Source organism: Passer montanus, unplaced genomic scaffold (genome assembly GCF_014805655.1).
Source record: "Passer montanus isolate IOZ18808 unplaced genomic scaffold, ASM1480565v1 scaffold111, whole genome shotgun sequence".
Lineage (NCBI taxonomy): Eukaryota > Metazoa > Chordata > Aves > Passeriformes > Passeridae > Passer > Passer montanus.
Genome location: NW_024357725.1, coordinates 32728 through 164438, shown reverse-complemented (window position 1 = coordinate 164438; position 131711 = coordinate 32728). Strand labels below are relative to the sequence as shown.

The window sequence follows — 131711 nt, the reverse complement described above, 5'->3', positions numbered from 1 at the left end:
GGGCAGAAAGCACGGTGTCAGAGCTGGACCTAGGGGCTCTGGGAGGAGGCAGTACTGGCACACGTGTTGTAGCAGGGCATGTAGGTGTCTCTGGCACACGCTGCTGGAATGGCTGCACTGGCATAACTGGAACAGCTGTAAGGTGCTCTGTCCCTGCGAGAGCCGGGCGCCCCTGCAGCGCAGCGGCAGAGCCAGCATGGCCAGGCTTGGTCACAGAGTGAGCATTTGTCCTTGTGGCACGGCCAGGCTCGGCGGCAGCCAGCCCTCTGCAGCAGCCGTGTGCTCCACAGCAGCCAGTGGTCCTGTGGCGGCCGAGCGTTGCCTGGCGGCTGGCAGAGGCGGCTCCACAGCAGCTTGCCATTTCACGGCGGCCGGTCGTGGTCTCAGTGCTCTTGGTTGAAGGGGCAGGGCACAGAGGAAAGGCAGGGCAGCCTGTCGTAGCTCCAAGGGCTGGCACAGCAGGACACAGCGAAGAGGCAGCACCCAGAGGGGCTGCAGGACGCCTGTTTAACTTGACTCGGGAGCGCGCAGTGTCCTCGCCGCTTTGTTCAGTGACAGTGCGCTCTACTGGGGTCTTGTCCCTGTGTGGGCTGGCTCCACGGCTCTGTGCAATGGTGGGACGATTGGCTGGCATATCATCCCTGCCCGGGACAATGCCACAGTCCCGGGCAGCCTCAGGGAACTCTGAGGACAGGTCACCCCCTCCTGGGGAGGCTCCGTGGCTCCACATGGCGGATGCTCTGCCCGTTCTCCTGCCCTGCTCGCCCGGTGCCATCCCCTCCACCTGCCTCGTGTCTCGCTCGCTCTCTAACTGTTTTATCAGGTCCAGGATCAGCCTCCAGGGTTCGATGACATTGATGGCAGTTTCATCGGCCGTGGCAGCTGCTGCAAGTATGTATCTGCCAGCCCAATCCCACGTGTTTAAGTCCAAGGCGGCCCCTTCAGACACGTCCAGTCCAAGCCTCCCACACCACTTGATTAAGGCTAGTAAAGCCTGTTTATCATGTTTGATCCCTCTTCTTGTTAAAGCTAGAGTCCATACCTGGAGTGTAGGGTCCTCTGGCACTGATGCCCAAGCTCCCATTTCTCCCAGCTGTTTCTGTAAATCACAAAGGTGTTTGGATCCACACAGCTTTCCCTGGTGTTCCTTGCCACACAGTGATCCTGTAGAAGGGTGGAGTTTTCCTCTGGAGGTCCACTGATGATGTAGAAGGGTCTGTTCTTCCTCTGGGAATCCAGTGGAAAAGGTGGCTGTGGTGTTTGAAGGCTCAGATTATATCCACATAGGAATGCTTGGCTCCTCCCCCTGGGCGGAGCATCTCACAATGGGATGATGTAATTTTATCAGCCATGCAGGGACACTCAATGGCCCATTAACTGAAGATATCTCCCTGCAGGAGGGAGGATTAGTTGTAGAAGAGATAAAGAGCCCTCCCCCACCTGCCTTTAACAGATGGTAATAGAATACATACTTTTGGTTACATCTTGCATTGCAACCTAGGACAAGTTTCCTGCTGCCCTCAGTGACGTCTCAGTGGCGTCCAGCCTCGTCCCACCACGCTCTCCGAGGAGAAGCACCTGAGGGAGCTGGAGCTGAAGAGCTGCACCTCCCGCATGCTGAAGCTCCTGGCCATCAAGCGGCTTCCCGAAATCTACCCTGACCTGCTCAACCTCCACTGGCACAGCTCCATCCAGCAGCAGCTCGGATGCGGAACACATAGAAGGGAACACAGCTCCGGGAGAAATTGCACACCTGGTGAGAACGCAAACACAAACACGGTGCTCAATCCACAGGACATATGGAGCCCTGCACCACAGAGGATACGCGGCTCCTCTCCTTGCCAAAGAGAGTCACGGGAGCTGAGGCAGCCTAAGAGCTGCCAAGGAGAGAAGGGCTCAGCAAGGTGTGAGGACAACATTCTCAAGAACCGTGGTGAGTGAATGGCCAAGAACTGCAAAATGCATTGCATCTGTTCAGGCATGGGGAAACAAGCTACAGAATAGAACCGTGACGTGGAAATGGCACACGGGAGCAGCAACCACGTGAAAACATACACATCACGGAAAGAAAGCCAAACTGTGAGTTGAACAAGGCAAAATATGTTGGAAAAATGAGAAATTACAGTAAGTATATGCTGATGGCTTTGTTACTGTGTTGTGTGGTTCAGGGGATGGTCTCATGTTGCAGTCCATGGGGTGGTGCAGTATTGCATTTTATTTAAATGGTATGCTCTGTCTCTGTCTAATCCCCTCCAAAATCTGTGGTGTATTGCAAGCCTGTGGTCCTGCCCTGAACCATCATGTATCTGTAATCCCATTGGCCCAGTCTGATTCCGTGCCCATTTCCATTCTCCCTCTTAAACTGTGTGTGTGAGACCAGTCACTCTCTTAGCCTTTTCCCCCCTCTTAGCCTTCCTTCCCTCTTGGCCCTCCCATCTCCGAGGTTCTCCCTCTCCCCCTCCTTCCCCCTCCCCCTTTCCCCCTCAGTAACCACCATGCTCCCGGGTTGGGACCCCCAATAAACCCTGATCTAATCAGCATCCTCAGAAGCCGTGTGGAGCCTCCTTGCCTGCCTGCTGCTGCCAGTGAACTCGCAGCTTAGGGGCCCTCTGGGGACTCCCCGGGGTGCCTCTCCCACAAAACAAACTACAACAGAGTGGTGGATGCAACCTTCACTGAGAGTGACTTGATTCCATGTGTGGGAGCCACGAGAGCACCAACACACACACACACACACACACACACACAAACACACAAACTGAGCTGAGAGGAATCCCATAGCCTCCTGTGTGTGTGCCCAGGACATTGCTACTGCCCTTTCCCTGGTAGGCTCACAGGCCTCCACAGTCCCCAGTTTGGAAAATGCATTTAGCAGAGCTCAAGCTTACACTCTGGTACCGGGACAGCACCTGTGTGTGTGTCCCTGCGTGCAGATGCTCAGGAGCATGCAGCCCCCATGTCGACCATTTCCCTTCTATCCTGGGGTGGACACAGCAGTGGGGGCAGTGAAAGTCAAACCACGTGGAGAAAAAAACAACCAGGAGCCTGGTGCTGGAACTAAGGTGCATGTACTTGCAAAATTACCTCCAGTAATTGAGATTCCCCCCAGATGGCACGGACAGGAGCAGGGGGGCCCGGTTTCTGCTCTCTGGGGAACTGTAGTGACTGCAGGGGTGTGGTGTCCCTGGCATGGTGGACCTCCCCCCACCCTGCCCTGGTGCAGCTTGCCTGCTCTAGCTGTTACTTTTTTTTTCTTTTTTTTTTTCCTTTTTTTGTGAATGGTAGAAGGATGTTGGTGCAGCAAGCCAGGACCAGGTAATAAGTGACACAGACTCTCAAGATATTCAGAGAAGACTAATAATCTTTATTAAGAAACCCACACTTTATAGACCCTACTTTGTTACAGGTGGACCTAACTGGTCCTTCATTTAAAACACCATCACCATTGGCTAATTAACAAACAACCCTTTAGAAACAAATCTCCATAACACATTCCACTTGTTCACAACATCAGGTGCAACAAGACAAGAATTGTTTAGAATTCTTTCTCTCCAGCTCCCTAAAGCTTCCCAGGCCAATTCTGGGAAAACTCATCTAGCCTCTCTCTCTCTGACCAGGGAGCAGCTACCACAGAAGGAGGCTTTATTTCACTAAATCTAAAGAAACTAAAACAAGGATTACTGAGAAACTATGAAGGAGTGCTTGTTTTAGAAGAGAATCCAGCTGTTTGCCCTCCCTTGTTCAAATAAACTGTATAGCCACACTAAAACACTAAATCATGAACACCCCAGCATGTGTTACAGCATAAGACAATTATTGTACACAGCAGAAAAGCTGTAAACAGATCAAGCTTTAGCTACCTACCAAAAACTAAAGCTGTAGGAAGGGTGCTGCATTCTCAACTTTAGATGCTGGGCAATGGGGAATCAACAATGTCAGAGAACTTGCTAGAGAATAATCAGTTCCCTTATGTAACATTTCCAAGTGGTCTCCATGTCTTCTCTCTCCTTGGGTAGCTGTCCTATGTTGAAGAAGTAGTGGATGCACACTGGAGCTGGGAACTGCTGTGCTAGAACGCCATCCAAGTTTGCAGTCCATTTCCCTGCCTCTCAAGGAGCAGATTCAGTCCTTCCTTGTCTTTTTGCTCTGATGCTCTTGTCCCTTAGGGCAGCTGCTGTCTGATGGCCGTTTGGAACCACCATGTTTCTTAGCTTCTTCCAGAAACTTGTCCAAACCAAATGGATCCTCCTCAAATTGAACCGGTCCATCTCTGCTCCTGCCTCTGCTGTTACGATCCAAGTCAGAAAACTCTTTGTCAGGAACAAACCTCTTGGTCTTTATTTGAGCCTCTAGATCATCTCCATACATGTCTTTATCCATATTCTTACTTGGCCTGTAGATGTTTTGGGCCATATCCTTGCCAGTTCTCCATGGCTGGTCATAAACATTATACATTTCATCCTCTCCTCCAGCAAAGCCACTGTCCATCCCCTTGCTCTGGTTGAAGAGCCTCTGGTCATACTGGATTTCATTGCATGGCCTGCGGGTGGGTACCCCCAGGGCAATAACCTCACTGATATCTCTGTTCTCATTTCTTTGCAGCTTTGACCTCTTATCAGGAGCTGCCCGGGAAAGGTTCCTGTCGTGCTGTCTCTCTTTGCGCCGGTCATGTCTGATTTCATCTCTCGCTCTAGCTTCTCCATCCTCTTTTTCAACACAGGTTTTGATCCCTGCTCTTCTCTCCCTGGCTTTCTGAGCCATTTCTCGTAGCTTTTGCTCGTGCTTCTCCTTTTCTTTCTGAGCCATCTTCCTCTCCACCTGGGCACGCATCTCCACTGCCTCGCGAGCCTTTCTGTCAGCAATATAGAGCGCCTCAGCAAGTTTGGCAAAGTTTTCATTAATATGAACAGTCTGCAATCCTCTGCCATCTGCGGCCAGACGCTTCTCCAAGGGAACGGTGTAACCCTTCACATTTTTCCAGTTTGAAATGCACGGAGGAATTTTCCACTCTTGCTGCTCTTTCACAGTTATCTTTCGACTTGGAGAGTGCATTACAGGTGCTGGAGGAGATGGTGGCCCCCGTGGAATCTTCTTGTTAATTTTGAATCTTGCAGGCTCCAGAGGGTCCTTCTGCATTTCCACCACCCGAATAACTCTCTGCCTCGCTCCAGAGTTGAACGCAGCTCCTTGCTGACCTGGTGTGTACCGAATGTACTGTGCAGGAGCTGCCTTCTCAGCAGCTCCAACTGGCATGGCTGCTGCAACTTTTTGGGACACTAATTTCTCCAAGGCTGCTCTTGTCTTCTTTGTTATCTCTCTAACTGCGTTCTCATCTGGTCTCTGCAGTTCAGGATCATCCACATTCATGACCTCTTTTGGCACGAGATCTGTGTACTTGCTGTAAATGACCTTGTCCTTTGACTGTCCTTGTCGAGCAATGGCATCGTATTTTATTTTCCCTTCTGCATCCACCTGAAGAGCCAAAGCATTGGACATTTTCTTCTTTCGGCCCATATCCAATGGGTATTGGGCCACATGAATTTCTGGGAAGGCACCCCCATCTCCAAAATCCTCCAGCGCCCGCGGTATCCATCCTTTCCGGTAACCATATGGGGGAGGTTCCCTTTGTGAGGAGACCACAGCAGTCTGCCTGCATCTCTGCGCTCCTGCTCTTTCTTCTGCTTCTAGCTGATCTTGGCACAGCTGGGTTGGAGCTGGCAAGAAACTGGTGAGCACCATCTTGACCACGCACGCTGTCCACTCTGCCCCGCGCCCAGCCTGTGACTCTCCTCTTCTGACAAGATTATTTGCAGCAATGAGTTAAAGTTCTTATCTAAGTCCTATCACTTTGAATTTTAGCTGGAGCGGTTCTTCTGAGTTTAGAAATAATTAGATTAAAAAAAAAAAAAAAAAAAAAACAAAAAAAAAAACCCCACAAATAACTTTGAATTTTAGCTGGAGCGGTTCTTCTGAGTTTAGAAATAATTAGATTAAAAAAAAAAAAAAAAAAACCACAAAAAAAACCCCCACCAAATCTGCTGCTCAAGGAGACACAGAATACAGCCTGACACCCTATGGGTCAGGGTGGTGGCAGCAGTCTGAATCAATGGTGGCTGCACTTCTCCTGCAGGTACAGGGGCTGTTCTGTGTGAGCAGATCCTGCAGAAGGATGGAGTTTTCCTCTGGAGGTCCACTGGTAATGTAGAAGGGTCTGGTCTTCCTCTGGGAGTCCAGTGGAAAAGGTGGCTGTGGTGTTGGAAGGCTCAGATTATATCCAGGCAGGAATGCTTGGCTCCTCCCCCTGGGCGGAGCATCTCACAATGGGATGATGTAATTTTATCAGCCATGCAGGGACACTCAATGGCCCATTAACAGGAGATATCTCCCTTTCAGGGAGAATGGGTCTTGGAAGATATAAAGAACCCTGCCCCACCAGGTTTTAACAGATGGTGGCAGAATACACCTGGTTACATCTTGCATTGCAATCTGAGACAGTTAAGTATTTTCGACACTGTAAGATACATAGTTTTTTTATTTTAAGAGGTAACAGGAATCCGACTAGAACAGCTATGATGAAACACTGATAAACACCTGTTTGTGGATAAAGAAGATACAGTGTGTTCACCCTTGATTTTGTCAAGGATTCTATTGCTTGTTACGATCTTTGTTACAACTGCTGTTTTGTTTTCCACAGATAACAGAGTAAGAGCCTGTGATTTCACATTATGGCTGTTATTGATTTTGAGCTGTTTTAGCATTTTCCTTCATTTCATTTTGCTGTCATAAGTAAATGACTCTTTAGAAAAGTATTATCTCAACTTCTAGACAGCATTACCAATGATATATTGATTACATGATGTGAATTTACTGATCTTATGATAGGCATTATTCATAGGATGTTATTAGAGTATTTATAGCCAGCTTCTTCTATGCTTTAACATCTCTTTGTGTAATTATCTAAAAGACGTGTGTTATTTCAGGACCCTTCCTTCTTGTTCTCTAGCTCTTTATGCATCTCTTAGATCAGGTTAGCTCTCTGGCTAGTACATGCACTGGCTCTGTGGTTTGACCCAATGATGTCTCATAATTTTCAGTATTTTTCTGAGTTCCAAGAAAAGACATCTGAGCTGCATTGCAAGCCTCCTCTGAACTGCTGGGCTTGTGGTTTTTCCCAGTTATTATTACAGAAACACTCCAGCAGTTTGCATCTCTGTCCTGAAGGAAACTTTGGAGGGATACAGCTACTAGGTGCTTTGATTTATATACTGCTAGATGCAGAATTTCAGAGATTCCTAATTACCCAATTTCACATGGATTATTAATTATGTGTACTATCTGAAATATTCTTAAAAGTGTACATGGCTTATTCCTGATTGCTCTCTGTTTATTTTCACTACATGTATTGTTTTGCCTTGATGTTTCCTCATGCTCAGAACCAAAGACAAGCTTCTCATTAACATAAAAAAAAGAAAAAAAAAGGGAGGGATTTAGTGCTTTAAGGACATCCAAATAATGTAATACGTACATTAGAAATTTAGACAACAAGTCATTATTAATATTGCAATATTTAGCTAAGAAATTTGGAAAAAATAACTTCAAATCTAGATCCCAATTGAGTGTGCAACAGCAAAGCTTAATTGATTCATTGACTTCAAGAGAGGACATGCTTGTGTCTTACCATCACAAGGTTAGAATTGGTCACCTCTTTGTTCGATCAATCACCAACTGCCTCTGAGAAAATGAGGCCCAGCAGAAAGAGAAGGAACCCAATCACCCTGCAGCCTTCATGGCCAGAGCAGGAACAGAAGTTCAACTGCCAGGACAGAGCTGTGTCTGCAAACTTAGAGAAGCAATTTTGCCTTATGTCACCATCATGGTACAGTGTCCCTACTAACCTTCTCCAGCTATTTCCTGTTCCAGGACCCAGGAGGACATTCAGGGATGTCAAACATCAGCATTACCACCTCCTCAGCTTCCTCCTGAGTCTCAACAACTTGGACTTTAAACAATGGTACAAGAACAACTGGTTCAAGGACACAGAGCCATCCATGAGCCCTTGCAAGACCCCAGTACTTGTTATAAAATAAGAAACCTGACTAACCTTCTCCAGCTATTTCCTGTTCCAGGACCCAGGAGGACATTCAGGGATGTCAAACATCAGCATTACCATCTCAACAACTTGGACTTTAAACAACGGTACAAGAACAACTGGTTCAAGGACACATAGAGCCATCCATGAGCCCTTGCAACACCCCTGTAGTTGTTATAAAATAAGAAATCTGCAAGTGGAGCTTACTCCATGACCTGTGAAAAATTAACTCTGTGATGGAGAGCATGGGCACCCTCCAACCTAGAGTGCCTTCTCCTACAAGTATCCCTGCCTCCTGGGACAGCCTGTTTGTGGAGCTCAAACATGAAGACCCCAGTACTTGTTATAAAATAAGAAACCTGGCAAGTGGAGCTTACTCCATGACCTGTGAAAAATTAACTCTGTGATGGAGAGCATGGGCACCCTCCAGCCTAGAGTGCCTTTCCTACAAGGATACCTGCCTCCTGGGACAGCCTGTTTGTGCAGCTCAAACATTGTTTTGTCACTATTCCATTGCACCCCGACAACACCCCAAAGCTGGCTTTTGCAGAGCCTTCTGTGAATAACACAGCACCAGTGCCCTGTTACCAATGGCGAGTTCTTCCCTGAGGCATGACAAACAGCCCTGCAGTCTGCCAAGGGTGCATGGCACAGGCACTCTCAGCAGGGAGAGAACAACTGCCAGGGCAGACTATGCTCACTACATGGATGACATTTTGACTGCAACCCTGTTGTGATAGGTAAAAGAATCATGAAAGAAAGGTCTCATAAAACCAGGCCTTGCTCTGCTGAATTACCAGCTAGCCTGTCGCTTCCTCTAAGTGCAGCTACTCTCAGCAGGGAGAGAACAATTGCCAGACTGTGCTCACTACATGGATGACATTTTGACTGCAACCCTGTTGTGATAGGTAAAAGAATCATGAAAGAAAGGCCTCATAAAAACAGGCCTTGAATTACCAGCTAGCCTGTCACTTCCTCTAAGTGCAGCACAGCAGCCAGCTCAGTTCCCATGTGAAAACACCTTGAGAAAGAGAATCTGCATTCAACAATCTACTGGTGTGGGTAATCACAGCAATCTATTTTTGGGGGGGAAAAATAAATGGCACTTGCATAAACAATAGATCTATCCCATCAGAATCAGTGAAGAAGATATGTAAACAATTGAAGAATAAATCTGCATTCAACAATCTACTGGTGTGGGTAATCACAGCAATCTATTTTTTGGGGGGAAATAAATGGCACCTGCATAAACAATAGATCTATCCCATTGGAATCAGTGAAGATGATATGGAAATAATTGAAGAATAGAGAGATTTGATGGACAAGAAAAATACCTTTTACAAACCAATAAAATAATTGGCAAACAAGGCTGTAGGGCTGGGGCTGAGATGGAGCCTGAGGGGTCAGGGCTGGAACAAACACTGCAGAGCAGGATCTGAAATAAAATCCAGCCTGCAGGAAGGGGAAGCACCCGGGAGCTGGGAAAGTGACTGTGGGGCTGGCATGCACACCTTGCTGTTTTAACTCCCCAGCACTAGGGCTGTTGTCCCAGAGCTGGAGAGGAGCAGCCCAGCTGGCAGCACCAGGCACAGCAGCAGCACAGGGCTGGGCTGGCACCGGGAGCCCAGCAGGGAGGTTGGGTCAGCACCACGCCCACAGCAGACACACATCCTTCACAACTGGGTTTCATGCTCTACAAACAGTTTATTTAAGACACAAAATGATTCCCTTACACACCCGAGTCTGCATTCTGCTCAGGGAGCAGCTGGCAGGTGCTGCCACAGGGTCAGGGAGAGCTTCTCAGCATCTCCTTCCCACCTACAGCCCCTCTCCAAGCTCCCCCCAGCTGCTGCTGCTGCTCTCCTCAGGCAGAAGTGTTTTGCCATTCCAAGTGACCATCCTCAGGGTCCTGCAGGGGAGAGGGAAGAAGGCACTTGAAACAGCTCCAGTGAAGGCATGAATGAGGGTCCCTTCCCCCCAGCTGCCCTCAGGTTTCTCCAGCCCCAGAGATCAGCACCAGGCAACAGGAGAGCCTGGGAGCTGCAGAAACAGCAGCTGCAGGCCCAGGAGATAATGCAAGGGATGCAAAGGCCACTCCCCTCTGTCCAGAAGCCCTGGTTCTCCATTTCCAATGTCTGGATCCCCACTTGAGGGTCTCTTCTGTCCCGAAGGGCTCTTCCAGCCAGCCTCTTGGTGCCCAGGCACTGGGGAGGAGAGCACAGGCACTGCAGCCCCAGCTGGCCCCACAGAGCCCCTCAGCCCAGCCCGCACAGGGCCCAGGGCTGCTGCCCAGCCCAGCAGGCAGAGCTGGCCCTCACCACGAGCACGACGGGCACAACCACGATGCAGAGGCCCCCGATGGCCACCAAGGACACTCCGGAGGCTGGGGAGCCCGGCTGGGGCGTGGCAGGCTCCAGGGTGTCCTCTGGAGCAGAGCACAGCAGGGAGAGCCTGGAGCAGCCAGCGCTGCCCCACGGGCTGCCAGCCACCCCCTGCTCCAGGACAAACACAGGGCATTCAATAACTGCTGCTCCACTCCCCCCGTGCCTTGTCCTCCCACCCTACACCAGCCTGCAGCAGCAGCTCTCCAGCCCCAAGGGCCCAGGCTATGCAGAGGCAAAGGGCACAACTGCTACTGAAACTTTACTGCCTGCTCACCTCAGCAGCCAAGGCTCCTGAGCCTCTCTGCACACAGGGGATCAGGATGGGGTCAGCAGGGGATCCACTCTGCTCACAGGGCAGCCATGGGCCTGTGGAGCTCCCGTCCCCACATGCCAGAGGGGAGCTTACCTCCCACCGAGAGAGAGTGGGGATCCACGTGGAAGTCAGAGCCAGCCAGAGCCTGGTCTGGCCCAACCGAGCGCACCAGTGTCTTCAGAACCTCCACGCTGGGTGGGGCAGGGGGACGGAAGATCAGCTGCCCGTGGCAGATCAAGGAGCCAGGCCTGCAGACAGGGTTGGGAAGAGCTCAGCAGCTGCCAGTCCCAGCAGGACCCCACACTGGGGTGGGTGGGCACTCCCAGCCTCCTCCCAGAGGCTTTTGCTCAGCAGGAAGAGCTCTCTGCACTCAGGGAGCCCTGGGATGGAAGGGACATCCCTGGAGGTGCAGCAAGCCACCACTGCTGCAATGGCTTAATGCTTGACCTCAGCTTCCTCTGCAGATCCTCCTGCAGCCAAAAACATGCTGCTTGCAGCCACAACCTGCTGGCTGCTGCCTGAAGGGAGACCTCCCTGCCCCTGCACACCCCTGCCCAGCAGAACCCCTGCTCCCACTCACAGGAATTCTTTTATGATCGCTGTCAGGAAGGATGGATAATCCCTCAGGGCTCCCACCACCTGGAAGAAAGGCTGTGCTCAGCTCGCTGCCAGCTTTTGGGGCTGTTTGCTCACCCCAAAGCAGCCTCTCTTCCTCCCAAGGCTCCTCTTCTGCTCACCCTGCTGGGAGGAGCTCAATCCCCCTTCCCACCAGCCCCATGGCTACCGCATCGCCGAGGTCCCTGGAGAGCTCGTGGTGCTCTGCAGAGAGCGGGTCCTGAAGCTCCTGCCTGAAGTGTCTGTTGGTGACCAGCAGGGACAGAGGGTACACGTGCAGAGCCAGCCTGGAGCCTGCAGGAGCAGCAAACAAGCGCTGGCTGTGCAGGTTGGGCAGCCACCCTGCCCACAGCACACACGGGCACCGTCCTCACCCTCCACCGAAAGGGAGCTCAGGCCCATGGAGAGGCCAGAGAGCGCAGCCAGGGCTTCCAGAACCTCCATCAGGTCAGCATGGACAACTGTGTCCAGGTAGAGGTCTCCAGTGACCTCCGTGTTCTCACCCAGGTTCCTGAGGGGAGAGAAGAGCTCTGAGCAAGGCAGGAGGGTTGGCACCCAGCTCCAGCACCTTCACTGCTGGTTTTCTCCTGAGAGCTCAGAGAAGGGGCTCAGTTACAGTTTGCTGCAGCTGCACATCCCCTCCCAGCTCTTCCCATCCTCTCCATCCTCGCTCACAGCTGATTAGGGCACCAGAGACAGTGAAGGCAATGAAATGAAGAGGCTGGCAGAGGAGTGCCTGGGTACCAGCTGTCAGTTTCTCTCTTGGCACCCAGCTCCAGCACCTTCACTGCTGGTTTTCTCCTGAGAGCTCAGAGAATGGGCTCAGTTACAGTTGGCTCCAGCTGCACATCCCCTCCCAGCTCTTCCCATCCTCTCCATCCTCGCTCACAGCTGATTAGGGCACCAGAGACAGTGAAGGCAATGAAATGAAGAGGCTGGTAGAGGAGTGCCTGGTTCTCAGTTTCTCTGGGTCTGCATTGAAGGCACTTGGGGCAGTAGTTCATGTTCAGACTCAAGTGTTTATTATTTCTTATCAGTAAATCAGTATACCTTATCTCAGCTTTTCATTAGAAGGCACAAAATGGCTCACAGCCTCTTGTTACAAGGTCTTTTAAGACTAAACTATAAAATTAAGAACAAACAGATTATTTTCTCTTTTAACCCAATAACTGAACCCAAAGAGCTCCAATGTGGACTTTTCTGCCTAATTACAAAATGCCACCCAAACCCATGAAGAAGAGAGAAGCCGCATGAAGAAGAAAGCCAGGACAGCACCCTGTGCCCTCCATCTTGCTTCCATCCACAACAAACTAAAAATCCCCAAACCTCAATTTCTCACCAAGTGAAACACCTACACTACGCTCTATAATCTGTTTCACACTAATGTGGATTCCAGTCTAGCTTGAGGTCTAGCAAACTTTCTCCATGAATGAGGGACCGGGGAGCCCAGAGGAGGCAGAGAAATATTCCCAGTGTCCTGGGTTTCCACAGAGGAGCAGCTGCATCCCATACCTGAGCTGGGAGATGGTGAAGTTCCTCACGTCGTAGAGGGCACTGACAGCTGCAGTCACCTGGGCAGGGAGAAGACAACAGTTCACACCTTCCCCTGTTTACCCAGGCTATTCCAGCCTCCTGGCAGCCTGTGCCCATTCTCCCAGCATCAGCCTTCAGCAGAGCCCCCAGGGCTTGGCATACCTCCCCGGCCAGCCTCTCCAGAGGATCCATCCTGCCCATGCCAAGCTGGGGGCCAGCGAGGGAGATGGACAGCTTCTCGGGCTCCAGGTTCTCCAGGCTGAAGCCTGAGGGAGATGGGGACAGTTCTGCTCACACCTGCTCCTCCAGCTTCCTTGGCAGACAGTGTTCAGCCCAGAGCCCATCCATGGCCACAGCCCAAAGCAGAAAGCAGCAGGACAGCGAGTGAGGAGCAATCCCTCAGAATGTGGGAAGGGTTGGGATGTACAGGAGAGCTGGGGCAAAGAGGGGAGGCCAGGGAGCCCAGCAGAAGCCCTGGCCCACACAGCTCCAGCTGCTACAGATGTGCCCTCCACCACCCTGCACACCCTTACACTGCTTGACACAGGCCAGGAGAAGGGATGCTCAGTGCAGGAAAAGCCTGGAACCCAGGCAGCCGGGCTTTGGCTTGGAGAGAGGCACCAGGAGGGCACTGGGCAGCAGCAGCCACCCTGCTGTGGGAAGATGTGCAGGACTCACCACCAGACAGGACAGACTGGGGCTCCAGCTGCCAGCTGAACATGCTCCTTCCCTTGCTGGCCTCTGTGACCACGGTGCGGATGAGGTGGGAGTTGGTGGGAGCAGGAGCATCCCCCCGGAACAGAACCTCCCCTCGCACCACCACGGAGCCATTCCTGGAGGGACAGGACACAGTGAGCAGCACACCGACTGCTTTCTCATTTGTTCCAGGTGCATTTATCCAGGAATTCAGACAGGGATCCCGGGAATGATGACACCAGGGAGGGAGCAGAGCCCCTCACAATGACCTGTCTGGAGCATTTTCCTGGGCAAATCCTTCCCTCCAAGCCAAACCTGCAGCAGCTTGATAAAAACCAGGCCACTGCCTCTTCCAACAGGATCAATCTTTATTGCACACACTCCAGTATTTATGTTTCTAGTATGGGAAAGGTTGAAGAAAGTCTCAGCAACATGTAAGAGGAAACCCAGAACAGCCTACACCACCAAACATTCTTTAAAGCAGACAACATTGCTGCCCCTATCAGCCTTCACTCTAACATCCACCTCCCAGCCTTCAGGGAGGCAAAGGAAAAACATTCCCACGTGGGGTTTGTGGCTGCAGCCATTCCTCTGGAATGCACCTTTCCCAAGAGAACAGACAGTCTCTATCAAAGCTCAGTGTAACAAATTCCTACTCTTCTACTCAGGACTCTCATTAGGGCCAGGGTGGCTCCCCCAGGCTCTGCTCCTACAAACCCAGCCCTGCACAGCAGCTGCACACTCACAGGAACTCAAGGACATTGGCCTGCAGGAAGCTCTTGTAGCTGGACAGCATCTGGTTGAGCTGCAAGGAAGAAGCACCCCGTAATTAATTGAGAAGGTTCTCCAAGCTCCCCCATGTGAAGGGGAAAGGCAGGAGCAGGTGGGCAATAAAGAGAGGGAAGGCAGCTCAGCCTGGTCAGGGGAGGGCACGCTGGCAGCCAGGGAGTGCCAGCCCTCTGGGAATGCCTGGGGATGAGCTGGGATAGCAGAGCAGCCACCCCCATTCCTGGGAGGAAACACCCCAGCAATGACTCCATGTGCCAGGGCCCTGCTGCAGCCAGAGGTGAGGGCAGCCCAGTCCCCCCTCAGGCCAAGCTCCAGGGGAGCAGTGCCAGGGCTTGAGCCACCTCCAGCGTGCTCAGGTGGGCAACCAGCCAGCCAGGGGCTGAAGCAGCTCTCAGGCTTCTCCCCCAGCAGGGCAGGCACCACCCCACAGCCCAAAGTGCCCAAAGTGCCCCAGGCACCTGCAGCACCTACCAGCAGTGTCACATCTCTCTCCAGCTGCCGGTAGCTCTCTGAATCCCTGCTGCCCAGAGCCGGGCAGAAAGCCATGCCCAGCAGGCGGAATTGCAAGGGCAGCACGTGCACAGGCTGGGTGGGCAAGGGGAGGCTGCAGGGGTGGCACGCAGGGCATTCCATCCCTGTGGAGCCAGGTCTGCCCCTTGGCATCTGCTCAGCTGGGCTGGAGGCCACTCTGGAGGCTGCAGGGAGCTGCTCCGTGGCTGTGCAGGAGTGCTGGGAAGGGCTGGAGCCACGGGACACAGCCAGGGCATGGAGGGGCCCTGCTGTGGGCACAGGCAGGCTCGGGGAGCTGAGCAGGGAGCTGGCTGCGTGCCCAGCTGCAGGAGAGGCGGGCAGGCAGGATGGAGATGGCACGCTGCTGCTGGGGGCAATGCGGTGCCCAGGCTCAGAGCCACGCTGCAGAGCTGGCTCTGGGGAGCAGGGGGGAGGCACAGAGCCTGGGCTGGCAGGGCTGGGCCCTGGGGGTGCTGCTGGAGAGGAAACAGCTCCCACTGATGCTGGCCTGGGCTGGCTGTGCCTGGACCCTTCCGTCACAAACGTCTGTCCCAGCTCTGGGGTGACACCAGGGGCTGTGGGGCTCAGCCCAGGCACGCTGGGACCTGCAGGGCTGGGAGCCCTGGGCTGCACTGGGGAGGCTCCAGTGGGCACGGGCTGTGCAGGGCCAAAAGGCCACTCACTCTGTGTCCCCAAGGTGACAGCAGGAGCCCCCGATGTCACCGTGGGCAGGGAAGAAGCCAGCAGGTGCTGACTGTGGGCACCAGGAGCTGCAGCAGTGGCAGGAAGTGATGCCAGGAGGGCATCCAGGAGTCCAGAGCCATTGCCTGGAAGCTGGGCCAACACAGCATCCCCCAAGGGAGCAGCTGCCCCCGGCAGGGCAGTGCCAGCAGTGCCCCCGAGCCCCTCTGGTGCCAGGGCAGGGGGCACCCCCACCATGCCAGGGCTCAGCTGGGCCCTGCTGGGTGTCCCTTGTGCTGGCACAGCAGAGGCCACCACCTGCTCTGCTGTGCTGGGGCTCCAGGAGCCAGCACCCATCGGGGCCCATGCAGGGACACCGGGTGGGAGCCGAGACCCCACGGCCACCCCTGGCAGTGGCACCGGCTGGTTGGGTGCCACCTGTGCCACTGCAGCCCCTGCAGAGGGGCCAGCAGCAGCCATGGGGAGGGCAGGAGGGTGCAGCCACAGCTGGGAGGTGGCAGGGAGCCCAGCAGCGGGCTCACTGCCAGCTCTGGAGGTGGCCTCAGAGCCCCTCTCTGGGCTCGGGGGCTCTGCTGTGCCCACTGGCTGCCCCAGGCCACCAGCTGCAGCCACTGCTGCCATCAGGGTGCCACCACGGGAGCCTGGGGCTGCTCTGTGGAGGCCTCTCCGAGCAAGGGAACACCAGGAGCCAGGGCTGGGGACACCCTCGGGCTGGGAGAGCCCAGCTGAGGCAGCAGGCACCCTTTTGCCAGGCCACCGTGCAGGGCACAGCGTGACAGCCCCTGCTGTGCCCAGCCTGAGCCCTTCCCTGTCCCCACAGCCAGGCTGCTGCTGCAGGGAGGTCCGAGATGTCCCTGTGGCCGCAGTCCGTGTCCCCAGAGTGTCAGCCGGGCCTCGCCGGGAGGCTGAGGAGCCCGGGGCAGCGCAGGGCACAGCGGGCAGAGCGGCCCGGCCGCAGGGCACAGCGGTGGCACTCGCGCACACGGCCAGCAGCAGGAGGGCGCTGCAGCACGGCCGGCGGGCAGGAGCCGGGGCTGTGCCCGCAGCCCCTTCCCTCCCGGCACGGAGCATCGTTCCTGCCCGCAGGGCAGCAGCGGCGCCCGGGGCTCGGCGGGGCCGCCCTCGGCTCCTCTGGGGACAGGCACGGGGACAGCTCAGCTGTGGAGAGGGACAGCACAGAGTTAGGGGGGTCCCTGCAGCTCCCACACCCCAGTGCCCGGCCCATTCCCGAGCACCTCATTAAATCCCTCCCTGCTCCCCAGCAGCCCCCAGCTCAGGAAAGCCTGTGCCAAGCCTCGGCACCTCCTGGGAAGCTCCCGGGGCAGCACAGGCTTGTGAGCAGCCCTGGGCTCAGACATGACCTCACTCCCTGCCTGCCCCAAACACCCACCGCGGCCCCAGAGCCCTCCCCAGGCAGGGCCAGGCCCGCAGCACCCCTCACCTGCAGCTCCCAGGAGCAGAGAGCAGCCAGGGCCAGCCAAGGCCTGCCTTTTATCTGGGCACCCAGGGGAGGCTGTGCCTCTGCTCCAGCTGCTCCCAATTAACACACAAACTCATCTGCCCTCCCCCAGCTGAAGCTGGAGGGGTTTCAGCTTCCTTCTGCTCCTCATGGAGCCCTTGGCAGCAGCAGCAGGGGGGGTGGGTCTGTCCCTGCAGGCAGGATGATCCCCAAACCCTGCTAGTGCTCCCCAAAGCTCCCTGGCTGTGAGGCTGTGGCAGTGTTCACCTGCTGGGCTCCACAAGTGGGGCTGACAAAGGTGGATTGCAGCCCTTGGCCTTTGGGGTCAGGCAGATTCTGTGCCTGATGGAGGCTCCCAAGGGGAAGGGTCTCAGGGGTGTCCCCTGGCTCAGCCCAGGCTGCACCCCTGAGCACCCAGACTCTCCTGCCCAGTTTCTGGTGCTCAGACATGCAGCAGCACCCTCCTCCCAGGCTGTCACCCGTGGGGTTTGTGCAGGCTGGGATGTGCTCCTCTGAGGGCATCCTGGATGCTGGATCCAGCCTGCAGTGATGGGACAGAGCCTGGGCTCAGCACTTGTGTCTTGTTGCAGGGAGAAGAGGGCAGTGCATGGGTGGGGGATCTGGAATCCCTCCAAGCCCAGGAAGGTCCCCTTGTGCCCATGCTGGGAAGCAGGGACAGAGGCAAGGCATGTCTGGAAAGAAGTTAAACTCACTTAAACCAGGTGAGGCAACTCTTCATATTCTTATCAAAAAATTAAATAAAGGGAAGGAGCGTTCTTCCCTGGAACCTTATATATGTACAAAAACAACATTATTAACAAACACTGCTTTCCAAATCACTGTGCACAGGCATGGAGTGGTGGGGGGGAGTGAGGAGAACAGCAGCATCCCCCTTACCTGTCCCATCCACAGCCACCCCATCCCCCAGGAAGAAGAAAACCAGGAAGGCACCCACAGAAATCCCCCAGTAGCAAACACACCTTTTGGCTAAAATAAGTACAGTGTGGGTAGGGTCATTTCCACCCAACCCCATCTTTTTAGTTTAATAAATATTCCCTGTAGTGAAATAAAAAATTGAATAACCCTTGTTTTGTTCCTCTGTGCCCTGCAGCAGCTTGAAGAACACCTGAGCGATGAGTTTTTAAGGCCTCTGCTGTGTACCCTGCTGCACCCCTGGGTGAGGGGCTGTCCATTAGTCCTGGCATGCCCACATCCCTCCTGGCATGCCCATAACCCTTTGTGATGAAAGGATCCCTCCTTCCAAGGTCTGGCAGCATCATTGCCCTCTCTGCCCCTTCAGGGGCACCAAGGTGGTCCCTAAATGTGCATCTCCCACATTCTCCTTTGGGTCAGGATCTAGCACGTGAAGTGATCTGGTTTTCGTTTCTTTAAGAGTCTTCAAATCTTTCTTGCAGCCTTTTAGTTTAAATAGAAAGACTCATATAAATTACTACATTTAAAGAAAAAAAACAACCCAAAACACATGACCTGAAGGCAGCAACTCCTTATAAAGGTTAATCCAGAACATTTGTAAAATGTCTTAATTTAAGAGAAAACCAACTTAGTCCTGGGACTATGGAAGTCACGATTCCCTTGCCCTTGCTGTTGTGCCAGGCCTTTATGGCACTTTAAAGGTCAAAATCCCAGAGGAAGGAGATGTTTATTGGGAAAGTCATGGACAAAGCAGGAGGGGGAATTCAGAGGAGGTGGTGGGATGTCATCCCTGCAGTTCATTTTTCCAAGGCTGGGAACGGTGCTGTGGCCATTTCCATGCTCCTCTTCCTCCAGCTCCACTGGAACTCCAGCCATTGTCTCTCAGCTCACCAGGGCAATCACGGATTTCAGCAGGAGATATGCTGAAAGATGATCCATCCAAAGAAAAGCAGCTCCAGCTGCTGTGAAGGGCTCGAGCCCATGCCCGCGGGCCCAGATAACCCAGCAGCAGCATCACTGTGTGCATCCCTGGAGCACCCCTGAGCTGTTCTCCAGCATCCCCAGAGGGTCCCTGCCAAGGTATCAGCATCCTGGAGGATCCTGATGGTGGTGGGAACTGAGCACGTGCCTGCAGGGCTGCTGGTGGTGTTGGCATCCACAGCTCTGAGGACTCGGGACCTTCCCTTTCCCTTGGCACATTCCTCAGTGCCTCCTTTCCCTTGATCTTGTGGCTGTTGCTTTGCCATCAGCTTTCAGTGCCTCCATGTCAGGGCTACCTGGGAGAGGAAGGAGTGGTTAGGGAGAGCAAGCTCTAAATCCCAAATATTCCCCACTCCAGCCTGGCCCAGGGAGTGGAGCCTCCCCAGTCATCCCCAGATGCTCATTATCACATGAAATCCACACACATACACCTCCACAAAATGACAAACAAATGTCATAAGTTCCTATAAACCCATGTGGAAGAGGAGTTACTTACTTGGAAGGCTGCTGGCCAGTCTCTGAGCTTGAACCTGGAAGAAATAAAGTTGCTGTTAATGGCCTTGAGCAACAAAAGGTTATCTGGACACAACAGTGAAGTCACGAGCTGCATGGGAGAGCCATGGGTGGCAGGTCTGACACTGCGCCCTTGGATGGGCAGAGGTGGCCTGGAACTGACTGAAACCTCCTTGATACCCCCAGGATGAGTTTTCTCCCTTCCACCTCAAACTTTCCCCCTCCACAGCCCACAGAGGAAAAGCTGGACAGAACCCTCGGTAGGACAGGGATGCTGAGGCATCTCTGGATGCTCCCCAAGAGCAGCAGCACCTGGAGGGCAGCTGCAGCTGCAACAGCCCTGGCAGAGCTCCAGGGACCCATCCCCAGGAGACTCCAGGCTACCTACCCAGCTGCTGCTGGATGGAGTAGTCTGTGGGGTGACAGCGGGTATGGAGAGGGTGGGAAGCACACTGCTGACCTCTCCTGGATCACTGGGCTGGCATCAGGTGGCTGGAGCTTGGGCCAGGGCTCCAGGCTGAGGCTGGGGACCTCCGGCACCTTCTTCTGGCTGTGGGCAGAGGGACAACTTGCTTCCAGGAACGGGGAGCTGGGGGGTGGCCCATACTTATCAAATGTGACACAGTAGTGGGGTAAGGTGGCTGGGGAACTCAGCTGCTCCCTGGAAGGCAGGGCCAGGCTGGAGGGCAGCGGCAGGAGGCTCTGGTCAGCACCAGTACCACTCCTGTGGGGCTCGCTGGGGTGCAGAGGGTGGGCAGCAGGGGGCAGGGCCCAGTTTGCCTCCCCAGGTCGCTGCTGCAGGCTCTCTGCTTGTGTTCCCAGTAGCAGAGTCATCCTGGGAGCCAGGAAGGAGGCAGGGGCTCCGTACACCGGCTTGGGGATTGCTAGAGGAGCTGCCTTCTTCACCACTACTGGCTTCTTCACTGGCAAGGGGCACCTGGGACTGTCCAGCTTCTTTCTGGCCATAAGCTGCTCCTGGCTCAGGCTGTCCTTGCTCCTCTGGGTGTCCGGGGGCTGCAGCCTGGTGCCCAGGCTCTCTGGGGGGTACAGCAGGAAGCCCAGCAGTGGCCCCTCGGCCGGCACAGGCTGGCCCAGGGCAGCGGGGCCGTGGTGCAGGTAGGTGGGCGTGGGGCTCCAGCCGGCCGGGGGCTGCTCGGGGCCCTTGGGGCTCTGCAGCGGGCAGGCAAAGTAGGAGCCCTTGTAGCTGAAATGGTTTTCAGAGGCAGGCTGGGCCACGGGGCTGGATGTGCCTGGGATTTTGCTTGGCAGGAAGCTGGGGGCGGGCTCCAGACGAGGCAGCTTCTTGAAAATCACGGGCCCTGCAGCCTGCGAGCGCCGTTTGGAGGCCATTTACACGTTGGTGCCGGTATCCCCACAGGAGAGGTGAGCTGGCCTTCCTGGAAAAGACAGAGAATGAGCCATGAGCAAATCAAGTCCCCACAGCCAGCAGCCTGTGATGGCACAGGGTGACAGAGGGTCACAAGCCACCACATGAGGTGAGGGTGTGGTGGCTGACAGCAGGCCTGGAGGCCTCACAGTTATTAGATAACCCTAACTATACCTTGACCAGTCCAGGCCGTTGGGAAACCAGTCTTGGCCGTTAGGGATGCAGCCAGCCATTGGCCAGAAAGCCGGCTGGTAACTAAATTCAGCCAATCAGGACCAACCATGCAGGATTTTTGAAACTATATAGAGGCGTCATGATCCGCTAGTAGAAGCAGGGGTCCTGATGGTTTGTTTTACCAATCTCAGAGTGCAAAACACACACGGCAGGGGACTGCTGGAAACACCTCATGTGTGGAGACGCGAGGCTTGGCTCCATTTTCAGAAGGTTGGTTTATTATATTATGATATATATTATATTAAAATAATACATTAAAACTATAGTAAAATAATAGAGAAAAAAGATGGATCAGAAGGTTAGAAAGAAAAAGAACAGAATGAATAACAAAATCTTGTGACTCTCAGAGTCTGATGCAGCTGCATCTGTGATTGGCTCTTAATTAGAAACAACTAACATGCACTAATCACAGATGCACCTGTTGCATTCCACAGCAGCAGATAGTTATTGTTTACATTTCTTTCCTGAGGCCCTCATCTCCTCAAGAGGGAAAAATCCTAGCAAAGGATTTTTCATAAAATATCATAGCTACAGGGGACTTTCAGTTTAATGACGGCAGTGCACTTTTACTGAGTGCCAACAACAATTACGCGACAGAGAAGAGAGATATAAAGAAAACAAAGTAAAGGAGAGGGAGAGAAAAGGGGGTATAGCTACCAACCCTAGCAAAGGATTTTTCATAAAATATCATAGCTACAGGGGACTTTCAGTTTAATGACGGCAGTGCACTTTTACTGAGTGCCAACAACAATTACGCGACAGAGAAGAGAGATATAAAGAAAACAAAGTAAAGGAGGAGAAAAGGGGGTATAGCTACCAATGGAGAGATGAAGTCCTCGTGGTCCAGCCAACAGATTAGTCTTCATTCCATGGGAGATCACCAAAGTTACCTCAGAAAGTTACTTATTTATAATCTTTGCCTAAAGCGAGTGACGTATGGCCAAGAGGTGTGGAAATTCATGGGCTATTGTGATGGGACCTGCTGCTCCATGAAGCAGGTGTAAGCATACAGAAGAAGCCACTGTGTACCAGTCCCTGCTCGAAGCAGTGTACCGTGACAGCACAGCAAGCACGCCTGTGAACAATCACTTGGCGAGCTTCCACCTCAACCAGGCCAGAACTCCAGTCGGGATCTTCAGGATCTTAGTCTCTGTCCTTGCGACGGTCGTGAAGCAAATGAGGGAAACTTTGGACCGTCTCTTACAAAAGGGATCTGCGTGCAACAAAAATTTGCTGTTGCCAAGTGAACCTTGAGTGTCGTGTCGTGCGTCCACCTTGACTGTAAGAGGTGGTGATGCCCAACGTGATGGGCAGCAGCTTGCCCCGCAGGGAGCGGGGAGATGGAGCCTAGCGGAGAGGCAGCCGGGTGAGCTGCAGGAGTGAGTAGAGCTACAGAGAGTCCAGACCATTGCAAATACAAGAAGTGTCCACTGGGAAAATGGGGACTCAAGTCTCATTGGAGAAAAAGGCTGTTTTACAGGTATGGACCCTCTTTTCATGCAAACCAGGATAAAATATTGTGAACAGCCTCTACAAGCCTTGCTGTCATGATGTAAGAGGCATGGACTGGGCACAAGCACGGAAGCTGCTTTTAATGTACAAACAAGGGAGCAGGCTGGTAATCTGACATTTGACTCAGCCTCATGAGGCGACAAAACAACTAAAGACTTTTAAATGACCTGGCGTTTGGTACTGGACACTTTAAAACAGATAAAAGCCAAACGGAGGGCAAAAGCCACAGCTGAGGCGCTGTGGGCACACCCACTGGATCGTCCCGTAAGCATGGAGGGCTGGGGGAATCCAGGGCAGGAGTGAATGCCACCTGAGGCGTGCGGGCAGAGACGATGGGCAAGAAACCAACAGGGGAGCAGCCATTACCAGAGCCCCCTGTCCACTGTACCCCCGCCAGCAATGCAGGCGTTTGTGCAGCACCTGAGCCTGCCCGTGTTGTGGCCACCGGAGCCATCGCTGTGCTCTGCATTGCTGTTAACAGGCTCAGCCCTGCCTGCAGCTGAGTGGGCAGCTCAGCCACCGCTTGGCACACCACCAACGGCATGAGCAGAGCCCAGAGGTCAAGCAGTGCCCAGTGCTGCAAGGGAGGTTGCCAGTGCCCGGGACTGCAGGACATGGTACCCTGCTGCATGCACAGCCAGGGCTTGGGAAGCCCAAGGAACGCTCTTCATTATTAAACTCACAACATCCTAACAGGGGGAACCTAAGCTGTCACACTCTTGCCAACCCGCAAGAGGACGCTTTCATCGCACTACCATCAGTCACCATCTCTACCTACAATCTGGTCAGCTTCTGGAGGCAGGCAAAGCTGATTGCCATTGCCGATGGGGATCTCAAAAGATCTCTGTGTCCATGCCTCCACTGTCATCAGGTGGCTCAAAGCCTATGGGTGGGATGACTGGAGCTTTCCCGGTGCTGAGACGCGACCGGACCACACCCTACAAGTATGTTTCCCTCAAATGGCAGGTCCTCTCTGAACTGCAGCAGCCAGCCGCCAAAACTGCACTGTGGTCTCTGGCAGTAGCAAGGATGTTACTGTTTCTCACTGCCAATGAGACGGCACCTTCTGATATCAAACAGACAGCAAAGCTGCTTGGTACCCCAGTTCAATGTATGATGTTCGAGTTCACCTGGCAGTGATACACACAGGATCAAAAGCAAGCACAATTTAGAGGTACCACAGCAAGATCCACGCTTTGGAGCTAGGGTTTCTCAGCTTATGGGGCTCATACCGACTCAGAGGTATTCCATGATCAAACAGGGCCCCACAGAACCATACATGCAATTCATAGAGAGGACACGAGATGCCATGGAAAAGCAAATAATAAATAATGATGCAAGAAATCAGTAATTGAAAAGTGGCATGGGATAATGCAAATGAGGACTGCAAAAGGGCTATAGATTTGTTACCAAAAGAAAATCCATCCTGAAATAAACTAATTTATGCATGCGCTGAAGTTGGGACAGAATCAGATAGTATTGCTTTGTTAGCTGATTCTGTCTCAGTTTGAAAGACAGGTGTCTGCTAATGAAGGTAGAAGCCTCCCTTCGAATGGGAAATGTAAACTCCACCCCTCCAAATTATTACATTTTAGAATTTAAGGGGCTCTCAGGCAAAGATATGAGAATAGGAATAACAGTTCTTTACTGGTATGTATAAATTTTAAAAACCCCTACAATTTAATAGGAATATTAAAATAAAATGCAGTAGTAAAAAAAAACCAAAACACTTGACAGAGTCAGAATACGATCTGACACCCTGTGAGTCAGGGTGCTGGTAGCAGTCCAATTAAGTGGTGGCTGCAGTCCTCCTGCAGTGATAGGTGTGGTTCTGCTGGAGCAGGGATCCTGTAGAAGGGTGAATTTTCCTCTGAAGGTCCAGCGGTAACTAGAAGGGTCTGTTCTTCCTCTGGAAATACAGTGGGAAAAGGCGGCTGTGGTGTTTCATATGTCAGATTGTATCCAGGCAGGAATGCTTGGCTCCTCCCCCTGGGTGGAGCATCTAACAATGGGATAATGGAATTTTATCAGCCATGCAGGGACACTCAATGGCCATTAACACAAGGTATCTCCCCAAGGGAGGATGGGTCATACAAGAGATAAAGAACCCTGCCCCACCTGGCTTTAACAGATGGTAATAGAATGCATACTTTTGGTGACATCTTGCATTGCAACCTAAGACAGATTGTTTTGCAGCTGCTGTTAACACACCAGTGTTATGGCTGCAGGCAACAAGCTCATGTGAAAGTGAACTGTCCCTGTAAGTCTAACCCACTGGGGACATATCAAAAGCAGAGGCATGACAGTTTTTAAAGTTTAACAGTTTGTAAGCAAGTTAAATGCTATTTTCTTTGTTTGTATAATTGGGTTATGAATGTGAACAGTGTGGGCATACCACCCTGAGAAGCCATGCTTGATGGCTCTTGGACATGCTTAAAAAATCCTTTTTGATGGTATGTGGAATACACAACAACTGGTAAGGCCAGATTTGAGTTGGAGTTGGATGAAGAGACTCATCCGACCTAGGCTTATTATTTGTGTCAATTATTTTGGACATTGTGCAGTGTTTGTCATCCTGTCTGCAACGGGCCCTGCAGGAGATGACAAACATTGCTTTTGCATTTAAAACCAAAAGGGGGAACTGTGGTGGCTAACAGCAGGCCTCCAGGCCTCACAGTTACAGATAACCCTAATTGTAACTCAACCAGTCTGGGACCTTGGGGAACCAGTCTAGGCAGTTAGGGATGCAGACAGATTTTGGGCAGTAAGCTGGGTGGTAACTAAGTTCAGCCAATCAGGACCAACCGTGTGGGCTTTCTGAAAATGCATAAAGGGAACTGCAATTAAAAAAAATTCCTGCTGCCACATGAACCTTGAGTGTCGTGTCATGTGTCAGTCTCGGCTGCGACGTGAGGGTAACCCAGGTTCTTGTTAATTGATCCCTTGGGGCTGATTAGAGTGAAACAATGCTGAATAAATGGTGTTTATAAATATATACGCACATATATACAAATATGGGGTTTATTTTAGAACAATTTGGTTGCAGTGGTGCTGTTTTGGTTATTATATACTGTAATAAAGCAATATAAAAGCAAAAAAAAAATGCCTAAGAAAAAGAAAGGGAAGGAAAGAGTAAGAGTAGAAAGATCCCAGCACCCATGGATCTTCCAACAAGACTGGGAGGTTACAATTCCACTGCGATGATCTCCCTGGGGTGAAGGAAGTGCAGGAAACACAACTGTTCTAGGGGTTAATATAATGCTCAGGCCGGGTGGGAACGGCCAGGTAACTCCCCTGGGGCAGGGAGTTTTAATCTGGATGATGTAACTCTTCAGATCATGGGACACCTGAGTGTATTTGTTTGCTTGTGACACAACTGCTTGTAGGTGCAGTTAAGAGACCAATTATGGCTCATCAGAGGGGATGAATATCTGCAGGCTATCTTTGAGTGTCCCAATAAGGGGAGTTTTAACAGCTGAGCCACTAGTGCAGGGACATTGGCATGACCGAAATCACCATCCCACTTGGCAGGATTTGTCTCTGATCAGCCTCTTCCCTTATCTTGTCCAGCAGGTAACTGCAGCCTGGGCTGAGGGTGTGCCCCTCTGAGCTTGGGCAGTTACTGCAAATGCTCCATTCTTTGAGGCATTAACCATTAACATTCCAGCCTCTTACACCACCCGACTCAAACATCCCAGCAGTTCTCTTCCCAGGCTAAGTTTGTTTCCGACAAAATTATACTTCTGTAGTATAAAAAGCTTTTCCCCCATAATTTTTTTTTGCCAAGTAAAAAGAGTAAATAAACTTAGCAAAAATGAAACTCACAATGTACAAAAGTTGTTTGACCAATATTTGGTCTTGAAATGAGTTACTTTGGATGAAAACACAAAGAAAACAACTATAAATATAATAATGTCTGATAATCTTAGCACAAACTTTCAGTGCATCAGGCAGGCCTCGGATCAGCACAGGGAATCTTTGCCCATCCCAGTCCATTTCCACAGGGGAATGTCACTGCAGCTCCAGTACCTGTGTGTGCATTAATGGGAGATGCACAGTCTGCTGTACAGTTCTGCAGCGTGGCCAGTCGTGAGGGCTTTAATTGTGCAGGGATCTCCCCTTCCTACAGGATCCCACCCTCCCTGCCAGTGGGGGGAGTCCTGGCAGGCTGGCAGGGCATCCCTCCATCCCTCTCCTTGGAAAAGCCTGGAAAGCTCTGGCTGCTTTGGTTCACAGCCCAAAGAGCATCTGGAGCAGGCAGCAGGGAGCAAAGCTGGGTCAGCTCAGCTGAGGAGCCAGCAGACACAGACACAGAGTGCCCAAAATTCCCATCCCCGGCAGCACCCTGTAAAGCAGTGTGAGGTGTTTACCCCCAGGCAGCAGCTCAGCCTCTCCTCAGGGCATTGGGGGCTGCTGTGGGGTGGGGCTGGCCCGCAGTGACAGGAGGTGGGTGCCAGCAGGTGGAGCTGGCAGCCTGTCCCAGCACAGCCCTGCACCCCGAGAACCCCAAGTGCTCTCTGGGCATCAGCTGCCATCACCCAGCGTCTCCTGAGCATCCCACTGAGACACCTGCCCATCACCTGAGCCCCAGGAGCACCACTGGACCATCAGCCAGCATCCCCCAGCATCACCTGAGCATCCTGCACCCAAGCAGCCCCAGCACAAACCTGAGCACCACCCAGCACTCTCCCAGCACGGCCAAATGTCAGCCCCTGTCACCCAGCAGGGCCCACCAACCCCAAGCCCAGGAATGGACTTCCTGCAGCAGGATCTCCTCCATTTTTGGGTGGTTTTTTTTCCCTTTTGCGGCAGCGTTAGCAGAGAAGCCAAGGAGGAAATGGAGGAAGAGCACGTGCAGATAAGATAAAAGCCACATCAACAGCAGGGGAAACAGAGCAGATATGGAGGGAGACTTGTGGGGGAGATAAGGGAGTGAGCCACTGGTGCTGCTGCAGCTTTGCTGGGAGGGGACCAGAGCTTCCCTGCTCACCCCAAAACAGCACAGCTGAGGCTGCACACCCCCCCCCCGAGCCTTCCTGGTGGGTTTCTCATGCAAGCTTCAACAATTGATCTCTCCCCAGGAAGGACACTGCTTCCCTGGAATTCCCTGGAAACCCCCACGGGAGCCGCAGTGCTTCCCTCCCTGCTTGCTCCCTTGGAAGCAGCTCCCCCACATCATTTCCAACAGTTTTATCCTCAGGATAAGTGCCTGGGGTCATTCCCAAGATGTGCAGCACCAATTCAATTTGCCAGCGCTTAGATCCAGGAAAACAGCTGACTTCAAATGGAAGCAAGCTTGAAGAAAACCCCGGGGTGGGTTCTTTCCTTCCAAAAGGGATCTCTTGGGACGGTGGTGTTTAACTCCATCTCCCTGGGAGATGCTGCTTGGGAGGGCCATGCAGGCATGGGACCCCTTCCCAGCAGGAACAATGTTAGGGGTGACAAGCTGGGACAGAAATCCAGGATCTTGTGAGTCCCGAAGTTTCCCCACTGCTGCTTCCCCTTCCCCGAAGCCCCGGGATCTGCAGCTCCCCACCGCGGGGATGTTGTGACACCGGCCCCGCTGTCACCACGGGATCGGTGACGCCACCCGGCACGATGCACTCGCCCTGTTTCACCCGGCTCCGAGTTAAATTCTGGCTGGAGGGCTGCAGAGCAGGACGAGTGATCCCACTGCAGGGCCGGAGACGGGCACAGGGATTGTCTGACAGGGCTGAGCTCACTAACCAAATTCGGGAGAGGGGCTCCCTCTCTCCATGAAATCCACAGGGACTTTGCCCAAGCAGTGCCATCCCCACAGCTGCGCCTGGCCAGGAAAACTGCTCTGCTTTTGCTGTCACCATCAGCCTTTTCCCTCTGGGAATGTCCCAGCCAGCGGGCCGGGAGAGGGACACGTGGGAATCAGCGCTGGGGGATGCTTGCAAGGAGCCCAACACATGCAGCCGGGAATCCCGAGACCCTACAGCTGCCAAAAGCAGCGGGTGCAATAAACACAACCCGATATTCCTCTTTCGTGACATTCTTTCCTTCTCCCCCCCGTCCCTCTTCTCAGGGCTTTTTCCCACACGGGGCCGTTCGGCCGGGAGGGAGTAAAAGTAAAACCAAGCGCGGAGGGAACACGGGCCGCCAGCAGCGAAACCTCCCTGAGAAGCTCCCGCGGGAGCCTTGGCTGCCGCCTTCGGCTGTGCAAAGGACACGGGAGGGCTCCCGCTCCTCCTGGGCCTGCCAAGGCCGTGGGCAACACCTCACCCTTCTCTTTCTGCCCGGTGTGTCCCCAGCGGGGCACGCAGGCTCCCCGCAATTCCCTGCCCGGGATGCGGTGCCCGCAGCGGGAGCCTCTCCTCGCAGCCTCCCGCCTCCTCCATCGCCACGGGATCCAAATCCAGCCGCCAGCTCCCGGCCAGCCCGCAGCCATCGAGCTGGAAGAACATCTCCCAAAGGCGCCGGCAGGCAGCCAGCCCAGCCCCCGAGTGCTGCGGCACGGCGGTCCCGGGCTCTCCCGGACTCCGGCGGCAAGGAGGCGGATTCCCCCGGCCGGCTGCAGTCCCGCTGCCACAGCCTTGGCCACTTCGGCATCCTGCCCACGAGGGCACCGTTCCCATGGCCGGCGGGTTCCGAGGAGCTCACCGGCATCGCTGCCCCGAACTCCGGGCATTTGCGGGAACCAGCAAGAGGCCTCGGCGGTCCCGGCTCCCTCATTCCACTTCTTGTCCCTTTTCCACCAAGTCTGCGGCTCCCCAGCTTCTCCCAGGCGGGCAAAGCCCAGCCGGATCCTTGCCGTGGACCGAGCCAGCTGCTTTTTAAGGCAGTATCCCTCTGGAATGCACGCACCGAGCCACGGCTGCTCTGAGATTAAACTTTAATCCACCCCTCTCCCCCAAGGAATACTCACTTTTATTTAAAAAAACCCAAAACATCACGGAGCAATCAGCAGTCACCAGAAGGGCTCAGTGACTGCGTCCCCTTCTGCTTGGGGGATTAAACCCCCTCCAAAGTGCATCGATCCCATCCCGGCCCATCCATGTCACTCCCATCCAAGGCTGGCCACGGGCACGGCCGGGAGCCCCTCGCTGCTCGCAGGCCCTGGCCAGGACACGAGCTGTGCATGTGGCAGGGCTGGGTGGCCCTGGCCGTCCTTCTGTCCCCTCGGCACAGCCGCGGCCACCGCATCAGTGTGGCCAAAGCTGCGGCCATCCCCACGAGAAACCCCTGGCAGCACTCGAGCTGCTCACGCTGCCAATCGGCCGCACGATGCAAAGCGGCCAGAAATGGGTAAAACCCCGGGATGCGCAGCCCGCAACCCGTTTTTCCCTGCACGGCCCCGGGAGAAGCAGCCGATGGCGAGGAAGGCGTGCAGGGATCCCCCTGCTCGAGGCTTTCACCGCCGGCGGGGGTGCCCCCGCCCCGCTGCCCCGCATCCCTCCGCTGCCCCGCGGCTGCGGGGGACGCGCATCCCGCGGGCCCGCACTCACCTGCGGCTGCGGCTGCGGCTGCGGCGCGGGGCCTGCCCCGGCGCATCGCTACGGGCTCGGCCGGGGCTCGGTGCTACGGGAACGGGGGGGCCGCTGCTCCTCGGCCGGCAGCCCGCGCTGTGCGGAGGAAGTGGGAGGAGGAGGAGGAGGAGGAGGTGGAGAAGGAGGAGGGCTGCGTGTGCGTGTGGGCCGGCCGGAGGAGGGGAGGGGACGGGACGGGACAGCAGAGGACAGCCCAGACACGTGTGCGCTGAACTGGTCTGGGTCTGCCCCTGAGCTGGGACTCTCGGGACGGGGACATCCCCCGCGTTACATGGGGGGACACCCGCAGCCGGGGAGCCGCTGTACGGAGGGGTCCCCGTTGCAGCGAGCCCCCCGTTACAGAGGAGGCGCCGCGTGGGAAGCCCACGGTGGTGGTGGGAGCGTTATGAAGGGCAGCCAGCATTTTACGGTGCCTCATTTAGGGGACCCCCATTTTTTGGAGCCCCCAGTGAAGGGGCCACCATTTCAGGCAGTCCCCATTAGGAACTACCCTGCTATTTAGGGGCGACCGCATTAGGGAGGAGCGACTTTAATGGCACTCTCCTTACAGGCAGTGCCCATTAGGGAGGTGCCCCCAATGAGGCACCCCAGAAGAGAGGACCCCCATCGAGGGGACCCCGGTGCAGGGGTTGACGGCGAAGTCGCGGCTCACGGCAGGTGCTGTGGCTGTGGGACACCGAGGGCTCGGTAACAACTCCGTGCCGCCCAATCCATCCAGTTTAGGGGCTCCACGGCCGCCTGGGTAACAAATTGTTCAAAAACGCGTGCACAGCTCACCCCCACAGCAAAGACCTTCATATGTAACATTTTCTGATTAACTGGCGCCGCTTAATAAAGGCGTGTATCATCTTGAGCCACGAGGGCACCTCAGGCGGAGCCACCCGCCCTGTATCCGGGTGGATAACAACGTGTGCTTCTTAGAACTCCACCGGTGTTACGGACTTTTATTTCCTAATTTCGGTGACACAGCAGTCCCCATGAAGAGGATCTCCCATGCACTGTGGGGATTCCTGTGAAACAGGAGCTCCCCCCTCACAGAGCGCAGAGGAGCCTTCCCCAGGCTGAGCTCACCGGGATGTGGCCGGAGGTCCGGCTCTGGCCGGACACAACTCCCTGTGTCCACAAAAAATCGCTTTCCCATCTCGTCTGCAGAGTCAGGGATCCGCTGGCAGCCCGGGGATAGCTTCTGAGCCCCCTCACGGTCCCTCCCCGGCCCAAAGCAGAGCCCCTCCTCCTGCATTTAACCCCTGCCAGCCCCAAGCATTAACACGGAGCGTTAATCTAAGGAGTCGCGTCTGGAAAAGTCCATGCAAACATTCCCAGACTAATCATTAACCCTCATAAAAGGCACGTAAATATGATTAACCCAGTGACACAGATCCTGGGAGATTAAGTGCGTTGCCCAAGGCCGTGGAGTGAAGCAGTGGCAGAGGCTCAGCTCCCTCAGGCAGTGAGAAATAAGGATTTCTAAGCGAAAAAGAAATAATTCCCCTTTTTCACTACTTCACTGAACAAAGACCGAGAAAGCAGGGTTTGAAGTCTCCTCTCCTTGGCCTCACAAGCGTTAATTTCCACTTACAGCTTTAATTTATAGCAGTTTTGTGGCAGCAGCCAAGAAAACAAGGATCTGGGAGGAGCAGGCGTGGAATTCCCAGTCCCTTGGCACCAAAGTTTACACACCACTGCTTTGTCTGGAGCTCATCGATCAGGTGAGTGCAGGTGCTGCCATTAATATTCTCTTTGGTCAAATGGTAGTGCAATTAGAGAATAGTTATTACATTCAATTATGAGATGTTACATATTAATGTGCAACAGAGAATAGTTAATATATATTAAAAAAAGCAAATGGGTGGATAATACAAGTTGTTATTTAGAGTTGTAGGCATTAAAACTATCAGTGTTAATTTTGACCTGACTGAACAGAATCACAATTCCCACAAAATGGCAGATAATCCCTTTTAACTTGACTTGGCTCATACATTTACACAACTTTACTCAAGAAACACCTTTCCTCATCCTGCTTTGGCCACATCCCTGCTGCCAGGCATCCAGCTGGACTGTGAAAGCTAAATTTCAACAACATTTTCTCAATCTTACATTTCTCTGGTGCAAAGAGGGGAGTTTCTACCTGATGTCTCAGCAAATACCTGCTGTTTTGTTCTTTCTCCTGTGAATTTCCTTCCCTCAGCTTCCCGTGCCTTAGCGACTCAGATGATCTGAGCTGCTCCTTGCTGAGGCATCAAACCTGCTGGAACAGGAGACAACAACTTAAAAAAACACCCCTCATTATTTAACTTGAATTGTTTTATTTTTATGTTAATTTTTAAAGAGTTGGGAGCTGTCTTTGGGGGTAAGGTAGGTGGTGATTCCCACTCAGGCCATGGCCATTCCCACCCTTTTTGCCCCTCCAGCCATCAGCATCCTCTCTATTTGGTACCCAGTGATGGGAGCAGCCCCAGCATCCCCACAGGGTTGCTGTGAGCCCAGGGAGGTGAGGATTTGACTGATTCAGTCAAATTTTGGCTGTGTGGTTTTCAATTCTCTTTTTGAGGCTTCTCAGCATCTCTGTTCAATCTGTTGTTTGCTCCCCCAGGAAACCTGCTGGCTTCACGATGTCACTGCCTACAGGGTCCCCAAATTCCATGTCCCTGTGGGACACCCATACTGGGCTTCACCCTGGCAGACACAGGGATGTGGGGGCTCCAGGTAGGATTACAGGCATCCAGGCAGCACCTGGAGCTCACTGCTGCTGCCCAGCCACACCGCTTCTCCCATACCCCAAAAAGGGCTGGTTCTTGTCCCAGCTTTTGCCCCCTAGTTTGTCCTGGTGCTAATTAAGCCCCCCAGTAGGATTTAACCCCCTCTAGGAGGGCAGAACCCAGAGTGATGCTGGCCAGGGCTGGAGTGATGGAGAAAGGTGGTGGTTCCCAGCTCACAGGCCTGACATTGCCTCTTCCTGTGGCACATCTGTCCAGGAACACCTACCTTCATTCTTTTTCCCTCTTTTTTCCCCCCTCTTCCCCATAAAGTCATGCTTTAGGTTCGGGAGAAATGAGCTACAACTGATGCCCTGGTGACAGAGAGAGGTGGCACTTAAAGGTCACCTGCTGCCACAAGCCCTGCAGCTTCCCTGGTTTTAAACACAGCAGCCCTCCAAAATGACCTTGGGTTTGCTCCTAGGGACCAGATTGCCTCACATCATCTGGCAATCCCCCAAATTATCCAACAGAGCCAAAGTAGAGATGGTTTCTTGGCTCAGGAGCCATTTGGAAGGGAGTGGGAGATGGATGGGGTCCATCCATCTCCATCCAGCTGAAACATGAGCCACAAATGGAATGAAGGCAAATCCTCTTGGTCCCAAAAAAATCCACAAATTCCATCCCACTGCATGAAATTTGGGACACCAGCACCTGTTCTCTGTCCAAGAGGACAAGAGGGAGCTTTATCCCCACCATCCCCAGGGCTCCTGCCAGGGACTTCCCAGCCTCGTTAGCAGCTCTTGCCTTGAGACATCCTTGGTGGTAGCAGCACCCCTGATGAGGCTCTAATTAGCGAGCTAATTGGAATAAGAGAGCTGTACAGACAGTCCCAATGCACAGCCGGCTGCAGGAGAGGGACAGAGGAAAACAGGGAAGAGATGGAGTGGTGGGGGGAAGATTAAGGAGGGTTATAGGGAGGGCTCCCAACAGCTGCCAATTTGTTAAATTTAAAGTACACTTATTGTGAGGAGAAGGATCCAGGTTTCTTCATCCCACACATTTCTTGTGGAGCCAAGAAGGAGTTGAAGCCTTGGAAGCTGCCAGCTCCTTCCAAGCCTCCAAGTGACTGCTGGCAGTGAGAGAAGGAGACCCAAACACCCTCTGAAATACCCACTCCCTCATCTCTCTCTGTCCTGGAAATCAGATCACATGCTCTGAGAATTTTTTGGGGTGGGTCTTTACAGCTTCTCCCAACCCTCTTTGCTCTGGATCTCCTTCTATGAGAGATATTCTCCTTCTAATCTCTCTTCTTCTTTTCTAAGATCCCCTTTGAGGTTGAACTAGGAGAAAATTATGTCTGGAACTGCATGATTTTTGGAGTCCCTTACAACCAAAACCATTCTATGACTCAGAAAATATGGCGTGGGCAAGTCTGGTTGCTCATCCAACATTTTCCCAGCTTTATCTCCTTCAAAACTTTGATTTGGATCCTGCCAGGGCTTACAGCTCTTGGTAAATAAATAAAAATCCCAACCTACTCTGCTTGCTGCCCCAGGAAAGCAATACAGACAAGGCCCAGCAACCCAGAGATGCAGATACCTCATTATCTCTAGATAATTATCCATAGGTAATGAGATATCCAAGCCCCAGCAAGAGCAGAGTGGGAATAAATCCCCAAGGAACATGAAAGATCATCACATTCCTGCCCAGAATCAAGGAATCGAGCAGACCCCACCAGCCAAGAGGGTTTTTCTCTGCTAACTCATTCCCTCAGCAAGCTGCTCTCCAAGGAACACTGAAAACAAAACTAATCCTGTTCTCCCAGGAGGAGGAATCCAAAAATAACCCTGTGCATGAATGAGCAGCACAAAGCCAAGTGCTGAGGCTCGGGTTGAGTTTGGGAGCTGAAAGCTTTCCAGCTCCATGTTCCCACTTGAATTACTGCCCGGGCATTCACACGCCGTTCCCGCACTTCATTATCAAAAAGCCGTGGTGTTTCTTTGTGCTTTCGTTTCCCAGTACGGGATGTGAAATCCTGCAAAACCCTGGGGGAGGATGCAGGGAGGGAGAAGCTCCTTGGAGCAGCCTGCAGGCTGATGGAACCCATCCAAAGTCGAGGAGAGTCACTTGTGCGTCGGGACAAGGGCCTGGAGTCCACAGCTCCAGCGCTGAATTCCTGGCTGGGCTTGCTAAGCTTGGCACGTTTGGATGCTCCTCTGTGGGAAGTCCTGGCACAGTGGCAGCACTGGGGGTGCTCCTGACACGCTCCCTGCTCTCTCAGCAGGCAGGATGCAGGTGCTGGGGTGGCTCACCTGCTCCCTGCCTGCAAGAAGGAAACACCCCCAAACCAAAGGATGGATACCCATGGAACATCCAGGCCAGTCCCACGGCACAGTCTGTCACAAGCATCCTGGGGCATGAGATAAGACCTTCAGCAGGAATCTCACACCCAGGAGCATGGATTCCTGGGCTGAGATTCCCCTGTGAGCCCCACCTCTGCATCCTGCCCTTCCAGAGGAAGCAGCCCCTACCTGGGTTTGTTCCCTGGGCACCTCCAGGGACCACCCAGCATTCCTGGTTCAGAGGAAGAGAGCAGCCAGGGCAGGGAAACCACCTTGCTCAGTGCTGTGTGGTGAGGAACAGCCCTGTGGTCCTGCAAGAGCCTTGGGTGCAGTGACAGCTGACTCAGGGAAGCTGCCGAGCTGCCCCAGCTCTGGCCAGCAGCAGCTGTGCAGTCCCAGCCACAGAACTCCAGGAGGAGCACAGAGAGGAGGCAGCCCCGTGCCCAAACACCCCTCACCTCCCTGGGCTCCCAAACGAAGCTGAGTCCCTCTGTGGGGACAGCAGCAGTGCCCGTGTTTGGGAAGCTGGCCTCAGTGGCACAGCTGGGACTGGGGTGCCATCCCTACTGCCCTGGCTGCTGGCCAGGGGGCCCCACATCCCTGGGGATCCTTCCAGAGGCTCTGGAGCCATGGCTCTCAGGGAAATGCATCCTAATAAGCACCATGATGTAACTCTGAGTAAGCCTTGCAAGGGATCAGCCTGAGGAAGCTGCTGTTTCTTACCTCTTTTTTTTCCTCTCCCTTTGTTTCTGCTCTGGTTGAGGTCACCCAGACTGAACTCTGCAACACATGGACCTTCTTCTCCTTCTCCTCCCACCTGTGGCCTCACTCCCAAAGAGAATCCCTGTGTCTGTGCCAGCACAGATGCTGCTGCCTGTACCTAAAGCTCTGGAATGTTTAATTGATTTATTTTTACGCGATTCCCAGTGTGGGAATGGCTACAGGTCTCTGTAACATCTCTGGGCTCTGTCTCCACCAGTTATCTCTGATGTCCATGTGTTTGGTGTTCCTGCAGGCTGCTTCCCACACATCCAGTGCCACAAGCCTCCCACGGATGCATCAAGATGCTCCGAAAGTCTTTAAAACAGTTTTTGTTCTCTCCTAGCTGGGGTCAGGGGGAGGTTCACCTCTCCAGGGTGTTTGCATGGCATTGCTGTGGAATCTCCTGCATTCCTTAACACTGTGTGGGAGGACAGGCATCGAATTGTGAGGAATTTGACCACTTTATTCCCTCTCCTGCCTGCAGAAATCACTGTCAATCCTGGTAATGCTTCAGTTTTCTGCAAGACTCCCTGGGCCTGGGCTGGCTGCAGTGCTGCTCTGCAGGCTGCTCTCTTCCCTCCAGGGGATGGTCCAGGGTGGTCTCTCCTCTTCCTCTGGGCACTGCTGGGGAGGAGGACACCAAGATGGACGAAGGTTTCCCACTGAGAAGAGCCAAGCCTCTCTGGGAACCCCAAGGAGCAAAGTGGAAGGTATCAGGAGCTAATGGGACTCCTGGCAACACGAAATCCCTGGAGCTCAGAGGCTTTTGCTGTGCCAGCAGGGAGGGCCCTTTCCTGTGGGATCATCTCTTCTTCCTCCCCGCTGGTGCTGAGCCTCTCAACTGAGTTCTTCCCAGTTGGCTCCACTTCCCCCATGTCACAGCGAGCCATGAGTGTCACTGCTGCTCAGCAACAAAAAGTGGTGATACAGGTTATAAAAATGTTGCAGTAAGGTAAAAAAATCATAAAGAAAGACTTCATAAAATCAGGCCTGCTCTGGCTAGCCTGTCATTTCTTCTAAGGCACTTTGCAAGTTCCCATGTGAAAGCAGTCCTGTTGTGAGCAGTTTGTTAGCATAACAATCTATTTCTAGGTGAAAAACAACTGGCACCTGTATAAACTGTTTTTATACCATTAGATAGGAAAATGAAAACTATCTCTCACAAACTATCTCTCTTTTCTGCACGTACACCCCGGGGGTTTGAGTGACTAATCAATGCAGAACAACAACTTGTTACTAACCAATAATTGGCAAGAAAGCTACTAATCCACTGGAGTCACACACGAGGTCTGTAAAACTGTATAAAAAGGAGTTATGTGAATAAAGAATGGGCTTTTTCCACCATGAAGAAAATGGAGTTCCTTGTGATTTATTCCCATATAAAAACACCAGAAGTGATGGGAAAGGGGTGTTTCCTCCTGGTGAGACATCTCCAAGAAGCTCCATATAGGAGGGGATGGTCCAGGAGGCCAACTGGAGCTTCACCGTCCTCGTCTCCTGGGTGGCTTGGCCTGAGGAGTCAGCAGAGAGAGCAGAGCATCCACATGATCTGCCAGGGTGGATTCAGGCTCCTCTGCTCCAGTCTGCAGCCTAATTGCTGAGGTGGGACCAGGAAGAGGAGCCTTCTGTTTACTCACATAGTTTCAAGGTGAGTAACACACGCTGGGCCCAGCTCTGGCTCTGTGGTGCTCTCAGAGTGAGACCTTCCCCTCGCAGCTCCCCCAGCCCCTGGGCTGCCAGGAGGGGCTGGAGAAGCTCTCAAATGGAAGGGCACAGGGCTTTGAACCCCCTCCTGCACCATCCCAGAGGGCTGGAGGCCACAGAACTCTCCTTGCCTGGCACTGAGGATCTCTGTCCTCTTTTCCTCCCCTTCCTCCTTCCTTTTGGCACACAAGGTGCTGCTTTGATGCCCTCATGAGACAAATTTTCCACCGGTAACAGATCCTTGTGATAACAGATCCTTGTGGTCACCCCTGTGACTGGCTCATTCTTCCCAGGGGCTAAATCCTGGTTTCTTCAGCTCCCTTCAGCCACCTTGAGAAAGGGTGTATCTTGTTTCCTTCATGACCACCTCTACTAAATAACCCCCTCCTGCTCAGGCCTGCCAGTCCTGACCCTCCAGCTTGGCCAACCCTTGGCCAGCCTGTCCCCAGGAACTGACTGCTCCCTGTCCCTTGGATGTGGGAGCAACACCTAGCTGATGGGTTTCCTTCCTCCACAACCACTGGCTGAAGCAGAGGATCCCAGGAAAACATCAGACCTCAGTGAGCTTCTACACCCAGCAGAATGAGCTGGCAATGGTCTTGTTGTCCTGGGTGGCTTCCTCTTCCAGGAACTGCTTTTTGAAGCTGCCCTCTTCCTCCCCTGTCAGGAGAAATCCCACGGAGAAACATCTCTGGACATGCTGGATGCATTGGATGGTGCTGGGATTTGCTCAAGAGGCAGTGAGTCACCCTCTCATCACTTATCTTCTCTGGACTCATGAGGATATCACAAACCTTGGTCACTCTGCCCTCGGTGCCCCCTTCCCAGCCTGTTTCACCACCGTTCTCACAGCAACCTGAGTTTTCAAAGAAGTGGGCTGGGGACGGTGACTCTTCGAGGGTGTTTTCCAAGGAAAGCTGCTGGGGGAAGGATGCTCCTGGGATTTGGGAAGCCGCCCTTGTTTGCGGGGCTGCGCAGGGTGTGAGGAGCCCTGGCTGGGAACACGCTGTGCTCTGCAGCCGCCGGCAGCGGGAGGTGCCGGTGGCTCCGGGGTTATTGCTGCAGCGCTGAGCTAAGAGGGATTAGCACCGCGAGCCTGGGAAACGGCCGGACCCTCTTGCCGAGCTGGAGTGGAATTGCAGCAGGAGCACCTCGGAGAGCCCGAGGCCACGGGCTGGCAGTCACCGCCCCGGCAGGCTGGGACACCTTATTGCCCTCGTAAAAACCTCTTTTCACTCATCAGGCTAATGTGGGTTTTGGCTGGAGTAATTAGAGCTTCATAAAGTGCCCACTCGCCTCCCACTGCCACATCCCCGCTGTCCCCAACCTCCCCCTCGCTCCACCCTCAGTGCCAAGTGTTTCCTTCTCCTTTTCTCTGCGGTAAGAAAGAGGAAAAAATCCCAACCAAACCCCACAAAAAGGCCACTTTCCCCCCTTTTTGTCTTGCAGCTAAGCCTGGGTGCAGGGAGCTGCTGGAGCAGGGTTTTGGCAGCAATGCTGCTGGCTTGTCCCGTTTGTAGGAGCTGAGACAGCCGAGCCTGCCAAGCACTGGAGAGCTGGGGATGAACCTGAAGCCGTTCCTTGAGCTGGGAGCCAGCCAAGCTCTACTGGCCAAGTGTCTTCTTTATTCCCTTCTAGGCTTTTTCTATGCCTGGGTGTATTGCCACAGTGCAGAGATGGGTGGAAAATTACTGGTGATGCTCCAGTGCCAGGTCCCTGCCCTGGCAGAGGTGAGCTAAGGCTGCATGTTCACCCAGGGAACTTCTCACCACGGGATGCTACTGGGGCTGGAATGCCTTGAAGAACCAGCTAAGTAGTTTAAAAAACAAAAAGAAAGCTATTAAAAAGAAATAAATATTATAAATATGTCCCTTTTTTTTTTCTGCTTGAAAATGTTTCTCTGAAGAGATCTATCCATGCCAGCTCACTGAAGTTTTTGCAGCCCAACAGCTGTCAGGGTTCTGCTCCTCAGAAGTACTGTGAGAAAGTACAAATTCATCCCAAACAGAGCAGATAAACCAGGATAAACAATGTGCACCAACATCCACAGCCCCAAATCCCTGTGATCCCACCCCCAGGGAGGAAAGCAGCAGTGGTAGAGAGCTTGGGATGACAGGGAGCACCTGGGTTTGGTGGGATGGAGGGAGGGATGGAGGGATGGATGGATGGATGGATGGATGGATGGATGGATTGATGGATGGATGTTTAGAGGAGCAGGGAGCAAACTCTGAAGGTCTCCTTTCTGCTCTCCAAGGCATGATTCACAGCCCACATGCTGCTCCCCCAAGGAAGCAGAGGCAAGACCACAATCTTCCTGCTATGGGAAAACCCCGACTTCAACACGCAAACCAAGGAGCTGAGGTTGGGGTGCTGCATCCCTGGGAGCTGGGAGCCTCCATTCCAGTGTGGTTCCCCTCCTCCAGGCTCAGGGATGCTCAGCTAACCCAGTTACCTCGAGCCAGGACTGGTGGGAGGGATGGAGCATGCCCTGCTCACATCCAGGTCATTGGAAAATCCCCTGGGCTGGGACAGAAGCAGCACATGGACACCACCTACCTCAGACTGCTGAGCCTGGCCTCTCCCCTCCTCTGCAATGGCACCTCCAGCCTTCCTCTTTTTCTCCTGAAACTACTGATTTGGCCTGTATTTGTGAGCTGTTTTAGGGAATTCCACTCTTCCAGGAAGGGCAAGCCCAGGTGTTTTGGTGCCCATCAAAGGAAAACATCTCCTTGGCAAACATAGCAAAGCCATTCATCACCTTCAGACACCTCTCTTCCCACGCAGCAATTTTCAGTGCCTGCAAAAGAAAAGAAAATAACAATAAATGAGTGAGGCTCTAGGCTGTGCCTGCTGCAGCATCCCTGGATGGGGCTGCAGACCTTCTCCAGCCCAGTGTGGGACAGGACATCCCCCAGACAACTGCTTGGATGTACAATCTGTCCTTTTCCATCCCTCTGTTACTGGGACACCAACGTTGGGGCTGACCCCAGCTCCCTCAGCAGAGCTTTTATTGTGGAAACCCTCAGGAAAGAGGGCTGGGATTGAAGTGGTGCTGGGATAAGCCACACTGCCAGTTCAGGGATTGTTTTACCATGCCAGGGAGAGGAGAGGAATGGCTGCTCAGGGTTAAGGCTGAAATGACTTCCTGCCTTGCTCTTCCCCATCCCAACCTCACGTCCCCATCATGGAAACCTGTTAGAAGGAGGTTTCCTCCTGGCTGACCCTCCCTTAGGGATGTCTGATGCCATCTGATCCACAGCAGCTGGATCAGCCCTTTCCACAGGGAACCAGAGCTTGGCCCCAGTCCAGCATCTGCCCCTGGGCTGGGGACTCCCCAGCCCCAGCTGGCAGCCAGCCTTGATGCCACCCAAGTTCCTGGGGACTTCCCTGGGCTTCCCAGCCTTTGGAAGGGTTCACATTGCATCAGCCAGGCCTGGAGGAGGTGCTCAGTGACACCCAGGGATCTCCTCCTCCTTCTCTTGGCTTTCAAAGCTTTTCCTGCTTTGCATGTTCTCCAGAAGGACGCCAGATCTCCCTGGGGCACTCTTGGTGCCACTTGGATGGGGACCTCCTTGGATCAGACACTAAGAAAACACAAATCCACAAGTTTTTTGTCCTCAGGCAGGTAATTAGTGGCTTGGGCTTTGCCTACGTCAAGCCAGTGGCTCTGCAAGACATGGCAGGTCCTGGGTTTTCCAGACTTTTCATCAGCTGGCCAGTGGCACACATAAATCCCAGCCCAGGAAAATCCTGGATGAGCCTTCGCTGTTCTCCACAGCCCCAAAACCCAGCACCTTCCCATCAAAGCTCAGCACCAGCAGAAGAACTATGCTCAGTGCAGGGTCCCATCTGCTCTCTAGAAGGTGATTCCCAGCTCACAATTCCATCCTGGGCTTCTAGCCCCAGCAGGACTTTTCAGCCCCAAACGATGATGAATTTTTGGAGAGTGCTCCCTTATCCAGCATGGCCCTGGCTGGGCAATCCCATCACCACATCCTGACACATTTTTTCCCCAACACCCTGCAGCAAAAGGGGAAAATCCCCCATAGCCTTTGGTCCTCTCATCCCACCACCTCAGGCCAGCACCAGCTTGGAGGCTTCCTGACCTCCTTGCTGCTCCCAACATCTCACAGGGCTCAGTGGATGGCCTGGGGCTGGGATGCTGTGTCCTGCTGGATTTGACTCCAAGGGATTGGGGCCAGACTGGGCAGCCAGCACAGGATGCTCTCACAGCCTCAAAGCTTGGAGACACCATCACGACCTGGGATGGTTGTAAGTTGGTTGTGAAAAATGCATATTATATGATTGGCTCTTTGCAAATATTAAAATGAATACTAGATGTGTTATGTTTGAAAGTTATTCTGTATTAATCTCTTTCAAGTAGTGTGGTAAATATAGTTTTTAGGCTATATGATAATATTAAAAAAGAAACTATGTGATGTAAGATACTTTTTGTAACTAGCTCAAGGAATGGAAAAGAAAATAAAGAAATTCTTTGCATTATCCTATCTGGATAGAGATAACAGCAACAGACACCAAGATCCCAAGAGAAGAATTATTGCCTCCTTATCGGGAAAGCTCAGACTTTGAGGAACCAAGAAGGCTGATTTACAAGATGGTGGGGGGGAAGCTAAAATTAAGCAGAAACCCCCTAGTTTGAAAGGAATGTTTGAATCATGTATGAGATATATGAATATGCAATAGGCTATTGCTTTTTAGGGGTAATCCTTTGTTAGTAAGGTGTGGCTTTTGGCAGAATTCAAAGCACTCACACGTTGGTAATTCTTTGCTTTTTATTGTCTCTTATTGCCCTAACTGTTATTACTATTTTCATTACTATTGAACTTCTACAATTCTAACCAAAGTGAATGGCGTTTTTCACAGTGCCTTCTCTAAAATCTCCATCATATCCTCACAAAAACTTGTGAGCAGCACATGGGGAAGTCCTTCTCCATGACAGCAGTTCAAAAGTCCAGGAGGAAAAATAAATTCCAGAGGATAAATCAATAAATGTCTCCCAAACACGGTTTTAATTATCAGTGTTGATGCAGACTTCAAAGGGAGGAAGGAGAGGAGGAGGAGCAGAGGCTCTGATTTAGCTCTTAGCAATGTGTATTCCTCTGCATCCAGCAAAGATTGAGAAATGGATTGATTTTGGAAAAAAAACACCAAAACCAAAACCAAAACTAAGCAAAACAAAACAAAAAAAATCCCAGATGTTAACACATTTGCAACCCAAAAACCCACGGGAAAAAAGCCCCAAATCCTCGAAGTTCTGCACAGACTCCCATCAGCTCTTCCCAAACACACGTGGCCGCTGCTGACATCAGTTCCAGGAGAGCTGGGAGGTGTTTTGGGGCCAACCCCCTGTTTTGGAAACACCTTCCTCATTTCAAGGGTGGTGCCAGCTCATCTTGGGCACGATCCCCTCCTTTATCTTTGGCTTCCCCATCGCCCCGAGGCTGCTCCTCCCAAGGTCATCCCACTGATCCATCTGGGTGGCTGCTCCTTATCTGCCCAACCAGGAGAGCAGCTTCCCCTCTCTCTTCCCTCCAGGGATGGATGCCAGGCTGAGATAAAGATCCACTGGCTCCAGGGAGGGGGATGGAAAGAGGTTCCGTCTGCCATCAGGACACCAGCTGGGCCAAAGAGCCCCGGGGCACCTCGTGCCCATTGTCTGGGCATGCCTGGAAAGGGGAAAATTAACATAAACCGAGATAAAACCAAGATAAAATTAGCATAAAATGTATATTTAGCCAAGAGAGGAGGCTGAGAAAGAAGCTGTTGCACTTCTCCAGGTATTTCTAAAACTTCTCTCCAGAGCCATAGTAGGAGAAAGCTGATTTTACTCCAAAATTTTGTGCAGGCTGAGGCCAGCAGAGAACCAGGACCAGGAGGGAAACCAAACCCAAACCTGTGGCGTTTTGCATCTCATCCTCTGTTGGGCCTGGCAGGATGCTCGGTAGAGCTTCAAATCCTGGCTCAGAGGGGTCCATCCCCACCATCACCTGATTTCCAAGAGGGAAGAGGAGATGCTGACACGGTGGAGCCTCAGCTGGAGCATCCCACCGGCACACCTAGGTGCCACGGGAGGGCCGCTGGCTCCGGAGGGATGGGAAGGGGTCATGGAGAGGAGCCAGAGCTGAAGGACAGCCCATACTCGGCACTGGCTGCCCGGGGTTTTCAGCAGATGAGTGAGCCAGCAAAGCAAACACCAGAAAAGAGCTCTCGAGTCATGTAAACAAACAAACAAGCAATTAAGAGATGAAATGAAACTCCCAGGTACATAACCTTTCTATTTAAACACTAGGTCTGGAAATGTTCCAGCGCATCTGACCCAGCTTCGGCTGTGATCTCCCTGCCGAGCTCCCGCGGGATGAAAGGGGCTGGGTTTCAGGGAATGACTTTTCTTCTGCCTCTCCCCTCACCTAATTATATTAGCCTTTCTTTCTTGTGTTGGTTTATTTCAGAGGGAAAGTCCCCAGATGTTTCCTTCTGTTAAAAACAGGTTAGAAACGGTTGTAAAATAGTTGATAATTGTTAAGCTCGTACTGTTGGTTTGGTTACTATATGGTAAAAGAGGTTAAAAGAGTAGTTATAAGAAATACGGTACTCAACCTACCATAATACACATAAGTAAAGTGCATCACCCCCAAGCGAAACGAGCCAGCCTGGACAGAACTGTAATGGGCCAATCAAGCGCCTTAAACCTTCATGCAAATGAAGGATCCAAAAAGAAACCAATCGAAAGAGGAAAGAGACGAAAAACAGGATAAAAAGGGGGCATCTGACCCAGGGAAGCCGTGCCGCTCCGCCTGGAACATCGGGGACATCGGACATCGCTGCTGAAGGAGATGGCAGTGCATCCTCCACGGGAACGCTCCTGCTCAGTCCCCTTGCTTTAGGCCTTTCTTTTTATTATAATAAATGCTGAAATCGCTTTTAGTACCAGGAGTGTGGTCCCGTTTTTCCCACTTCTGCATGCCCTCCTCAGCGCGGAGCAGGAGCTGCCTCCCTCCCCATCCCTGGAACGGGACTGACTGCATTGACCTGTTAATTATGGAATTTAAGGCTGGTGTAGAGGAAACAGGGGTAAATCGACCCAGCAGCATTAAAAGAGCAGAGGGAAGAGAAAAAACAGGCTTTAAAAAGAAGGCAGACAGCCCTGGGAGAATTCTGGGGGAGAATAAGGATGCTTCTTCCACAACAGGACAAGGCACAGAGGCTTAAGCGGGTTAAACCCAACGGGGGTGTGTGGGAGTGGTGTTAATTTTACTGGGGTTTCTGTCCCCTGTAGCTCAGGGATCCTTGGCCAGCTCCCTCCTTGGAGCATCCAACACCCCACGAGCTGCCGGACACCCTCCCTGCTCTGGGGCTTCCCTGTGCAGCCACTGCTGATTCAGGACAGCGAGGGACTCACCCCGCTGGCTTCAGCACAGCCTCTAATCCCAGGCTTAACTTTAAGCCCAGGTTTGGGGTCCCACAGAGGACAGTAGTCACATAGCCCAGCCGAGGTCACCGCTGAGTTATGCTGACTCTTTCCAGGGATGGGGTGGGGAGGGTTACACTGTTTTAATTAGTGCTGTTGAATTGCTTAAATCCACACACCTGCAGAATTTTGTTACACAAAACTAAGCATGGAGGCTGCACAGATAAGGACCATTTAGAGAAAGCATCATTTATTAGTTTTTGAGAAAGAAAACCCTCGCTTGACACCAGACTAAAGAGCTCTTTCAACTCTTGGTGACAGTGTTCCATGTTAAAAAGGCTTTTGTTGAGGTGCTTGATGTACCCAAACACCCCACTCTGCCCCACCACCAGGTGCACAGTCCTGCAGAAAATATTTGGGACTTGTGAGTCTGCTTAAAAGACTAAAATTCCTCCTTATTTGGAGGCCAAACATGCAGATACAGCCCACATGCCATGGGATGGAATGGGGATGGAGAGGGATGATGCAGCTTGGATATATCTGTGTCCCTGGAAGGGAACAGTCCCCAAAAATCAGCAGACCAGGAATGCTGGGTGACGCCCCCCCAAAACCCCACCATGCAGAGATGCTGGGTGATCCCCCAAACCCCACCATGCAGAGATGCTGGGTGATCCCCCAAACCCACCATGCAGAGATGCTGGGTGATCCCCTCAAACCTCACCATGCAGAGATGCTGGGTGATCCCCTCAAACCTCACCATGCAGAGATGCTGAGTGATCCTCCCAAACCTCACCATGCAGGGATGCTGGGTGATCCCCCAAACCCCACCATGCAGAAATGCTGGGTGATCCCCCAAACCCCACCATGCAGGGATGCTGGGTGATCCCCCCCAAACCCCACCATGCAGGGATGCTCAGCAGTCCCCAGACTCCAAAATATGGTGGCATGTGGCACTCACCTCCCCACATGTGGCACTCACCTCCTCACCCACCCCGGGGTGGAATTTATGAGCAAAGACAGGAAAGGGGTTAAAAATAGCCCAAAGCCAAGAAAACCTGCAGAGACAGGGAAGTGAGAGCCCCAAAGATAGTGCTCCCACTCTTTCACATCTGAGCTTTCAGTAATCACAGCTGCTTTCACTTCCCCTTCACCCTCTGCCTGTTCCTCCACTACTGGGTTTTAGTTCCTCTCTGCTCCCCCATCACCCTCCCCCTTCGGAGGCCAAGCCTTCAAAGCACTTCAGCTTTTATTTCCCTGGGGTGCTGCCAGTTCCCATGTCCCGGCTCTGGACAACAGTGCCCTCCAAGGCGCTGGGGATGTGACAGGGATGTCAAGTGATGTCCCTATCCTGCAGTGATCCAGCTTGGATGGGTGCTCTGGGAGAGGATGGATGCTGGGTCAGGGAAGCGAGAGAAGTGCGAGGAGAAAGAAGTAGAGCAGCTGGAGCTCTCTTTCTCCATGGCTTTTCCCAGGTATTTGACTTCAAACAAAGTCCCCAGCAGACCCAACACTTTAATGATTACTTTTAAAGAGCCGGCCCACAGAGGCGGCGCTGCAGGGACGCGCTGGGTTGTGTTCTGCTTTGGCAGCGGGAGTGACACTGCGTGCAAGCGCTGACCGAGGGTCAATATTGACTTTGTGCCGAGGCAACCGGCGGGGTTCACGGGCTGCAGGCATCTGGGTGCTGCAGCTGCACCCTGCCCGCACCCTGCCCGCACCTCAGCAGCTTCTTGCCGGCACCAAGAGCGATGTGCTGTCAATGAAAAATGCCGCTGTAAATAGCAACCACCCAGAACATCTCAGAGCAGACTCACCCCGAGGGTATGCAGGATACAGAGTCCCCGGGGATGCTGCAAGAGCAGGAGCTCCCCGCCCTCAGGAAGGATATTCTGGATGGGAACAGGGGGCAGAGGTCTGCCTGTGTGTGCCTTGGCACATCCCACAGCTGGAATTCTTTCTGATAATGGCCCTGGTCTCTCATCACAGCCAAATTTTGCTGCCTTTATAAAGGAGCTGTGTTTGCCAGGATAGCAAACATGATGTGTTTGCACAGGGGGCAGCAAGAACCGGGTCAGGGCTTTCCCTGCCACCCTCATTCTGACTGGTGAAGGAAATCTCAGCATGGCATCAGCTGCCCAAGCCATGTGCCCAGCAGGCACACGGTGCTGCCCAGCAGAGCAGGGGGACGAAGGGACAATGCTCCCCTTGGCTGCCACTCACACAGGAGCTTGCTTTGGGGTGGCTGCCATGGCTCCCAGACCCCACACTGGTTCCTGGTCCTCGGGGAAGCAGAGCAGTGGTTGGAGCCTCGGGAGCACAGTCAGCCCTGTGCACACACAGCAGCTGGGGCCATCAGTTATCCCCAGTTAGGAAGCCTGGCTGTCCCATGCCCATGGAGTTTATCTGGAGCCATCCCATGGCCTCAGAGCTGCAGTGTATATGGGGGGCAAGAGCCCTGAAGCAGGGATGGGAAGCTTTCAGCTATTTTTTCAGGCACATGTTCTCATCTTGTCCCTTTTTACGCCTGATCCTCTCTCTCCCAGGGCTTTTGCCAGCCGCAGGCTGGGCCCTCTACCAGCCACATTCCTTCAGGTTGACGTGGCTTTTCTTTCCTCCCTCATCCTTATCACGCTGGAGTTCATGAATCATGTTTCTCCAAAACTATAAACCACCCAAGCACCCTGTGGAAATCAAGCAAGACAGAGCAGAGCCAGGCCTGGGGGCTCAGGCTGCTCTTGGGGGTACAGCTCTGCTGGGGAAAGGCTCTTCCAGCCATCCAAGGGGCCATGGAGGAATAAATCCCTTTTGTAAAGCTTTGATCGTGTGCTGGCCCTCCCCAGCTTGTTTTGGCACTGCCTCTCCTGGCACGCTCACCCAGAGCTGGAAGGATTGGGGGGGAGGGGGAATTTTCTGGATACTCCTGTGGGACCAGGGGGACAAAGGGCCACTGGGGTGCTCTCCCCCCACAGCTGGCAGTGACCAGTGATGACCTGCCAGGGTTGAATGCCATGGGACAGGGATTGGGAGCACCCAGGCACTCCTTGATTTCAGACTGAGGGCTCTTTGTGATCACACTTGCTGGAGTTTGATTTTAAGCCTCATTTTAGGAGTCTCCATGCAGAGCCCATTTCCCTTTAGGATACCAGGAGCCTGTGGTCAAGAGTGTATTCACTTTATCTTTACTGTGATGACTCAAGTGACCTTTATTCCTCATCTCCCTGGACAGCACAAAGGCTTTTTGGTCATTCCATCCCCTTTATCCTGTTTTCCCCAGAGTCAGAAAAGTGAGGTACAACACCAAAGCCAGCATTCCTAGAGGAAAAACTCCATCTCCATCTAAAGGACAACATGAGATCCCATGAACAAAACCTCAGACACGGTGACACCTAGCAGGAAACTGCCCCATCAGATTATTTCACTCCCCTGTGCATCTCTGAGCATCCCAACTCCAGGGAATTCAAGCTCTAATTAAGCTCAATTACTCCTGGAAACAATTTTTCAAGCACCCACGGAGGCAGGTGGCCAGGGGAAGAACCCTGCACCTGCAAGTTTTAATTGGGAGGCTGCCCCACTGAAGTTAAGCTATCTGTGGTGCTGGTGCCAAGGAGTCTGTGCCCAGCCCTGCTGGGTCTTTTGGCAACCACCTTATCTCCAGTCAGGGTCATGCAGCTGCTTCCCAGCATCTCCCAAGTCAGGAGGGCTGGCCAGACAAAAAATCAGGCACATGGAAAGCAAAACATGAGGGCAGAGGTTGGAACCACCACTGTCCCTTTGGATCATCTCCCTTTCCCACTGTCACTCCTCTTACAGGAGGAAGATTTGTGTCTAATGGCGTTGTTTTGAACCCTGCCAGAGCAAGGAAAGGAAAAAACCTACCAACACCTCCTGTTCTCACTTGCCACCGCTGATCTGTCACCCTGTGGCAACCCCTGGCCTCCCTCAGGGCCTGGCTGGGCTGTGGTTGGGGACAAACCCACTTCCTGCCACCTCACGTGCTTTGGGCATCGGGAGTGGGCGGCAAGTGCCAGCTCTGGATCCCCGGGGTGCAAAGCCACTGCACCAGGTGCATCACAGAGACACCACTGCTCAAAGGCTAAATATGGGGAGGTTTTGTCACTTTTTTCAGATGTTCTTTTCCTGCTGTAGGCTCCCAAGATGGAGGAGTGGGATGGGACAGGCACTGAGATGATGCAATTCCCATCCCAAGTCAGGCTGGGGAGCCAACTCCTGATCAAAGCCAGACCAAAACAGCACCACTGCATCTCCATCCTCCTCCAGTGCTCCCCAAATCCAGGCAGCAAAGGGATCCCATCGAGTTTGGGATGGGGGCAAGCAGCCAGAGCCAGGGATGCTGAGAGGCACGTGCAAGCCCAGAAAAGGAGGTGGGCTGCTGCCTTGGCTCAGCTTTTGTCCTGGCTCTTTAGCACTCCCAAGCCATGCTGAGAGAAACAGTTTTAAGCAGGATGAATGAAATTGCAACACAGCAGGATTCATGGGAGTGCTGCCTCAGTCATCTGAGAGTTTCATGGGAAAGTGAAACAAAAAATCAGCGTGTGGCTCAAAAAGAAGAGCTGAAGGAAAGGAAAAAAGCTCATGGGAAGCGTCTCGGGCATGCCCTGTGAACCTGGGTCACACAGAGAGCTGTGAGGGATGGAGGTGTAAGCCTGAATGCCCCGAGGGATCCATCCCTCAACACCTCTTGCTGACCTCACTGACTAAGGAGAGCCTGGCAGTGCCTATTGCCCAAGCTGGCACAGAGCCCTGGTTTGGAACCAGCTCCTTCATCTCCACCCCAAGCCTCATCCTAGAAAAGCACTGTCCCAAAGTCACCTCTTCAAGCAGACAGGGCTTTCCCCAGCTCTATTCCTGCTCCTCTCCACAGGGAGCAGCTCTTGCCCACGGGCTGCTGCAGCTCCCTGGCCACGTGTGGGGACCTGTACCTGTGCCAGGCTGGAAGCTGCTCCTGCCTCCCAGAAGGAGCTTAACTGTTTCTTCTATTTGCCCTGAAGGAAAGGTGGTTTGGGCACAGGTTTATCCCAGCCTGGAAAGCTATCACAACCTGCTTCCAATGAAAAAATCACAGCAATTGTGCAGAAGATCACTTTTCAACATTTCTGGAGCAGCTCAAGGCAGCAAAGCAGGCTTGGAAGAGAGGAAGGTTCTTATCAGGAATGTGGTGTTTGTCCTGGGATAGAGGAATCTCTGCTGGATTTTCTGTGCTGCCAAGTGAAGGAGCAGGAGGAGGGACAAACAACTCCAGGCACAGCAGATAGCTATAACAGATCCCAAGGACAAGTGCCAGTTGTAACAGCCAAAACACACATTGTCCTGTGAGCAGAAGAAACACCATTCACATCAAAACTCAGGGAAGCCAGAAACATCTCTGCTACTGTCAGTGAGCTTAAGGGAAGGGCCTCTGAGAGGCTGAGAGCATGAGCAAATGATGCAGGTCACTCCCCAAATCCTGGCAAAATGCAGAAGTCACAGCCACAACACCACTACAGCCCTCTGTGTGAGCCACAAGCTCTGCTCACACCAGGATCCTTCTCAGAAATTGTGACTCCTTGGATTTCTGTCAGTGGAAGAGTCAAAACAGGGAAGGTTCAGAGGTTTTATTTGTGTGAGATGGGTAAGTTAAGCAAACCTAGCCTAGTGACCTCTTCCCTCATGCACAGCAGGCTGGAGGTTTCCCTCACAGGCAGGATGCACATGCTGTACTCAAGGCCTCAAATTTGTTTGGGTTTAGTCAAAAATGAACTCTGTAGGTCAGCAGTGCTCTGCTAGAGCAGTATGTTCCACAGCTCCCAGTCCCCTCAGGAGCAAGACTGTGTTCCCAAGGAAAGGCTGGACTGGGGGAGCCCTGCCTGGTCTGACCCACAGGGGCACAGGATTTCCCAATTTATTCATGCCAGGCAGTACATTTTCAAGCTGAAAAGGCCACAAAGGTGAAGTTTCACTTTATTCCCATGGGAAACATGCAGCCTTGGTTTTCCATGAGGGCCTGGCCTGCTTGTTTCCTGACTGGGGCACCCAGATGGGCAGGAGGCATTTTGGAATGAGGTTGATATCTGCATCCCTCTCCAGACACAGCTACAAAAGAGCAAAAGGACTGCAGAGCTTTCAGTCAATTTTTTCTCTGATAAAACACCCTAAGCAGACACAACTTAGCAAAGATACTGGCCAAAGCAGTTACAAGAGGCAACTCATCAGGGGTAGGATTAAAAACTCTTTTTTATTAAGTACCCAGAGGGAAAATCTGTTTGGACAGTGACTCCTGCTGGGAGGAACATGCAGCCAGCACAGCTGTGGACCAAGCTCTGGAGAGCAGGAATGGTCCAGGAGACACTTGCTAGAAGGGGCTGCAATTACCCTGCACCAGAATTTGCAGGGCCTTTTCCCCTCTAGAACCACAGGAGCTCCAACACCTTCTGCAGCCTGCCCAGAACAGAGCAGGTGTGAAGCACTGGGGGCTGAGCAGCCTCAAACAGTTACTCCCAAAATACCACAGGGTTTTCCACACTAAAGCAGCACATTCTTGGCTCTGGTTTTTGAAAGTCTATGGTGAGTACCACATTTCAGTTTGGCAGCAGCTGGAAGACAGCCGTTGGCTCCTTCTGTTGGAGAGCAGCTAAAGGTGTGCAGGGCAGCCAGCCCAGCTTCCTGCTGGCTTTATCTCCAAACCATCAGGAAGGCACAAAACCACCATTTACATGCCAAAACATCAGCTCTGCCTTGGCACATCCTGATCTTCAAGGATCCTTTTAACTCTTTCCACGATGGTCCACACTTCTGCCATGGCACCTTGGCCTGCAGGGCAAGAGCAAAACCACATGGTGAAATCCAGGGTGGGGCAACCTAAAGAGAGTGTGGGGAGCAAAATTCCCTACCTCACCTCCTTTCTCCAGGGTATATTTCAATTCAAAATTGTGTGATTTCAGTATCTTTCTGAAATGGTCTTTGCCTATACAAAAGACTTGACAAATCCATACCATTCCCATGACTCTGCCTGAAGGAAAGGACCTCCATTAGAGAAAGCTGTTGTGGGTTCCCACCAGCCTGAATCCTGGGAGCAACTCCTGGAGAAGGCTGAGTGCTGGACAGAACAAAATGCAAAGGCTTTTCCTTTGGGCCTGGTTATCTGCCAGTTATCTGCCACATCTGATCTGTGTTGTGCTGCTGCTCTCCTTTGAAGCAGTTTTAAACTCAGGTTCAGAATTTTAAAGCCTGAGAGGATTAAATCACTTTGTCTAACCTTGTGTGCTCAACTCAGCACTGGGAACTGAAGCCATTCACTCTTCTAATTTGTCTGGAGCTGAGACAAGATGCTTCTCCCACAGGTATTTGTCTCTTGGAAGACTGAAAAGGAGTCTCTCTTGGTATTTTATTTTGCTGGCTAATTAATCTCATAACTTACTACTCAGAAGAAATTAGTTCTGGGAAATGTCATTTTCCTCTTTTTCAGACCTGTAAATCCCAGGAGGTCTGGAGCATCCTGTGGACAAGCTGCAGGCAGATTTGGACTTTTCTGCTCTCCTAAGCTCAGGGAGAAGAGCTGCACCTGACAAGAGACACACCCTCTGCATGCTCTGGCAGAGCTACACCCTTCCAGAACACTTCCAAGGTCTGCTTTCTTCCTCTACCATCCACTTCTCCAATACCTCTGGCAATTCAGTGCTGGATTTTTAGGTTTAGCAAAGCAAACTCTTACAGCACAGCTCATGCCTATGGTGGAAATCTGCCAGTGTGCCAGGCTCCAGAAATCCAGTCATGGACAAAGAAGATAATGGCAGTGTGGAAACTATCCAGTCAGGAAACTCAGCTTGCTATTCTAATTCTTTTAGCTGGACTTCCTGTCTAAACCCACCCTTTAGTAAAGGAGAAAAATTCATCAGATAAAACTTGGGGGCAGTAAGGATCTGGTGCATTTCAGGTGAGACCCAACCACAGGGGGTGAGGAAGAGAAACCTCCTAGAGCAAAACAAACCACAACATCAACAGACAAAACTGGTGCAAACTGAGTCTCTCCTGCACCACATGTGTGAGCTTTGTTACGTGCTACTGGTGTGGAAACCAGGGAAACCCCTGCGTGGATGGAAGCCACAAAACCAAAATGAGCTGGAAGAGGCTGTGGGGTGAGAGGCCTGAGAAAAGGGGAAGGGGTGAAAAACCCGTCAGTTGTGGAAACTACTCTGGGTCTTCAGAGAGACTGAATCAATTATTGCCCTGCCATAATCTCCCTACAGGCTGCAAGGGGAAGTGCTGGTGTTTGCCATCAGGAAGATCTTGTTGGGAATTGACTCAGGAGCACAAGTGGAGTCCAGTCAGATGAGGCTGCTCCTGGCATCCCTGCATCCCTCTCCTCCAAGCTCCTTCAGGAGTTTGCTCTCACAGCTCAGACAGCTGAGCTGGATATGAAGAAATTTGATGTAATCATGTCTAAAATCCCAGTGGAAGGCTAATCCAGGACATTTCAACTGATGTCTGAGTTACTTGACTACACTTACCTAATCGTAAATATTTCTTAGTTTTCAGTTTAAAAAATGGAGGCATTGCACCTACCTAAGGATTCCAAAACTAAGCCAGGCCTAGAATTTAACCACGAGGGACATTTTAACAGCCTGTCTTTGTCACAGACTCTTTATTGAACTGACAGGGTGGTTAAAATCCTGCTGGAACCAGGCCTGCAGGCTGTGGCTGGAACTAAGGCGTGTTTTACAGAGATTTGCCCAATGAAATTTTAATAAAAAAGCAAATCCATTCATCCAAGTGGTTTGTATCAAAACCCTTCCCAAAAGTCAAAATACCTCCATTTAAAGCAGCTACTAAAACTCAAATGAGACCATTATTTCTTAGCACTGTAAGCTAAATGTATTCAGTCTGCACTTCCTCCACACCCCTGTTTCACTTCACAGAACTCTGGTGTCAAAACCCCAAATCAAAGCTTGTTTGGGAAGCTAAAAAGTAACCCAGACAACAACAACAACAATAACAAATGTTAAATGTGTGTCCAGCTACACCCCCAGCCACATCTGCAAATGGCTTTTCTTACTGTCTGCACTCAGGGATAAGATTTAATCCCAGTGATGGAGCTGAGGAACTGGGGCACAATGAAAACAGCCCCCAGTCCCAGCAGAGGGCAAAGTCAGGACACCCAAATCCCAGGTTGGTAAAGCTTGCCACAGAACCTTCCTTCTCTTTGATCTCCTCTCTTCCTGAATGAGCATTGCTGTTCACTATCAGGCTCAGCTGGAAGCTCTTAAGGCTATTTAAAAATTAATGATGAGGGATAACACAGGGCAAAACTTCAGGGTGTTTGTACAAACTGTGGCAGTTCAACACCTCTGGCCACACAGCAAAAGGCAGCTCATCCCTCCAGGACAGGGAGGAAAAGGGGCAGGAGCCACAGAAAAGGACTGACCTTCATCTCCACACACCAGCTTCTTCACCACACAGGGGATCTCGGTGTAGCCAAAGGCCTTCAGCTGCTCCACGTGGCGAGCTGTGAGGGGATGCTCCCACATGGCCGTGTTCATGGCTGGGCAGAAGAGCAGCGGTTTGCTCAGGTCCCACGCGCGGATCACGCAGGTCTGCAGGAGACACCGTGGCAGGGCTGGGATCTCCTCACTCCCTCCCATCCCTCTGCTGCACCTTTCCAGCCTGATTGTTTTGTCAGCACAGCTGGACCAACCCATGGGCTGAGGTTAATTTGCAGCACATTCCAGCCAAGCTCATCTCTGACAGGCAGGAAAGATGAGGGAGGCTACCCAGAGGATAAACCCCACCGTGCTCCAGCCAGCAGCCCAGGCTGGAGCAAACCAAGCTGGGAGAGGATGTGTACAGACTGTGTGGGAGATGGAGAAACTGAGAGGTGGCTACAGATCACACTGGCTACAGAGACACCCCCGGGGCAACACTTCAGATAACAAAGATGAACACTGAAAGCTGGCAATGAGGCTTTCTGACATGAAATGCCAGCTGGATCCTTAACTCCCTGCAAGGGAAGCAGTGCTGCTTCCAGGATACAACAGAGGAGAACACGAGCACATCTGGGCTGCTGCAGGAGATGCTGGCAGGTTACAAGGCATCTGGCAGCTCCTGTGTGCTACAGGCAACCAAATCTGACTCCTCAGCACTTCCAGACAACCAAGAATCACCTCATCCCCTTGGAAAGATAATGCTGGTTGTTCTTAGTGCAGTGTCCATTGGATTCCCCAGGCCTTGCAGCACTTCAAACAAAGGAGCTTCCAAGGGAGCAGCTCTGATCACAGAGTCTTACAGGAACCCTGCCCATCCTTTTCTATATCCTGTGACTTGAACCCTTCCCAGCACAAGGAAATCTGATGGAATCTGTTCTGAAGTGCCAACCAGCACCTCCAGCACTCACTTTCCTTTCCTGGACCTGCCTCTTCCCTTCACAAGGCTCTCAGAGATTGGCAGGAGCCTGTGAAGCCACACATCCCTGACATCCATCCTGAGCTCTTCCCTCAGCACACCCCCGAGGGACCCAGAAGGACAAGACACTGCTTGTCCCTCCCACAGCTCTTTGTGGTTTCTCTCAGATCCCCAGTGATCTGCTCTGGGTGGATTTTGTTCATTTATATGCACTTCTTACCCAAAAGGCTGTAGGTCACACAGACCTACAGCTTCCTGAAATCTTTTGTGTGATTAATGCTGGCCACAAAACATTCAGCCCTGCTGAAGGTTCCCAGCACCCAACAAAGAAGCACACTCCCTCTTATTACAGTTTCTGATTAGGCTGAAGAGCCTCAAGAGCCCTTTAAATACCAAAAAACAAGCCTGAACAAGCAAAATCCTCTGTAGTTGAGGCTGGGAGGTAAGTGGGCATAAGCATGTTTGAAAGTCTGTGCTATGTTAGGTGAGGGAGGTGGTGAAGTAGCAGGAAGTCAACAGTTTTATCTGATCTCACAGGTGTCTTTCCAGATTGTATTGAAAAAAAACAGAGGAACTCAAAAAAGAGTGAGTGTGTGCTTGTGTGTACAAGTGACAGAGAGAGAGGATGGAGGCAGAAAGAAATAGCACCCTCCAGAAAAAGCAGGGAAGACAAAGCAGGGATTGGGAAATGAGATGAGAGACAGCTGAGGAGTGGGAATGGATTTCAGGGAAGGAAAGAGAAGGAGCAGGGGAACTATGCTGGGGAAGAGAGAGACAAGCAGATGAAGGGGGAGTGCAAATCTCACTGTTGGTGACGCTGCAGAAGCACCAAGGTTCCATGGAGGCAAAGTCAGGCAGTCCTGAGGGGTGGCAGCAGGGGCAGGCAGAACCTGGGTACTCACCAGCAGGTTGTCACAGATGCCATTGGCGACCTTTGCCAGCGTGTTGGCATCCAGAGGTGCCACCAGCATGAGGTCAGCCCAGCGCCGGAGCTCAATGTGCAGCACGGGGTCCGAGCGGCCCTTCCACAGCTGGGGGGGACACAAGGTGGGCAGCACCAAACCCTCACACCTCACCAATCCCACCCCAGGAATCACAATTCCTGATGGAATTCCTGTGGAATTACGCTTATGGAATTCAAGGGATGGCAGTGGATGGGGGAATCCTTTACCTACAAGACAATTCACACATCTGACAACCACAGGTTTCAACTAGAGCAAAGAGCTGTCCTCATCCACAGCATCCCTTAGCTTTGTAATTATTCCTAAGAGCTCCATCCTTCAGCCAGCTGAGCCAGGCAAGCACAAACCAGGGTACATTTCCTGGGGAATCCATGTGATTTGTAAGCTTCACATTGAAGTGAAGCTGCCCACTGGCTTCTCACGAGGTACAGACCCCTAAGTGAACAAGTCACTTTTAATTAGGATGCACAACCCTACTCACACTCAAAGCAGCAAAGGGAACCCTCCTAAGTGCTGCAGGGAACAGTGTCCTGTTGGTTTTCTCCATGATGGATGAGGTTTATACAGTTTGGCACTTCTCTCCTCTCTCAGCTCTTTGAATCACAGAATGGTTTGGGCTGGGAGGGACCTTAAACCTCACCTTGTCCCACGGACAGGGACACCTTCCCTTGACCAGGTTGCTCCAAGGCCCATCCCACCCCAAACACTTCCAGGGATGGGGCAGCCACAGCTTCTCCTTGACACACAATTGAATGAATATTTCTATTTTCTCTAAAGCCCTGAATTGCTCAAGAGAACCCTGATCTTAAGAGCTCAGCTAAATGGGAAAGAGTCCTGAGAAGCAGCCAACAGCACGAGGTGCTTATTCCCCAGAGGAGACCCAACCACAGGCCAGCACGGGCTGTGTCAGGGCCACAAACTGCTCCTCCTCTGAGTCATGGGAAGCCACAACAAAAAGGCAGCATCCGAAAAGCCGGGGCTTCCTGAACACCTTTCCCACCTCCTCCACTCACCTCTGTGCTTTCTTGGTGTTTTATTGTCAGAGTGAAGGATCTCACAAAGAGATGCTGAGCAGGCTGTCACAGAGAGCCCAGAGGAGGCCATCAAACTCATCAGAGATGGAGCACTTCTCCCATGAGGAAAGGCTGAGAGAGCTGGCAGTGTTCAGCTCAAGAAGAGAAGGCTTTGGGATGACCTAATTGTGTCCTTCCAGTGCCTGAAGGAGCCAGCAAGATGGAGGGAGGCTATTTACACGGGCCTGGAGCAACAGGACAAGGGGGAATGGCTACCAGCTGCCAGAGGGCAGGTTAGATGGGATACTGGAAGAAATCGTTCCCTGTGAGGGTGCTGAGGCCCTGGCACAGGGTGCCCAGAGAAACTGTGGCTGCCCCATGCCTGGAAATGTTCCAGGCCAGGTTGGATGGGGCTTGGAGCAACCTGGGATAGTGGAAGGTGTCCCTGCTCACGGCAGGGGGGAACTGGATGAGCTTTGAGGTCCCTTCCAACCCAAACCAGTCTGTGATTATTTCCCACCACAAGGGCTCCATGCCTGCTCTCCAGTGTACCAGCAGACCTCAAAGCCTGACCTGCAGCTCTTCTATCACCCCACTGAGGGCTCCTCAGAAACAAGTGCCTGAGGCTGTAGCACCCTGGGATCCAGTAGGTATCCACCAATCCCTGGGAACAGTCAGAAAGTTTCCTGCCATTGCCATTGGTGTGTGTCTGTCCACTTAAAAGTGATGCTCGTGCGTGAGCAGGAATAGGGGTAAGGAGAGAGCACCTTGTGCTCAGATCAGCACTGCAAAGCAGGGATGCAATGTATGGAAAAACAAATCTTGATGCTTGTACAACGAACCTCTTCATACTCAAGGGCTCTCAAAGTGTGTCAGTAAAACTGCAGTGAGGCGAAAAAGCCGTTTCACAGGAGCAGAGATGTTCACAGCCCTGACAGCTGAGCTAAGGAGAATGAAGCTGCTGCCTGCGTGACAAGTATGACTCATGACAAGCACCAAACTTGCTCACCATGGCTCTGCAGTGGCTGTCTTGACATTTCCTGACACTCCTCTCAGAGCAGCTGGGCCCAGGGTGGAAAGAGACCACTGCTAGCCTCCCTGCCTGCTGCAGAACAAAATCCTGCACTGCATCAGGGCAGCCTCTCTCCTCCTCCTCCTTTACAGCATGTTCTTCAAAAGCCACATACCAAACATGTATTACGAGACCAAGGAGTGAGTCTTGGCTCAGGTTTAAAAAAGAACTAAGTGTGGTTTCTTGCAAGAAAACTTCAGAGGAATGCTTCTATTTGCAAGAACAACTCACCTGCCACTCCTCTTCATCACCATAGAGGGTCACAGGAATCTCCTGGGCATTGTAGAAATGTTTTGCTCTCTCAGTAGTGACCACTTTCACCTCGAGCTAAGCAGAAACAAAAAGACCACTGGTCAGACTTGAGGACAATTTTGAAGATTTTGTGGCTTCTCAGAGAGCCTCCCCTATTCACAGCTGAAAGGCCAGGCCACCACAGGAGCCAGAAACTCATTTCATGTCTATCTAAAACAGGCAGGTCCTCACCTGCTAAGCAAAAGGGAAAACCTCTGTGCAGCTGTGTCCATAGCACAGGGTTTCTGTGCAGCAAACCAGTGCCTTCCACAGAGACAGACTGGGTGAACACATGAGGGTTCTTTCTGAAATCTCAGATAAACCTGCAAAGCCACTGCAACCTTCATTTGTTGGTGTCTGCTGGGGAAAGCCTATCCCATCCTTCAGGTGTTTATCTGACACTCACTTACAAAAGGTGCTGAGGTGAACCTCTCATTTCCTCCTGCAGAAATGAGGAAAAGGGGCCTTTTCCCTGTTTTCTATGTGTCCTGCAGCTCTGATAAATGTTGCCAGCAGCTCCTGCCACAGGCAGTGAACCAGAGGTGTCCTCCACACACCAGGGTCAGCCAGTGTCAGCTCTGCATGCCCAGACTGCCCATGTGGGACATGGAGCTGAATTTCCAGCTGCAATTCCTCCCAAGGATGCTCCTTAAATTGGTCAACACCAAAACACATGGATGGAGCACTCTGAAGACTAGTAATGAGGAAGATGAACCTCAGGCTGCTGATTACAATGAAAAACATCCCTTTTCCATGGTATTGGCCACTGCCTGCTCCTTCCAGCATCTCCCAGACCCACTGCATGGTTCTGTTGGTCTGAGAGTGAGATGGGGAGAAATCAGCCCCAGAGCAGCTCCTTTCTGCTGGAAAGCAGTGCCTTGAGGTAGAAAACTTATGAGGCACTCGGTGTTTGCACTGCTTGCTACAATCAACTGCTGGAAACCTCCAAGCTCCAAGAAGTTCTCTTGGAGCACAGCAGCAATGATGTGACAGAGCACATTAATCCAGTTCCCAACACCATTTATTCCACTGGGAACAAGGCAGTGTTGGCTCTTTGCATCCTATGAGACTAGATAACAGCTGGGAGCAGTGGAAAATCCCAGCCTCGGCATATTGTGCTCACTGGTAATTTCCCCCATTTTCTGAAGGAAAAGTGACAGGATAATAGAGCTACACAACACATTTTTGGTACTGTACATTTGCTTTTCTGCCTCTTCTAAATGTCTTGTTTTTCTTGAAACACCCCTGGCTGGGAATGACAGGTGTTCATAGTGTTTTTGAGGGTGAAGATCACACTCAGAGGCATTAGCTAACTGTATTATTTCCATGCTAACCTCACCCCACAGGAAGCTGCTCGAGCCAAGCAGCGACACCCACAAAGGCGCTATCGCCGCTCCGCTGCGCCACAGGCTTCGGGCGAGGTGTTAACCTCAGTCTGCAAGAAAAGTTTTTAATTTATTTATTTATTTGGGGGGTTTAAAGGCCACTGTGCAGTTTCAAGGAGGATGGCTGCTCTCTGAAGTGGTGCTAGTGAAAAAAAATTTATTTCTTCCAAGCATAAGCCTAGGATTAGGGAATAGCTCTGGCTGTCGAGCACTGCATTCAACCATTCCAGGCCAGAACATTTCACAGGGATATTCAAGGAGTCTGAGTGCTGGCTGAAATCCCACCAGCCCCCAAGAAAGTTGTTTTGCGAGTTAAATATTCTCCCTAATGAAGGTTTTCTGCTGGGGTGGGCTGCTGGCTCCCTTGTTCTCAGCAAATCCTTCAAGTCCCTCCAGGTACTCTGGGAAGAGGCCAGTGTTCTCAGCATTACTTCAGCCTACATGGTTTATTCTTTCTATTTACCTGGCACACCCTCTGCTTGCCTGTGGATATCTTCAACAGCAAAGGCAGTTTGGCCACACTCAAACTCCCTCAGTGGAGACAGTTTAGATTAGTTAAAGGTCTTTGGCTTAAGCCAAATCTCCAAAACAAACCTTACCACAAAACTGCTCTCCCGTGTTCAGGCAACACTGCAGGTCTCTGATAGAGGATTCTCGTGGCACAACCCTTTCTGCTCAGGGTGAGGAGGTGCACGTGGTTATTTCTGAATGGCTTTCTCAGTTCTGACACCAAAATCTTTCCAGGCAGCCTGAGCACAGCAGCTCCTCTGTTAAATGGCACCTACAAGCTGAGGCAGAGGCTGCCTGGCAGCTGCACAATGAAATGACAATGATTTCAACCTGAAGTCCAGGTGACATCCTGGAGCTTCAAGAGCAAGACATTTTGCCCACCAAAAAGTCTGTCCTTGCCTTTCTTTAACCTAGGATCACAGACTGGTTTGGATTGGAAAGGAAATTAAAGGTGTCCCACTGCCACCCCCTGCCATGGACAGGGACACCTTCCCCTATCCCAGGGTGCTCCAAGCTGTGTCCAACCTGGCCTTGGACACCTCCAGGACAGGCCAAGGATAATTCAAGCAAAAGGCAGTGAGCTGTCACATCCACTGGCACCCTCGAGGAGGTGTTAAAGTTTAATGAGCAGCAAAAGCACTCTGCCAAGTCGTTCAGCACAGACCATTTCAGGCAGAACATCAATTTAAGCTAACCACTCTGGTTGCAAGCCTGCGACCACATCTCCTCTGGTATCAAAGCCATATTCTGCTCCTGCCCTGCCTGCTTTGTGAACTTCTGCTCCAGCAGTAAAAAATTGATGCAACAGCCTGGTGCAGGATCTATGAATACCATAGGAAAGTCACACTGACTCAGCAGGCCTTGAAATCACAGCAGAAATTAGTAAATAACTTGGATAAACAAGCTTTTATAAACTCCTGGATGTCTTACTTTTGCTTTTTCTGCCCTAAAACCAGTGGCCACCAAGCCTGCACTGGATGTCACAGACCTCTAGGGCTGCACAGAGAGCTCAAGTCCAGCTGTCTGCAGCTTTTAATTATGAAACAAACACTCAGAGAGAAGCAAAGGGTTTGAGCCACATTCCTACCACGGGTCATTTGCATTCTGCCTGTCACCTGCACAGAAGGATGTGCTAAGCTCCAGGAGCAAAAGAAAACTGGACAACAGCCAAGCTAATCCAAGAGGGAGAGGATTAGAACATCTCTGGCTCTAGGCTGATCACCCCATTCCCTGATGTCATTTTTCTTTCTGTCCTTATTTCAGGCTGGGACCTTTGACCTTGCTAATCACATCAGGCCAAGTCATAAATTAACTGAGGCCTCACTTTGCCACACATGCCTCACCTCCAGGACCCTTTCCAGCTTGGACAATAACATCAACCAGATAAACCAGCACCCCCTCTGCCTCTACTCAAGGGACCCACAAGGTACAGCCTCCCAAAGCATCCCAAAGGAAATTCATGCAGCAATCTCATCAATAAATCTGCAGATTTCAGTGCACCCTCTTGCCCCTGCCACTCTTTTCCTTCACTGCTCCAAAATATTTCCTCTATTTCTAAAAACCTGAAAGTTTTCTACGTTTAACTTTATCCTACAGCAGAAAAGAGCACATTTCCCTCCCTGATCAGTCACCAGTGGCCCCTGCTGGGCACCTCTGTTACTCCAGACAACAAATAGTAAAAAAATACTACACAGACACATATAGCAGCTTGTGTTCTCCATTTCTGGTTTTACAAGGCCTGTTCTCCCTTTCTGGATCACATTTGGAAAAGCCATATCCCACCCATGGAAAACTGCAATACCCTGGAGATTCCAAGTTTCAGAAGCATCAGAAACCCTTCTTACAGGATTGCAGAAACCTTTCTTAGAGGATTGCAGAAACCTTTCTTACAGGATTCAGGGCAGCCACACAGAGTTGGCAGGGGAAAGTAGATCAAAAGACCAAGTATTCATTGTCTGAGGCACACAGAGGATGAGGGGGAATGGCTTCACACTTGTCTGCAACCACATCTGGTAACTTGACTGACCAAGGACAAAACTCCAGGAAAAAAAAATACCCAAAGCAAAGATCTTTTCAAGTACGAAATGCTAAGAAAGAAAATTTTTAAAAAATAATTTTAAAAGACAGGTGGAACCCTCCTGACAGACATTTTTGAACTAAGGGCCTCCAAGGAGGAACTTGTCATTTCAGCAGAAGCCATGTGATCACTCCTCAAAACCAGGGTAACTCCAGCTTTGCAAAGCTCCACCAACAGCTTCACTCACCCCAGGGATTTTCAGCAATTCTGCCACCAGCAGGGGCAGCTTGAGGGCAGCCACGCTTCCAGTCACTCCCACCAGCACACGGAATTTTTCCTGTGCCCCAGATGAGCTGTTTCCTGCAGGAATGCCTGGTTCTGGCAGGGAGATGGGCTCCATGCTCCAAAGCAGCTGTGCAGGCACAGGGAAACAAAGACACTGCACTGACAGAGCCTCCAAGCACAGCTCCAAACCCAACAAACTCCCAGCAGAGGGATCTGCCCTGCACTCTGCAGGACCCAGAGCCATCCAGAAAGGTGGGATGACTCTGGGTCATGCCCCAACATCACTCATCCCACAGGGATTTCAAGCTCCAGAAGAACTTTAAGGGCAGCTCAATGTTTAATTACATTTTTCTCCTCCTAAAACTTGAGCAGAGAGACCACAAAAGCACCCTGGTAAAGTTCATGCCTCCCAAAATTAAGACTCCCACGTGTTGAACATGGTCCAGAATTTAGGGCAGATAAATAAATCAATTTGGGATAAAACTTTACACCAAGTTCTCTAAAGGCAAACAAACCCCTGCTGAGTTGCTTTCCCTCTGTATTCTCTGGTGTTTAATAAATGCACAGAGATGCCTTAATAATTAAAAATGTGGGGCCTCACTGCATGCACAACCATCCTGTTTGTCACCGTGTCCCTAAATATTAACAGCAGCACTACAAATCATTCCCCAGCAGCTCTAATTCGGGTCTGCTGCTTCCTCCTGGCCTCCCTGTGCTGATAAAAACCAGAAATTAATGTTTTGCTGGGGAACACTGACACAAGTGTCTCAAATATAATCAATTAAGGATTAAGCAGCAAAGAGCAAATGCAGTTCTTGAAAAATCACTGCAACCAGTAAAGTTTGTTCCATTTTAGGGGTGTCCTTGCTGTTCAAACTGTTTGGAATCACTCTGGGTGGAAAGAAGAAGATGGACACAGGCTGTCCTGATTTTTGGGAGCAGCTCGGGGTTTGGAAAGAGGAATTTCACAGGGTCACAGCCTGGTTTGGGTTGGGAGGGAAATTAAAGTGACCAAATCCCACCCCAGCCACGGGCAGGGACACTTTCCACTAAAAGCCCAATTTCAGCATTGCTGATTAGCAAGGGTAATTAAGAGGAGAGGAAATGTAGCAGGACATTGCCTGAGAGATTCTAATGCCACCACCACCGTGCTTCACATATTTATCTATATCTAATTAAAATAGCATTATTATGATGATTATTTATAAATAATTAAAATTACTATCTACTTAAAGTATCCTTAGGATGTTCCCAAAACATCCACAATTAATTCCACCAAAGCATCCACAAATTAAGCGTAATTAAGAGGCGAGGAAATGTAGCAGGACATTGGTTGAGATTTGAATGCTACCACCACGCTTTACATATTTATCTCTATCTAATTAAAATCACATCATTATTATGATTATTTATAAATAATTACACTTATTATCTACTTAAAAGATCCCTAGGATGTTCCCAAAACATCCACAATTAATTCCACCAAAGCATACACAAATTAAAGCCTGGGTACTAAAACGTAAATTTCTAAATAGGCAGCTTTAAAAATGCTTACAAAGCAATGATAAAAAGGATATAAATTATAAAATTATAAAACAATTATTAAAATTGTAAAATAATGTTAAACACGCTAAAACAATGGTAAAAATGTGAAATTTTAAAATTTCAAATATAAAAATAATTGCAAAAATAGAAAAATAGTGGTAAAAAATATAAAATAACGGCAAAGGATTGTAGTAAAAGCTGTATGTATAATAACATAGGTAATATAACGATATAGTAAGTGCTGGGCCGCGCTTTGCTCTTACCCAAACGCACCTGTGGGGAAGCAGCCACTAGAAAACAGGCAACTCACAGGCCCTTAAGGGTTAATTAAATCGACTTTTAATGCGGTAGCGGTGCTGAAAACGGCTCCAAAGGGCCGCACACGAGCACCGAGAAGCCGCGGGGGCATCCAGGAGGTGACAAACAGCGCCCCGGTACCGCCCCGGGCAGCGCCGTGAGGGGAGCGGGGCCGTGACGGGAGCGGGGCCCTGAGGGGAGCGCGGCCCTGAGGGGAGCGCGACAGTGAGGGGAGCGGGGCCCTGAGGGGCGGGACGGCGCAACGGAAGTGCGGGGTGCCAGGAACCGGCGCACGCTCGGCGCTGATTGGTGCGCGCTGCTCCCGCCCGCGGCGCTGATTGGTGAGCACTGCACCTGCCCGCGGTGATGATTGGTGCGCGCTGCTCCCGCCCGCGGCGCTGATTGGTGCGGGCAGCGCGCGCGGCCGGCGGGAGGAAGGGGTGTCATGGCGGCCCCCCACGGCCCCGTCCCGGCTTATGGCGGCCCTGCTGCCACCCGGGAGGGCTCTGTGCCACTCTGTGCCAACGGCAGCGGGTGGCTTCAGGCTGCTCAGGAAGCAGTCCTAACGGGGATTCTGGCTCGTGGCAAGGTTTTGGAACGGAACAAAAGCCAAAAATCTCGGCGTAGGAGTGCGTGGGGAATGGGGTCGAGGAGAGGGTCTGAGGGCTCCTCAGGTGGCAGGGGTGATATCTGAGCCTAGAAAAGTGCTACACACCAGGAGTGAAACCTTTCTTGCAGGATTCAGGGCAGCCACACAGAGTTGGCAGGGAAAGTGGATTAAAACACAGAGTATTCATTGTCTGAGGCACAGACAGGATGAGGGGGAATGGCTTCCCATGCCAGAGGGCAGGGTTAGGTGGGATGCTGGGAAGGAATGGTGCCCTGGCACAGGGTGCCCAGAGCAGCTGGGGCTGCCCCTGCATCCCTGGCAGTGCCAGGCCAGGCTGGACGGGGCTTGGAGCACCCTGGGGCAGTGGAAGGTGTCCCTGCTGGAGGAGCTGTGAGGTCCCTTCCCACCCAAACCATTCCATGATTATGGGGGCACGATGGATCTGGGGCAGCCTGTGGTGCAGATCCAGCTCAAAAGCAGCAGTTATTTGGACATCCCTTCGATACTGGCTACGAACAACCAGCAAGGACAGCGAGAGGCAGAGAGAGCTGCGCTCTGCTGACTGCAGGACGTGGAAGGCGACAGGGACCCCTCAGGAAAAGCCCAGCCCTCTTGCCCAGCAGCAGGAACACCCCATCTCTCCCACCCCGTGGGCTTCAGGAGCACCACGCTTCAATCACAGCCACATCAGCCCCACGTGGAGCAGGGACAGCTTACAAATAACCCAGGTGAGAACCAGGGGCCGAGTTTCCACGGGGGGCAACATTTCAGCACTCACACACTCAGGAGACACATCGGAGAGGAGCGTTAGGTGCTGAAGCAATGTCTGTTAGTTACAGCTCGTTACAGTTATTATTGATGCATCTTATTGTCAATGCAAGAGGTGAAGTCACTTAATCCATCATTTCTCAGACACGGATGACAGAGCACGTGGTTTGGCAGAGTAAGTTTTAGGCGAGCTAGAAATGGATTGCACAATATTTAAACCTGATTAAGTACATAATAGGCTTAGCAAAGGATTACTTTTCTCCTGACATTTTATACATAAATATATATACACACACACACACAGACAGGCATTTTATCAGTAGCTGCATTTTAGTCTGGTCAAGAGACGACTGCCTATTGCAGAATGACTGGAGTGACACCCTTAAAAAGGAAACTAGTCTTGGTGTGCTTTGCTGGAGAAGAGAAGGTCTTTTTGGGGTGATTCTCAGGGATGGGGGTCACATCCAAGCATCACTGGAGGGCTGGAGGGGACAGATACGGGGCTGGGGACTCGCACAGTCCTGGCTGGTGGCACACTGAGCTCCTTCCCTGTGCCAGGCAGGAGATACTGGAGCCAAAGGGCTGCATTGGATTCTGTTTGGGCTGCTTTTCGAGGACTTGGAGAAAAAATTGGCTTATTTAAAGTGCATTTAGAGTTGAAAAGCATCTCAGAGAAGTAGCTTTCCCTACTCCTGCCCTGCAGCATCCATCCCGTCTATGCTCCCACTCATAACCTTTTCCAGGGTGTGCCAGTCACCTTCCCCAAGAAGTGTTGGTCTGAGCTCAGCTGCCTCCTGCTAGGGTGCAGGATCATTATTTAATGTTCAACATCCCCAAACTGGGCAGGAATTCGGGCCTGACAGGGATTTCTGCACCAGGAAAACTCAGAGCCACATCTCACCACGCTTTTCAGGAGCGCAAGCGAGCAGGAGTCCTTCCCTCCAGCCTGGAGGTCTCCTTAAGAGACTTAAATTAGCACAAACCTCCAAAGCTAACGGGGGCAAATCTTGGCCTGGCTATTTCCATGAGCAGGGAGACTGCTTGGATGTGCTGGGACATGGGGTGGCAAGATTTGACCCGCAGCCTTGCCCAAGCGTATGTCCTCTGAGGAACGCTCTGATGCTTTTACAGCTGCTTTTCAAAACAGAAGCCTTTAAAAAAAACAGACTCAGGATGCAGAATCTGCAATGGGATGGTTGTATCCCACAGGGAAAACCTGTCCTTGCTCCCCAACACACACACACACGTGCACACACACACACTGGTCCTCCACGTTGAAGTGTAAACTACTCACAACACCACACACTGAGAGAAGTTGTAGATCCTGAGCCAGGGTGTAGATTAGGAATCTCTTGGCTTCCAGCATATCAACAGCAAGATTGAGGGTTTCTTATATTTTTTTCCCTTTTTTTCTTTTTTTTTTTAATCCTAAATCAGCCAGCCACCTGCTAGTTAAAATGCAAAATAAAAAAGGAGAATTCCCAGGATTGCTTGCCCTTGCTGAGATAGTGGCAAGTGGCTGGACACTACCAACTGAAAGAGAAAACTCACACATGTCAAAAACCCGAGGTTCGGGGCTTGTTCCAAGAGGGAAGATGGTTGCTGGTTGCTCTTTTTCCCTTTTTGGGGGCATGGGGGGGCTTTTGGCTGATGAGGTTCTAACGTACACCTATCACCACAGTAATTAAAAAACCACCACCGTACACTATTCCACAGGGAAAAAGAAGACACGTGAACGGACACTGACTACCACGCACAACAAGAGCCCTGCAGGTCAACTCATGGCCTCTTCAGAATGAAAAAGAAAAGTGAAAAGAAGAGCTCAAGACAAGAAAAACAGGAAAAAAAAAAAAAAAGGAAAGAAAAAATCCCAAAGGATCTCGTTACAAAGACGGGAAAAGAACCACCATTATGGTACACTCTGACTTTCTGAGACAGCTGCAGAAACTCGGCTCAGGCTTCCTCCTCCCTTTTTCCCCCCCAGCTGTTCCTCCCGAGGACAGAGTCCCGCTGCTGCTCACATCTCGTTGGAGTAGGTGTAGTTGGGGGTGGCCGAGTACTGCGTCTCGTGCTGCATCATGGCGCCCTGCGCCGCCCCCATGGCCGCGTTCTGGGCCGCCTGCTGCACGTGGGGATTCTTCCAGGCCCCCGTGGTCCACTCCTCCTGCGCCTTGCTGAAGCTCCCGCCGCTGCCCCGGTAGAACTTGTGCACCTGCAGGGAAAATCCAGAGGGGCTGAGCGTCTGCAGCTGGCACGGCGCTCCCGGGGTGGCAGGAGGGCCACCCAAAGCGATGTGGAACCCGTGTGTTTGCTGCCATACCATGGTGAGAGCAATGAAGGAGAAGACTGCCATGGCTGTGAAGAGCACGGTGGGGATCAGCATCACCACAGCTGAGCCCACGTTGGTCCCAAAGAAGGAAATCGCTGCAATCCAGCCACTGCAAGGAGATGGAAACAACTGGTTCATTCAACAGCTCTCTCAAGCTGCCAGCAGCCCTCCCAGCTCCTCAAACCATCTTCCCCAAGGAGAGAACCAGTAAGGACACTAAAACACCACAGTGACCACCCTTGTACCCAACACAGCAGCATTTTCCTTACCAGACCCCCCATCCAGGGATCCCCACTGCCTGGATAATGCTGATCACCAGCTGGGCCATGAAGGTGAAGAAGAAGGCCATGAAGCTGAAGGAACTGTCTGTCCTGCAAGAGAAGGTTCAGTCACTCCTGCACCTCCATCCCTGCTGCACTCCAAGGGAAGGGAGATGCTCCGACGTGTCAGACCTGGCCATGGTTTAGCAGGAGGGTGATGAAAAGCAAAATTAAAGGCAAAGGAGAAACTACAAGAGGCTGAAGGTGGTCAAGGGACAGCTGGGAAAGCCATGGGGCACCAGACCCTCCCTATGGCTCAGTCATCTGAGCTTGAGGACATCTATGTTGGTACACAGCTCTCGTCTCACACCACCCCACATGGGGAATAAATACACCCCTAGTTCTCTAGCTTTGGGAACTGACCTCAACACCATGGGTAATCCATACAAACACCTCGAGGATTTGTGGAAAAATGTAAGAGATGCCTCAGGGATGAGAGGGAAAGTGGCACCCCAGCTGCATCCTCACCACTGTCCCCCACCACTGCACAGAGGCACAAGGAAGGTGTCCTTACATCACCTGCTGGGGGTTTGGCCCCCAGGAAATCCCAAACACTCTGGTTTTGAAGGTTAGAAAGTAAAGCTAAAGGGCTGCACAGAAAGGAATTCCCCCAGTTAGTCAGGCAATGCCCCAAGCTAAACACTGACCATTTAGGAAGGAAAACCAGGCAGAAAGAAGCCAGGCTCAGGTGCGACCACTTACTTGAAAGCTTTGTAAATAGGTCTAAACCAGCAGACATAGGAGCAGGGCGTAAAGAGAATGAGCCAGAGAATTGCCAGTCCAAAATTTACAGCTCCGCCGCCTCCAATGAGCCACGCGAGGCAGCCCACGAGATTCACTGCCAAGGTGATGCTGTTCACTGCAAACACACACACACACAGAGCAGAGTAGCACGGACGCAAGGGAGGCACCGAGACACCAAGGACCCCGACCCCAGAGTCTTGTCCTAGCTGGAATTCCCTTAAATTAAGCTGGGAGTACATTCCCGGGCTGGCTGGGCCGGAAGGGGTCAGGCCTCAGCTGAGTGTAACAGGAGGAAAATCAATGTATCACTCAGAGTTGTAATTCCCTAAGCAGTTCCTGGGCTCTGAAGATTGGCAGGAGTTGCTCCTATTGAGCCAGGACACATTTCCACTAACAGAAGAAAACTGGAGGAATTGTGGTGAAGTTTTTTGCTTGCTCCAGATACATCTTTGCTGAAGGAGCTTGTGCAGGAGCTCCCCGAGCACCACTGAGAGCCAAAATCCTGAACTCCTGACCCCGCCTCGCCGGTTCAGGGGGTGACACATTTCCCTCGCCCACCCCTGCTGGGGATCAGGCCACACAAGGGCTCCGACTATGAGTCCCAGCTCAGCAGACACAGGACAAAGCAGAGAAGGCTCAGCTGCATTCTGACGCCTCCGAGTTGGGAGAATGATTCATTATTTCGACGAGAGCGAAAGCCCTCCCACCGCCGCCTGCCTGAGAGCTGCAGCTGGCAAGGGAAGGAGCTCAGCTGCCCTAAAGGACACGAAGGGACCTTCCAGCCACTGTGCTGGCTGTCTGAGGGGTGGTGGGGAGAAAATGACCCAGAGAGGAGCTCCAGAGGCAAAACCCAAGGGACAGCGACTGGCTCTAAGAGCTGGTGCTGAGGAGCAAGGACCAATCTCTGTTACATTAAGAGGAAGAACATCCTGGTTGGGATGGGGAGGGAACTGAACCCCCCCAAGAGAGCTTCCCCAGGGAAGCACAGCTTTTTTCCTCCCATGCCTTAAACAAGTGAACCCTCCTGACATGATGAAGCTACCCCAGGGTCACCTCCCTGACGGGACACAGTCCCAGGGATGCCAGGCTGGTGCCATGCCAAAAGCAGGAACACACAACCTCTGTGGTGTTAACTCAGCTCTTCCTAACCTGCCCCGAAAGCACAGGGCACTCCCTGGGCACTGATGCTTCCAAAGTTCAGAGGAAATGCCTGATAAGGGAATTGAGTTCTAGAAAGGAATGAAATGCTGGTGCCAGCTTGTCTAGAGTTGTGCACTTTTCCACCTATGCTGGGGTGTGACCTGTCCCTGGCTCTGTTCCCTGCCCACATTTGGTGAAGAAGAGAGATCCAGGATAGCTGGAAGGGCTGGAAGCTGGTGACAGCTCTGTTAGCACAGCACGGCACACAGAGGCATGCAAGAGGAACAGGCAAGCTCTGGGAAGCCTCAAGCTCCACACTTTGGGGAGCAGGCACACCAACCCTCCAGTGTGAGCCGTCTCCTCCTTACAGCAGGATGTCAACAGCACCACCAGTGACCCTGGGACACTGAGCCAGCTCCACAGCTCCATCCTGGAGGCTGGCAGGGCTGGGATCCGTGGGATGCTGCAGCCCACCTCTCATTCCTGAGTTTTTACAGGAGACACCAAGGCCTGGAGGGGGAGAAGGGCTTCCCCTGACCTTGCCCTGCCCTTTCAGCTGGCAGCTCCCAGAGGAGCAGCCTTTGGAGAGGCAAACAGGTCCCACTGGAGCCATTCCCACGCAGCCACTCACGCATCCAGAGGTAGTAAAGCCGTTTGGCCATGGTCCGGTGCTGCGGCGGGATCTCCGCGTCGAAGTCCTGGTAGAAACATGGCTTCAGGGGGATGAACTTGGGCAGGGGAGGGAAGTTGTTCACCTTTTCTGCAAGGGAAAGTTTCACTGCTGTCAGGCACTGCCCAGAGCTGAACAGAAGCCAAGAGGCTTCCTAAATAACCCAAAGAATTGACAAATACACAGGTGTTTTTTACACAGGAGTAAAGGATTCCCCATGGAAACCAGCACCAACCCACCCAAAAGGTTCAAATTCAGCCCTCACTGGATCCACACCTGTGGATTCATGGATCCTGCAGCCATGGACACCCGCCACCCCACTGGTGACTAACAGGGTGACATTATGGCCAGAAAAGCCCACGATGATCTCCAGAGCCCCCCGTACCTGCCATGCTGGCACACACTCAGCCTCTCTGCTCCTCAGGAAAAATACTTGGGAAAAACGTGGGAGCTTCAGCAAAGCTGGAGGAGAATGAGAGAAAAAAAGGTTGATTGAAGTGGTCAGGGATGCCTGCAAAAGCCTTCACCTTCCCCTCGTTCCCAAACAACTCAAGGACAGCAGTTGGCTTCAATTCTGTGACACTCTGGACTGTCACACATCCAGGCTGGCACCTGGCTGGCAGTGTGATAAATCCTGGCTCCCCTGGCTCAGGCTTATGCACCAGTAAAGGCAGAAGATTACGAGAGGATCCAGTGATGTGTGGCCTCCCACTCCCAACTGACCTACATCCAGGAGAGGGCCAGGTAGGGCAGCAGGGAAAGGAGGTGGTTGTGGGCAGATTGAAACCCTCAAGTTCATGACCTGCCCCCAAAATAATTCTTTAAAAAATGTATTATTGTTATTTTTTGCTGAATTCCAGCACAGGCCACTACCTGGCTGCCTCGTAGCTGCCATCTCTGCAAGCCCAAGCCAAAAACAAGGCCAAAAAGGGAGCAGAAAATCACAGCAGAGAAATCAGCAGGAAAAAAAAATAAATCAGTGGCGATTGTCACTAATGAGTCACTTGAGTGCCTGGCTTAACAATTACTCATGTCATTTGGCACCTCATTCCAGAGCATGCAGGTGGGAAATGGGGAGCTCGGCATCCCAGGACCTTCCCTGACCATTCCATGCTCAGCTCTGTGCCAGATGTGAAAATTACGGCGAATAAAGCCAAAAATGAATACCTGAGGTTTTAAAGAGAAGGGTGAAGATGGCGTATCCCCACCTGCCTGCCGGTTTTGCCCTTTCCCAGCTATCCAGGCAGCGGCCAACACATTTCCCAGGACTCGGGGTCCCGGCAGCTGGTGCCTGGGGCTCCCGGCAGGATGTGGGGGCTCTCTCTGGGGGTCTTTTGGCACGCCAGGGCTCGCCGTGCCCCAGATCCGCGGCAGCCCCCGGATGCCTCCATCCCGTGCTATAAATACGAGCTCCGCCCGGCCGGCCCGAGCCACGCGTGCCGGGAGCGGGGACACGCGGCCCGCACCCAGCCTGGGGCCACAGCGATAAATCCGGTGGGGGTTTGTGCAAAATCACAGTATGGATGGGAAAGGGACGGGGCATCACGGAGGGGACGGCACCGAGGAGAAACCGCTCGGGTGCGTTTGGGGAGGGCAGGCAGGGCTCGGCATCCCCGCTCCCACGCAGCCCCACCTCAAAGCCTCCCAGCAGCGGCCTGGGTCGGGGAGAAGGGCGGCCCGGCCCCCGCCCGGTGCCCGGTGCACCCACGCGTGTGCAGGGTCACCGGGCCGTCCCCACGCCGCGCATCCCCCCCCGCAAGCGGCTGCAGAGCGGGAGGTCGGTGCAAAGGGCGGTCAGCCCCCTCGGGGGGAGCACCCAGCGCCCTCAGGCCGAGGCGTTTCCCCTCTCCACACCGCCGGCACTCACCACGTGGCGTGACCCGTCCCGGCCCCTCCGGTCCCCGGCGGGTGGCGGCGGCCGCCCGCCCGCCCGGTGCTGCTCCTGCCGCAGCGATGTTCTATGGGGTTTGGGGGCCTTTATAGAGCTGGAGACTCCATGGGGCTGGAATGTTCTATGGGGTTTGGGGGACTCCATGGGGCTGGGAGTGCTCTATGGGGCTTGAGGGGCTCCATAGGGCTGGGGGCTCCATGGGGCTGGAGTGCTCTATGGAGCTTAGTGGATTTTACAGGGCTGGGGATTTCATGGGGATGGGAGTGCTCTATAGGGCTGGGGGCTCCATGGGGCTGGGAATGCTCTATGGAGCTTGGGGGTCTTTACAGGAATGGGGGGTTTATAGGACTGGGAGTGCTCTATGGACCTTGGGAGCTCTATAGGGCTGGGTACTCCATGAGGTAGGGAGTGCTCTATGGGGCTTGGGGGGCTTTACAGGAATGGGGGCTCTATAGGACTGGGAGTGCTCTATGGAGTTTGGGGGGTTCCATGGGGCTGGAAATGCTCTATGGGGCTTGGGGGGCTCTATAGGGCTGCCGGCTCCATGGAGCTGGGAGTGCTCTATGGATCTTGGGGGGCTTTACAGGAATGGGGCCTCTACAGGGCTGGGAGTGGTCTCTGTGCCTTGGGGGGCTTTATAGAGATGGGGATTCTGTGGGGCAGGGGTGCAGTTACCCCTACCCAGGGCATGGCAAGCACTATGTGCGTAGAAGACCACCCTCAGAAGGGCAGGGGGTCTTGGGGACAGCCCCTGGCAGGGCACACTTTATTCAGGAGGCAATGGGAAACCAGCAAGTCCCCACCAGCAGGGCCGAGTTTGGGGTACTCCATATCTTGATGTGCTTCCTCAGTAATTAATTGCTTGCATGAAGGGCAGAGGACATGTTAATTACTTTTGCCAGTGATGCCAAGGTTGGGATGTGGAGGGCAGGGGAAGGGACTGGACTGATTCACAGACAGGGTTCAAAACTCCTAAAAGGGATATAGATCCCAAATCAGGATGAGAGCTCCATAGGCTGTGTCCCTTGTTCTCTGTGTCAGCACGCAGAGTTCTGTGCACACCACTTGTGATGGAGAAGGAAGACTTGCTCACCATATGATGATTGACAAGTCTCGTCTTTATTCCCGAATCACCGATTATTATACACCCTTTAATTAGCTCATGCATAGTGCAAAATCCCAGCTCACCATTGGTTAACTAGCTATCAGCTAACTACGTGCTGGTTTTGGTATAACTATCACCACTTTCCCAGGCTATCCCGCTCTACCACCTGTGTCTGTGCATTACTTCATCCGTGGGCCAAGGACACAGTTTAATTGGAATGGCAACTCCCCTCACCTTCTATCTTGGTCAAATTAATCTCACTGTGAGCTTTAGCTCGGAGCCAGCTTGTTACAAAGCTCTCAACACACTTGGACCTCCTGCCTTAGTGCTTGTGAGAATATCGTGAAATGTTGTGAAAATTGCTTTATTTGACAACTAAATCATCCTCCCTTCCCGGGGTGCAGCCTCGAGGGTCATGGAGGGGCAGCAAGGACAACATCCCACCAGGGGAAGATGAGAACAGCTGGGCAAGGAAGCAGCAAAATCTCTTTACACCAGTGAGCCCTGGTGGCCAAACGCCTTGGGCAGGGGAACAGCGTTGCTGTGGGGATGCAAGGAAGGAAACCTGGCAGAATCAGGGAAAATGCCTGCTCCACAGATGGTAAGGTAGAGGGAAGCAGGAAAACCAGCGTGCCACAGATGACCCCATAGCAGGCAGCCCAGCTGTCCACTCTGACCCCTTTCTGGGTCTTGGACCCTGAGCTGCTCCCCTCAGAGAGCAGGGACCCCTGCACATCCAGCTCCATGCCCTGCCCAGCAGCAGGGGAGGAAAGGGGGGTCAGGGATGGGGTCATGGATTCCCACTCCTGCCAAGCCCTGGGGATGCTCAGCGCCTTGGAGAGCTGCTCTGGCTCTGCCTGTGGGCACTGAGCACACTGGAGATTTGGGGCTGGATTCTTGTCCCTTATTTCTTTCTCTCCAAGCTTTTTCTCACCTGAATTTCCTGCCCACCTGCATCTCTGCTGCCTCAGCAGCTTCCCATTCCCCTGAGGCTTTGGGAATGGTCATGTACCGAGCTGATCCTTGCCCTCAGCACTACCACATTCCTGTCTGCCTGCAGGCTTTCCAGTCGGGGATATTGAGGAATCAATCCAGGGAGTGCCTGCAGAGCCAAGGGATAACAGGGGGAAGAGCCTCCCTGCCCATCCCACACTCCCCAAGCAGGGCAGGCTGGGGAGGAAGGGCAGGGCCAAAGAAAAGGCTGGATCAAGCAGCAAATTCCCAGCAAGCAAACAGGTTCAAAAACAAGGAAATCAATCCACAGGTACAGTTTAGGCTCAGTCTGTCAGTGGAGTCCAGACCAGCTGCAGCTGAGCCAGAGGCCAGTTCTGACATAGCTGAGACTAGGACTGAGACCCCTGGGCTGAGCTTAAAAAGAGCTCCTGGGCCATGGGCAGGGTGGGTTGGATCCCAGGTGGGGTTGGTGAGGAACATTCAGGTTTATTAATGCCCTCAGGGTCCTTACAGCATCCCTCTGCTTATCATGCTGGAGCTCTGCAAAGGGATTTGTCTTATGAAAGGGATTTTTCCCTTTTCTTTTACTGTCGGGCTATTCAAAACGAGGATTATCTTGAGCTCTGTAATTTTCTGCTTACGGTAGGGATAAGAACTCAGCAGAGAGCTGGTGCCACCCCAGGATGCTCCAAGGGTTCCTCTGGCATCTTGGCACAGCCCCTGCACCCTGAGCTGCATCCTCAGGGCGCTGCTCCTGGGAAGCAGCAGCTCCAGGACCCTGGCTGGGATGGGGACAGGGGATCCCTGCAGCTGTGGCATCCTGGAGGTCCCTCTGCCCCCCTTTTGGCCAGGGTTACAATCCACCCTGGCATCAGCCCGCTGCCCAGTGCAATGTGATGAGAGGCTGCGACCTGAGCCGCGCCGATGTGACGCAGAGATGGGCGAGGGCACCGAGACTTTCCTTGTATCGGATGCTCCCACTTTCCGTCCTGCTCCCAAGCAGGGCCACCTTGCATGAAAGAAAATATGGAGAGGGCAGGTGGAGGACAGGGGCTCAGGTTACTGCTCCTCTCCAGCTGCCCTGATCTCTGTTAGGAATATGTTTCTGGGGTTTTTTCCCCACTTTTCCAGGTTAGTCTGGGCTCTGTGCTGTGTCCAGCAGCCCTCTCCATTCTTGCCACCAGCAGCTCTCCTCTTGGCTGCTCTTCCAAGCTCACACTCCTGTGGGGTTGGGACCAGGCAAGAGGGTCCCACAGGGATTTGGAAACCCTCTGGCACTGGAATGCTCAGAGAGAAACTGTAATGGAAAAGGGGAAGCAGAAGCCACTCCCTGAGTGTGGGTCCCACTGTAACCAGAGTGGCTGCTCAAGAAGGACAGACAGAAAATACTCAGTGTGTAATTCCTTTACTCTTATTTTTTCATCCCCCCTGCCTTTCCCATTTGCTTCTTCTCAATTTTAAAGGACTCCCCATTCTCTTTTCCAGCTTTTGTTTCCCTGACCCCCCGTGGCTGGAGCTGTCTGTGCCTTTGTCCCCCCATCCCTGCTTTTCCTCTCCCACCCCACTGAGCTCATTTCAGCTTTTCCTTGGCTTGGAGTAACCCATCCACTCTGTTGTCCTCCAACAAATAAGCTGACAGGCTAATGAATAGCTTCAGATGGTAATTAGCAACGGAGTTGCTAATAATGACTTTCATTTACATTTTAAGCGCTGCAGAGGGAAAATAAGCCCCTGTCATTAATGCCCTCGCTGCTCCCAGCACAGCCTTGGCCTTGAGGGGAATGCACCCTCTGGAAGCCTTTCTGTGATTGCACCTCTCTTGCCTCCATTTCGGAGGCTGTGATAGGCAGAGTTCATTAAGCAGCAATTAGAGATGGAGGGGGGGAGAAGCTGCTGCTGCTTCCATCATGATGGTGCAGAAGCACCATGATGCCATGGAAAATGGGCCACGGGAGGCAGGAGCTGGTTCTGGGCCAGGAAAGAAGGGATGGATGGTTCAGGCAGCTCCAGGGATTCATGTGCCTTGCCCAGAGCCCTGGAGCTGTCAGCCCTCCGTGTCCACGTAACCTTCCCAGGCTTACCTGGGTAATGATCCTGAGGGATTTCTCAGTCACTAAAATCCTTCCCCATTATTTCCTCAGGGGTTTTGCACATTTTGAAGGCAGGAATTTCCCTGTGGGGTTTAATTCATCCCTGCCTGCCCAAGGAAGGAGCCAAATGCCTTCTGCACGGATTCCATGAATTGTTGTCAAAGAGAAAGATGGAGAAATGTCATTGTTTTTTCTCGTAGCAGTGAGGAATCCATGGTGGGAGCACAGGGAATAGGTTTGCTCACTACTACAGAGCACCAGAAGGGACTTGGCAATGCTCAAAGCCTGGATCTGGTGCTGGGGGTGAGCCTGGGAGTGTTGCCTGCCCTGCCTCAGTTTCCCTCTCTGTGCCCAAGGAGCCTCAGGGAGGGTTAGATGGATTGGGAAACAATGCTCTGCATCTACAGGGGTGTTCCAGTACGCTGCGTGTGGATGGAGGTCAGGGAGGGTTAGATGGATTGGGAAACAATGCTCTGCATCTACAGGGGTGTTCCAGCACGCTGCTTGTGGATGGAGGATCCCATCCCATCCCATGCTATCCCATGCCATCCCATGCCATGCCATGCCATCCCATCCCATCCCATCCCATCCCATCCCATCCCATCCCATCCCATCCCATCCCATCCCATGCCATCCCATCCCATCCCACGAACCCACCCATACCCTAATCCAGTGTTTGGATCAGGAGGTGTCCAAAATCCACCCCATTTAGGCAGTGATATCCACAGAAAGCTGCTTTGGGGGCCACAGGGATGTGGGATCCTCCCTAATAGGAGGTGACAGCCACATCCTACCTTCACCTCCACGGACATGGGATTTTTTATTTTTTTTTTTTTCCAAGCCCTGCTAGCAGTGAAACCAATCCAGGGGCCTCCAGAGGCCGATAAGATTTGACTGCAAGTCAATACTCACATGTCTTTCCACTGTGCAATGATCCCCCGGCCAGCAGGGCGGGAGGGGACAGGCAGGTGACAGGGGCGGGCAGAGGGCCAGCCTGGGGCAGGGACATCGCCTCTGCTCCGGGAAGGGATTGGGGGCAGGAAGGGGACATCTCCTGGCCTGCAACAGGGATTTTCTGGGATTTATTGCCAGTACATGTAATGGTGAGCCCACAGTGGGCAGCTCCACACGGGGAGGTGAATGAGGGACAGGGACTGGGAGAGCAACGGGGAGAGGGATGGGGGAGGAGGAGGAGCAGAGGAGAGGGAGAGAAATTGCCCGTGGAAACCAGCTCTGCCACGGCATCTGCTCCCCGGAGCTTTGGGAATTGAGAGGTTTTCCTGCTGGCAGAGCCGGGGCTGAGGCTGCGGGGTGCTGGGGGGAGCAGAGCCCTGGCACACTCGATGCCATCTGCCAAGGCTTTCTCCTGGCTGCAGGTTCCAGTGGCTTCTCTCATGGCTCATAAGGGTCGAGCTCAGACTCCAAAGTACTTGCCGAAGTACCTGCTGCATCTTTGTGCCATGCCTGGGCACAGCGTGGCTGGGATTCCGCATCCCTCTGGGAATGCTGCAGGGCAGGCAGGCAGGGTGACATTTGCGGTTAGCAGAGGGTGTCCTTGAGAGGAGCGAGCGCCGACAGAAGGGACCAGGTTCTCTTTAAGGGGGCAGGACTTTGGGAACATTATGAAGGCAAGAGTGAGCTTCTCCCTCTGCCTTCCACCCTCCCCTCCTTCCCTTCTCTGTTCCGGGACAGAGACCTGGGCTCCCTGCCCTCCCCTTTGCCTGGCAGGGATGAAGGCAGGAGCTGGGTGCTGGGATGGGCGGCTGAGCAGGGGAGGAGGAGGAGGAGGAGGGGAGGAAGGGGAGGGAGAGGGGGAGGATCTGCTAATTACACAGAACAGCTCTGGGGGCTGCTGAAGTCCAGAATGAAGCAAAGAGCAGCAGAAGCGAGTGCTGCAGTGGGAGCAGAGGAGCCCAAGCATCACCGAGAGCTGGAGCCGGCTGTTATCCCTGCTGGGAGCAACTGGGAGCACCCGGGGGATCCTGCAGCCCTGTCTCCCACAGGAGACAGCCTCTGGCACTGCTACCAAGCCCACTGCCAGCCCCCGGAGAGCCGAGGAGAAGGGGCTGGTGGTTGCAGCACGCAGGGCTGGGCTGGAGGGCAGCGAGGTCAGCCCTGCTATGGTCGCAGGGGGCTAGGAGCCTGTGTGGATCCACCGGGAAGAGGTGAAGGATGGCTACTGAAGGAGGGAGAGCCAAGCCCCTTGCCCAGTCCAGGATGGAGAACTTCCGAAAGGTGAGGACCTCGGAGGAGGAGATGCCGTTGCCCTTCCCAGACCTGCCCCCGGACGTGGTGGAGATGAAGGTGAAGGAGGGCAGCAAGATCAGGAACCTGATGAACTTCGCCATGGCCCAGATGGAGCTGAAGGGCAGGCGGCAGATCGTGTTCAGCGGCTGCGGCAGGGCGGTCACCAAGACCATCACCTGCGTGGAGATCATGAAGCGCAAGCTGGGAGGGCTCCACCAGGTCACCAAGGTACGCTACAAAACCGTGCTGGAGGTCTGGGAGAACCAGGACCCGCCGCCCAACGGTCCCGCACAGAACCTGACTGTCCACAAGAACGTCCCCTCCATCTGCATCCTGCTCTCCCGGGACCCCCTGGATCCCAACCAGGCGGGGTACCAGCCCCCCGAGCCCCGGCATGAGGCGGGAGAAGACACGTTGGGATCCTCCACCAAGGGGCTGAAGCGGCCGCTGCCGCCTCCCTGCGAGGAGCTGCTGCCCAAGAAGATGCAGGTACAGGTGTCTGACAGCCCCAGGGGCACGGGGACCACCGCTGGCCAGCAGGACCACTGACCCCAGTGCCTCCCACCCCACCAGCCAGGTATCGAGGCAGGAATATCCACTCATTCCGGGGTCACTGGTGGGCTGCAGGCTCCCCCTGACCTGTCCCCACTTGCTGCTCCATGACCCCTGTGGATGGGGGTCCCCAGGTTTGGTGTAAGGGTTAAACCCACCATGGCTTGGTTATGGATTGAAGCAGATGAGCATGTGGGGGGGGAGCTGGTGACCTGTAATTCAGCTACCCAGGGACACCGTGACCAGCAGCCACATTCTGCAGCGACTCCCAGGGAGCCAGAGCAGCCGAGGGGTGCCCGGACCAGCACCAGCGCTCCCCACTGCAACGCCTCATCCATCAGGAGAGATGGGTTTGCCCCAAGCTTGTTGGAATAAAACCTTCATTATGAAACCCGCTGCTGAGGAGCTGTTGGAGTTAATAATACCAGGCTCAGCATCCTGTGAGGCCATGCTTAATCCCAAAAAAACCACCCAAACAAGCATGGGGGGTGGTCCCTCCCTGCACCCTCAGAGCCAAGCACTGCACTGTGCTGCCTGCCTGTGGGACAGCACAAGGAAACAAAACAACTCGCATGGGATTCTCTGGAATCTGGTCTGGAGTGGGGGGAAATCACGGTGCGGGGAGCTGGGGGCAATGGAAGCGTTGGGCAGGGGGTTATTGTGGGTGGATGCAGTGCCCAGCACAGGATGAGGAGGTTTTGGGGTCGTGCCTGGGCTGCAGGGTGCTTCAGAGAAAAATCCCTGAGAAAAATCCCTGCTACTTCCAGGGGGTAAAGAGAAATGACCGGAAAATAAAAGCTCTTTAGAAATACTTGAGATATGTCTATGGGAAAACGGGGGGACCGTCCTGGCTGCTGGCCATGGCACGGATCAGCACAGTGAAGGCTGCTGCCAGCTCACAACGAGGGGATCCCAGCCAAACTCTGCCCCTTGGAAGAATGGGCTTGGGGTCTGCTGTGCTGGCACAGCAGCACCTGGCAAAGCCCCAGTTCCAGTGGGGACGGGGACATTTGGGGGATGGGTTATGGGATGCCAAGCCCTGCTCCACCTGGTTCCCTCTGCCCAGCACCCAGCAGCACTGCAGGATGAATTAATTGGGATTAAGGAGCCAACCCTTCCCAAAATCCACGTGTGAGGGATTCTCTGGCTGCAGCTGCCTTATCTCCCTGCCTCACTCCCGCTCTACAGGGACAGTCAGCGTTCTCTCTTTGTCAAGGGCTTGCTTGGCTGGGAGCGGGAATGAAAGGAGAGGAGGAGGAGGAAGAGGAGGAAGCAGGGGCTGTTTTGTGAGGCAGTGACCTTGTTATCTCCCTCAGCAGGCAGCTGCTCCTCGGGCCAGAGGCTTGTGCTTATCTGTCCTACTGCAGATTGATTCCCTTCACTCGAACATTCATTTCCAATGGTTTTTTATGATCATTTTAGTGATCATTTTAGTGATCATTTTTTGGTGCATTTGGGGATGATAAAGCTTTGGGCTCTGTCCCATCCAGCTCTTCCCACTTCCTTTCTTCCGTGCAGACCCCATTCAAGATGAACCCTTCACCCCACACACGAACAGCAGGTACAGACACCTACCCCAAATGCATTAAAAATCACTAATAAAATTAATTAATAAACTTGTAATTAATGAATCACTCTGTAAACACCCTGATCAGAGCCTGAAGACTGTGAGAGCCACACAGTTAAACACCAACAGCCCTTCATCTCCACTGTTGCCACCTAACATTTCTCTGAGCAAGGAAGTAAGAATAAAAACCACTTATTTCTCCTTATTTCATTAATTTGAAAGATCTTTTTAATGGATTTCATAGGCAGGTAGTTTCCAATCACAGAGGCAGCACTGGGGATTTTACCCTCCTTGCTTGCTTTGCTGACTGTGGACTGATGGCTTCCTGCATGAGAAAATAGTAAAAAATAACTGTTAAAAAGAAAAAAGAAAAAAAGGAAAAAAAAAAAAGTAAACAGGATGATGACATCGGGGGACATGGTAGGTGGAATAATCACGATGGTTTTGTGCGGCATTGCTGAGGCACAGCCCCGGGGACGAGTTTTAGGGCGATTTCGTGCCCGGGCCGGTGCGATGGTGGCTGAGGGCAGCAGCGCACGGCGCGGGGACACGGACACACCGAGAGAACTGGGCAGCTGGCAGCTGAGCCCATTCCCCTCACAGGGACCGAGCGCGGCCGGTGTCCATTGACAGGGACGGGGAGGCTGCACTGGGGCTGCGCGGGGTCGGCTAAATGGGGGCCGCAGCAGCCCGAACCCCTCAAAAACGAGCCTGAATCTCTCAAAAACGAGCCCGAATCCCTTAAAAATAAACCCAAGCACTCCCTAAATGCTGCTCGGCGACCGCAAGCACGGCCACGGCCGCGCCCCTCACGCACAAAATGGCGGCCGGCCCCGCCCCAAGATGGCGGCGGCCCCGCCCCGCCGCGCCCCCAGCCCGCCCTGAGGCCTCCCGCCCTCTCACGCTGCCGCTCCGTCCCCGCCGCGCCGCCGTACCCGCCTCAGCGGCCCCCCCGGCCCTCACCTCCGTCCCTCCTCCCTCCCGGTGCGGTGCGGGAGCCAGCGGCGCGCCCCCGGTTCCCGGTGCTGTCTCCCCCCTTCACAGCCCGCCGCCATGCTGGCCGCCAGCGCCTCTCTCCTCCGCCGCTGCGCCGTCTCCGGCCTCCGCGCCGCCGTCCGCCGGCCCGCCGGCCCAGCAGGTGAGCGGCCGCACTCGTCTCGGTGNGCCCGCGGGCTGCCGCGGCGGCGGCCGCGCCTTCCCGGCGCCCCCGCCAAGGTGACATTGAGGGAGGGCGGCGGTGACCTCCGCAGCGCCGGGTCCGCCGCAGCTCCGCGCCGGCCCTCCCTCTCCTAATTAACACCCCAATTAATTTTATTTGTAATCCTAACGCCCCAGTTAATAGGAAGAGTAGGAGGACCAGCCGCAGGCAGCGTGCTGTGATGGTGGCCAGGGTGCCAGGGCTGGAAGACGGAGGCTGCAGAGAATGCGCTGGCTGTGCATCGCGATTAATAGCTAATTAACTTCTGCATCGCAATTAATACCTAATTAACAGACACTAATAATGCTCGGAGACTTGTGCGTGCCTCTGCTGCGTTAAACAACTGCCTTAGGGAGCCTGTCGCTGCGTCTTGTTAAATAATAAGCACAGGATTTCTTAGATGCTGCTCAACACCCTTGGTCCTTTGTTATTTTAAATCCACTAAAATCTTTGCTCGCTGTTCCTTTGAGCTGCCGAACCCCGGCTGCTCCTGGGCCTCGTTTCTGGTAGGCTCCGTGTTCTTCTTTGCCAAGATGTTGTGTTTCAAACAGCCCACGTAACACTGCTGCGACCCCTTTGCAGGGGGGTTCTGTTGCTGCAGAACCTCCCCTGTGTAATCCCTGGGCTCCTCCTTCTCAGGTTTTCAGTAAATTAATGTTTTTCTTCACGTGGTTTTTTCTTCTGTGCTCGTTACCGGAGAAACCGCCCAATTCCGGCCCTCACAGAGAAGCTCTGACATGTTTTTTGTGTCATATTAGGTGGTTTTAGGCTTAGTGCCTGTTGGGTTCACTTTAAAGCGGAGGTGCTTGCCCTTTGGTTCTTCCTTGAGCTGGGAATCTCTGCCTGGATAGGTTGGCTGTCACTCACACGTCATGTGTGTGACAGTGACCTTGGTGGACCCTGCTGGAGCCCAGGGCAGAGGGACTCTCCAGGTACAGATATAATCATCAACGTGGAGAAGATGCACAGCAGCAGTTGGGAAACACACCCTGGAAAGCCAGAGCTTTAATTCTTCTGGTCTGTATTTGCCTCCTGGATCCAGGGAATGGCTTTGTTGAGAAAAGACTTCAGATTTTGACTTAAAGATGGCATTTGAATGCTTCAATTGAGGCTTTTCTCCAGCTGAGATTTGCTGTTTGTCTGTAGGATTTTTTTCTTTTTGGGTGGGAAAAATAAGGATTCTCCTTCAGCCAGCTGAAACCTGGAGGGTTTTCAGCAGTGTTCTGGGAGCAGGAGCATTTCCAGAGCCCTGCTCTTGCTCTGAGCTCAGCTCTGCAGGTGATTTGTTGCAGAGACAGGGTCAAAGGTCTGCTTTGGAGCTGGGGAAAGGAGGGGGAATTTCCCTACAGGGAAGAGCATTTTAATTCTGTCCTGGCCTGTTGTTTACTTTTCCATAGCTAAAATAAATAAAGCTATTTTCATGCTTCCATTGCATAAACCAGTATTGCTGCTGAAATGTTGGACCGGGTTAAATTTTGTTAAAAAAGCAAATTGCCTGCTAATTAGGCTGCCATTAATGAAACCAAAGAGAAGTATATCAGCAAAAATATAACCTGCTTGTGGTGTTGGTTTTTTTGGTTTTGTTTTTAAATAAAACCCTGTAGTTGATCAGTGTGAGTAGTTCATGCTGGGTTAAGAAAGAAAAAGTCAGGAGCTAAATTTGACTTCTGTGAAGCAGAGCTTTGAGCTCCAAGGTCGTGTCTGGTGTGTGACCTCTCTGCAAATATTAGTGGAGTGAGATTAGCAGTGGGGAAAGGAAGCACCAGGCTTGTGGTCCTTCAGTTTAGTTCCCTTAGAAAACTGTTCCAACCTTTGTGAGGTAAAAAAAGACAGGTTCATCCAAAAGACCAGCAATTTGTGGTAGTGCTGAGTGAAGAAACTAATTAATGATCCTATCAGACTAATTTGAGCATTAGCATACAATCTGCTTTTTGTGATTAGTTATCAAATATTAATACAATTGCAACCTAGAGATCCAGGAGTTTTCTCTTGGATAGACACAGTGATCATTTTTTTCCTCCTCCAGCCCTTCTGTTGGAAGGAATATCTCTCATCCCTTTGCTTTTGAGACCTTCTGTAGGAATTGCATGGAATTTAATTGGTGAGGAATGTGCATGTTAAAGCTTCTCAGTCTCACTTGGCTGTGGGAAGAAGGAGAATTCTCTATTTTACAGAAAAAGGAATGCCAGAAAACCTCTTAAGCGCTAGTATCCAGAGTTGTTTTTTGTGTGTCTTGCCCCTGCTCTGACCAGTGCTCTGGGAACACTTTGGAAGTCTGATAAGGAAAGAAGTAGACACTTTGCTACAACATAAACCACACTATTTAATAAGTTACATCCACCCAGGGCTCATCCAGCACTGACTGTAACAAGGGAAATCCATATTTTATGGATTTCCAATCCTCTTGGTCAGGACTAAAGCAGTGCTATCTTCCTTTTGCTCAGTTTGTTCCTTTTTTCCTGCGCTCAGCTGTGCTTCCTGCCCGCTGCTACTCTCACGGGTCACAAGAGTCTGATGAAGAATTCGATGCTCGCTGGGTGACATATTTCAACAAGCCAGATATTGATGCCTGGGAGCTCAGGAAAGGTAAGTTGGAGAGCAGGGAAGCATAACCTGCAGTAAACAGAAGTTTTCTGACCAGAAATAGCAGCTTCAGTTGGCGTTTTGTGGGCTCCCTATCCCTGGAAGTGTCCAAGGCCAGGGCTTGGAATAACCTGGTCCAGTGGAAGGTGTCCCTGCCCATGACAGAATGGTGGACTAGATGATCTCTGAGGTCTTTCCAACACAAACCATTCCATCATTCCAGCACCTGGATGGGAGGGAGAGTGGTGTGTATGAGCTCTGTTATGCTCATTTTTCTTTGCACTTTGGCTAATGGCTTGGCCATAACTCCCTGCAGATTTTTTGTCTGGCTGTCTCCTGTTGTTTGCTGTGGAGTTGCCAAGTTTTATTAAACTTGCTCCATTTTTTGGGGTGGTATAGGGCTGGGGGTGTGTGTAGGGCAGTGTGGGGTGTGTGCACAGGGGTTGTGGGGCTGGGGTGTGTTCATGAGGCAGTGTGGGGTGTGGGCACAGGGGTTATGGGGCTGGGAGTGTCTGTAGGGCAGTGTGGGGTGTGTCCATGGGGCAGTGTGGGGTGTGTGCACAGGGGTTATGGGGCTGGGGTGTGTCCATGGGGCAGTGTGGGGTGTGTGCACAGGGGTTATGGGGATGGGGTGTGTGTAGGGCAGTGTGGGGTGTGTGTAGGGCAGTGTGGGGTGTGTGTAGGGCAGTGTGGGGTTATAGGGCTGGGGTATGCGTATGGGGTAGGTGTGTGGGGCAGTGTAGGAGCAATACAGTGGGACAGTTCATCTTTTAAGGCCAATTATGCCTTAAAAATGTGATTTCATATGCAGATAATTGCAGCCAGAGGGATCCTTCCAGCAGCACCTGCTGGTTTTTTCTGTCAGAGAGGAAGGGAGTAGACAGCAAGGGGTTCCTTTTGAGGTCATGACGAGCTGGTGCCAAGTTCCCCGTGGTGTTTCCTTGTCTCCACAGGCATCAACACACTGGTGGGTTACGACCTGGTCCCCGAGCCCAAGATCATCGACGCGGCTCTGAGGGCCTGCCGACGGTTAAACGACTTCGCCAGCGCTGTCCGCATCCTAGAAGTTGTAAAGGTGGCGACCCCGGCAGGTGGAGCTGCCCTGCTCCATTGCCACAGCCTGGCAGCAGGGCAGCTTTCCCTGCTGCAGAGGGAAACCACACTTTCCTGCTGCCACAATCAGTGGCTCCATGATGAGCATGAAGCTTGCTGGCTTCTTGAGGGACTGAGAGAAGTAGCGCAGAAAACTCTCTTGGGAAACACCTGAAACCAGCACCTGAAACCTGAATCCTGCCTGGCCAGGAGAAGCCAGGACTTTTATTTCACCCCTAGAGCCAGGAGCTCAGCTCTGCCACAAGCAAGGGATGAAGTGGGATGCTTTGGAAATGAGTGTTTTGAAGTAATTCCATTCTTTGTTTTTTGGGATTTTTTTCCAGGACAAGGCAGGACCCCACAAGGAAATCTATCCTTACGTTATCCAGGAACTTAGACCAACTTTGAGTGAACTTGGAATCTCCACTCCAGAGGAACTGGGCCTGGACAAAGCATAAACCTTGTTGGTAAGGTTTGATGTTGCTTCCCAGACCCTTGGCATGGGACTCCTGTACACCAAACCCCCTGGCAAAGACAGCATAGGCAAGACCTAAGGTGCCCTAATCCCAGACTAAAATAAAGCCCTAAATAAAAATCCTCGTGGAAGTGAAGCCTCTTAACTCAGTTTCCTCAGGTGATGACCAGTGTCATATTCTTTTTTTAATATTATGCTTAGAATAGAGATACTATGTGTCAGCCTGCTGCAAATAGTGCTTGATTCTGGATATTTTAAGTCCTTCTCCTCCTCCTTGCCCTGGGATACAATGTGTTGGTGCCAGGGGTCCTGAATCAGCTGTGCTGGGAATGCAGTACCTACATTTTTGAGCTGAGCATGGTTAAACAAGGCTTTGAAGGTAAAAGACATGGAAATAATTTGGGACCTCATGGAAACTTTGTGGAGATTCCAGGCTGCTTCTTCAATGGCTTTTTTTTATTTTTCCCCTGTTATTTTCTGTGCCAGGTGGATCACTCACGCGTTCTGCTGATGCTACCAGATTGTACACCGTCACTTGGAGAGACAAACTTTAAATCTTTCCTGGCATAACTTCTTCCTTTATTGAGTCACAATGGAAGTGCCATGGAGTTGGGCCTAATAAAGGAAAAACTGGTTAACTGATGTGGTACCAGTGCTTCGTGTGGTTATTTCCTGTTGCTTTTGTAGGGAAAAAGAAGGAACAAGCCATAAATGTGCTCGCAGGAGCTTCTGAATTGTTATTTACTCTGCAAAGCCCGTGCCAGAGCCTTCCCAAGCACGAGGCTCTGGGAGGGGAAGAGAAGGAGCTGTGTGGAGAGCATGGTTCCTGTGTGCACAGCTTTGGGGGGAGGCATTTCCCTGGGATGATGTCCAAAGCCTCAGATGTGGGCTGGGGGCTCCTGTTTGCAAGGGTCGTGTCCCCATCAGGAAGGGGATGTGTTCTGGGATAGATATTGTCCCTGTTTTCCACTCAGCTCTGGCCCAGGCAACGGTCTGGGGAAGAAAATAAACCAACAGAAGTGGGTGGGGGAGGAGAAGGGAACTATTAATTCTGTTATTTTCCTCCTAGAAGAGTGGAATTTTCCGGGAAAAGAAGAATTTATTTCTGCATGGTGGCCTCAGGGCTTGAGCTGTGCAGGGCAGGGAGCCCTGCTGTTGTATCCCATCCCATCCCTCCCGCTGTTTGGTCCATGGTCCTGTCTCCAGTCCCTCTGTCCCGTCCTGGTGCCCCGTTCCGCGGTGCCGTGCCGTCCCGTGGATCCCATCCCATGGATCCCATCCCATGGATCCCGTCCCGTGGATCCCATGCCGTCCCGTGGATCCCGTCCCGTCCCATCCCATGGATCCCATCCCGTCCTGCTCTCCTATCCCATCCCATGGATCCCATCCCATCCCACTCTCCTATCCCGTCCCATCCCATGGACCCCATCCCATGGATCCCGTCCCGTCCCGCTCTCCTATCCCGTCCCATGGATCCCGTCCCATGGATCCCATCCCATGGATCCCATCCCGTCCCATGGATCCCATCCCATCCCGCTCTCCTATCCCGTCCCATGGATCCCGTCCCGTGGATCCTGTCCCATGGATCCCATCCCATGGATCCCATCCCATCCCGCTCTCCTATCCCGTCCCATGGATCCCGTCCCATGGATCCCGTCCCATGGATCCCATCCCGTCCCGCTCTCCGGTCCCGTCCCGCTGTCCGGTCCCACCCCGCATGCGCGGCAGAGGGGCGCGCCCTTTCCCCGCCTCCCATTGGCTGAGCGCCGCCAGCCCCGCGCTGCCATTGGCGGGCGCGCCATGGGGCGGGGCCGGGGCGGCCATGGCGACGGGCGGCGGCGGAGCCGGGCCGGGGCCCGCTCCCGCTCCCGGGGCCGCTCCCGGGGCCGCTGCCAGCGGAGCCGGCGGCCGGCGGGGCCCGGGGGTACGTGCGGGGTGCTGGGGCTGCGGGGCTGGGAGCTGAGTGTGGGGTGTGTGCGTGGGGCTGTGTGGGATATCTGCATTGTGGGTATAGGGCTGTGTGGGATATGTGCATGGGGCTGTGTGGGGTATCTGCATGGGGCTGTGTGGGGTATGTGCATGGGGCTGTGTGGGATATGTGCATGGGGCTGTGTGGGATATGTGCATGGGGCTGTGTGGGGTATGTGCATGGGGCTGTGTGGGGTATGTGCATGGGGCTGTGTGGGATATGTGCATGGGGCTGTGTGGGGTATCTGCATGGGGCTGTGTGGGATATGTGCGTGGGGCTGTGTGGGATATGTGCATGGGAGGTATAGGGCTCTATGGGGCGTGTGCATGGCGCTGGGGGGCTGTATAGGATATTTGCATGGGGATATGGGGCTCTGTGGGATATCTGCCTGAGGCTATGGGGCTGAGGAGAGCGTGGGGCAGTGTGGGGTACATGAACAGGGGGCATAGGGCTGGGGTGTGTGTAGGGCAGTGTGGGGTGTCTGTAGGGCAGTGTGGGGTGTGTGCACAGGGGTTGTGGGGCTGGGGTGTGTCCATGGGGCAGTGTGGGGTGTATGTGGGGCAGTATAGGAGCAATACAGTGGCACAGTTCACCTTTCAGAGTGGCAGACAGGGAGGCACAGTACTGTATGCAGTGTATAAATATAAATATAAATATAAATATAAATATAAATATAAATATAAATATAAATATAAATATAAATATAAATATCTGTACACACACAGAGGTGTATCAGCACAGTTTATGCTGCCTGGGAAGGGGTATGGCACACCACAGGGATCTGGGGGGGCACTGCCTGCCTGGTTATTCCCCCTATAAAGCCCTGTCCTGCTAATTCCAGCTTAAGACACTGAGGCTAATCCTGGCTGTGCTCTCCAATCACCATCCCCACTCCTCTGCCGTGTTCCTTTAATTCCACATTTCTCCTGTGCCAACTCTCTCTGATTTTCCCTCTATTTTCTTCATTACTTCTTGTGTTTGTGGAGGTTCCCCTGCCTCCCCTTGCCCTTGGGAGCACTTGTTCTCCTTGACAATAACTGGGTAAAAGGAGAAGCTTGGAAGGCTCAAACCCCAAATTAAAATATACAATCCTTACAGTTGTGCTTGATTAACCTCTCAGGAAATCTCCCCCACCACCTTTTCCCAAGTATGGGAAAAGCCAGGCTTGCACAGGAACTGGTGGGGACTACCTGTGCTTTTAATTAGCATCACCATTCCCAAATAATCCTCTCATCTGCTGACAGATCTGCTTATTCCTTTTCCTCTCCCTCCTCCTGGGCTGGGGAGGAGGAGCTGTTCCCGGGGACAGATCTCCCTGGGGAAAGCTTTCCCTGCTGACCTTCAGCTCCCGGGAAGGATGGGATCCTCTGAGGTGACTCTGCTGTTCTTCATCCCCGTGCAGAGGTGATAAATGCTTCCTCCATTCTTTTTTCAGCTGATTTGGGCTGAAAAGAAGAGGCTGAACAAAGGGACAGATGTGGTGGAGAAAAGAGGTCCATACATCATGAGCAAACCTCCCTCCATTCAGGCCAAGCTGAGTAAGTGATGCTGGGTGGACTCTGCTGGGATTTTGGGTGTCATTCCCACCTCTCTCCCAGAGCTGGGGTTACCAAAACCCCTTTATTCCTTGGTGGGATGAAACCTTTATAAAACCCCATTGAAAACCCATAGAGATGCCTTTGGGAAAGCACTGCACTGCCCCCACACTCACCTGCACCACCCATTCCCCAAAAGCAGCAGCCCTTTGGGAGCACTTGGGGATTTTTCTCTCTGTCCCTGTGCTTGGTTGCAGAGAGGCAGCGGGAGCTGGCAAAGGCAGCGCTGCGAAGGCAGGGGCTGCTGGGGGCACCCACTGCCCTGAAACCAACTCCTAAAAGGTCTGATCCCCTCCTCCTGTTTTCAACATGTCTTTGTCACTTTTCTGGGGGAGACTGGGACGCTCAGAGGATTAAAAATAAGAGTTTGGGACCTTATTCTGCTGGCTCTGTTTGGCCAGGAACACCCAGTATAATAAAATATACTGCTTTTCTCTTTATTTTGGGGTTGATTTGGTGGTATGCATTTATTTGGGTATTCTGGGGTTTAGCTGGGTGGGAAGGAGTGGGATTCCTGCCCTGGCTCCTCAGCCTGGCAGCTCCAGGGATGTGTTTGCACATGAGACATCTGTGCTGTGTTTCCTGGCAGGTCTGTGAAGTTCAACAAGGGCTACACGGCGCTCTGCCAGACAGCTGATGAAAACCTGGTCTCCCTTGACTCAGACAGGTGAATAGCCCAGGGTTTTGGGTAAATATCCCACGATTTTGAGGGTGGGGGTGCTCCCAGATGGCTTTTTGGGGGTTGTGATCTTCCTTGTCACTTGTAGAGCATTCCTGATGGCACTGGGCACCTCAGGGCAGCGAAACGCTCCTGTTGGGCCAGATTTCAGATACCCCTTTGGGTTGCACTGCCAGCTAATTTTCCCCCCAAATTCCCCTTTTCTGCATCCTAAAAACCCCATTTCCTGGCCAGCTCTGTTTCTTTTTCCCCTCAGTGACGGGGAGCCAGGATCCAGGTGTTCCTCGGGATACTCCTCTGCTGAGGCAAGTGCAGGGCTTTGACTCTGACACTGTGGGGGCCCCAGGGGCTCCCTCGTCCCCCTGACCCCTCGAGGCTCTGGCTGGGGGCTGGAAGCACCACCCCAGGGGGTGTGGGTGTGTGTCCATCCCGCAGAGCTCTGCTTTGTCCCCTGCAGCAGGTGACCCAGGACCTGAGCCGGCAGCTGCTGCAGGACGGGTACCACCTCGACGAGGTCCCCGATGATGAAGACCTGGATCTCATCCCCCCAAAACCTGCTGCCTCCTCTTCTTGCCCCTGTTGTTTCGGAGAAAACCTCTCCTGTGTGATCCAGTAGCTGCACAAGAACAGGTGACAATCCAGCACTTTCTTTGTCCCGTGGGATGGCTGGTGCGTGTCCGGGTCCCACGCCAGGACGGTCACACAAGGACTCAACGATGCTGCTCATGGCAGAGACCAAGTGACTCCAAAAGACTTCTCCTTACACTCAGCAATATCAGGGGGAGGTGGCACAGTGACAATTTGGTGGCCTGCATGGGACCTGGCACTTGGCTGGGGTGGGAAGGGAGGACAGGCAGGGCCTGGCACCTCCACAGGGGTATAAAGGGAAGGATTTGGGAGTTTCTGGGGTTGGAGCTAATGGCTTATTCCCATTCTCCTCAATGCTGCTTTGATGCAGGTGAGGCACAGCCCAGGCCCCCCTTCCCAGCTCTGCACAGGGCTTGGATCTGGGGGGCTGGAGAGCCTCCCTGCTGCAAACCATAAACGCTGCCTTAAACCATGGTCCTGCTCTGTGACATAGAGGACAATCAGCTTCTTACACAGAAACCTTATTTAAATATTTCATGTCAAGAGACATGAACTGGGGGGGTGGGGGGCATGTTTGTTTGGTTTTGTATTTTACTTGTAAAAGGGAGCACTCAATAAACTGGATCTCATTACTCAGAAGGGGTGCTGGTGCTGTGAGGGGGACTCCTTTGTTCCCTCATCACATTTTACTCCTTTCCTGTGCCTGAGGAGCAAGGGGGTGGGTCACAGCCATTGCTGGGGGGATGCTGGAGCTGCTCCCAGCCTCTCTGTCCCTGTCCCTCCTCCTGCTCCCTCCACCACACTGCCCTTCACCAGGGACAAAGTCACCTCTTTATTCACAGCAGCAGAGGCTCTCCCGCTCCATCATCCCCCAGGCAGCCCCCTTTTACATCCAGGGAAGGGGGACACTGGCTGCCATCAGCCAGGCTTGGGAAGAGCCCACCAGGAGCAGCAGAGAGCAGCCTGTGGTCTGCACCACATCCAAGGAGTCGATCCATGGACCTGCTCCTTCTATACACCATTGCTGGTTTGGGGATTTCATAGCTGGAGGGAGAACTTTCAAGCGAGAAGACTTTGCCCACACCAGTTTCTATCTACTCAAACATGGAGTGTTGTGGAGGAGGTGTCCCAGGCCTGCTCAGAGGAGGCAGCAGGCTCGGAAGAGCAGCATCCCATCGGGTGAGGACAGGTGGAGGGAGATGCTCTCGTTGGCCGAGACGAAGAGCACGGAGCCTCGGCGCAGGGACATCTCGGAGGCTGCGGCCGTGGAGGTGCCCACGGCTGTCCCTTGGATCACCAGCAAGATGCTGGCAGAGTCCATGGCAGAGATGAGGTACAGCTTGATGGAGGCAGGGATCTGCCAAGGGAAACGTCGCTGTGCTGGAGTCTCCCTCAGCTTCCCTCCTCTCTGGAGAGCTGGAGGGGGTTGTCCCCGTTCCCACCCCTTGGCTGTGCCTGCAGCAGCCCAAGGCCAGGGACCTCGGCTTGGCTGAGGACACCCAAGACCTCTTCCTGCTTCTCCCTCTAGCCAGAGCTGCTGGAGAAGGTGAACAAGCTCCAGGCAGAGGGAGCAGGGGAGGGACAAAGAGACCAGCACCCATTGTGCCCAATCATCCCTCCCTCCTTGCCAGGACACTGATCACAAAGGTGAGCGAGCTCCAGCCAGCGCTGGGGTGTCCCACCCGTGTCCCCAGCACAGAGCTGTCACCTCTCACCTCTATCCTCATGATGGTGAAGTCTGGCACGGGTGGGTCGTAGAGGTAGACGTGGGGGTCGAGCTGGCTCTGTGCTGCCGGGAGGATCTTGGAGCTGCTGGGTGCTGGTGTGTAGTTGAGCATCTCACACAAGGTGAGCACATCGATGAACTTGGGGGTGAGCCCGGCACGCACCGTGTTGTCTGAGCACGCCATGATCTCCACGCAGTCTGCGGGGACGGGGCAGTGCCATCAGCCCACGCCAGCCCCTCCTCTGCCCCCACGGCCCTGCAGGGTGCCGGGCTAGGACAGCCCCCTGCTCTCACCTCCGTGCAGGTAGGCGTGGGGCTCGTTGGCTCCCAGGAACATGGCCTCGCCTGGCTCCAGCCTCACCAGGTTCAGGAAATAAATGGTGAAGCAGCCGATGTCCCCCGGGTACTGGGAGTGCAGGCGCAGCAGCAGCTCCCCGTTGCTCCCCGACGTGTCCTTCCCTTCCGCCGCTGCGCAGGAGCACACACAGCGTGGGGAAGGGGCTGGGCCTCCCCCTGAACACAGCCCCCGAGCCGGCGTGGGGTGTCACAGCCAGCACCCACCTTCCTGGGAGATCCTCTTCACCAGCATGTTCAGCTGGTCCACGAAGAACTTCTTCTCGCTCTTCATGAGGCGGGTGAAGCAGACGCGGAGCGCGGCCGAGACCCCGCGGGGGTCGTCGCTGCCGCTGCGCTCCAGCTGCTCCGCCGCCACCTCCCCGATCAGCGCCCGAAGCTCGGGGACATCTGCGGGGCCACCCCGCTCACAGCCAGCCCCCCGGGCAGGAGCAGCACCCCCATGCCAGGAGAGCGGAGTCACCATCCCCACAGCACTGCCGTCGCCCTGAACTCCATCCCAAGGGACCACAGCCCCCATCCCCATCCCAAACTGCACCCCAAGGGACCACAGCCCCCATCCCCATCCCAAACTGCACCCCAAGGGATCACAGCCCCCATCCCCATCCCAAACTGCACCCCAAGGGATCACAGCCCCCATCCACCCCCCAAACTGCACCCCAAGGGATCACAGCCCCCATCCACACCCCAAATCCTAACCCAAGGGAGCATGGCCACCATCCCCACCCCAAAGCCCATCCCAAGGGAGCATGGCCACCATCCCCACCCCAAATCCTAACCCAAGGGAGCATGGCCACCATCCCCACCCTGAGCTCCATCCCAGGAGAGCATGGCCACCATCCCCACTCCAAACTCCATCCCAAGGGACCACAGCCCCCACTCACATCCTAAACCCTAACCCAAGGGAGCAAGACCACCATCCCCACCCTGAGCTCCATCCCAAGAGAGCACCATCCCCATCCCAAACTCCATCCCAAGGGAGCATGGCCACCATCCCCACCCCAAACTCCATCCCAAGGGAGCAGGGCCACCATCCCCTCCCCAAAGCCCATCCCAAGGGAGCAGGGCCACCATCCCCTCCCCAAAGCCCATCCCAAGGGAGCATGGCCACCATCCTCATCCCAAAGGGAGCAGGGCCACCATCCCCATTCCAAACTCCACTCCAAGGGAGCATGGCCACCATCCCCACCCCAAAGCCCATCCCAAGGGAGCAGGGCCACTGTCCCCACGCCAGGGTCTGACCGTGTGCCCTCCTCCATCCTTACTCTGGAGGAAGGAGACAATCTCCTCCACGGGCCGGAAGCCACACATGCCCTCGAAGGGGGTGAGGGCGATGGCCATCTCGGGCTTGTGGTTGGCATCGGGATAGTGCTCAGGGAACTGGGCGTGGAGCTTCTCCGCCAGCTCCTGCGGGAGGGAGAAGGAGCTGCTGACCTCCCCAGGGACACGGGGCCCGCCTGGGCTGCCCGCGCCGGGCTCTCCCTACCTTGCTGGGGTGCGCCTGGACGGACAGGGCGGTGTTGACCGAGAGCACCTTGAACAGGAAGGGCAGCTGTCCCTGGAAGGCGTCCTTCACCTTGGCCCCCAGGCAGGCGGGGTTGTCGGCGATCCACTGGCCCAGGGTCTTTTGGGGGATGCGGTTATCCCGGATGAGGGCGTCGCCCCGGGGGTGTGTGCCCATCCACAGCTGCGGGACACCGACACACGGCTGGCACCCCGAGCCGGGCTTTCCCAGAGGCTGCCTGGCCCCGGAGGAGATCCCGCAGCTCCCTCGGGGGCTGAGTCATGCCGGGCTTCCCTCCAAGGCAGGCACCCCCCCGGGGACACCTCAGGGTCAGCATCACGTCCTGGCAGGACACGGGGTGGTGGGAGCCACAGCGCAGGGTGGGACGGACACACGGATGGGACAGAAGGGACACACAGACACACTCACCTCGGCGTAGGGCTGGTCAGGCTGGATCTGGACCAGGGGGTCACCACTGGCCACCAGCTTGGCCACCTCGCTCTCCAGGCCCACCTTCCCCCAGGAATAGTTCTGCACGGCGCAGGAGAGGGGGAACACTGCGGGCGGCAAGGCAGCTGTTAGCGGGGCACACGAAGAACCCCCCAAAAACCCAGAGAGCCCCCGGGGCAGGGTGACAGCGCGCCAGCGAGGGAGGGGACCACGGCCCGGGGAGGGGACACTGTCTGCGGGGAATTTTTCAACCATCACACGGCGACCGGGGGGTGCTCGGGCTGGGGGCACGAGTGGCGGGGTCCCCGGCCCGTCGCCCGGGGGGTCCCGGTGGGGGGTCCCGCCCCCCCCCCGCCGGCTATAAGCGCCGCCGTGACGTCACGCGGCCACGCCCACCGGGTTAACCCCGCGCGAGCTGTGCGCGCCGCCGTGACGTCACGCGGCTCCCGGTCACGCGGGTGCCCCCGGAAGCGCCAGCGGCGGCGGCGGCGGGAGCGGAGCAGGAGCGGACCGCGCCCATGTCGGGCTTCGACACCAACCCGTTCGCCGACCCGGTGGACATCAACCCCTTCCAGGTGGGCGCGGGCTGCATGCCCTTCCCGAGCCCCCCGCGGCCCCCAGCCCCTGCCGCAGCTCCCCCCGAGCGCTGCGGCCCCGCAGCGGGCTGCTCCTCACCTCGGCGGGGCTCTCCCGCCCCGCTGGGAGTGCCGGCCCTGAGGGCTCACTCCAGGCAATCCATCGCGGAGCCCTCCCGGCCGTGCTGCGCGCTGGGCTGCCTGGCCGCTGCGTCTCCCTGCGTTTGTTTTTAAGGCGTTTCGGTGCCTAAAAGTGAGTTCCCGCTGAGGGTTTCGTGGCTCGGAGCAGAGGAATGCTGTTAAGGTCACTGAGGGCTTGGAGTGTGTTCGCTGGTTTCTCCTCTCCGGGATTAACCTCTGGCAGTTGGGTCATGCAGGGAGCTGGCCTGGCCCAGCCCCTGGGCAGTGGTGTGACAGTCAGGGTCTGGCCTTTGGCTCCCCTTGCAGCTCAGCCTCCCCTCCGCTGCCTGCCTGCCGTGGGAGCCGCGGGAAGGAGTGTTCTCCTGACCTTGGATTGCAGGGCTGAGCCAAACAGGAGTTGTTTGTTGATGAAGCTGAGTCTTTTGAGGAATCAGAGTGAAAAAAGTCCTTCTCTTCTTCCTCACTTTCATTTTATCACAGTCTCCCGACTCTCAGGAATGGGAAGAGTTGGGACGATCGTGTTCCTCTGATGTTATATGTGGAATATATTGCTGTTCATAGACATGGGATTTGTTGCTTTGGCGTTGAGGAAGTAAATATTCCTAGAATCACCGAGTGGTTTGGGTTAGAAGGGAAATTAAAGCTCATCCAGTCCCAGCCCCTGCCATGGGCAGGGACAATTCCACTGTCCCAGGCTGCTCCAAGCCCCATCCAGCCTGGCCTGGGACACTGCCGGGGAAGCAGGGACAGCCACAGCTGCTCTGGGCACCCCGTGCCAGGGCCTGCCCACGCTCACAGGGAAGAATCTCATAATATCCAATCTTATCTCTGTCAGATTGAAGCCATTCTCTGTTGTCCTGTCACTTTGGGCCCTTATAAAAAGTCCATCTCCATCTTTCTTGTCAGCTCCCTTCAGCTGCTTTGTGCACATTAAAGCTGTCCTGGTATCTGGCAGAACAGGGCCGTGCTCACTCTTTATTCACTGTTCAAACAAAAAATGTTTGAAGGTGATTTCCAGTCAGTAACTCCCCTGTCAGGCTCACTTAACAAGGATCAACACATGTGCCACCATGGATTCCCCTGTGACAGCTCTTTGCAGCTCATCTGATCCTTGTGGAAGATTCTGTACCCTCCTCTCGGGGCTGCAAGTTTTTGTCTTACCTTTTTTTTCTTCAAGAAAATTCCCCAGTCCCCAGCAGCTGGTTGAGAGGAATTTTTGGCTGCTGCTTCCTGGAGCCTCGTTGGCTGGGTTTGAAATGGAATCCAGCCTGTGGGACAGCCTGTTCCCTGCCGGGGGCTGGATGCAGGTGTTGGCTCTGTGCTGGGGTGACAGTGTCCCACTGACACCCCTGCCATGCTCTGGAGCAGCAGAAGCCTCCTCTCCTCCCAGCCCGTGGATCTCTCCTGCCACAGCTCCAGGGCTGTCCCTCCTTGCTGGAGCTCCCAGTTCAGCGCTTCATCCTCCTCAAATCCTGATGTGACCAGGGTTTCTGCCTTTTCAGGAGACTTTGTTCATGATGTTCTTTCAGCTTTGTGCAAAATAAGCTGCTTTGGTCCCGTTAAAAATATCTCTGGCTGCTCTGTTACTTATTGTAACCAGTTAATGAGAGATGATTAACTTCCTTCCTTTATCTAGTAACCTGCTGGAAGTGGCAGCTGCCCCCAAAACCTTGATTCCAGCTTCAGACAGAGCTGGAAACTTCCATCCTTTCCAGAGATATCAATAATGAAATCCTCAAGATTCCTCTCAGTGCATCTTCCAGGCAGTGGCAGCACCCTCAGTCTGCAGGACTGGTTATATCTGGGGCAATACTGTGATAATTTGACAACTGTGTTAAGTTCCAGGTGATTCTAGGTTGAGCTCTTTTTCCTTGATCTCATCTAGAGAGGCCTCTCATTTTGTTTCTTTAATCTGTGGGAACAGAAAGAAAAGAAAATACAGAATTCCTTGCACAAACCTGTTGTATCCAAACCTTTCCACAGCTTGACAGCAACTTCATATTTGCATTAAAGCTGCATTTGAAATCACTTTTAATGTTCCTGGCAGTGCAGCTTGGTCCAGATGTGCAGTTGTTCCGTGCTGGGGGCATCTGAAGCCGTGAAAAACAGCATCACACATCCCTGGCACTTGAGGAAGTGGTGGTTGGGAGGGCAGCAAATGGGTCTGCTCATGGCACCCTGCAGGTCGGGCCAGTTATTGATCTGTGAGCACGAGCTTTGTGGCTGGACACCCTCGTGGTGGCTCCAAGAGGTTCTGAATTAAACCCCTGTCTCCTGATCCTTTCTAAGGCTTGTTTCGAGAGGGTCAGCTGCCTTTTGCTGCCAGGCTGGCAGAAAATAGCTGTAAAACATGAAGTTTGTGGGCAGCTCCTCGCTGATCTCTGCATTCCTGGTGCTCGCTCATCCCTCCCTGCTGCTCCAGGCTCACAGAAGCTGCTGCCCGTGCATCACCCTCTGCTTTCCTTCCTGCCCTCCCCAGGCGTGTGTCCAAACACTTCAGCTTTGTTGCAAATTCCCTGCTCTTTGGGTTCCTATTTTAGACAGGCTTGCACAATAGCAGGCAAGTCCAGCCCAGCTGCTGGGCCTTGGCCTTGCAGCCTAATTAAGTGGGGTTTTTTTAAAGCTGGGCAGTCAGGTGAGAGCTTGTCTACCTTGGGAATGAAACTGTGGTGCAGCTGAAGCTGTGGTGCTGCTCTCCCTGCCCTTGGAGAGCCTCCAGCTTTCTTTTGGGTGCAGATGAGCCAAGGGAAGTAAAACGTGTGTTTTACGGTGGTACTGTAGCATTTTTCCTTATTCCCACCCATGCTCTCCAGAGGGTTATGCAGCTTTCACTTTCCACTTCCCACACCTTGAAGGGAGTTTCTCTTCCTTGTGCAGTTGTTTTCTGCTGGACTTTAGTCCAGCTGGGGCTGGTGTGCTCCGGACTAAAGGGTTTGTGCTGATGGGCAGCGCTGTCCTGCCTGAGGGGAAGTGTAAACTTGTGCTGACAGCCCTTATCTCTGCACAGCTGAAGCTTCCAGAGGAGTCAGGAGTGAAATAAAAGCACTTTTTATCTCCAGCATGGCAGTCCTGCTGCTTCTCCCCACTTTTTTCAGCCCTTCCTCACCGAGGAGTTGAACTTCCCCGAGCAGCACCGGAGAACGCGCCGTGCCTCAGCCCGGGGTGATTCACAAACGAGTGAGACCTGTTGGTGGGGAGTGCCTGCCGTGCAGGAGCTGTGCAGTTACTCATTAACTGCTCCCTGTGGATCCTGCTCAGCAGAAGGCTGCGCTAGAGCCCCGGGAATGGCTCCAGAGGGATTTTCCTCCTTGCCTCAGCTCCGTCAGCCCCGCGCACCCCGGGGCGGCCCCGGTTCCTTCTCACCCCATGCAGCACCAGATTGGAAGGGCTGCTCTGGACACACGAGGTGCTGAGGGAAGGAGGAAAAGCCACTTTTTAATTTTCTGACCCACGCCCAGCTCTTGGGTTGGCAGGCCAGGAGGATTTCCGAGTTCAAAAAGAGCCTTGTTTCTGGGATAACTGGGGAGAGGAGTGCTCCAGAGGGCAGCACCTGGCTGCCCAAGAGGAATCTCTGCGTGCAGAGGAGTAGGTGGAAAAAAGGAGATAAAAACAGCTGCATAAAAACCCTGCAGGTGAGGGGAGAGAGGTGTTCTGAGGTGCAGAGAGCCTGTTTTTAAACATCAGAGGATGTTTGAAAGACGAGTGGGAGGTGCTGTGAGTGGAAGTGAGAGCTGTTATGCCAGCAGCATTAAAACCTCCTAAAATAATTGGTGTCACACCTCCAGCTCAATTTTCCTGAGTGTTTCACTTATCCTGAGCAGTCTTTGGCATTTTAGCTTGCCAGCATCTCTCAGCTGTATCTAAAACCTCATTTTGTGTGGCTCCATGCTTGCTTTGTGTGGCCCAGCAACATCCTGACCATGGGTGGATGAATCCGAATCCCTGGAAATTTGGAATAACTCACTGTAGGTGAGCAGAAGTAACCTGCACAAAGTATTCCTGTGCCAAAAGCACATTGTGGTGGTTGTTCAGACATCCCTCTAGGCTGAACAGGTGATTATTTCTGCTGACAAGTCTTGCCTTGCTGGTAGTCATCTCCTTGGATATTTAAATTCCATGCCAGCCAGGGCCATCGCCCTGTGGCAAGGATGTGTTTCACCCCCTGAAATTCCCAGCTAACAAGCAGATGGAAAGCAGGCAGCATGGATAAGATGGACCTGCTGTTCTTTAAGGCCTTTTCCAAATGAAACAGTTCAGTGCTATCAGTGGTGATGCCCCACATCCAGTGCTGATTTCTCCTTGTGCTCTCTCCCTGCAGGACCCCTCGGTGACACAGCTCACAAACACCAGCCAAAGTGGCTTGGATGAATTCAACCCCTTTTCTGAGAGCTCCCAGCGGGTACGTGCCTCGTGTCCTTGTGCTTTGTGTACCTGGTGGTGCTTTTAGTAGTGTAGAAGGTCCCTTGATAGGTGCAGCTTAAAGAAAGAGGAGTTCACAGCTGATTTCCCCATGTATGTGGCTCGTGGCATGCAGGAGAGGGAAATTGCTCCTGCACTGGAGCAGTAATGAGCTCCCAGCTGGAGCTCTCCACTGGCATGGAACAGCTCCTCTCCAGCTGGCTGCTGGCTCGCAGGGAAGCCCCAAATGAAACAGAAGTGTGAAGGGGAGGATGGTTTGTGGCAGGGCAGGCCTGCCCAGAAGCACCTTTTCCCGTGCTGGGGCAGGGACAAGTGACAGCTGACCCCGGCACCTGGCTGGGAGCTGAGCCGAGCTGCCCTGGCCCTGCCACTGAGGGATGGCTGGCAGAGCCTCATCCTTATTCCCTGGCTGCTGCCGTGAGCCAGGTGGGAGAAGGAGGGCAGGAAGGCGAGGTTTGTGCTTTAACCAATTCACCAAGAGCCCGTTGTGTTTCCCCTGCTGTTTTTGTCTCTGCAGACGAATGCAGCGCGGACGACGCCGGCAGCGCCGCCCTCGGGCCACTCACAGCCAGCCGTGCTGCAGACATCCGTGGAGCCCACGCCACAGGTACAGCCCCTCTCCGCTGCCCCCCAGCCTCCTCGAGCTCCCAGGGCCTCTGGGAGCACAGCATTCCCTGGGCTGGCGAGTGGGAAGCTGCAGGTGGTCTTTTCAACTTGCATTTCCAAGGCAGGAGTTTTTGTAGGGGATACACACGTACAGTCCTTCTTACATCTCTTTCCCTGTCCCTCTGGTGGCAGAGTTTGCTTTGCCTTGTGTTCTCTTGGCTCTGGAAATCCTGGAATGAATCCTGCTAATGCTTTTAGCTTAGTTCTGGTGTCTGGTCAGACACACTCAGTGCTGGGAGAAAAAATGCAAGTACCTGGCTGCCAGCATCACCTCATCCAAAGAACTGGGAGAAAGAATGATTTCTCAGAATACAAAACAGGTAGAAGAGATCCTTAAGAGGCATGGTAGGCAGCTGGGAAGGGAATTGTCCTGGTGAGCCCAGGAGCCCTGCTCACCACTCTGTAGTGATGAGCTCAGAGCAGGGAGGTGAAGTGTGAGGTAGAAGAAGCTGTAGAAAAGCTCCTCCTGCCAGCCCTAACTTCCTGTAGGATAACTTGATTTTGTCCTGCAGTGGCAGAATCAAGATGTCTGAGGCTGAGCTTTCATGTCACCCTGTGCCCAAGATGTCTGAGGCTGAGCTTTCATGTCACCCTGTGCCCAAGATGTCTGAGGCTGAGGTTTCATGTCACCCTGTGCCCAAGATGTCTGAGGCTGAGCTTTCACGTCACCCTGTGTCCTGCTTCCTTCCCAGCCTGGCACTCGGTGGTGCCACCACAGCCCAGCCCAGGGCAGGGCTGACCTCTGATGTCTCTGTCCCCTCCCCAGGCCGTGGCTGCAGCAGCACAGGCAGGGCTGCTCCAGCAGCAGGCAGAGCTAGAGAGGAAGGCAGCTGAGCTGGAGAAGAAGGAAAGGGAACTGCAGAGCCACGCAGCCAGCCTCGACCGTGAGTACTGACTCCTGCCCTGGGCAGCCTGGATCCCTTGGTTTGCCAGGATTTCAGGAAAACTCCCTGTGGCAGCCCTTCTGGGACAGTGCCTGGCATCCCACAGCTTCCAAGATGGGAAGGCAGCTCACAGGTGGGGTGCTGGAGGCCAGCTCTGGTGGGTGCCTGCCCTCAAGCCGCTGCATTTCACCATCAAAAGCTCTCAAGCTGTGCCTGAGTCAGAGCTGGTGAGTGACACTGCCACGCTGGGGCTTCTCACTGAGAGCAGCAAAACTCTTCTTCTCAGCCTCAACACTCTCTTAACTACAGGAACCCAATATTTTCCCCCCTAATCTTGGTCTGAAGTGGCTGAATCTGTGTGATGGTGGCTGTGATGGCCCTTTGGCCAGTGCAGGGGGATTCTGCCTTCCTCCAGGGAAACCCCCTGCACACAGCTGCTGTGCCAGCAGTTTATCCCATTCCTGCTGTGCTGCCTGCTCAGATGTAGGAACTGCCCAACCCCTGGGCTCTGCCAAGGTTTAATGCATGAATTAAACAAGAGCTGAATGGCTGCTTGGAAATTCTGGGGTGGGAATCAGTCTTTGAATGAGAGAAGAGCAAGTGAAGAGCTGCTCCTTCCTCCCTCCCACAGCGAGGCAGAACAACTGGCCTCCTCTCCCCAAGAGGTGTCCCATCAAGCCGTGCTTCTACCAGGATTTCTCTGCAGACATCCCAGCTGACTACCAGCGGATATGCAAGATGCTCTATTACTTGTGGATGTGTAAGTAATGGCTTCACCTGCAGTCAGAATTCTTTTGGAAGAGGTTCTGCGTGAAAAGCTGAGCTCTGTCACCCTGTAAATGCTGTTGGTGTTGTCTGCAAGGCTAAAATCACATTTCCCTCCTTTCTTATGAAGGTAAATGTGAAGGACCCCGAGTTTATGCTTTGGGAATAGCTCAGTCATGACAGAATTTTAATTGTTTAATGGAGGTTTGAACAACTATTTAAGATCTGGCCGTGAGCAGCAGGATCAGACAAACTTAGGTCAAGCTCTGTTTCCCTTCCAAGGGAGGCAGGGAAATTAGATGGCCCAAAGTCACCTTCATTTCTGCAGCTCTCCTGTGTTCAGTGAGACATTAGGGATGCTTTGGAGTTTCCAAGAGCTTGCTGATGTTGTTTTTCTCTCTCTCCCACCCCAAACAGTGCATTCCATCACCCTGCTCCTAAACCTGCTCGCTTGCCTGGCGTGGTTCACAGTGGATGGCAGCAGAGGAGTGGACTTTGGTCTCTCCATTCTGTGGTTAATTTTATTCACCCCTTGTGCCTTTCTCTGTTGGTACCGACCAATTTACAAGGCTTTCAGGCAAGTACTGGGTTTGTTTTTTCTGTAACAAGGATGTATCTCTTAGTGGGAGGAGCTTTGGGTTTATCTGTTCCCATCGTGTTTTGCCCGCAGGATTTTTCCAGCTCTTTGCATCATTAGATAAACCCAAACCACTATGTTACTAAACATATTAGATCTGTCTGATAGAACTTAATTATGGTGATCCTTTTTCATCCTGAAATCCAAGCCTGGGCAGACAGAGGACACTTCTAATTCATTTTTTATCCACTTTATTAATTCCTAAGACGCTGTTTGGTACATTGATGTTGAGCACACTGCGTTCGTTAAGGGAGCTGCCTTCACCCATCTTGCACTGGGCAGAGCACTGCATCTGCAGTGGGCACATTTGGGTGCCCAAATTCCTCCCCTCAGCAGCTCTTCCCTGGAGAAAGGAGCTCACTGAAGCTGTTCCTCTCCTCTCAGAGCAGGGACTCAGTGCAGGGATCCCAGGTTTCACTCCTGTTGCCATCTCCCTGCAGGTCTGACAGCTCCTTCAGCTTCTTCGTCTTCTTTTTCGTCTTCTTCTGCCAAATAGCAATCTACATCATCCAGGCTGTTGGAATTCCTGGCTGGGGAGACAGGTAAGCTTGGCTTCGCTGCCTGCCGTGTCACACATCTCTTTTCTCACCAGGGCTGTGACTGGCAGGAGCTTTGGGGCCTGCTTCTGACAGCTGCCTGTTCTTTCTGCTGTGGTTCGCCTCTCTCAGCTCATGCACAGCCTTGGCAGGTCCCAGCTGCCTCCCTCCCCTGCTCTTCCCATCCTAATCCCAGTCTGTGAAGGAGTATGAGAAGGGGAGTATGTGAATTACTGGATATTGGGCAGGAATCCTTCCCTCACAGGGTGCCCAGAGCAGCTGGGGCTGCCCCTGTTTCCCTGGCAGTGCCCAAGGCCAGGCTGGACAGGGCTTGGAGCAGCCTGGGACAGTGGGAGTTGTCCCTGCCCATGGCAGGGGAGTGGAATGTGATGAGTTTTGAGGTCCCTTCCAACCCAAACTGTTTTGTGATTCTGTGAGAACTCTTCTGTGCCTCTTCTGCTGCCTTCTCCCTCTCTCAGTACAGATCATATTTGCTCCTCTGGTGTGAACCAGATCTGCCTTGTTCAAACTGGAGCCTTCCCTGACAGCAGTGTGGGGCTGAGGGATCTCTGACCTGAAATCTGAGTACTGCTCAGCCTGATACTGCTGCTGCCACCCCAGCTCTGTCCCCAAACTCCTCCTGAATGTTTCTGGAGCGTGTGGTTGGTGGGCTGAGATAAGCAGGGAGGCTTTTAGGTGACATTGTCCAGAAGGGTGAGCCTGTGCTTCTGGAGCGGGTCCAGCAGCCTCGTGTCAGCAGCTGTGCCCTGCAGGGAGAGCACAGCCTTTCCTTTTGCTTTGCTGCCCGGCTGCAGCTCGGTTCTGGAGGCAGGGAGAGCAGGGCAAGGTCAGCAGCCGTGGTGCCTGCCCGCGGGCAGCCTGCAGGCGGGAGCCGCTGTCTATTCCTGCCCTCCCCTGCAGAGGGGCCCGGGGGCAGCGCTGCCCCGGCTCCCCCTGCCGAGTCACGGGGATGGGGAGGGGCTTTGGTCGGGCCTGGAGAGGCTGCCTGCAGCTCTGTGCTCGTTTCCTGCCACCAGACAGCGCGGGTATTTTTGGCTGCGGTGCGTGAGTGCCTTCCTGCTTCCCTGTGCCACAGTGCCACACGTGGGATGGGACCCGTCCTTCCTGCTGGCACACGGCGTGCTTGGTGGAGCACTTGGAAAGGTTCCTCTCTCCAGAACCCAGGAAATGTTCTGAGTCAGGTGTCTTGGTATTTTCAGCCATAGCCAAGTGCTGGTAACTCTGTGAATTCTCCCTGCCCCTTCCCTTCAACAACTCCCAGTGTCTGGGACTTAGAATGGTGGAATCACAGAATGCTTTGGGTTGGAAGGGACCTTAAGGCTCATCTCATCCATGGGCAGGGACAACACCTTCCACTATCTCAGGCAGCTCCAATCCCTGTCCAGCCTGGCCTGGGACACTTCCAGGGATGGAGCAGCCACTGCTGCTCTGGGCAGCCTGTGCCAGGGTTTCACCACCTCCATCCCTTCCTGCCTCTTCCTCCCACATCCCTGTCAGGGTGACACTGAGGTCCAGGCTCCAGACCTGCCAACTGATCTCTTCCAATTCAGCTGTTCCAGCCTATCTTTACCCCACTTGGCTGGTGCCCATGGAAGTCACCGTTGGTGCCAAGGGTATTGATTTTGCTGCCTGAGGGGAGGGCACAGGGCTGGAGTGTGGGTGGGATGAGCACAATCCTCCTCTAAAAACGCTAATGGAAACCATCCCCAAACCAAGGGCCTGGATGAGCTCCAGGCTCCCGTTTCCACATTTGCTTGGTTTTGTGGTGCCCTGTGACCTTCCCTGAAGCACGTGTGTGCTCCCCGCTGTGCTCCAGCGGTGCTGGAGTGCTGTCCATGCTCAGCCCCTCTCCTCTCGTGTCCTGGCAGCGGCTGGATCGCGGCGCTGTCGGAGGTGCACGGGAACGTGGCCGTGGTGGTGATCATGATGGTGGTGGCAGCCTTCTTCACGCTCTGCGCCGTCCTCTCCCTCTTCCTCCTCAAGCAGGTGAGTGGCTCGGGGCCAGCAGAGCTCAGGCTGCCCCCAGGGGTCCTGGGTTTGGTGCCAGCTGGGAATGATGATGGGATGGGGGTGCTGGTGGGTCAAGAGGTTTTAATTAAAGTAATTTTGCTTGTGCTTCCTGCAGCGATGCCAAATTTCTTGGACACTCTTGAAGTGGGAAGTAGGCTCCCTTTGGAGTCATAGAATCATGAAATGATTTGGCAAGGGACCTTAGAGTTCATTTTACCTCCTGCCAAGGGCAGGGACACTTTTCCCTATCCCGGAGTGCTCCAAGCCCTGTCCAACCTGGCCTGGAACATTTCCAGGGATCCCGGGGCAGCCACAGCTTCTCTGGGCACCCTGTGCCAGGGCCTCCCCACATGCCAGAGAAGGATTTTTTCCTGATACCCCATCTAACCCTGCCCTCTGGCAGTTTAAAGCCACTGCCCCTTGTCCTGCCCAGAGCTGACAGAGCAGCCATGGTTCTGTTCAGCATCCAGGGATTTGCAGTCACTGCTCCCACAGCATTTGGGGCTTTTCAAAGCCTGGTGGGATCCCAGTGAGTGCCTTGGTTTTTAAACCCAACCCTCTTCCCTCCTCCTGCCTGCCAACAGCAGGGCTGGATTTCTGCAGGAGCAGCAGAAATGGAGCTTGGGGGAAGGCGAGGACAGGCTGGACTGATCCTCTTTCTGTTGGTACTTCCTTCTGCTCTCCTGCCTTTATCTTGAAGGAAATACCTGATGCTGTTGGCACCTTCAGGTCCTGCCCTCCAGTGAATACTGGGTTAACCCTGAGCCATCACAGAATTTTGGGTCTGAAACCAGCAATTTTGCTGAGAGCTCCACATTTTCCAGCAAATGAAGCTCTCCTGAAAGCTGCTGTGGAGCCCCTGGCTGCAGCCCATGCTCTGCAGCTGCACAGGGAGCTGCTTGGCCCAGGACAGGCTGGGTGTGTGCAGCAATCCCACGGGCTCATTTCCTTCCCTCCCTCTGTCCCCAGGTGCATTCCCTGTACCGGCGCACAGGAGCCAGCTTCCAGAGGGCCCAGGAGGAGTTTTCCCAAGGCATCCTCACCAACAGGAGCTTCCAGAACGCGGCGGCGGGGGCGGCCTCCTCGGCTGCACACAGTGCTTTCCGCGGCAACTAGCCCTGCCCAGGAAACCCAGCCCTCTCCTTCTCCCAGGAAACCCAGCCCTCCTTCCCGGGCTGCCTCCCTCTCGCTTCCTCTGCCCTCATCTCCCCAACCTTCTTTTTTGTTGGTTTTTTTTCCTGAAAATGCACTTTTTTTGGGGGTACCATGTGAGCTCTGTGATGCCGACACTCCTGATGAGAAGAGGTTTTTTTTGGCTTCAGCTGAGCTACGGTTTGGATGATTCGTTTTCCCTGTCTTGTTTTAGGGTGTGGGGAGATGGGGGAAGACATTCTCTGAGGCAAATATTCCTCTTTCCAGGACCTTCCAGGTGTTTGTCTCTTCCTCCCCTCACTCTGTCTGTAGCAGGAAGATGAGGGGAAGCAGGTTTTTGATTTTACTCTCTCTTCTCTTGGCCTTTGCTATGAAGAATTTGATTATCTGCTGTTTTGGGAGGGTTTTGTAACGTGCATGTAGTTGATGTCGTTAATTTTAAGAACAGAAACTGTACTTTTGGTTTATTACACTCACACGATGCTGTATTTTGACCTCATAACTGCTGGGCTTCCTGAGAGCCACGAAGGAGAATCTGGGAGCAGGGGGGATGTATTTCCCCTGGCCCCCCAGGGCACATCCCGTGCTCCCAGGAGGATCCTGCAGGCGCCAGCCCCGGGCACGGAGAGGGGGAGAAGGGATCAGTGGAGGCTGAGACTTCTCAGTGGCTTGAGACCAGGAGAGGGAGGGGGAAAAGGGGTTTTGGTTTGGCTCCCAGCTCAGCTTGGGGCAGCTGAGGATGCCGGGTCACACAGTGCCTGTGACGCCCTTCTCCAGCTAACCCTGAATGAGCCTTTCCCCAGGGAAGGCTCCTCCCTGCCTTCCTCCTGCCGAGTTGAGTTTGCGAGTTGAGTTTTTTTTAGCTGGGAAGGAACTGTTTCCATGTGTGTTCAGCTGCATCCCAGGATGGGATGTCCCTTGGGACGCGGGTGGGGGTAGGTTCCCACCAATCCCTCAGCCCCGTGTTTGGGTGTCGGGGGGTTTGGTGCAGATTTGGCTTTGTGGTGCCCCTTTGCCGGGCTGGGCTTGTGTCAGCCCCCATCCTGTGCCGGTGAGGGGCGCCGGGATACAGAAATCGGTATTTTTACATCATTTTCCTCCTGTATTAATGGAATTTTTTTCCCCCCCGCGTCTGATCTTTTAATGTTTAAAAAATTATTAATAAAAAATTGTTCATGTGGTCCAGACACGGTGCGCGTGCCGGCGGAGGGGGCGTGGCCAACCTGGGGGCGGGGCCTGGTGAGGTGATTGGCGGGTTGGGGGCGTGGCTTGCTTCGAGGAGAAACACGTGTGGGCGTGGTCATGACTGCTGGGGGCGTGGCCACGGCCGGTGTGGGCGTGGCCCGGGCCGCGGCGCGCCGGGAAGGCGGAAGCGGCTCCCGGGCCCCGAGCGCCGGCCCCGGGGCTCCGCAGGGGCATGGCCGGGCCCGGCTGGGCCCCGCCGCGCCTCGACGAGTTCATCCTCACCGAGCCCCTCGGCTCGGGCACCTACGCCACCGTCTACAAGGCCTACAGGAAGGTAGGGCCGAGCCCGCCGCGGGGGTCGCCGTTTTGCTCCCCAGTTTGCCCCCCCACTCGCGTGGGACCCCCGTTTTCCCGTCCTCCGCATGGGGTACCACCCCCCAGCCCTCCCCTGGCACCCGCCGTCCCCTTGCAGGGGTTCCTTCCCTTCCCTCCCACCCGCGGTGGCTGTTTGGGTGGGGGCTCCAGCGTTGTCCCCCTCCTGGGCAGAGGGACACGCGTGAGGTGGTGGCCATCAAGTGTGTCAACAAGAGGAGCCTGAACCGGGCGTCGGTGGAGAACCTGCTGACAGAGATCGAGATCCTCAAGACCATCCGCCACCCCAACATTGTGGAGCTCAAGGACTTCCAGGTGGGCTGGGGGCTTCCCGGGGGCCCTCTGAGCCAGAGCTGCTCTGGCTTGGATCCATCCCTGCTCCCCACGGGTGTGTCCGTGGGGCTTGGTGCCAGCAACTGGGCAAACTGGTCCAGGTGAGCCTGTGTGGGTGGCACTGGCTGGGGTGGCACGGCGCGGTCTCGTTGCCTCGCAGTGGGACAGTGACCACATCTACCTGATCATGGAGTTCTGCGCCGGGGGGGACCTCTCCCGCTTCATCCGCACGCGCCGCATGCTCCCCGAGAAGGTGGCACGCCTCTTCCTGCAGCAGCTCGGTGAGGACACCCCACCCTGGCTCTGGGGGGACCCTTCCCCGGGGTTTTGGGGTGCAGGGCTGTGCTGTCACGTGCCCATCCACCCGCCCAGCCTGCGCCCTGAAGTTCCTCCACGACCACAACATCTCCCACCTGGACCTGAAGCCGCAGAACATCCTCCTGAGCGCCCCGGAGAACCCCCAGCTGAAGCTGGCAGGTCAGGGCCGCCCCTGGCAGGGGCTGGCAGGGGGCAGCTCCCTTCTCCCCGTGCCCCCACGAGCTCTGTGCCCGGCAGATTTCGGCTTTGCTCAGTACATGTCGCCGTGGGACGAGAAGCACGTGCTGCGCGGCTCCCCGCTCTACATGGCCCCCGAGATGGTGTGTCGGCAGCACTACGACGCCCGCGCGGACCTCTGGTCCGTGGGGGTCATCCTTTACGGTGGGTTTGCCTTTTACTGCCCCGGGGGGCTCTGCTCAGGGCTGGTTTCCCCCTCTCCATCCCCCCCACTGCTCCTTTCCCCCCTGCAGAAGCGCTCTTTGGGAAGCCGCCCTTCGCTTCCCGCTCCTTCGCCGAGCTGGAGGAGAAGATCCGCAGCGACCGGGCTGTGGAGGTAACGTGGGGTGGGATGGAGCTCTGGGGGGTCTCACAGCCCTCAGAGGGCTCAGCCCCTTCCCTCCCCAGCTTCCCAGCCGGCCCCAGCTCTCTCAGGAATGCCGGGATCTCCTGGGACAGCTGCTGGAGAGGGACCCTCGGAAGCGCATCTCCTTCGAGTGCTTCTTTGCTCACCCCTTCGTGGACATGGAGCACGTCCCCGGCCCCGAGAGCCTGGGCAAGGCGGTGAGCGGGGCTGGGGGCTGCTGCCCGGCTACGGGTGCGTTCCGAGCCCTGAGACCCCCCCTGTGTCCCCCAGACCGAGCTGGTGGTGCAGGCGGTGAGGAAGGATCAGGAGGGAGACGCCGCTGCCGCCTTCTCCCTCTACCGCAAGGCCCTGGAGTATTTTGTGCCAGCACTGCACTGTGAGTCCCCCCCGGGCACTGTGGGGGGCCTGGGTGTGTTTCTGGGGGGGGGAGGTCGGTTTTTAGCCCACCCAGCCCCGTGTTTGGTTATTCTCCCCCTTAGATGAGAGCGACGTGCGGCGCAAAGAAGCCATCCGGGCCAAGGTGAGCCAAAACCCCTGGAGGAGGGAGGGTGGGAGCAGCACCCCCATGCTCTGCACCCCGTGTCGGGGGTCTCCTCACCCCCAAAATGTGCACAGGTGAGGCAGTACATCTCCCGAGCAGAGGAGCTGAAGGTGTTGGTCACCTCCAGCAACAAGAACCTCCTGGAGAAAGGAAACCCGGCCAGAGAGCTCCTTAAAGGTAGTGAGTGATTTTTGCCCATCTCCTGGTGTCAGAGCTGGCAGAGGGGCCGTGGTGGGGTTTTGGGCTGAAGGGGGAAGGTTTTGGGCTGAGGGTGAAGGTTTTGGGCAGTCCCTGTAGCCGTGTCCCCTTGCAGAGATGGCCAAGGACAAACCTCGGCTCTGCGCGGCGCTGGAAGTGGCTTCAGCTGCCGTCGCCAAGGTGAGGGGTGGCCTTGGGGGTCCCCTCACTCCTCGAGGGAAGGGGAAGGTGCAGACCTGGTGAGGAGGGGGTGCTGGACCCCTCCAGCCACAGCCAGCCCCCGGGGCCCCTTGCAGGAGGAGGAAGGCAGGGATGACAGTGACGCCCTGGAGCTGTACCAGCAGAGCCTGGGGTAGCTGCTGCTGCTCCTGGCCGGTGAGTTGGGGCTGAGGCTGGGCTTTTGGGGCAAGGATGGGTCCTGCTCCCATCCCTCATGCCGTGGCACGTTTCCCCTGCAGCGGAGCCGGCGGGGCGGCGGCGGGAGCTGCTCCACGCAGAGGTGAGTGCCAGCCCTGGGACACCCAGCTGTCCCCACTGGCCTGGCCCCAGAGGGACTGTGTCCTCTCTCTCCCCACCAGATCCAGACCCTGATGGCTCGAGCCGAGTACCTGAAGGATCAGATCAAGGTAGGACGACTGGGGGGGCTCTGGAGCGTGCTGGGGGAGGATGAAGGCTGGAAAAGGCCCCTCTCCCTTGGCAGATGCGGGAGGCACAGTCCATGGGCAAGGAGGCGCTGGCAGAGTCCGTGCGGAGCGGTGAGTCGCCTTGGGATTGGGGAATATTCCCCCAGCCCGAGGCTGATCCCAGCCCCAGCCAGCCCCACCTCCCCTCCCCGGGAGCCCTGCCGGGGGTGGCAGCGGCGGGGACAGCCCGGTGAGTGCTGTGTGCCCCGGCACAGCCTGTACCCTGCAGTGACTCCGGGAGCTGCCCCGGGACGCTGCTCGCTGCCCTGCCAGGAGACACCGCCGAGGCGAGGCTTGGGCTCCCGTCCCCCCCTCCGGGGTGACACCTGGGGGGTCACCCTGGGGCTCCAGCCCCGGGGGGCTCAGCAGGGCCATCTGCCCCTCTCCCAGGCGCTGGCTCATTTCCCTGCCAGCCCTGCCTCGACCGTCTGCTGCTGCAGCCTCCCGTGCCACGGCGGGCGGGTTATTCCACTCTAATTCCCTCTGCTGGCTCCACGGCGAGGGTATTTTTATCCTGGCACTGGGCTCTGGCAGGACATCCCCCCTTGCTTTTTCGGCTGGGTGGTTCTTCCACCTCCCAAATTCCGGGGGAGCCCACACGGCCCACACATCCAGCCGGGAGCTGAGGGTGGGCAGGGATGCTCCGCTGTGCCTTCCTCGCCCAGCATCTACCTCTGCACCCACTGCTGCTCGTCCAGCCTCCATCCAGCAGCCACTGCACTGGCCCAGCCCGGCCATTCCTCCCTGCCTCTCACTGCTGGAGCCTGGGAATGAGGCTTTTCCTCCCTGGACCTGGAGCCTGGCGGGTACTGGCTGCCTCATCAGTGTCACGACCGTGAGCAGCGCTCAGCAGGGCACGAGCAGCAGTCAGCCACCTTCAGGGAGACACTCAGCATCCTGCCTGCCCTGCTCCACTCCTCAGGGCCCTGGCACCCCAACATCCAAATCATGTTCCCAGGAGTCGTTGTTGCGGGGTGCCGATGTTGCCTGTCCTGCACAACAAGGTACTTGTCTCAAAATCTACTGTATCTCAAGGGAATGTAATTTATTGTCTTTAATAAACTTCAATTTTGATTTCTCCACCTCCTCTGCGCTCAGGTTTGTGATTTAAGCCTAAGAGGGGTCCCCAGGCAGGCCCAGGACCGGGAGGCTGCCTGGGGTCCTGGAGCCATCAAGGTGGGCTGGGGACACTGGTCCTGTTCCCCCAGGAGCAGAGCTGGGGTGTCCCCTCCCCTTCTCCAGCAGTGCTCCCTTCCTGTGCTCCCCAGGGACACGAGGCAGCCAAAGCAAGGTTTGACCTTGTTTTCACTTCCCATCTTTTTATTTTTTTGTGTGTGTGGAAAACACGGAGCAGAACAGCACGAGCCGTTACGTAAAATCCTCTTTTCTCCAATAGATTTTTGTGGCGGGTGAGGAAGGGCCGGGCTGGGCCATGAGGGAAGGCAGAAGGGCTGCAGTGAACCACAGGAGGATTTTTGGGGTGTCCCACAGATATCCTGAGCCGTGCCCCCTTCCCAAGACAGCCTCCCCCCACATCCCACCCTGTGCCGGCTGCTCCAAACCAGCGCGGAGCTTCCCGGGCAGATGCCACAAGGCGCTTCCAGATCTTTTTACTCTTTTTCATTATTATTATTCAGGGCAGAGATTATATCCCGAGGCTTTAAAGTGCTTTCCCAGCCCGTGGTGAGCACGGGGCTGGCTGTGGCAGCGGGTAATCGCATCCGCCTCACGCTCGGCCTGCCAGCACTCCCAGCCCAGCCCTCGGAGCAGCACACGGCTCTGGATGCTCCCCGGGGCTGCTGGAGTCGGGCTGGGTGTCAGTGGCACCTGCACCAGGGGTTTGGCTGCCCAGATGTCACCCAGGGAAGGTGCAGAGGTGTGTCTGAGCGGTGATGGTGCGCCAGTTGTTTTGTTTGTAGCGGCTCTCATCGGGATTTTCTCAGGGCCCTCTAGAATTCATCAAGGTTACTAAGAAATAGTGTGCTAAAATGAGAAAGAAGAAAAGGAACTGAATTCCAAGACCACAAGAAAGAGGTAACAGAGAGCTGTGAGCCACCTGGAGTGTGACCAATGACATATTCTGAGAAGTGCATGCAGAACACGTGGACAAACAAAGCAATAAAAAATGTGTGCTCAGTGTGTACAGCAGAGTTCAAATGTATAAATAAATACATAATATAAACGATGAATGGATTCTACTTAATCACATTGATTAGTTGTCCAAGAGTCCTGGATTTCCCACGGGAGGTGGCACAAAGCAGGCAGTGCTCTGTCACTCAGCTGCCCAGGGAGGAGCTGCTCACTCCAGCCCCATCCATTCGCCCACCCAGCCCTTCCAAAGGGCTCTGCCAGCCCTCACAGGGTGGCTCCTGGGGCCGGGCTGTCACCCCCAGAGGTGGGGAGTGGCAGCTGGGCTGTCACCCTGGCGGTGCCAGCGTGAGGTCAGGCACACCATGGGCTGAGCTGGGTCAGTGTGTGGAGCCAGCCCTGGGCTTTCCCAGCGCTCTTTAATCCGGATTAATCCTGGCTGTTGGACCAGCATGGATGGGCCATCCCTTCCCACAGCCGCTCTCAGGGAAGTTTAATTGTCTGCAAAAAGGAGAAGGGAGATTCCCCAGCCTTCCGTGGCAGCTCATTTGTTTCAGCACTTTAACAATTGCTCATTTAATGCTTTATCCATTGGGAAATCACTCACTCGTCCCACACTCACCACTGGGAAGGAGGAAGATCCTGCAGCTGGCTGAGGAATGGGCTGGTGCAGGAGGGCAGGAGTTTTGTCAATAAAATTTATGTTATTTGATCAATAAAAGTTATTTTATTTTATTGACAAAGTTCCTTACTGCCAGCATCTTCCAGCAACCAGCCAGGGCTTGCTTGGACAAACCCATCCCAATCCCAACCCCACAGGTGAGGAAATTATATAAAACCTGCAAAAGAGAGAGAAAGAAAAAGACATTTTCTGCTTTAATCCACACTTATTCTTTGCTTTAAGATTTTCAGTCTGTGTGTTGATGCCTGGAGCAGTTGTATGGCATGGAGGCTGCAGGGATACTCGGGATACAGCAACTGCTGGAAGCTGGGATGCATCCCTTGGTGGGCAGGGAAAAGGCAGGAGGGGCTGCCTGCTCCTGCTGCCCCCATCCCAGCCTCCCATCCCTCCATCCCAGCCTCCCATCCCTCCATCCCAGCCTCACATCCCTCCATCCCAGCCTCCCATCCCTCCATCCCAGCCTCCCATCCCTCTATCCCAGCTTCTCATCTCCCAATCCCAGAGTAATTCTTCCATCCCAGCCCTTCCTTCCCCCATCCCAACCTCTCATCCCTCCATCCTGACCTCCCCTGCCTCCATCCCAGCCTCTCACCCCCATCCCAGCCTCCCCTGCCTCCATCCCAGCCTCCCCTCTCCCCATCCCAGCCTCTCCCCGCCGCAGGCCGTTTCCCGGCGGTGGCAGCAGGACGCAGCCTCGGAGCAGCATCCCGGGAGCTGCCGGTGCTCGGCTCTGCCGGGAAGGCTGCGCTGAGCCTTAACACGTCTCGGGAGGCGGGCGGGGGGAGCGGGGGCTGCCTGGCTTTTCACATGCCTGGGGGTCATGGTGCCTCCTAAAATAAACCCGCCGAGCTTCACGCGGCCTTTGCGGGGCTCACGTGGGCCGGGAGAGCGCCGAGCGCAGCCCGGGGGTCGGGCACGGGGGCAGGGCAGGGGGGCAGGAAAGGGTGCGGGAGAGGATCCTGGCTGGTTGTGGGGGGATGAACCGCGGGGCTGCATCCCCGGCCCCGTGGCTCCCCGCTCCCGTTGGGATCCTGCTCCCCCGTGGGATGAGCGTTGGTGCATCCTTGGTGGGCAGGGAAAAGGCAGGAGGGGCTGCCTGCTCCTGCTGCCTCCATCCCAGCCTCCCATCCCTCCATTCCAACCTCACATCCCTCCATCCCAGCCTCCCATCCCTCTATCCCAGCCTCTCATCCCTCTATCCCAGCTTCTCATCTCCCAATCCCAGAGTAATTCTTCCATCCCAGCCCTTCCTTCCCCCATCCCAACCTCTCAGCCCATCCTCCCTCCATCCCAGCTTCTTTTCCCTCAATCCCAGTTTCTCATCTTTCCATCCCAGCCTCTCCTCTATTAATCCCTGCCTCCCATCCCTCCATCCTGACCTCTTTTCCCTCCATCCCAGCTTCTTCTCCCTCCATCCCAGCTCTCATCCTTCCATCCCAGCCTCTCCTCTCTTCATCCCTGCCTCCCATCCCTCCATCCCAGCCCATCCTCCCCCCATCCCAGCCTCTCCTCCCTCCATCCCAGCCCATCCTCCCTCCATCCCAGCCTCTTCTCCCTCCATCCCGACCTCTCCTCCAGGGCAGGGGGGGCAGGAAAGGGTGCGGGAGAGGATCCTGGCTGGGTGTGGGGGGATGAACCGCGGGGCTGCATCCCCGGCCCCGTGGCTCCCCGCTCCCGTTGGGATCCTGCTCCCCCGTGGGATGAGCGTTGGTGCATCCTTGGTGGGCAGGGAAAAGGCAGGAGGGGCTGCCTGCTCCTGCTGCCCCCATCCCAGCCTCCCATCCCTCCATCCCAGCCTCTCCTGCCTCCATCCCAGCCTCCCATCCCTCCATCCTGACCTCTTTTCCCTCCATCCCAGCTTCTTCTCCCTCCACCCCAGCCCATCCTCCCTCCATCCCAGCCTCTCCTTCCTCCATCCCAGCCTCTCCTCCCTCCATCCCAGCTTCTTCTCCCTCCATCCCAGCTCTCATCCTTCCATCCCAGCCTCTCCTCTCTTCATCCCTGCCTCCCATCCCTCCATCCCAGCCCATCCTCCCCCCATCCCAGCCTCTCCTCCCTCCATCCCAGCCTCTCCTGCCTCCATGCCAGCCCGTGGCTCCCCGCTCCAGTTGGGCTCCCTCTCTCTCCGTGGATGAGCGTTGATCGTGCCGTGGGCCTGGGATGTAAAGAGCCAGGGCTGGGCTGGGGCGGTGCCTGCTCCCTGCTCTCCCTTTCCCGGCGGGGTTAGATCAGCTCGGGCTGATCCTCCTCGGGTGGGATCTCCTTGCAGAGCCCAGGCTGCTCCTGCCAATCCCCCTCGCTGCTCCCCGGCTCGGTGGGGCTGGGCTGGGATCTGACGGCAGCTCACGTCCCTGCAGCTGCTGGAGTCTTCTGGTCCCGGGGGCTGGAGCCTTGGGAGGATGTGTGTCCACGCCTGAGCTGCCTCTGTCTGTCTGTCTGTCCTCTCGGGAATGAACATCAGGAATCTCCCAGAGCTACCGGCCCTGGCACAGGATTGTCAGGGGGTTGGGGGCAAAAGGAATCTCCTGGTGCAGCAGCGCTAGCCATGGCTTGATCCAGCACCAATAATAATAATAATAATAATAATAATAATAATAATAATAATAATAATAATAATAATAATAATAATAAATATCCATTTCCCAGCACCCTCTCCTGTGTTTTCCTGGATGATCCATCCTTCCTTGCAAAACCAAACTACAGCTAATCAGCTCCCACGGGATTTGGAGCGATAAATTCCCTGCCCATGCCAGGTTTTTCCAGGAAGCCTCACCCCAGGAGCCCCCTGCCCGCCGGGATGCCAGCGGGGCTGGGGGTCACACCTGCACAAGCTCGGGCTCACCCCTGCAGCGTGTCCTTGCTTGGGGCAGCGCACTGAGCATCCTGCAGTGCCCCTGAGGCTGAGTGCTCTGAAGGTTTTGTGTTAAAATAGCCCAAAAAACCTGCAGAAAAATGGGAATTTTGTTTGCTTTAAACCTGACTGCTGCCATCGAGCTGCTCGTAGCATCCCTTTGGTCCCAAACATGAGTGCAACCAGGAGAGGAGCTTTCTTTGAGATTCTGCTGCGAGGAAAACAGGATTTTTTTTTTTTTTCCAAAAGCAGGAAAATAGGAAAATTTTCCCAGGAAAACAGAGCTCAGGGAGAAAAGTAAATGCATAGACATCTCCTGGTATTTATTCCACCGGTTATAACAGTACCATGGCACGGGGACAGCACAGAGGTGAGGGACACTCAACCGAGCACGGCACGACTACAGCACGACGAGCGGGAGGACGGGGAGACATTCCCTCATGGCTTTGTTCTTCTCCCGGAAGGAGCAAGGACAGCATCCCATCCCAGCTCCGGGGAAGGGCTGCTGCGGGCTCAGCTCGGCACCAGGGAGGGCTTTTGTTCCTCTCCGGTGTCACTTCGGGCTTCAGCACCCCCCTTCCCTCAGGGATCGGGTCCTTCCCGGCTGCCTCCTCCAGAGGGGCCCTCAAGGGCACGGGGCCGCGTTCCTGGCAGGGATGGGATGGAGTTTCTCGGGTGATGGGGACGGGACGCGGGGAGGGGCGGGTTCCACACCCTGCCTCGTCCTTGCGAGGCAAATCGGAGCCTCCCGGTCGCTGCCAGGAGGCTGAGTGGAAACGTGGAGGCAGAGCCGCAGCGCGTGGGCACCACTCACACTCCAAGGTCACTCACACTCCAAGGTCACTCACACTCCAAGGTCACTCTCCTTCCTGCAACCTCCCCGGCTCTGGCTGCGGACACCCCTGCCGGGCACGGGGCAGGTTTTGGGGTACAGGGGGGTCATGCTGGCTCCTGGCTCTAACCTCAGCCCGGAGAACGAAACGAAAGCCACACATCAGGGACATCTGGGTCAGGGACTCGGGGGGTCACGCGGCTCAGGAGGACCCGAGTGGCACACGGCAAGGGTGACAAGGTCGCTGGGGTCCCCGCTGCAGGCAGCAGCCCCCGCCAGAGCCTCGCTGCGTCCCCTCCCCGCTCAGCCCCATCACATCACGGAGCACTTCTCCGCCGACTGCTTCAGGTCCTCGAGCGTGGCCGAGGCTTTGTCCTTCAAGGAATCAAGGTCCAGGTTCTGGATGTTGCTGAGCTGGCCGATCACCGAGTTCTTCTCCTCCTCCTCCTCGTTGTCCTGCTCGATCATCTTGGCCAGCTCCTTGGGCAGCTCCACGTCCCCTCCCACCAGCTGGATCTGGTTGTCATCCGTTTCGTTCTGGAAGGGGCCGGGAGACAGTCAGGAGGGGGATGGCACCGCGGGAAGGGGGCTTTGGGCTGTCTTCCCACCTAAAGGACCGTGTGGGAAGGTCCCTGGGGGTGAGGGTGGGATGTTGATGCAGCCTGAGGAGAGCCCGGGCACCCACGGCGAGGGGCGGGATGGAAACCCACGCGCAGCACCAGCACAGACTGGTTTCCAGCTCGCTTTGCGGGGGGTTAGGCACCTAATTAAGCCAGGCTTATGCTTAACGACTGCTCCCAGCGGCGGTCGGGATCAGCTCCGAGCCGGGAGCCGCGGGGAGACTCGGGATGAGGCAGCCCGGCTGCCAAGTGGGATCAGTAATGAGCAGAAGAAACTTGTCAAAGGATGAGAAGGGACATCTCAAGCACAAGAAGGCAGTGAAGGGATGGTGGGGCCAGATCCAAACAAATCCCAGTTTCCCTTGGAGAATAAAAAAAATCTCCATCTCTTCTTTTTCTGCCTTTTCTGGCTTTTGGCAGGGGGTAAAAGAGATTCTCCGGCTGTTTATTTCCTGGATGTAAAAGGGGGGTGGGAAGCCGGGGGGTGAATCCAGGCTGGCTGAACATCGCCGAACAATCAGAGCAATCTCACTTGGCTTAGCTGACCCTTTGGAACTAATATTAGCCCGGCTCCAATTTGGGGTATTCACCACTGAACAACTCTTCCTGAATAAAGGGTGGGTTTGGAGGCAGAGGAGCTTGTGACAATTCCAAGAAAGGCTGAATTACGCCTTGATTAAATTGTTTTCAGTGAATGGTTCATCGTGCGGAAATTCCAAAATCGGAGTTTAGGTGGGAGACGTTCACCAAATAATCCGGGGAGAGGAGCTGAGCTCCGAGGTGCAGCCCTGGCTGCACTCCCGGCTCCAGGGAGTCTGGGGTGAAGGTGGCTTTCCCTCCCCCAGCTGGATTTAGGGGGCCAAAGCGAGGGAGAAGGGGATCAAGCAAGGCTGGGAGTGCCACTGTCTCGGGCTGGTGGGCTGTGGTGCTCGGGGGGAAGGAAAGGGGCCAAAGTTTGGGGAGAAGGATGGTTTTGAGGGGATTTTATTTGCATTTGGGTTTTGGGACTCAAACCCCAGGCAGCCAAAGGGGTCCTTGTCCTTTCCCCTCACTCCAGGGCTCCATCTGGAGCTTGGTTCCCCTTGTGGCCCCGTTCCAGTGCAGCCGTACCTTGGGGAGCCTGTACTTGTCTCGGAAGTGGGACCTGACCGTGGCTCTCTCCGCCTTGCGCTGGGCGAACTGGGCATCCCTCTCCATCCTGTGAAGCACACGGGGCACTTACCAACAGCCCGTGCCCCCCATCCCGGGCTTTGCGCTTCCCCCCAACCTCAGCACCCCCCATTTTCTCTGAAAAGTCCCGCTTTCCCACAATTTCCTCCCCCTAGAGCAGCCTGGAAGGAGAAAACAATCCCATCTCCCGGGCGAGGAAGCGGATTAAGGGATTAGGGGGCTCATCAAACCCCCTGACGGTCCTGCTGTCCCCAGCGCCGGCTCCCCCCATCTCCCGTGCACGGGGGGCAGCGGGAGCACCCCCTTCCCGCAGGGACCCCGGGCTCAGCCCGTGCCCGTGCCCGTGCCGGTGCCCCGCACTCACTTCTCCTCCACCAGCTGCCGCTGGTACTCCTCGTACTCCTCGCGGGTCATGCCCTGCGCCTCGGCCGGAGACTTCTCGCCCTCGCTCTTCTCCTCGCCGCCCAGGCCGCCCGTGAGGTTCTTCAGCTGCCCCCCCACCATGCTCTTCACCATGAACGCCATGGCTCCGGGGGGCCCGGGGCCCGGGGGGCAGCGCGGCTCTGCCGGGGGACAGCCGGGTCACCGGGGGGCTCCGGGGGGATGGAGACCCCCCGAGGGACGGGGCTAGGGGTGAGCCCGAGCGCCAGGGAACCGAGGAATGGTCGGTGCTGGGGAATCAGCGCGATGCTGTGGGTGGGAGCTCCTGGAGAGCCGGGGCGCCGGGTTAGGGAGCAGCTGCGGTCACCGGGATGAGCTCCGGGGCAGCTGGAGCGCTGAGCGCCCGGGGAGCTGGGCACCGGGCGGTGGAAGAGCCGGGATGAGCGGAGCTGGGCTCCTGGGGAGCGGGGACACCGCGTTAGGAGAGGTGGGGACGGGGGAGAAGAGCCCCCGGGGAGGAGCCGCGGTCAGCGGGGAGCGGGGATTCGGGGTTACGGAGGATGCGGGATCGGCAGAGCCAAGCTCGCACAGCACCGAGCTCCCGAGGAGCCGGGCTCAGCAGAGCTGAATTCCTGGGAGGCGGAATGGGGAGCCGGGGCCAGCAGAGCTGAGTCCCCGGGGAGCTGGGGTGCGGGGTCACGGAGGAGAGGGGCTCAGCGGGATGAATTCCCGGGATGACGGAGAGCTCAGTGCCCGGGGTGGTGAGTCCCGGGCGGCGGAGGAGGCGGGGACGGGGAGATGGGTTCTCGGGGAGCTGGGGCACGGGGTGATGGAGGAGATGGGGTCAGCGGCGATGAATTCCCGGGATGCCAGAGTACCGAATTCCCGAGGAGCCGGGAGCAGCGGTCAGCGCAGCGGAGTTCCCGGGCCAGCGGAGTACGGAGTTCCCGGGATGCCGGAGTACTGAGAGACGGAGGAGCCGAGCTCAGCGGAGCAGAGTTCCCGCGAGGTGAGTTCCCGGGACGGCGGAGTCCGGAGCTGCAGGGGCGCCGGGGTCAGCGGAGCGGAGCTGCCGGGATGCCGGAGTGCCGGGATGCCGGGATGCCGGAGTACCGGGATGCCGGTGTCCGGGATGCCGGAGCTGCTGCGGGGGTGCGCGGGGTCAGCGGGGCCGCGCCGCCCGGCCGCCCATGGCGGAGCGGTCCCGGCCGGGAGCGGAGCGGAGCGGGCGCTGCAGCACCGGGGCTCGCACCGCTCCGGTGTGTGTGCCCCGGCACGGCGGCACCGCCTCCCCCGGCCCCGCCGCCCTCCGCCGGGCGGAGCCGCCGCCGTCCCGACCCGCCCCGGGCACCGCCGGTGACGCCACCCCCGTGGGGAGAAGAAGGAGCCCCCGAGCTCCCCGGGGACACCGGGGTGGATGGAGCCACGGTGGGGGCCGCGGGGAGCCCCTCGAACACCCTTCCCTCCGTGCCTGCCGGCTGCTCCATCCCACCGAGGAGCAAACCTACCCCAGCGCCCTTTCTCCCACTCTGTTCCCCGTCCTTGGGCTCTGGCAGGAGGAAAAGCCAGGCTTGACACTCGGAACGAGCCGTATGTACCAGCAGCAGTCACAACTGTTGTTTGCTCATCCATCCAAGGGCTGGTGCCCAAAAGTTCCCTCATCTTTATCCTATTAACGATATCCCTGGAAATATTCCCATCTCTGGAAGTGCCCGAGGCCAGACTGGACAGGGCTTGGAGCAACCTGGGACAGTGGAAGGTGCCCATGGCAGGGGTTGGAGCTTGGAAGATCTTTAAGATCTCTCCTGACTGCAGCCATTCTGGGATTCCCGTGATTTTATTATATTAATTAATACTGGAGCTGCTCTCAGTGCCCAGAGCACAGGCATGGAGGCGTTCATTGATCACCTAAATTAGGAGAACATTGATTGCGTTGCATCATTCCCTGGCTCTCTCCAGCCCCACTCCCACTCCTGCTCTTCCCTTTGACTGCAGCCTCATTCCAGGCCTTGGGGAGTGAGCAATTAATGGCATCAGCAACGCACCTCCCTTCCAGATGGCCAGCCTGGCTTTAACAGACATTTCTCCCTTTTTTCTTCTCTGCTCCTGAAAAATGAGCGTGAATCCCAGCCCCAATCCCGGCTTGCGGGAAATCATTTCATTTCCGAAATATAAAGACAATCTCTGCAGATTAAAATGATGGAACAGCTGTGAAGCGACAGAACAAAGTGACAGAGGGAGGGGCACTCGGCCCATCTCCTCCCATCCCCCCACCCAAGGTAAAATTATGTCTTAAGAGGAAAATAGGCTAAAAAAATAACGCATTTTTCCAGGACAATAATCTGGCCAGCAGCTTGGCAGTGTGCTGCTCTTAGGGATTGGGACGCGCTCTTGGGGGTGACAACAGGGGATTTGTCCTGGTGAGGGCTCTCCTGGCAGAGCAGAGCCCCCTCATTGATGCCAGCAGCTCCCTCGAGTCCATCCAAACGTGCAGACTGGCGCTGGGACGAGGGAGGTCCCTCTGCTTGGCACAACTCCAGGTCACCCACAGCATCCCCCACCACGCAGGTGCCCCTGCTTCTGCTGCTCACCCGGAGCTGGCAGCCCAGGAGCCTCAACAGCTTTTTGAAGTGATGATTTTCGCTTTTCACACCGATCTGCAGGCTCTCCTAAGCGCTTTCCCATGGAGAACCCATGGAAAATTAATTTTAACCCACAATGAGCTGGCACAGCCTTGCTGAGAAATATGCTGGGAGCCCCGGGCACCCTGCAGATGTCCCATTGCCAGCAGTGTGGCCGCGTTCTGGCTGTCAGTCTGGCTGAAAAGAGGGGCAGGGAGAAGGACCAGCACCCCTGGTTGTGCTCTTGGGTGCTGGCCTGAGCCTCGCGTGGGCTCAGAGCAGATTTTGGATGTGGCTGGTCCTGGGAGCTCCGCTCACTCCGGATTTCGCTGCGAGCATCCATTAACAATAAGAGACTGGAAGTCAGGACCGATTTTTTCCAGCTGGGTTAGATGGGTCAGCTCCCACGGAGCCTCCCTGTCTGAGGAGCTAAGAGCAAACAGCTCCTGACGAGCAGCACCGCTGGGCCAGGGCAGCTGGGGGAAAACAAGCCGGGCAGCGCCTCGCATCCACCCCGCTGCGGGATGCTCGCTCCCCAGCTCCGCAGCCTCTCGCAGCCCGGGCTTTGCAGGGATGGAGCAAAAGGCAAAGACCTCCAGAGAGGTTTTGCAGCTCTCCCGTGCCCTCAGCTTTTCCTGGAGAGGCCGGTGTCCCACCTGGAGGCAGAGCCGGGGGGACAATCAGAGAGTGCAGCGAGCTGGGAAATGATGCTTCGAGGTGGTTGATTTCCCCATTCGCCTTTCCTCGGGCAGCTGAAGCGCTCCTCAGCCCTGAAATATATTCAAGTGAGGATGAGTCATCCTTCCTGCCAGGACTCTAACCTGCCGTAATGAGATGTAAATCCTTGCATGACCTATTATATTAGCTTATGCTATATCACACATCTCCACGGATTAGGCGGCGGGGAGATGAGACGTCCCCCCGCCGCCGCCTCAGACAAGACGGTGGAAGTTAAGAGGATCCTCTCTCAGCGTTGACACCTGATTTAAATTGGAAGCAAGCAGCTCCCTCTGCCATGCTGAGAGGGATCATTCCCAGGTAACTGGCTCCAAAGGCACAGTTACCACAACCCGGGTTCCAGAGGAAGCTCCAGAGGTCCCCGAATGTCCCGGGATTGTAGAGGGGAGGGCAAGGCTCGGTGACCTCGACCTGCAGGGCCATGGCAATAAGGCCAGCAGAAGGCCTGATCCTTGTCAGCCCGAAATGCAGGGAGCATTTTTAACCTTTGGACACCCCGCAGTAACAGGCGAGGGAATCCTGGAAAGCCGCGTGTGTGCGCGACGGGAGGGAAATGAGGAGGCGTTTCCAAAGCAAGCAGGCAGTGAGCTGCCGCTGCTGCTGCCGCTGCTGCTGCCGCTGCTGCTGCCGCTGCTGCTGCCGCTGCTGCTGCCGCTGCTGCTGCCGCTGCTGCTGCCGCTGCTGCTGCCGCTGCTGCTGCCGCTGCCGGGGCAGTCACGCCGGCACTTGGCAGCTGATTGTCACTTGTGCTGATGGGGACAGGCACCGCCACCTCAGGAACCGCCGCGCTCGGCTCTGACCCCCGCTCAGGGCAGTCACGGTCGCTCCTGCCACCTGGGGTGGGGACAGGGACACCCTGCTGTGCCTCTCGGGCACGGGGTGAGGCAGCGGGACATCAATCCAGAGTCCCGCTGCTGTTAGGGACCCGCAGCTCGCAGGGGTTTGAGGGAAAATACCCTGAAGGTCTTGAGGAAAAACATTCCTTCAGTGGGATCCCTTTACGGAGATCCTTTAGAGGGATCGAGGGATCGAAGTGCTGCCGTGTCGCTGACAGAGGGAATAAAGAAACTTTAGGATAAGGGAGTGGTAAATCACCAAATGAAATTATTTCTGGCATTTACTGGAACAGAACTCCATAAAGCTGGAATTTGCCTTGGCTGAGGAAGAGGGGCTGCAGCTCAGCTTGTCATGGAAGTGAAAACAAAGATTTCCCTGACCTAGAGAGACATTCCCCATGGAAAGCCTTCCCACTCCTATAGAACCAAACCTCTGAGTTCCCAAAACCTGACATCATCTCCCCAGGATGAAAAAATCCCAGTGCACCCCTCCTCACCTTGAGGTGCCCTGGGAGAGCCCCCGGGAGCCCCTGAGTGGTGCTGGGAAGGGAAGCCAGGAGTGGGAACGCTGCTGAGGTGTGCCCCCATTTCCCTCGGAATTCCCTGTTCTCATCTTCGTGTCACTGAGCACGGGGCTGCCCAGACTCACCTTTGTGGGGTTGGGAGGTTTGGGGTGGGAATGGTCCTGTCATCCAGAACATCCATCCTGAAGGATTGGGGTTGGGGTGGGAATGGTCCTGTCATCCAGCACATCCATCCACAGGGACAGGGGCTTGGGGTGGGAATGGTCCTGTCATCCAGAATATCCATCCCAAGGGATGGGGATTGGGGTGGGAATGGTCACACAGGACACAGAGCCCTGGTCCCCATGGATGGGGTTTTGGGGTGGGAATGGTTCTGTCATCCCAAACATCCATCCTGAAGGACTGGGATTGCAGTGGGAATGGTTCTGTTATCCAGCACATCCATCCCAAGGGATGGGGATTGGGGTGGAAATGGCCACACAGGACACAGAGCCCTGGTCCCAATTGACAGGGATTTGGGATGGGAATGGTCATAGAAGACAAAGAGCTCTGTTCCCAAGGGATGAGGGTTTTGTGGTGGGAATGGTTCTGTCATCCCAAACATCCATCCTGAAGGATTGGGATTGGGGTGGGAATGGTCACACAGGACACAGAGCCCTGGCTCCAAGGGATGGGGATTTGGGGTGGGAATGGTCATAGAAGACAAAGAGCTCTGTTCCCAAGGGACAGGGGTTTGGGGTGGGAATGGTCCTTTTATCCAGAATATCCATCCCAAGGGATGGGGATTGGGGTGGGAATGGTCACACAGGACACAGAGCCCCTGTCCCCAGGGATGAGGATTTGGGGTGGGAATGCTCCTGTCATCCAGAACGTCCATCCTCAGGGACAGGGCTTTGGGGTGGGAACTGTCCTGTCCCACGGGACACACAGCCCCTCCCCAGGGCACAGGGAGGTTTTGGGGTGCCCTAGTGCTCTGGCAGGGGAGGAGGGCAAGCAGCTCCCAGCGGAGCAGCGGCTGCCATCCCCGCCGGGAGGAGGGGGCTGCGCGAGGTGAGGAAGAGGAGGGAGGTGCCGGGGGCGGCGGGGGGGCTCCCACGGCGGTGTCTGCGCCCGAGCCGTGACACAAATGCGGCCGGACAGACATACAGAGCATGTAAACAGGCACATGGGGAGAGCATGTGCCGCTCCTGCCGCTGGTGGAGAGCGAGCCCCGAGCAAAGGCACTCGCAGCCCCGGCGCGCACGGCCGCGCACACGCAGCATTCCCACGGGGGATCTTCCCAGCCTTGCCTTCGTTCCTGGAGTGCCCAGAAGAAAAAAAAAAACCCTCAAAAACAACTAAAAAAAGAGAGCAAGAGAGAAAGAAAGAGAGAGAGGGGGAGAGGGAGAGGTGAACGGCGCGGAACGGTGATGGGAATGGCTTTGTGCATCACGCTAAAAATAGTCCTTGCGATAAAGTCGATCGCGGAGGGGGAGGAGGCGCCGGCAGCGCACAGATGCCAGCGAGGGATGCCAGGGGTTGGGAAGCCCGTGCTCCGGGGATGGGCCGTAATTAGAGCTGGTAATTAGCCCCGAGCAGCACTGAGAGAACCGAGCCGCTCGTGGGGGGCTCATGGCACCCCCTCTGCTTTGCCACCCGGGGGGATGAGGAGCAAGGGCTGCAGCTGGAATTCTGGAACCCTTTGGAGGGATTTTTGGGTGTTCAGGGTAAGGAAGGCTGTCTGCAGCTCTGTGGATAATGGGGAGAAGGCAGGCAGGGTGTGGGGACAGGGGGAAGAGCCAAAGCTCGGGGAAGGCAGTGGGAATGGTTCTGTCATCCAGCACATCCATCCCTAGGGATGGGGATTTGGCGTGGGAATGGTTTTGCCATCCAGCACATCCATCCCTAGGGATGGGGATTTGGGGTGGGAATGGTCCTGTTATCCAGAACATCCATCCTTGAAGGATTGGGATTGCAATGGGAATGGTTCTGTCATCCAGCACATCCATCCCAAGGGATGGGGATTGGGGTGGAAATGGATGTGCTGGATGACAGAACCATTCCCACTGCCATCCCCAAGCTTTGGCTCTTCCCGTGTCCCACACCCTGCCTTCCTTCTTCTCCCCGTACCATTCCCACCCCAAATCCCCATCCCTAGGGATGGATGTGCTGGATGACAGAACCATTCCCATTGCAATCCCAATCCTTCAAGGATGGATGTTCTGGATAACAGGACCATTCCCACCCCAAATCCCCATCCCTAGGGATGGATGTGCTGGATGACAGAACCATTCCCACTGCCATCCCCAAGCTTTGGCTCTTCCCGTGTCCCACACCCTGCCTGCCTTCTTCTCCCCGTTACCCACAGAGCTGCAGACAGCCTTCCTGATGGGGAAGAGAAAGGATCTGCAGGGAGCGGGGCTGGAAAGGAGATGTGGCTCAGGAGCCCGTGTGGGGCACAGGGGATGGGTAGGGATGCAAAAGCAGAGGATGTGTGACTTTGGAGATGGCCCTTTCCACACACCAAACCCCAGCTCTCCCCAGCCCTGCCCCGACCCGGCTGGGATCCCAAGCTCCAGCCCGAGCTGGGATCCCCCTGAGCGCTGTGGAGAGGCAGCAGGACGGAAAGCTGCATTTTCCAGAGCTTTTCTAAACGCCGCGTTCCTGTTCCCTCTGCCGTGTTCCCTCTGGTCCCCGTGTGCCATGGGAATAGGGAATAACGCCCTGCCCGCCGATGATTCATGCCGGGGATGTGAGGCAGGATGGGAGCTGACACAACCGGGCCCCGTGCCCGTCTCGCTGCCCGAGGGAGGAGGAGGAGGAGCAGGAGGAAGAAGGGGACATGACGTGAGCCAGCACTCAGAGCCCCGGGGTGTCACTCAGCCTGTCCCCTCTGCCCACGCTGCTGCTGATGGACAGAGCCCCAAAATCCCTTGGGACAAATCGCTTGGAGGGATCCAGGATGAGCAGCTGCAGGCCCAGAGTGAGAGACCGAGAGACTCCATGTGGGGAAACTGAGGCACGGTGGTGGCAGGAGGGGCAGGACCCTGGCAAATCAGGGTTAAATTCCCTGATTCGTAGTGAAGAACAAGATTTCTTCCAGCAGTTCTCTCAGCACCCTTCAACTACATCCCAGAGGTACCAAACACCACCCCCGAGACCAGGCACAGCCTCAAAAATGGGAAGTGTGGGAAAATAAATAATCAAAGGTCTCAATAATTTTGGGGTGAGTTTTCTCCCCTTTTTTGACAGCTGGCAGCAACCCAGGGCAAGGGGACAGGAGGGGACACAGCGGGGGACAGGAGCAGAGCCCTCCCTGCTGTCTCCATCACGTGAAGGTTCTGGGTATTTCTCGCCATTCCCAAAGCCGTTTCTTGCAGGCTTTGCCTGTAAATGACTTTAATCTTCATAAGCCCAAAAAGTAAAGCTGCTTATCCCGCTGGGCCCTGCTGGAGCACTGGCAGGAACGGGGGGGACATGGACAGGAGGAGGGGGGTCAGTCCAGGGGAGAGGAAACCCACGGAGCTACACCACATCCCACATCCCTCATCGAGGGAAGGGGGTCTGCAGCACAGCTCCCCTCTGCACGCTCCATCCCACATCCCTGCGCTGTGCCCGTGTCCCACCACTCCCTTTTTTTTCCTTTTAACCCCGCTCCAAGAGGAATCTCGGTCTCAATCCCGGCCCGGGGCTTGCCAAGCCGGCAGCCGGCAGAGCCGCTGCTCTGCGCGGCGTTTAACGCTGAATAATTCCCGGCGGATGAGCGGAACTATTCCAAACCTGCCAGACGACACCTCCACCCGGCTCCCTCCTGGGATTCCACAGGGACAGCTTTGGGGATGGGGCCCGGGACATCGGGGGGGTCTCACTGCACAGGTGGGACATGCAGGGAAGGCAGCGAGGGTCAGGAATCAGCCCCTGCCTGCTCAGAGCATCAGAAAGCAAAGCCTGGGCTAAAGGGGAGCTTTGGCACCGCTTCCTCCCTGTCACCCATCCCACAGGCACGGCTGCTCATCCCCACCCATTTGGGGGGGAGATGGGGGGTCCACCCCCACTTTTTCCCCTGCCAGGGGACCCCCAGAGCCGCTGGCAACAGAGGGGGGCCGAGGCGGGGTGTGCCGCGTCCGTATGGAATGGTTTTTTATTACAGTTTTTAATCTCACAGTCGGTAGCATTACATGAGAATAAAGCACTGGACAGGACTGGAAAAAAAGGCCTCTGGAGACAGCATGCAAACATTGCAACGAGTTTAAAGCAAAACAACCCAAAAAAAAAAGCGTCGGGCGGGGACGCGGCCGCGCTCTCCCGAGCGGGCGGCGAGTCCAGCGTCTCCCCGTCAACCATCACTTCTGTCGCTGGGGGTTTCCTTTTCATGTGTCCGTTTCATTGGTTTGTTTATTATTATTCTCCTTTTAACAACCTTCTTCTCTCTCTCTTTTTTTTTTCCTTTTTTTTTTTTTCTTCTTTTAATTACATTAAAAAATAAGATTCGTACTTTAGTAAAACGCCCAACGCTCAGCTGGGCCTTGCTCGAAATAATAAAAAAACAACGACAAAAAACAAACCCAAAACAATAAACACCCCCCCCCCAAAACTGAGAAAACAACAAAAAAACCCCACAAAAATTAAAAAAAAAAAAGAGCGTGGGAGACAAAAACAACAACAAAAAAACAACCCCAAACCTGGAAAATAAAAAAAACTGACAGATTTGGAAGTTTGGAAGCCACCGGGGGAATTGGGGGGGCACCACACCCCCGGGGCTCCCTCCTGGTGCCGTGCTGGGGCGGGGGGGCTGAGCACAGCCCGTCCCCCCAGCGTGGGTCCCCTGCGGCTGTGGGGCAGCAGAGCCCCCCTCACAGGTAGAGCTCCTTCTCTTTGATATGCACTAGCTGTTCCCGGAGCTGGTGGAAGGACGGCCGGTGGCCGGGGTCCAGCGTCCAGCACTTCTTCATCACCTCGTAGACGACGGCCGGACAACCGTCCGGAGCATCCATCTTATAGCCCTTCTCCACGCGGGGCACCACGTCCTTCAGGGGCTGCGGGACATTGGGGTGTCAGCCAGGGGCTCCCCCCACAAATCTGGGCTCAGCTCCCCCCCACAATCCAGCCCCCGGGGGGGCTCATCACTCACAATTCTCGGATAAGGCACTCGCCCGAAGGAGTAGATTTCCCAGAGGAGGATCCCGAAGCTCCACACGTCCGACTTGGTGGAGAATTTCTGCAGGGAGAGAGACCCTGTGAGCAGGCTCGGGCAGGGGGGTGGGATCTGCAGTTCCACAGAAGATTGTGGACTGTGGGTGTGGGAATCAGTAGTGTTGGAGAATTCTTTTGCTGGATAATGGTTTAAGAAAAATACGGAGCTCAATCCAAAGTTATGCTTATGCTTTCTTGCCTTGGTTGCTTTCAGCCATGCAGATTTGCCAACCTAAAACAAATGTCTGGGTGACTTTAGCTAATGCTTCAGGTTTAGATACCATATGTTTGTCCAACATGACCCCCAAGAAGCCATTTTCCACCTGCTGGGTTGGTGTGCCAGTGGATGCTTGGCCAACCCCAAAAGATATTCAAAAAGCTGTATCAGGCACATTCATGGGATCACCCCCAAATAATCCCTGGATTCTGGTGGATACATGGAAACAGTGGGCTCCTCACCTTCCCAAGGCGCCTTCTGAACCTCAAAAATTAGAGATCCTTGTCTTTATGTACATGACCTATTGTGTCAAATTTAATTATACAACAAAAGATGTTGCTCCCTTTCACAGCATATTTTAAAACCAGACCTCACGGTGCAACTACACTTCTTTAATTCAATCTGCATTTACTATTTCCTTCCAATTACCTGGTGGAATGTTTTCCATTTGTGGAGACAGGCTTTGGCCTGGTGTCCCAGCACACATCACAGGACCAAGGGTGGCAAGGGATATTCTCCACCCTCAGGGCAGCCGCTTTTGGGGTCACACAGTGGCAAGCAGCACTCAAACACCATCTCTGGGATGTTCCCCCTTCCCACAGCTTCCACCACAGTCAAGGCCCCCCTCTGCTCTGCTCACCCACCTTTTCTCTAAGTGCTTCTGGTGCTGTCCACTTGACAGGCAGCTTGCCCGTGTCCTGTGTGGAGGAGGCTTCCTTGGTGAGCCCGAAATCGCTGACCTTGGCGATGTTGTCCTCCGAGACCAGCACGTTCCTGGCCGCCAGGTCCCGGTGCACGAAGTTGTTGGCTTCCAGGTACTCCATGGCTTCACAGACGTCTCTGGGAAGGGTGGGAGGCACAAGGGGGTTGGCAGGGCGGCCCCAAAGCGCG

At 54.5% G+C, this 131711-nt stretch overlaps 13 protein-coding genes and 1 long non-coding RNA gene across 33 annotated transcripts in view; 5 read left to right on the top strand and 9 right to left on the bottom strand.

Moving 5' to 3' along the window:
• LOC120512993 (nucleoporin GLE1-like) overlaps window positions 1–1541 on the bottom strand; it is a 4547-nt gene extending 3006 nt beyond the window's left edge. The window contains exon 1 of the mRNA XM_039731886.1: window positions 1–1541. This exon is cut by the window's left edge and continues 1817 nt beyond it. Within this exon, the coding sequence (XP_039587820.1) occupies window positions 1–1084 (1084 nt within the window). The 5' untranslated portion in view covers window positions 1085–1541.
• Window positions 1–16836, bottom strand: part of LOC120513076 (nascent polypeptide-associated complex subunit alpha, muscle-specific form-like) — a 19875-nt gene extending 3039 nt beyond the window's left edge. Inside the window, exons 1-12 of one of the 8 annotated variants that reach the window (XM_039732068.1) lie at window positions 14891–16836; window positions 14377–14435; window positions 13613–13767; window positions 13097–13200; window positions 12914–12972; window positions 11776–11912; window positions 11571–11695; window positions 11367–11425; window positions 10880–11034; window positions 10408–10581; window positions 10188–10293; window positions 9908–9998 (exon numbers count right to left, since the gene is read on the bottom strand). In XM_039732068.1, the coding sequence (XP_039588002.1) occupies window positions 9908–9998; window positions 10188–10293; window positions 10408–10581; window positions 10880–11034; window positions 11367–11425; window positions 11571–11695; window positions 11776–11912; window positions 12914–12972; window positions 13097–13200; window positions 13613–13767; window positions 14377–14435; window positions 14891–16702 (3036 nt within the window). In that variant the 5' untranslated portion in view covers window positions 16703–16836. Of the gene's footprint in view, window positions 1–9773; window positions 10294–10407; window positions 10582–10879; window positions 11035–11366; window positions 11426–11570; window positions 11696–11775; window positions 11913–12913; window positions 12973–13096; window positions 13201–13612; window positions 13768–14376; window positions 14436–14890 lie in introns of those variants that run through there. The other 7 variants (XM_039732088.1, XM_039732078.1, XM_039732096.1 and 4 more) reach the window with 7 other exon arrangements.
• Window positions 2795–5908, bottom strand: LOC120513125 (SNW domain-containing protein 1-like). Its single transcript, XM_039732231.1, has one exon. It carries the CDS (start codon window positions 5737–5739, stop codon window positions 4123–4125), a length of 1617 nt encoding a protein of 538 aa, XP_039588165.1. The 5' UTR covers window positions 5740–5908; the 3' UTR covers window positions 2795–4122.
• A 191-nt stretch (window positions 16837–17027) lies between the features above and the next one.
• Window positions 17028–19929, bottom strand: LOC120513221. Its single transcript, XR_005630218.1, has 3 exons — window positions 19906–19929; window positions 19501–19534; window positions 17028–19300 (listed from the first exon to the last, which is right to left on the bottom strand). It is a non-coding gene; the product is annotated as an uncharacterized LOC120513221 (long non-coding RNA).
• Window positions 19930–51313: 31384 nt separating this feature from the next.
• On the bottom strand, window positions 51314–65113 carry PPCDC (phosphopantothenoylcysteine decarboxylase). Of its 5 annotated transcripts, none has more exons than XM_039732344.1 (6): window positions 64836–65113; window positions 62990–63154; window positions 58771–58866; window positions 56395–56523; window positions 54519–54687; window positions 51314–51907 (listed from the first exon to the last, which is right to left on the bottom strand). In XM_039732344.1, exons 2-6 carry the CDS (start codon window positions 63140–63142, stop codon window positions 51822–51824), a joined length of 633 nt encoding a protein of 210 aa, XP_039588278.1. In that variant the 5' UTR covers window positions 63143–63154; window positions 64836–65113; the 3' UTR covers window positions 51314–51821. The 5 variants fall into 5 exon arrangements, with proteins under 5 accessions (XP_039588278.1, XP_039588271.1, XP_039588305.1 ...); XM_039732337.1 differs by having other exon boundaries at window positions 64846–65113; XM_039732371.1 differs by lacking the exon at window positions 62990–63154.
• A 1173-nt stretch (window positions 65114–66286) lies between these two features.
• SCAMP5 (secretory carrier membrane protein 5) lies at window positions 66287–73404 on the bottom strand. The gene is made up of 7 exons (XM_039732287.1): window positions 73318–73404; window positions 71836–71912; window positions 71412–71540; window positions 69599–69755; window positions 68846–68947; window positions 68568–68685; window positions 66287–68459 (listed from the first exon to the last, which is right to left on the bottom strand). The coding sequence occupies exons 2-7, from the start codon at window positions 71840–71842 to the stop codon at window positions 68265–68267; spliced, it is 708 nt and encodes a 235-aa protein (XP_039588221.1). The 5' UTR covers window positions 71843–71912; window positions 73318–73404; the 3' UTR covers window positions 66287–68264.
• Window positions 73405–78493: 5089 nt separating this feature from the next.
• On the top strand, window positions 78494–82061 carry RPP25 (ribonuclease P and MRP subunit p25). Of its 4 annotated transcripts, none has more exons than XM_039732310.1 (3): window positions 78494–78593; window positions 79621–80226; window positions 80311–82061. In XM_039732310.1, exons 2-3 carry the CDS (start codon window positions 79663–79665, stop codon window positions 80398–80400), a joined length of 654 nt encoding a protein of 217 aa, XP_039588244.1. In that variant the 5' UTR covers window positions 78494–78593; window positions 79621–79662; the 3' UTR covers window positions 80401–82061. The 4 variants fall into 4 exon arrangements, with proteins under 4 accessions (XP_039588244.1, XP_039588253.1, XP_039588235.1 ...); XM_039732319.1 differs by lacking the exon at window positions 78494–78593 and adding an exon at window positions 78595–78626; XM_039732301.1 differs by lacking the exon at window positions 78494–78593 and having other exon boundaries at window positions 78686–80226.
• Window positions 82062–82737: 676 nt separating this feature from the next.
• Window positions 82738–87846, top strand: LOC120513217 (cytochrome c oxidase subunit 5A, mitochondrial). The gene is made up of 5 exons (XM_039732395.1): window positions 82738–82994; window positions 85524–85640; window positions 86591–86712; window positions 87074–87196; window positions 87691–87846. The coding sequence occupies exons 1-4, from the start codon at window positions 82910–82912 to the stop codon at window positions 87185–87187; spliced, it is 438 nt and encodes a 145-aa protein (XP_039588329.1). The 5' UTR covers window positions 82738–82909; the 3' UTR covers window positions 87188–87196; window positions 87691–87846.
• A 1180-nt stretch (window positions 87847–89026) lies between these two features.
• Window positions 89027–92668, top strand: FAM219B (family with sequence similarity 219 member B). Its single transcript, XM_039731804.1, has 6 exons — window positions 89027–89128; window positions 90609–90711; window positions 90966–91050; window positions 91358–91435; window positions 91704–91752; window positions 91905–92668. The coding sequence occupies exons 1-6, from the start codon at window positions 89027–89029 to the stop codon at window positions 92061–92063; spliced, it is 576 nt and encodes a 191-aa protein (XP_039587738.1). The 3' UTR covers window positions 92064–92668.
• A 175-nt stretch (window positions 92669–92843) lies between these two features.
• MPI (mannose phosphate isomerase) lies at window positions 92844–97107 on the bottom strand. 2 transcript variants are annotated; one of them, XM_039731770.1, is made up of 8 exons: window positions 96745–97107; window positions 96049–96176; window positions 95602–95802; window positions 95381–95522; window positions 94323–94505; window positions 94056–94229; window positions 93751–93959; window positions 92844–93392 (listed from the first exon to the last, which is right to left on the bottom strand). In XM_039731770.1, exons 3-8 carry the CDS (start codon window positions 95794–95796, stop codon window positions 93174–93176), a joined length of 1122 nt encoding a protein of 373 aa, XP_039587704.1. In that variant the 5' UTR covers window positions 95797–95802; window positions 96049–96176; window positions 96745–97107; the 3' UTR covers window positions 92844–93173. The 2 variants fall into 2 exon arrangements, with proteins under 2 accessions (XP_039587704.1, XP_039587713.1); XM_039731779.1 differs by lacking the exon at window positions 96745–97107 and adding an exon at window positions 96609–96652.
• SCAMP2 (secretory carrier membrane protein 2) lies at window positions 96499–109055 on the top strand. The gene is made up of 9 exons (XM_039731791.1): window positions 96499–96644; window positions 101104–101184; window positions 101722–101811; window positions 102637–102754; window positions 103386–103514; window positions 103937–104096; window positions 104597–104698; window positions 106582–106699; window positions 107693–109055. The coding sequence occupies exons 1-9, from the start codon at window positions 96588–96590 to the stop codon at window positions 107837–107839; spliced, it is 1002 nt and encodes a 333-aa protein (XP_039587725.1). The 5' UTR covers window positions 96499–96587; the 3' UTR covers window positions 107840–109055.
• A 101-nt stretch (window positions 109056–109156) lies between these two features.
• Window positions 109157–113170, top strand: ULK3 (unc-51 like kinase 3). 4 transcript variants are annotated; one of them, XR_005630160.1, is made up of 16 exons: window positions 109157–109394; window positions 109607–109747; window positions 109926–110046; window positions 110138–110242; window positions 110321–110464; window positions 110554–110636; window positions 110708–110863; window positions 110937–111042; window positions 111146–111186; window positions 111282–111384; window positions 111521–111585; window positions 111702–111780; window positions 111864–111904; window positions 111984–112031; window positions 112106–112160; window positions 112304–113170. XR_005630160.1 is itself a non-coding variant. In XM_039731743.1 (13 exons), exons 1-13 carry the CDS (start codon window positions 109293–109295, stop codon window positions 112280–112282), a joined length of 1368 nt encoding a protein of 455 aa, XP_039587677.1. In that variant the 5' UTR covers window positions 109157–109292; the 3' UTR covers window positions 112283–112297. The 4 variants fall into 4 exon arrangements, 3 of the variants coding, with proteins under 3 accessions (XP_039587677.1, XP_039587669.1, XP_039587686.1); XM_039731743.1 differs by lacking the exons at window positions 111521–111585; window positions 111702–111780; window positions 112304–113170 and having other exon boundaries at window positions 112106–112297; XM_039731735.1 differs by lacking the exons at window positions 111521–111585; window positions 111702–111780; window positions 112304–113170 and having other exon boundaries at window positions 112088–112297.
• A 4866-nt stretch (window positions 113171–118036) lies between these two features.
• CPLX3 (complexin 3) lies at window positions 118037–122014 on the bottom strand. Its single transcript, XM_039732426.1, has 4 exons — window positions 121591–122014; window positions 120696–120894; window positions 120272–120359; window positions 118037–119078 (listed from the first exon to the last, which is right to left on the bottom strand). The coding sequence occupies exons 2-4, from the start codon at window positions 120854–120856 to the stop codon at window positions 118854–118856; spliced, it is 474 nt and encodes a 157-aa protein (XP_039588360.1). The 5' UTR covers window positions 120857–120894; window positions 121591–122014; the 3' UTR covers window positions 118037–118853.
• Window positions 122015–129526: 7512 nt separating this feature from the next.
• CSK (C-terminal Src kinase) overlaps window positions 129527–131711 on the bottom strand; it is an 11761-nt gene continuing 9576 nt past the window's right edge. For both annotated transcript variants that reach the window (XM_039732542.1, XM_039732533.1), the window contains 3 exons: window positions 131465–131660; window positions 130542–130628; window positions 129527–130446 (listed from right to left, as the gene is read on the bottom strand). In XM_039732542.1, the coding sequence (XP_039588476.1) occupies window positions 130264–130446; window positions 130542–130628; window positions 131465–131660 (466 nt within the window). In that variant the 3' untranslated portion in view covers window positions 129527–130263. The remainder of the gene's footprint in view (window positions 130447–130541; window positions 130629–131464; window positions 131661–131711) is intronic.

Coding starts and splice junctions, on each gene's coding strand:
- LOC120513125 (XM_039732231.1), bottom strand. CDS start 5,739: ATGGTGCTCACCAGTTTCTTGCCAGCTCCAACCCAGCTGTGCCAAGAT.
- PPCDC (XM_039732344.1), bottom strand. CDS start 63,142: ATGGAGCCCATCTCCCTGCCAGAACCAGGCATTCCTGCAGGAAACAGC. Junction 54,688..56,394: donor GCATCTGTGACAACCTGCTG/GTGAGTACCCAG, acceptor TGTCTCCTGCAG/ACCTGCGTGATCCGCGCGTG. Junction 51,908..54,518: donor GCTGGTGTGTGGAGATGAAG/GTCAGTCCTTTT, acceptor CTTGCCCTGCAG/GCCAAGGTGCCATGGCAGAA.
- SCAMP5 (XM_039732287.1), bottom strand. Junction 68,686..68,845: donor ATCCCTGGATGGGGGGTCTG/GTAAGGAAAATG, acceptor ATCTCCTTGCAG/TGGCTGGATTGCAGCGATTT. Junction 68,460..68,567: donor CCTTCATTGCTCTCACCATG/GTATGGCAGCAA, acceptor TTTTCCCTGCAG/GTGCACAAGTTCTACCGGGG.
- RPP25 (XM_039732310.1), top strand. CDS start 79,663: ATGGCTACTGAAGGAGGGAGAGCCAAGCCCCTTGCCCAGTCCAGGATG. Junction 80,227..80,310: donor TGCTGCCCAAGAAGATGCAG/GTACAGGTGTCT, acceptor CCACCCCACCAG/CCAGGTATCGAGGCAGGAAT.
- LOC120513217 (XM_039732395.1), top strand. CDS start 82,910: ATGCTGGCCGCCAGCGCCTCTCTCCTCCGCCGCTGCGCCGTCTCCGGC. Junction 82,995..85,523: donor CCGGCCCGCCGGCCCAGCAG/GTGAGCGGCCGC, acceptor TCCTGCGCTCAG/CTGTGCTTCCTGCCCGCTGC. Junction 86,713..87,073: donor GCATCCTAGAAGTTGTAAAG/GTGGCGACCCCG, acceptor ATTTTTTTCCAG/GACAAGGCAGGACCCCACAA.
- FAM219B (XM_039731804.1), top strand. CDS start 89,027: ATGGCGACGGGCGGCGGCGGAGCCGGGCCGGGGCCCGCTCCCGCTCCC. Junction 90,712..90,965: donor CTCCATTCAGGCCAAGCTGA/GTAAGTGATGCT, acceptor GCTTGGTTGCAG/AGAGGCAGCGGGAGCTGGCA. Junction 91,436..91,703: donor GTCTCCCTTGACTCAGACAG/GTGAATAGCCCA, acceptor TTTTCCCCTCAG/TGACGGGGAGCCAGGATCCA.
- MPI (XM_039731770.1), bottom strand. CDS start 95,796: ATGGGCACACACCCCCGGGGCGACGCCCTCATCCGGGATAACCGCATC. Junction 95,523..95,601: donor TCCAGGCGCACCCCAGCAAG/GTAGGGAGAGCC, acceptor TCCCTCCCGCAG/GAGCTGGCGGAGAAGCTCCA. Junction 94,230..94,322: donor GAAGAGGATCTCCCAGGAAG/GTGGGTGCTGGC, acceptor GCTCCTGCGCAG/CGGCGGAAGGGAAGGACACG.
- SCAMP2 (XM_039731791.1), top strand. CDS start 96,588: ATGTCGGGCTTCGACACCAACCCGTTCGCCGACCCGGTGGACATCAAC. Junction 103,515..103,936: donor GCTCTATTACTTGTGGATGT/GTAAGTAATGGC, acceptor CACCCCAAACAG/TGCATTCCATCACCCTGCTC. Junction 106,700..107,692: donor CCCTCTTCCTCCTCAAGCAG/GTGAGTGGCTCG, acceptor CTCTGTCCCCAG/GTGCATTCCCTGTACCGGCG.
- ULK3 (XM_039731735.1), top strand. CDS start 109,293: ATGGCCGGGCCCGGCTGGGCCCCGCCGCGCCTCGACGAGTTCATCCTC. Junction 110,864..110,936: donor CCGAGAGCCTGGGCAAGGCG/GTGAGCGGGGCT, acceptor TGTGTCCCCCAG/ACCGAGCTGGTGGTGCAGGC. Junction 111,043..111,145: donor TTTTGTGCCAGCACTGCACT/GTGAGTCCCCCC, acceptor TCTCCCCCTTAG/ATGAGAGCGACGTGCGGCGC.
- CPLX3 (XM_039732426.1), bottom strand. CDS start 120,856: ATGGCGTTCATGGTGAAGAGCATGGTGGGGGGGCAGCTGAAGAACCTC. Junction 120,360..120,695: donor CGGCAGCTGGTGGAGGAGAA/GTGAGTGCGGGG, acceptor TGTGCTTCACAG/GATGGAGAGGGATGCCCAGT. Junction 119,079..120,271: donor ACAAGTACAGGCTCCCCAAG/GTACGGCTGCAC, acceptor GGCCCCTTCCAG/AACGAAACGGATGACAACCA.